The 142,153-nt window shown below is 42.8% G+C and overlaps 1 protein-coding gene across 4 annotated transcripts; it reads left to right on the top strand.

The window, feature by feature from the left end:
• The first annotated feature begins 33,193 nt into the window (after positions 1 to 33,193).
• Positions 33,194 to 127,603, top strand: DMPK (DM1 protein kinase). Of its 4 annotated transcripts, none has more exons than XM_073599034.1 (16): positions 33,194 to 33,324; positions 33,805 to 34,015; positions 59,811 to 59,902; positions 81,404 to 81,487; positions 81,587 to 81,682; positions 84,950 to 85,098; positions 85,191 to 85,284; positions 85,670 to 85,870; positions 95,458 to 95,721; positions 101,872 to 101,948; positions 102,058 to 102,160; positions 114,664 to 114,788; positions 119,530 to 119,633; positions 119,974 to 120,044; positions 121,149 to 121,223; positions 123,195 to 127,603. In XM_073599034.1, exons 2-16 carry the CDS (start codon positions 33,883 to 33,885, stop codon positions 123,279 to 123,281), a joined length of 1,755 nt encoding a protein of 584 aa, XP_073455135.1. In that variant the 5' UTR covers positions 33,194 to 33,324; positions 33,805 to 33,882; the 3' UTR covers positions 123,282 to 127,603. The 4 variants fall into 4 exon arrangements, with proteins under 4 accessions (XP_073455135.1, XP_073455134.1, XP_073455138.1 ...); XM_073599033.1 differs by lacking the exon at positions 33,194 to 33,324 and adding an exon at positions 33,333 to 33,533; XM_073599037.1 differs by lacking the exons at positions 33,194 to 33,324; positions 119,974 to 120,044; positions 121,149 to 121,223 and adding an exon at positions 33,333 to 33,533.
• The last annotated feature ends 14,550 nt before the right edge of the window (positions 127,604 to 142,153 follow it).

Here is a 142,153-nt window from a genome sequence, read left to right as displayed (position 1 = left end):
TAACAAAATACTTAGGAGTCGCTTTTACATATACAGTGGATATAAAAAGTCTACACACCCCTGTTAAAATGTCGGGTTCCTGTGATGTAAAAAAATGAGACAAAGATAAATCATTTCAGAACTTTTTCCACCTTTTTAATTTGACCTATAAATTGTACAGCTCAATTTAAAAACAAACTGAAATTTTTTAGGGTGGAGGAGGAGTAAAAAAAAAAAATAATGTGGTTGAATAAGTGTGTACACCCTTTTATAACTGGGGATGTAGCTGTATTAAGAATTAAGCAATCGCATTCATATTCATGTTAAATCGGAGTCAGTACATACCTGCCATCATTAAGGGCACTTTCACACTGCCAGCGCCCGGGCGTCGGCGGTAAAGCGCTTCTATTTTTAGCGGCGCTTTACTGTTGTTTTTGCAGCACTTTTCGGCCACTAGCGAGGCACTTTTAACCCCCGCTAGCAGCCAATAAAGGTTTAAAACCGCCCGCAAAGTGCCACTGCAGCTGCGCCGCCCATTCATTTCAATGGGCAAGGGCGCTTTAGGAGCTGTGTTTTCACCGCTCCTGCAGCGCCGCACAGAAGCTGCTTGCAGGACTTTTTTTGATGTCCTGCCAGCGCAGCGCCCCAGTGTGAAAGCACTTGGGTTTTCGCACTGGGATTGCAGCTGAGGCTTTTTACAGGCCCTATTTTTAGTGCTAGAGCACCTGAAAAACGCCTCCAGTGTGAAAGGGGTCTTAAAGTTCCTCTGATTGACCCCAAATAAAGTTCATTTGTTCTAGTAGTATTTTCCTGACATTTTCTTAGTTGCATCCTACAGCAAAAGCCATAGTTCACAGAGAGCTTCCAAACCGTCAGAGGGATCTCATTGTTAAAAGGTATCAGTCAGGAGAAGGGTACAAAAGAATTTCCAAGGCATTAGATATACCATGAAACGCAGTGAAGACAGTCATCCTCAAGTGGAGGAAATCTAGCACAACAGTGACATTACCAAGAACTGGACGTCCCTCCTAAATTTATGAATAGACGAGAAGAAAACTGGTCAGAGAGGCTGCCAAGAAGCCTACAGCAACATTAAAGGAGCTGCAGGAATATCTGGCAAGTGCTGGCTGTGTGGCACATGTGACAACAATCTCCCATATTCTGCATATGTCTGGGCTATGGGGTAGAGTGGCAAGCCTTTTCTTTCAAAGAAAAACATCCAAGCCTGGCTAAATTTTGCAAAAACACATCTGAAGTCTCCCAAAAGTATGTGGTAAAAGGTGTTATGGTCTGATGAAACCAAGGTTGAACTTTTTGGCCATAATTTTAAGATATGTTTGACGCAAATACACTGCACATCACCAAAAGAAACACCATGCCCACAGTGAAGCATGGTGGTGGCAGCATTATGCTTTGGGGCTGTTTTTCTTCAGCTGGATCAGGGGCCTTAGTAGAGGGAATTATGAACAGTTCCAAATAACAGTCAATATTGGCACAAAAACTTCAGGCTTCTGCTAGAAAGCTGAACATGAAGAGGATCTTTCAGAATGACAACAACCCAAAGCATACATCCAAATCAACAAAGGAATGGCTTCACCAGAAGATGATTAAAGTTTTGGAATGGCCCAGTCAGACCCCAGACCTGAATCCAATTGAAAATCTGCGGGGTGATCTGAAGAGGGCTGTGCACAGGAGATGCCCTAGGCAATCTGACAGATTTGGAGTGTTTTTGCAAAGAAGAGTGGGCAAATATTGCCAAATCAAGATGTGCCATGCTGATAGACTCATACCCAAAAAGACTGAGTGCTGTACTAAAATTAAAAGGCACTTAACAAAGTATTCATTTAAGGGTGTGCACACTTATGCAACCATATTATTTTTAGTTTTTTTTATGTTTACTTCCCTCCACCTAAAAAGATTTCAGTTTGTTGTTCAACTGAGTTGTACAGTTTACAGGTCACATTAACCGGTTCAATACAGGGCATTTTCACCCCCTTCCTTCCCAGGCCAATTTTTAGTTTTCAGCGCTGTCGCACTTTAAACGACAATTGCGCGGTTGTGCGACGTTGTACCCAAAAAAAATTGACGTCCTTTTTCCCCCACAAATAGAGCTTTCTTTTGGTGGTATTTGATCGCCTCTGTGGTTTTTATTTTTTGCACTATAAGCAAAAGAAGAGCAACAATTTTGAAAAAAAACACAATATTTTTTACTTTTTGCTATAATAAATATCCCAATTTTTTTTTTTAAAAAAAACTAATTTTTTCCTCAGTTTCGGCCGATACGTATTCTTCCTACATATTTTTGGTAAAAAAAAATCGCAATAAGCGTATATTGATTGGTTTGCGCAAAAGTTATAGTGTCTACAAAATACGGGATAGATTTATGGCATTTTTTTTTTTTTTTTTTTTTTATTATTTATTTATTTATTTTTTTTTACTAGTAATAGCGGCGATCGCGATTTTTTTTCGTGACTGCGACATTATGGTGGACACATCGGACACTTTTGACACATTTTTGGGACCATTCACATTTATACAGCGATCAATGCTATAAAATTGTGACAGGCAGTGAAGGGGTTAACCACTAGGGGGACACAAGGGGTTAAATATGTTTCCTAGGGAATGATTCTAACTGTAGGGGGCGGGGACGTACAAGGGGAGGAGACCGATCAGTGTTCCGCTGTACTGGGAACACAGATTGGTCTCCTCTCAACTGACAGGACGTGGATCTGTGTGTTTACACACACAGATCCACGGTCCGGCCCGGTTAACGGGCAATCGCGGGCCCCGGCGGACATCGCGGCCGCCGGGCACACGCACCGGGTCCCGAGCAACGCGGCAGGCACGCGCACGCGCCCCCTAGGCGGTCGGGAAGCCCAGGCCGTCATATGACGTCCACCCAGAATGGGAGATCCCATCTGTGGACATTATTTGACAATAGCCGGGTAGGGAAGTGGTTAAAGTAGGAGAAAGTTTTTTACATCACAGAAACCTGACATTTTAAAATGGTGGTGTAGACTTTTTATATCCGCTGTATGTGGTGGGTTTCCTACAGCACCTGTCCCATACCTTAGTATATTTAGTAGGACCCATACCTCAAGCGATCAGGGAAGAGTGTTTCAAAAATATATTCAGAAATGTATCAGGGTCCGGAAAGAAGCCAAGCAAGCAGGGTTTGGGGTCTAGAGACAAGAGAGAGACCATATGGTCATGCAGGAAATTAAGTATTTGGATCCAAAAGGTCTGTATAATGGGACATGACCATATGAGGTGAAAAAAACATGCCTGCATGCTGAAAACTTTAGGGGCACAAGGGACTGTGAAAGGGTTTATAACAGGAGTTAGGTAGGCCCTGTGTAAAATGTACAGCAACACCATATGATGCCCATAGGATTGGATCTAGGAGTAATTCCGGTAAATGGTGATTGTACCATAGTGGAGTGTGACTACAAAAGGGGGGATTACCAAGTCTGGTTAGGGCTAACTCCCAAATGTGTTGATGAAATAATACTATTATGGGTATGTTGAAGACTGATACCCCTAACATTGTTGAGAATTGACTATAGGCGGGTGAGCCGGGTGGGAGGATTATCCACACATTATGGTTTGGTACCTCCCAAGATCTGTTTTACCAAGGTGGTAAAAATGGGATAGTTGTGCTGCAACGTAATACAAGTTGAAGCCTGGCAAGGCTGCACCCCCCAGGGCCGTCTGATTTTTCAGTGTTAACCATTGCAATTTATGCCTGCCACTGCCCCAGACAGAGGTATTTAAGATGGAATCAATGGTCTTTAAGATCTTTAAAGGTAAATAAACAGGGAGTACCAAAGGACATACAATAGTTTAGGCAATAGAACCAATTTGATTAAGTTGATTCTACCCATGACACCTAATGGAAGCTTTGCCCAGATTTGGGTTTTCTGCTTAATTCGGGTAAACAAGGACTCTATATTTAATGTGATATAATCCATAATAGACCAGGAAACCCATATCCTATGGTACCGGAGCAAAGCCATGCTGGCAAGAGGTAGACTGGCCTGGTTGGCAGTGGGTGGAAAGTGGTCAAGGGAAAGAATTTGGGATTTATCCCAGTTGACATGTAAGCCATAATGAGCACCCAGTTGGTTGATGGCTTGAAGAGTGGAAGCAAGGGAGGACCCCAAATCTTCCAACTAGAGAATGGTATCATCAGCGTACATGTCCACTGTTTCCACAAAATGGCCTGACCGAAGGGCATGAATAGTAGGGTGGGACCTAAGAAATATAGCCAGGGCATAGAATAGCGGGGAAAGGGGGCAGCCTTGGTGTGTGCCTCAACTCAGTGAGAAGGGGTCTGACAACCAGCCATTCACTGAGACTTTTAGCTATAGGGGACTGATATAGTAGTTGCAAAAACATACTTGGGGGGGCACACCCTAAAATGCTTTACATTCAAGATGGTTCTGCTATAAGACTAAAAACAGTACAAAACAGATTACAGCGCACACATACAAAAATGACATTTATCCTGCAAGGCTAGTTAAAAACACCTGAACATATTCAAAAATACAGGGATTTGGTCACACTATATGGTCATATAGTGCTAAGCCCACTTACTGCGACAAAGTACCCCGAATTAGTGGGTCCTACCCTAGTAATAGAATGAAAGTACCTGTGTCTCGATCATGGGAGATAGTTCTCCCACAGAGGAGTTTGAAGGCATTCCTCATATGCAATGGTAGCCACTAACAAGAGATAATGAAGAGGGGGAGGGGTGCTCCAGCGCAAGAGACCTGGTCAGGGTCCATACAATATACAAAAACATACTTGGGGGGGGGGGCACACCCTAAAATGCTTTACATTCAAGACGGTGCTGCTATAAGACCAAAAACAGTACAAAACAGATTACAGCGCACACATACAAAAATGACATTTATCCTGCAAGGCTAGTTACAAACACCCGAACATATTCAAAAATACGGGGGTTTCCCTTCAGTTCTCCGACATAGAGGAGTTTATCCCCCATGGTTGAAACACAGGTACTTTCATTCTATTACTAGGGTAGGACCCACTAATTCTGGGTACTTTGTCGTAGTAAGTGGGCTTAGCACTATATGACCATATAGTGTGACCAAACCCCCGTATTTTTGAATATGTTCAGGTGTTTTTAACTAGCCTTGCAGGATAAATGTCATTTTTGTATGTGTGCGCTGTAATCTGTTTTGTGTTGTGATATAGTAGTTGCACCCACTTAATAAAATTAGGACCAAACCCATATTTCCGTAGACATTCCCATAGGTACCCCCCACTCCACCCAGTCGAACGCCTTGGTGGTGTCTAGTGCTAGTAATCTCATGTGAAGTTTGGATGTTCATAAACAACTGTCTAATGTTAATTTCACTGATCTTACCAGAAATAAAGCCTGTTTGATCGGAGTGGACTAAGGATAGCTTCTTGACTGAACCAAGTTATTCTAACACTTTCGCTAGAATCTTCGGAAGAATGATTATTAAAGCTTCACACATAGTGGGAAGTAGAATAGAAGTATCGAAAATATTAGGTAGGCTGCTTAAAATGCAAGTGGTAGGCCATCTGTGCCTGGGGCCTTGACAGTGGCTAACTGGGACACTGCTGCTGACATCTTATCAGCAGATAGGGGGCCTCCAAAGGTTCACTTGTTCCTTCATTAGGCTAGGGAACGAGAAAAGCTCGAGTAGAGACGGTTAAGAGGGTTACCCAAGAGGTGTAGAGGCTAGAGAAGTAGGTTTAGATTTCTGTGGTTACCAAACTAGGGTCAATAAGAAGTGTCCCATCGAGGATTGTAAAGAGACTACCACCAGAGGCCTAAGGGCTCTTTCACACGGGGCGGATCAGTGATGATCCGCCCCGTGAACACCCGCTTGCTCAGCGGGGATCGCTCCGCCAATCCCCGCTGAGCAGAAAGATGACAGGTCCATCGCTGCACACTGTGCAGCGACGGACCTGTCAGAGCGCCGCTCTCCCCTATGGGGGATCGGATGATGGCGGACCGTAGTGTCCGTCGTCACCCGATCCGATCCGAAAACGGATGGAAAAGTAGGTTTTTCCTCCGTTACACTTTTCGGATCGGAGCAGGTCGGATGTCAGCGGACATCCGACGCTCCATAGGGATACATGTATGTCTGTTTTTCATCCGAAAACGGAAGGATGAAAAACGGACATACGGATCCCTCGTGTGAAAGAGGCCTAAGATCATGGTGGACAAAGTAGACCAGGAGTTTGGCCGCATGTTCTCCATGTTCAAAAATATGTTATCACTTGGCCTGCTCAGGATACAACTGGTCAACTATACGTGTGTGCATCTTCAAAGTGGTGGCTGTGGTCGGGGAGGGGTCCCTGACAAATAATTCCTCTAGTTGACTAAGCCTATCAGTGGCCGTTCTAAGCACCAGTTTGGAAGAGGATTTTAAGCGGGAGATATGAGAAGTGAGTAAGGCACGGGCATGTAGCCTAAATGCCTCCCATACTGCCCCCGGGGTTGCTGTATCAATATTAGTATTGAAAAAGTACTTCCATTCGGCTGCCAATGCCTCCGGGTTGCCTAGGGCTGTCAGCCAGAAAGGACTGAGGTGCCAGCGGGGTGCTGCTGGTAGGGGGTTTCCAAAGCCAATTGTACCTAGTAAAGGGAGTGATCTGATAAAATTCTGGGGCAAAAACCCGCATCTTGGAGTAGGGTGTAGGAAAGTAAGAAAAAATCTATACGGAACATAAAGGAATGTGTGGCTGAAAAACGGGTGTAAGACCTACCGGAGGGATATTTGTAGTACCAGGAGTCTGCGAAAGCAAAGTCTGGTAAAAGGCGTTCTCGTAGGATGTCCTGAGTGGCAGGGGATCCTTGGCTTGAGTGGTCCATGCTGGAGTCAAGGACCATTTTGAAATTGCCTAGCCAAACTGGGTGTTGTGCCATGTAGGCCAGGCCCTCATTGAATACCGCAGCATTATAAGGGGGGGGGGGAGATATAACAAGCAATAAGTAAAGGGTGACCAAGAATATAAAGCATGCAAGAAAACAAATCTGCCATGTGCGTCCGCATGCTCTGCGAGTAGTTCAAAGGATACGGATTTTGCTATCAATATAGAGACTCCCCTGGAATAGGGAAAGTGGGTGGCATAGTAAGCCCAACCCACCCAAGGGTTTTTGAGAGCCGACTGTAAGTGGCCTGTGACATGCGTTTCAATGAGAACTATAACACCTGCCTGTTGGGCTTTTAGAAAGGCTAGGGCTGCAGAGCGTTTAATCTATCTGCGAAGCCCGTGATCATTCCAAGTAAGAAATTATAGGGGGCCATGTTTTAAACAGGAATAGATATAGTTGCACAAGAGGGCGTCAGACCGACATGGTAGACCGCAGAACAATACATTATGGTGTGGTCACATGTATAAATTATGGTAAATGTGGTACTAGGTTGCCAATTGGCATGCAACAAACATAAAGGAAATAATACGTTGTAAAACATATACACACATAAGTAACTTGTACCCCACCCCCTACCTGACTCAGCTCCCCAACATAGCTGGAGCATAAATCCCCCAAACTTTACCAAAAAACGCATTGTTCATGTACATAGACTGTAGGTTACACAACCTAAGGTAAGGTTGTAAATGCCTGAACTATCTGGCCAGGCCAGGGGGGGGGGGATCCCTCGCTGAAGAGTGCAGCAGAGCTGAGGACACGGTGGGTCCCCACCACCACGAGATCTTCTGTAAGGGAGGGTGTAGACTTCCAAGGGAGAGGGTCTCATTAGATCGGTATCAGAAATGATGATGAATGCATCAGACGAGGATCAGGCTGGGGATGTCCGGTCCACCGACCACTGATCCAGCCATTTGGATGCCAATTCAGGATCCTGGAAAAGGTGGACATGGCTCTCTGCCCCCACCCAAAGCCTAGCAGGGCGTACTTGAGATGTTGAACGCATAGCCGGCGTTTAACATCAATAAAACAAGACCGCTGGCGTTGGACCTCCGCTGAGAAGTTAGGGAAGGCTGCCACCCTAACATTTTGAAAGGGAATGTTGCCTTTTTTCCTTGCCAGGCACAGGATGGTATCCCGGTCCTTGTAGTTAAGCATCTTGGCTATAAATGTGCACGGTGACGCTCCCTGGGTAGCCGATGGGGTGGCATGCGGTGGGCTCTCTCTACCACAAACATGGCAGAAAAAGCAGCTCTGCTATAGGTGGTGGTCAGGAGTTTCCCAAGAAAGAAGGAAGCTGGATCAGTGCCCTCTGGGAGACCCACAAAGCGGAGATTTCAGTTGTGGAGGCAATTCTCCATGTCACCTTGCTTCTGAGTAAGCTGCTAAAGTTGGCGTTGCATGTGCTCAGAGGAGTGCTGTAATAGCTGCAGCATGTTGTCCGCTTTGTGATACGAGTCCCAGTTCCCCTGATTCTGTCTCGCAATTTGTGGAAGTCCTGGCATATGAAAGAGAGATCGACTTTGACCTCCTCAGTCTTGGTAGTAAGTGTACCCTGACACATGGCGATAACGTCCAAGACTTTAGCTGTTTCTGCCGCCGAGGGTCCTGAGTTGGCCTCCCAGTCTTTATGTTGAAAGTTCTCAAGCTTAGAGCTAACTTTAGATGCTTTTCGTGAAAGAGGCATGTTATGCTGGGTATAGGGGACCTCTGGAGCAAGAATCAGTATGTGAACGTAAGGATTACTGCCAGGATATCGGAGAAGGGATGTGCTGAAGACGGAGCTCTCCTCACAAGCATCCTACTCCATCGTGCTCCAGGCTACGCCCCCCTTGTGTGGTAATTTTAATGAATTTGATCACTTGAATCAGTGGCAAAAGAGGGGTAAAATCTATTGGGGTCTGCTATGCTTCAAAGAAAACCTTTAGGCTATAAATATGGAAGCTGAGATTGCCGATGATTTATTTGAAGACCCAGTGACTGTCATCTAACTAGTAAGCTGGAAAAAAGAAGATTCCCTGATGAAGTCACGTGATCGTGGCGCTACGCGTCGAAATAGATAGGCACCGGAAATGACGTCAGGTTGCGAGCTCGCCACTCTTGGTGCTGTGTTTTGTTTGTATACTTTTAATGCGAGTACTATATCGGCTGCTTTTTTAATAAACATATCCAGTTTCAATATACTTCACGATCTGGGTCCCCATTCTTTTCCTTCTCCTCTGTACACCACATTGAACCTGGAGCTCCTCCTTTATTCCTATTGCTGAGTTACACAGAGGAGAAACCCTTACTTGTCTACGGCAGGAACCTGGACTACCTTGGTCATCTCTATACTTTCTCACGCTTTTACCTTATGGCGGAAAGGGAACACCTAAAACAGAGGTGTAATTGCACTGAAGAAACTAATCACCGAGTCACTAATTTTTGGATCTGCACAGAGTGTCATTTGGAGCAGCACTTTACGGCTCCAGTTCACTCTTATATGGACTTGTTCTATACTAGCAGCACTTTAATATTTATCTGAAGAATTACTTATGTGGACTTTTTCCATCACTTCAATATGAGCCTATAGATTGTATTTCACTATTGTCACTTTTATCACTTGCACTTTATATTTATTCATTTATAGTGGCTTTTTTCTAGTACTGTACGATTAGCAATCAGGTTTTATATCATATGTGCTTTATTGTATGTAACCTGCTTAACTCGGCTGTCCACTCCTGGTTCGGCTGTTCCCCCAAAAGCAGCATTCGCACTTCATACTGCGACCAGTACCTCACATGGATGGAGGGGAGAACTTTTCCCTGGTGTCGCTGCTCACGGGCTGGCGCTTCCTTCCAGAGTTCACAGCGGATAGAATCAAACCATCCTAGCAGGACCTGCATTGATACTGGTCCTCTGTGCTGTATCTCCTCTCGCAACCTCCTTCTGAATTCCTCATCCATGGTGGTATTTCTCCTCTCCTGCTATGCTGCTACCTTGGATCCAGGTGATGGTTTGGATGTGTTCACGGCAAGGAAGCACGATCCCACCATTCCCTCCACGGCTCTCAAGTAAGTCTTTCAGCGTGGCTCTCCTGCAGGCTGGTTTGGAGTGTCCCAGTAACTGGAGAGCAAATCCCACGGCTGGCAACCAATGTAACGAGCCCCTTGCTCGCTTGGTTCCACTCTCCCGACACTCCTCTGCAGCTATAGAATCAGATTGCAATGTCTGATGGTTCAGTCATCCAATGCTCCGGGATTAGAACTACAGCTCTATGCCGTTCTAATCCAGTTGTGATAGCTCAGAACAAACACCAGGCAAGCTGTATGTAAGTTCAACCAGGAATCTCCTTTATTGCAAAATACAGGCTTTTATACACTAAAAGTGGAGGTGCAGACCTCTTGCTCATATTACTCCAACAATACAGCTGTAACCTCATTAACATGAGCTAATTAACTAATCCCTTTAGACAGCCTAGATGACTCAGACATGACTTTTAGGCCAGACTGGCCGTCTTGTAGTTCAGAAAATCCAATCAACATTATCACAATCAACATAGACTCTTCTTCACACAATAGCAGAGTTAATTAACACAAACAACAATGGGGATCTAATGACTCTTAGATCCCATACTATAGACTTATTTACAATACACATTTTAGCAGACAACAGACAGACAGGTGCTGGAATTTACATCAGCATCTCCTAACAGTATCTGTCCCAGCATTATGAATCAGCCACTATTCCAATATGGCAAATCCAGTGTCCCCAGAGTCTGTGTGTCCTGGGGGACCAGGACCCGAATCCACAGTAATACCACCTCAAGGGTCCCCAGGCATACAGCTTACAAAGAGCACCGTTCCCCCAAATGCAAGGGCCCCCAATCGATCGGCAAGAGGCTAGCATACAGTCCCCTCCAAAAGTCTCTCTCCCGGCTAGGTCTGTCACATTGTATATCCACTATTATTATTTTAGCTAATACCTAGAGCGCAACATCATTCATTGATTTTTATTCCTAACTAGTAAGCTGGCCACTTACTAGTTAGATTTATTAGTAAAACATTGCCAATAACTAGTATGAGGTCCTACCTGTTTGGATATAAATTGAAGGTTTGTTTTTAACGTAGGCTGCTGACACTACATCGTTTAATGCTAACTTTTGCTAATCTAACTAGCCAAATCTGTGAGAAATCTTTTGTGTAGGATAACTTTTCAGCAGAGAATAAATAATTAGGTAAGGGGTCCACTAACCGCACATCTCCATCATGATTCGTAAACTACTATTCTATGACATCAGGATGACTGCTTTAAATCTGCACCTTTTTAAAAACAAGTCATCTATTTAGGTTTAGTTCAGTAAATGCTGTGAGCAACAGTGTGTATAGCATCAAACCTAAATGTGCACACTAATGAAATAAATGGTCATAATAGCAAGCAAAAAGTCCACAAGTGATAAATCCCATCACCAAATCGAAATGCTCTGAGATAAAACTTCTAGTTCTTCCACCACGAGTGCTCAGTATGAAGATGGCCACTCACCAGAGATGTTTGACCCGTTTTTACAGGTCGGTCAAAAAACGCTTTTGGAACACCAGATTGGTTCCGCTAATAGCATAAATCCAATCCAATGGCCACTCATGATGGAACTAGGATGTAAAAAATGACTGCACAGGAGACACGGATAAAAGTCTCATAGTGTAGTAATTTTTAATAAAGTAAAATTAAAAACAGCAGCAATAATAGCAGTTAAACTCACATGTTGAAGTGCCTGGCACTAGGTGTAATCAGCGTGTGCGAGTCAGCTAATCCCCTGTGGATGGCATGTGTTCCACATCTCGCTCTGGAAGCCAAAGCCTTGTATGGGGTATCAAGTTAGGACCCAGAAGTGACGGATCCTCTGCTCCGACATATGTTTCGCCGTGATTGGCGTCTTCAGGAAGTGACGGAATGCCGCTTCCTGCTTGCTTTTATGTGAATGGGAAGGCTGCTATTGGTGAGGCTCCTCTAAAATGGAGGAGAGGATGAAAATGTTATACAGAATCTGCCGCTAAGGAGCGCCGATGCACAAACACTGCCCACACCGCACATTAATAGCCAACCATAAAACCAAATCAATTAATTGACTAATGTATAAAAAACTTATAATCAACAATCACCTACAAATTGATGGGTAAAATATGTTAGTGCATGGATGCCATTTAGAACTAAATGAGTTTGGATTGGCACATTAAAGATTGAAGGAAATAATTAGGACAGCACCATCTAGTGGTGAATATCCATATGGCCAAAATTACCAATACATCCATGCCTAAAATAAATAAATAAAAAAAGTAATAGTCGAATATACAAAAGATGTGAAGGACTTCTTTAAAGTATTGTGATGCTAAAAATTAAATATTCAAATAGAAGCCCTGGTATTGAAGGTGCATCATCCACAAACATCTTATTGTGGGGAAGGAGAGACAGAACACGAATTTTGGGGTAATGCCTCCCCTCTAACTCCCCAATATAGAGTTCCCACCCACAACCACTATGCACCCCTAAGGGATCAGTCCCCACAGACCCCGGTGACACCTTATTATGATACCTATGCGTCTAGGTATACACCATATCGAGGTAATCAGAGGGGAAATTTTAGGGGGCATAGTGGAGGTAGAGGAAGACCGCCCTATAATACACAGTCAGGCCATCCACAGAGGGGGGGCCAGTACCCCCACCCCTTACCGAGCACGCAGGAGAGGGGGCAGAATAGAAAAAAAAGTCTAACTACAGGTATTTTTAACCTCACTGATATTTCATTCACTGAGAAGGAGCTTCTCATTCTCAATGAGGGTTTGAAATTTGCTCCAGCAAAGTTTTTGGACAAGTTTGAGGCATTCATTGACCTAGAAAAGTTTGCCAGGAAATCGAATGTCAAAAATGTTTTTTTTTTGAGGAACATCCCAGTTCCGACAAAACAACGGTTCCGCAGTGTCATACCCATACAGGGTTGTGGAATAAATACACTTTTAATTCCAAAAATCAATCCCATAGGTTTATAGAAGTCTTCAAGCACATGGTACAATAGGATATAAGGAATATTTTCTTTTTTACCAAAAAAAGAAAAATTAAACAGACTAGAGAAGCCATCTCGAAATTAGAACAAAACAGGAATATAGTTATTAGACCAGCGGACAAGGGGGGAGGTTTGGTTATCCTAAAAAAGGAGGATTATATTGCAGAACTGCAATGAATAGTACAGGATACAGCCACCTACAAAAAACTTTGGGGTGATCCAACAGATAAATTAAAAGCTCTCCTATCCAAGCTGATAGCTAAAGGGTCTTCAAAAGGCATACTTAATAAGAAAGAAGCAAAATACTTATTACCCAGAGTCCCAAAAATCCTGGTTATCTATCAAATTCCCAAGATGTATAAGAATAGGCTTACTCCCCCAGGCAGACCCATTGTCAGTGGGATAGATTCCCTTTACTCTCGGTTAGGCGAATATATCGATTTTTTTTTTGCAGCCTATAGCCTCTAGGGTTAAAGCAAATCTAAAGGATAGCAAGGACCTTATTAATAGGATTAGGGGAATGTTGATAGAAGAGTGCACGTTGTTGGTCACAGTGTTGAATCCCTATATACCAACATCATACAGCAGGATGCCCTCAATGCCGTGTTATGGGCATTAAAGAAGTATTCCGACCTTAAAACCCCCCCAAAGAAATTTTTTTTGTGGAGGCCTTAGAAATGGCAATGACTAACAATTTTTTCTGGCATGCAGGAGATTTTTTTTTTAACCAAATAAAAGAGGTGGCTATGGGGGCTAAGTACGCACCCAGCATTGCCAATATCTTTCTAAACAAGTGGGAGGAAGAATTAATTTTTCCAACCAGTGGCCCCAAATGCAAATGTACCAAAGGTACATAGATGATATTTTTATTGTTTGACAGGGTTCAAAGGAGGCGCTGGATGGCTTTTTAGTGTATATGAATATGGGCGGCACAGTGGTGTAGTGGTAGCACTCTCGCCTAGCAGTAAGAATGGTCGCTGGTTCGAATCCCAACCAGGACACTACCTGCCTGGAGTTTGCATGTTCTCCCTGTGCCTGCGTGGGTTTCCTCCGGGTACTCCGGTTTCCTTCCACACTCCAAAGACATGCTGGTAGGTTAATTGGATCCTGTTTAAATTGTCCCTAGTATGTATGAATGTGAGTTAGGGACCTTAGATTGTAAGCTCCTTGAGGGTAGGGACTGATGTGAATGTACAATGTATATGTAAAGCGCTGCGTAAATTGACGGCGCTATATAAGTACCTTAAATAAATAAAGAAATAAAGAAATAAACAATAAATATCAAATAAGGTTTACCAGCACTTGGCATCAATCGTGCATCCAGTTTTTGGATCTCAAGATCTTTAGGATGGGTTCTGGTTTGGGGACTCTGACCCATTTTAAGGAAACTGATCGGAATGGATATATTTCCACCCGCAGTTGCCATCACCCTAATTGAGTGAAATCAATCCCAAAGGGCTTAGAATTAGAAGGAATTGTGTGGGTGAGGATAATTTCATGGCTTAAACCAACATACTCATTGATAGATTTATAGAGAAAGGGTATAATAAAAGGCAGATTACGAGGGAACAAGTTAGGCAAATCGATTGCCTCACCCTTTTGAGACCCAGAGCCAGGGACCCAGCAGGGGACCAATTTAACCTTGCATTTTTTTCAGGCTTCCATCTCCAACACAAAGAGGTGGAAAGGATGATTAAAACTTATTGGCCCATAATACAAAAAGATCATACCCTTAGAAAGATCCTTCCTATTAAACCTAAGTTCATTTACAAATGGCCATAAATGTCATCCGGCCCCTCAAAAAAAAAAAAAAAATTTGGGACCGTACTGGGTTCTACAAATGTAGGAGATGCAAGGCATGTAGAACTGTCAGGGACAAAACTAGGAAATCTACCAGCTTTCCATCAGTGGTTATGAGTGGTGAATATGACATCAGACAGTTCATCACCTGTGACACGAGATATGTTACTTACCTGCTTATGTGCCCGTGCCATTTCCAATATAATGGTAGAACCGTGACCAAAAGAGTGGGAGAACATATAGACAACATAAAAAATGGGTTTAAACACCACAGTGTATCCAACCATTTTAGGTTGATGCACAACAAGGACCCCCTCCCTGCTCAGGTTCTGGGGTATTGATAGGGCTCGCCAGCATTGGAGAGGTACGGACATGACTAAAAAAGTGTCGCAGATGGAGATGCAGTGGCTAGATAGACTTCAATCTCTCCAGCCTATGTGATTAAACATCTACAGTATATCGATGTAAAATGTTTTTTAACTGATTATTGATTGCAGTAATCTATTTGTATCGGTTGTATTTGATTTCAGATTAGACCCTGGAAATACCAGGGCTTCTATTTGAATATAAAATTTTTAACATCACAATACATTAAAGAAGTCCTTCACGCCTTTTGCAGAGTTGACTATTCCTTTTTTTATTTGATTATTTATTTTAGGCATGGATGTATTGGTAATTTTGGCCATATGGATATTCACCACTAGATGGTGCTGTCCTAATTATTTCCTTCAATCTTTAATGTGCCAATTTGAACTTTGGCTGTTCCATCATTGAGCAGCTGAGGACTGATAACTGCAACTCCACCTACTGTGCTCCTCCCTCCCCACCCTACATCAGACGAATCAGTGAACTTCTGAAATAGTGCACTTCTTAAGGAGTTTTTACCCCCTGCAGCTTTACTTACTGGATACTGTAGTCTGCATTACAAGCCACTTTCTGCCTACTGTAGGTAAATGAGAGCCCCTAGTCCTAAGCATTTCAGATGAACTCTGGACTGTTTAATTCCAATCTGGACCCAGGACATAGGATGGCCCATGTAATACCTGCCTGTTCCATGCATCCACAGTTCAATCAGTTAATAGCTATATATCCTTCTTGGGGTAGCTACAATTCATTGCTCTATTAGGAAATAGGACAGTAGTTTATGGAGTTTATTGCCAACCAATGTTTAAACTATCCTTAACTCTAGAGCAGGTTGTTTGTCTGATTGAATGTGTGTATGGGTGCGTAAATGCAATCTCTCCCTCTTTTTAAATGACATCATTGTCTTTTTTAATTATCTTGGAAGGTAATACTCAGATTGATTATTTTTGGTACTTTTGTTATATTTGTTATTATGGTGTGTTTTTTCTATAATAAAATTTAATCTAATCAACCATAGTGTCCAATTACTATGACCCCCTTGGAAGGACTTTCCTTTTTTCATATGCATTTGTATTCAGCCGCCCCTGAGTCAATACTTTGTAGAACCACCCTTTGCTGCAATTACAGCTGCAAGTCTTTTTGGGGATGTCTCTACCATCTTTGAACATCTAGAGAATGAACTTTTTGCCCATTCTTCTTTGCAAAATAGCTCAAGCTCTGTCAGATTGGATGGAGAGCGTCTGTGAACAGCAATTTTCAAGTCTTGCCACAGATTCTCAATTGGATTTAGGTCTGGACTTTGACTGGGCCATTCTAACACATGACTATGCTTTGATTGTAGCTCTGGCTGTATGTTTAGGACCATTGTCCTGCTGGAAGGTGAACCTCTACCCCAGTCCCAAGTCTTTTTTGCGAGACTCTAAGATCGCCATGTATTTGGCTCCATCCATCTTCTGATCAACTCTAACCAGCTTCCTTGTCCCTGCTCAAGAAAAGCATATCCAAAACATAATGCTGCCACCACCATGTTTTACAGTGGAGATGGTGTGTTCAGGGTGATGTGCAGTGTTAGTTTTCCGCTACACATAGCTTTTTGCTTTTCAATTTTGGTCTCATCTGACCAGAGCACATTCTTCCACGATTGCTGTGTTCCCCACATGATTTCTCGCAAACTGCAAACGAGACTTCTTACTGCTTTCTTTCAACAATGGCTTTTTTTTTGGCCACTCTTCCATAAAAGCCATATTTGTAGAGTGCACAACTAATAGTTGTTCTGTGGACAGATTCTCCAACCTGAGCTGTGGATCTCTGTAGCTCCTCTGGAGTTACCATGGGCCTCTTGGTTGCTTCTCTGATTAATGCTCTCCTTGCCCGGCCTGTCAGTTTAGATGGACAGCCATGTCTTGGTAGGTTTGCAGCTGTGCCATACTCTTTCCATTTTCAGATGATGGATTGAACAGTGCTCCGTGAGATGTTCAAAGTTTGGAATATTTTTTCAGAACCTAACCCTGCTTTAAACTTCTCCACAACTTTATCCTTGACCTATCTGGTGTGTTCCTTGGCCTTTGTGATGCTGTTTGTTCACTAAGGTTCTCTGACAAACCTCTGAGGGATTCACAGGACAGCTGTATTTATACTGAGATTAAATTACACACAGGTAGACTATATTTACTTATTAGGTGACTTCTGAAGGCAATTGGTTCCACTAGATTTTAGTTAGGGGTATCAGAGTAAAGGGGGCTGAATACAAATGCACGTCACGCTTTTCAGATATTTATTTGTAAAAAAATGTGAAAATCATTTATCATTTTCCTTCTACTTCACAATAATGTGCTACTTTGTATTGGTTTTTCACATAAAATCCCAATAAAATACATTTACGTTTTTGGTAGTAACATGACAAAATGTGGAAAATTTCAAAGGGTGTGAATACTTTTTCAAGGCACTGTAGGTAAGATGCTCAAGGCTTTTCAAGGTTTCTGCTTGTGCACCATTACCTTTCTATATATCCCCTATAAGATAGCAGATGTTTTTGTGTAGGATTGTGATAATAAATGGAAACAATGTCTTCTGTAGATTAGGGCTTGGGACCAACAGTTAATATGTTCCTTTTCTAAAGCTGATACATCAGTTCCAGGACTTGTGATTGTTTACACTCACTCTGGCTTTTGACCAACTGCTATATGTTCCATTTCTAATGCCGATACATTAGTTCCAGGACTTGTGATTGTTTCCACTCACTCTGGCTTGTTTTAAATATATATTTGTTTGTGGAGAGTAGCAGTCTAGACCAGTGGTCTCCAAACTGCAGCCCGGGGGCCAGATGTTACCCTTTGCTTGTTTTTATCCAACCCTTAAGGCACTATTTCATCCACTGACACTGAGAATGGGGCATAATTCTCCCCACTGACATCAATGAAGTGGCACAATTCCTCCCAATAATAACAACGATGGGACACAATTCCTCCCATAGACTACAACAATGGGGCCCTATGACATCAATAATGTGGTACAATTCCTCCCATTACACCAATAATGGGACGCAATTACGCTCACTGAAACAAACAATGGGGTGTTATTTTTTCCCACTGATGTCGAGACCTTCATTACTCCCACTGGCCACAGTCTGGCCCTCCTAAAGTCTGAAGGACAGTAAACTGGCCCTTTGTTTAGATGGTTTGGAGACCCCTGGTCTAGACCCTTCCAACAATACGCTCTCCCTTAGGCATCCTTTTCTACTAAGCCACTTTCACAACCCAAAAATTAGGATTAAGGAAAGAACACAAAGAAACAAACAACAGAGGTAATTTACCCAGAATGTCATTTATGGAGCCCATATAGATACAGTTATTCCTGTCCACTGCCTCAGTGCACTGATGTAGCATCCCAAAATACCCAAACTTCGAGTATCAAGATCCGATGTTGATTAAGCTTATGTTCACACTGCTGCAATACGATTTTGATCTGACTTTTAGTGAGATTATGTAGTGCTACTTGGATGCAACTTTGGTGCAACTAAGGTTTGTATATTCTACTAGAATCGCACCAAAGTAATACAGGAACCTTTCCCAAAATTGTCCCATGGGGAGTCGAACTGATGTGAAAGGACACCATTGAAACCAATGTGATGTCCCTTGTCATGCGATTCTGTGCGACTGATCTGAAAAAGCTTCTAGTGTGAAGCAGGCCTTAGGATTTGCAAACTGTGTTGCAGCTGTCATTTGCAGGTAACATATTCCTATTATGCATGAGCTCTTTACTAATCAATTTATTAAAACCATCCTAGAAACTATAACAAGCCCCAGAAATGTATGTTTATAGACTAAGGGCTTCTGTACACAAGTTCTTTTCAGATGGATCTGCTGAACCGATCCTCCCTAGAGTCCAAGCTTTGCTTGCAAAGCTTCTACACAATCTTTTGTTTGTGGAACTCCTGCAGACCTCTCTGGTACATTTGGAGACATTTACAGAAAATATTCTATGCAAGTCAAATCTGCGCAATTTTTCCATTCGTTTTCAAGGCCCTAGGGCTTGTTTGCACCATTTAAAGAAGACCTGCGTTTTTCTGCACTAGAAAATATCAGGTCTCTGCAAGACACAGAAAACAATTCTTTTCTACGTGTCTCGTTCATACCAAAACATTGATGTGCAAAGAAGAGCTGTAAGGAATTATGCAGCATTCTGCATTTTTTGCAAACAGCTCCGCACATGAACTATGGGAAACGTACAGAAGCACTCTGCTCATAGAAGGAAAAACCTCACATGTCAGGAAGTGGGGGGAGGAGAGAAGAGTCGTGCGGTGTGTCTGAACCTGTTCCGCCTACTGAGGCCCAACCCCTATCCTGCTGCCTCCTAGTTTACATGGCTGTAATGAGGGGGAGACTGATGGGGAGGTTCTCACAAAAAGGCTTCAATAGGGGGGCTCTGATGAGGGGGACTAAGATGTAAAGAGAGGTTTGATGAGGACTATAGTGTAAAGGGGTGCTCTGATGGGGACTGTGGTGAAAAGGGGGCTCTAATGGGAACATCTGATATAAGGGGGCTTTGATGGGGATCAAAAGGGTGGCTCTGATGGGGGCTATAATGCGCAGGGGACTATGATGTAAAGGGAGACTCTGATGGGATCTGTAATGTGAAGGAAGGCTCTGATGGGAACTATGATGTAAATGGAGGCTCTGCAATAACACTAGCAATAAACTTTCCAAAATGTCCTCTTCTCTCTCCACAAATGAGAAGGGGAAGTCATGACATAGGATGTGATGTGAATCTCTACATAATAAATGTGCATGAAAAAAATGGATGTTAATGTGCATAAAAACAAATCATGTAAACTTGTGTCTCTGCAAATTAAATCTGCACATTCTTTCCTTCAGTTTTTCTGCATGTATGGTGTGAACAAGGCCTGAAAGCAGTGGCATAACTAGAACCTTCAGGGCCCCGGTGCAAGAAACCATGATGGGCCCCCCTTCCATCCGAGCCCTGGGCTTCCAATTTTGGGAGGGTGTCCATGGACATCCTCCCAAACCGTGCTTCCCACATGACCCCTGGGACATGCATCCAGCGCAATCACATCAGCCCTTTACCATGTGATCAGCTGATCACATGTAAACAGACTGGTTATCCACAGCCTTTTCCTCCCACGCTGTGTCTGTGTTAAGAAAGGACTGCCGTTAACTGTCAAGAATGTCAGTAAATTGTTTACACTGATAATCAGTGCCCCAATCATCAGTGCCATCTATCAGTGCTCATCAATGCCGCCTATCAGTGCCCATCACTTCCACCTACAAGTGTTACCTATCAGTGCTCATTAATGCCGCCTATTAGTGCCCATCAATTCTGCCTATCAGCACCACCTATCAGTGCTCATTAATGCCACCTAACTGCGTCCATCAGTGCCACCTATCAGTACTCTTCAATTCTGCCCATCAAAGCCCATCAATACTGCCTGAGTTCTGCCTATCAGTGTTCCTCAGTGCCCATCAGTACCACCTATCAGTGCCCATCAATGCCACCTATCAGTGCAGCCTATCAGTGCACATTAGTGCCTCCTATCAGTGCTGCCTATCAGTGCTCATCAATGTGGCCTATCAGTGCTCATCAGTGCCTCCTATCAGTGCTCATCAGTGCCTCCTATCAGTGCTCATCAGTGCCTCCTATCAGTGCCCATAAATGCCTCCTATCAGTGCCCATTAGTGCCTTTTATCTATCAGTGTCCATCAGTGCCTTCTATCAGTGCACATCAGTGCTTTCTATCAGTGCTCATTAGTGCCGTCTATCAGTGCTCATCAGTGCCTTCTATCAGTGCTCATCAGTGCCCATTAGTGCCTTCTATCAGTGCTCATCAGTGCCGTCTATCAGTGACTTCTTTCAGTGCTCATCAGTGCCTTCTATCAGTGCTCATCAGTGCCGTCTATTAGTGCCTTCTATCAGTGCTCATCAGTGCCTTCTATCAGTGCTCATCAGTGCCTTCTATCAGTGCTTATCAGTGCCGTCTATCAGTGCACATCAGTGCCGTCTATCAGTGCTCATCAGTGCCCATCAGTGCCTTCTATCAGTGCTCATCAGTGCCTTCTATCAGTGCTCATCAGTGCCGTCTATCAGTGCTCATCAGTGCCGTCTATCAGTGCTCATCAGTGCCCATCAGTGCCTCCTATCAGTGCTCATCAGTGCCTTCTATCAGTGCTCATCAGTGCAGTCTATCAGTGCCTATCAGTGCTCATCAGTGCCGTCTATCAGTGCTCATCAGTGCCATCTATCAGTGCTCATCAGTGCCCATCAGTGCCTTCTATCAGTGCTCATCAGTGCTGTCTATCAGTGCACATCAGTGCCGTCTATCAGTGCTCATCAGTGCCTTCTATCAGTGCTCATCAGTGCCTTCTATCAGTGCTCATCAGTGCCTTCTATCAGTGCACATCAGTGCCTTCTATCAGTGCTCATCAGTGCCTTCTAACAGTGCTCATCAGTGCCTTCTATCAGTGCTCATCAGTGCCGTCTATCAGTGCTCATCAGTGTCCATCAGTGCCTTCTATCAGTGCTCATCAGTGCGGTCTATCAGTGCCCATCAGTGCCGTCTATCAGTGCTCATCAGTGCCGTCTATCAGTGCTCATCAGTGTCTTCTATCAGTGCTCATCAGTGCCCATCAGTGCCTTCTATCAGTGCTCATCAGTGCGGTCTATCAGTGCCGTCTATCAGTGCACATCAGTACCGTCTATCAGTGCTCATCAGTGCCCATCAGTGCCTTCTATCAGTGCTCATCAGTGCCCATCAGTGCCTTCTGTCAGTGCTCATAAGTGCCTTCTATCAGTGCTCATCAGTGCACATCAGTGCCTTCTATCAGTGCTCATCAGTGCCCATCAGTGCCTTCTATCAGTGCTCATCAGTGCCTTCTATCAGTGCTCATCAGTGCCGTCTATCAGTGCTCATCAGTGCCCATCAGTGCCTCCTATCAGTGCCCATCAGTGCCTTCTATCAGTGCTCATCAGTGCGGTCTATCAGTGCCCATCAGTGCCATCTATCAGTGCTCATCAGTGCCGTCTATCAGTGCTCATCAGTGCCGTCTATCAGTGCTCATCAGTGCCATCTATCAGTGCCCATCAGTGCCTTCTATCAGTGCTCATCAGTGCCCATCAGTGCCTTCTATCAGTGCTCATCAGTGCGGTCTATCAGTGCCCATCAGTGCCATCTATCAGTGCTCATCAGTGCCTGCTATTAGTGCTCATCAGTGCCTGCTATTAATTTCCATCAGTGCTGTCTGCCTTCTCAGGACAGCACAGCTCTGAGCGGATATCGTGTGTCATAGAACAATAGCACAACAGAGACACCAGCGGCATTAATGTTCTATTTGTCGGTCCCCTCTGGCACGGATGAGAGAGAAGGACACACAGCTGATCTCATGGCTCCCCCTTCTCCCCCCTCCTCTCTCTGTGCTCCGCGAGAAATGTGAGCTCTTTAGCTTCACACTTGGCTGCCCGCTGAACACACAGGAGAGAGGAGGGGGGAGAAGGGGGAGCCATGAGATCAGCTGTGTGTCCTTCTCTCTCATCCGTGCCAGAGAGGACCGACAAATAGAACATTAATGCCGCTGGTGTCTCTGTTGTGCTATTGTTCTATGACACACGATATCCGCTCAGAGCCGTGTGTGAAGATCAACCCCGCTGGGCCCCCCCCACAGTGGCGGAATGCTGGGCCCAGTCGCAACTGCGACTGTTGTGACCCTGGTAATTCCGCCACTGCCTGAAAGACATCTTCAGATGGTGGCATTGTGCTTGCATGTCAGCCCGTTCTCCAATTTTCAAGGATGTTTTAAATATAACAATTATTTTTGTGCTGCTTAAAGCTAAGAAAAATGTTACCAGCTCAACAGCAGCTTTAAAATCTGTTCTTTACACTATAGATTCTGTATGCTGAGAGAAACTCTTGGAGTCTTTGTACAGTTACCTTCTCCCATAGCCTGTGCCTGGCAAAGGAATCATCAGCGACTGAAGACAGAGGTGGTTTATGACATGATCTTTTCTATGATTGTAAGTAACAGCATCTGGTATGATAGCTTTTAAAAGCAATTCATTGCTCATGGGACTCAAAGAACACATGGCCAGGAACAGGTTTCAGTTTCTGCTATAGGCCCAAAGCATCACAGTAAATATATATTTCTTTATCATACATCACGGGACACAGAGCAGGCTATAATCATGACCATCTGGGTTATGTGTCACCTATAGCTGAATGGGCACTGGCCAACCAAAAACAGACAGGAAGTCCTCCCCTATATAACCCCACCCACACAGGAAGCACGTCATTTTTTTGGCCAGTATCTTTGAATCAGGACATTGTCTTGCCTTCCTTTTTTCCTAATTCATAGTCAGCAGGGGAAGATTACTGCATACTTTGGATGTAGTTTCGAGCTATCAGAATCTATTTGAGAATGTTGGCACAGATCAGGAAGTTGGAATCCTTGTTTGTGCTGGCAGAAGGGCCCAGGAAAGGGCAAGCGACATCCGAAGCAGCTATATTGCACTGAATCCGCCAGTTAATTATTCAAGCCTATGGGTTGCAAGGTACAGTTCCACCCTTTCGGGTAAGAGCACACTCTACCAGGAGTGTGGGAGCACCTTGGTCTACTAGCCATCAGGCGTCAGTGACTCAGGTCTGCAAGGCCGCACCCTGGTCTTCAGTACATATGTTCACAAAGTTTTACCAGGTGGATGTGGGAGCCATGGTGGATGTGAACATTGGCCACAGCATGCTACGTTTGGCAGAGTAGGTCCTTTTGGTTGATGGCAGTAGTTGGTCTTCCTCCCTCCCCTCATGTGTATTGCTTTGAGACATCCCAGATGGTCATGATTATAGCCTGCTCTGTGACAATAAAAAAAATTGAATTTTTTCTACTTACCTGTAAAAATCAGTTTCTTGGAGTACATCATGGGACACAGCGGTCCCTCCCCTCTTTCTGGAAGTTCATTGCTTGCTACAAAACTGATGTGCTTCCTATGTGGGGAGGACTTCCTGCCTGTTTTTGCTTGGCCAGTGTTCATTCATCTGTAGGTGGAGCATAACCCAGATGGTCATGATTATAGCCTGCTCTGTGTCCTGTGATGTATGATAAAGAAATGGATTTTACAGGTAAGAAGAAAAACATTTTTTTCCTTCAAAACGCTATATATCTAAAGAATGACACAAGTTTATTATTGATTAGTTTTACTTTAGTCTAGAATTCTCTGTAACTGCCAGCAAAAGTACTCATGACTTCTTTTCTTATAGATTGGTCAAAGTGACGATATGGAAAAACACAATGCCACAATTATTCCATATTGCTTTGTGACAAGAAATAAGGTAAATATTGTACAAGTGTCAATGACGAGGGGACAAACAAACCCTTTTGGCCTGTCTGACAATGATGTTTATAGTGGCAAAGAAGCTGCAAAGAGCTATTTAGACCAGCTATTGATCTATACAGTATATACCTGTATGAAAAAGAGGCCTACTTAAGGCCCATTTGCTTTTGTACTTTGAGTCACAGACCTGGACCAAGTATGCAAATCAGAACTTCTAATTTGACTTTTCTAATCTTCATGATTGTTTCAGGTTAGTAAGTTTAGTACTGAAACCATTTTGGGCAGCATAACAGCCAAGAAATTAGCATTTTTAGAAAGAGGTTGACAACAGCAAAGCCTCCATGTTTTTTCATGAAAAGAAAATTGTCTCAGAAACCTGGGTGGAAGAAATAGAGAGGCTGATATTGCAGCTCTTACATTCTGAAAATTCCAATTCCCTGGCTGCCATGCAGATTTAATGGCTATAACACTTTCTGGGACACTAGAACAAGGAACTCTAACTTTCCCAATATTTTTGCTTGTTCCAGTCTAGAATCTCAGAAAATACTTTAGACCTTAGACAACCTTGAACTGCACATGTACAGCTATAAGGCACAGAACAGGAATGTCTAGGTACAGTCATGTGTTTGGAAGGGCACTGCTGTTAAGGACGAATTCAAGAAAGAAACTGCTTAGGCACAATTGCCATTTTTAGATGATCCCTTTAACCACTTGCAGACCACCCTATAGCAGTTTTACTGCCACATGGTGGCAGCTGTTCACTGGATCAAATGTGTATACAGTATCTCACAAAAGTGAGTACACCCCTCACATTTTTGTAAATATTTTATTCTATCTTTTTATGTGACAACACTGAAGAAATTACACTTTGCTACAATGTAAAGTAGTGAGTGTACAGCTTGTATTACAGTGTAAATTTACTGTCCCCTCAGAATAACTTAACACACAGCCATTAATGCCTAAACCGCTGGCAACAAAAGTGAATACACCCCTAAGTGAAAATGTCCAAATTGGGCCCAATGTGTCAACATTTTGTGTGGCCACCATTATTTTGCAGAACTGCCTTAACCCTCTTGGGCATGGAGTTCACCAGAGCTTCATAGGTTGCCACTGGAGTCCTCTTCCACTCCTCCATGATGACATCACGGAGCTGGTGAATGTTAGAGACCTTGCGCTCCTCCATCTTCCGTTTGAGGATGCCCCACAGATGCTCAATAGGGTTTAGATCTGGAGGCATGCTTGACCAGTCCATCACCTTTTCCCTCAGCTTCTTTAGCAAGACAGTGGTCATCTTGGAGGTGTGTTTGGGGTCGTTATCATGTTGGAATACTGCCCTGTGGCCCAGACTTCAAAGGGAGGGGATCATGCTTTGTTTCAGTATGTCACAGTACATGTTGGCATTCATGGGTCCCTCAATTCATGGGTCCCCAGTGGCGGCAGCACTCATGCAGCCCCAGACCATGACATTCCCACCACCATGCTTGACTGTAGGCAAGGCACACTTGTCTTTGACCTCCTCACCTGGTTGCCGCCACACACGCTTGACACCATCTGAACCAAATACGTTTATCTTGGTCTCATCAGACCACAGGACATGGTTCCAGTAATCCATGTCCTTAGTCTGCTTGTCTTCAGCAAACTGTGAGCTTTCTTGTGCATCATCTTTAGAAGAGGCTTCTACCTGGGACGACAGCCATGCAGACCAATTTGATGCAGTGTGCGGCGTATGGTCTGAGCACTGACAGGCTGACCCCCCAACCCTTTAACCTCTGCAGCAATGCTGGCAGCATTCATACGTCTATTTCCCAAAGACAACCTCTGGATATGACGCTGAGCACGTGCATTCAACTCCTTTGATCGACCATGGCGAGGCCTGTTCTCAGTGGAACCTGTCCTGTTAAACCGCTGTATGGTCTTGGCCACCGAGCTGCAGCTCAGTTTTCAGGGTCTTGGCAATCTTCTTATAGCCTAGGCCATCTTTAAGTAAAGCAAACATTCTTTTTTTCAAATCCTCAGAGAGTTCTTTGCCATGAGGTGCCATGTTGAACTTCCAGTGACCAGTATGAGAGAGTGAGAGCGATAACACCAAATTTAACACACCTGCTCCCCATTCACACCTGAGATCTTGTAACACTTATGAGTCACATGACACCGGGAAGGGAAAATGGCTAATTGGGCCCAATTTTGACATTTTCTCTTAGGGGTGTACTCACTTTTGTTGCCAGCGGATTAGACATTAATGGCTGTGTGTTAAGTTATTTTGATGGGACAGCAAATTTACACTGTTATACAAGCTGTACACTCAGTACTTTACATTGTAGCAAAGTGTAATTTCTTCAGTATTGTCACATAATAAGATAGAATAAAATATTTACAAAAATGTGAGGGGTGTACTCACTTTTGTGAGATACTGTACCCCCCTTCATGACCAGGCCATTTTTTGCAATGTACTGTGTTACTTCAACTGACAATTGAGCGGTCGTGCGATGCTGTACCCAAATGTCATTTTTCCCCCCACAAATACAGCTTTCTTTTGGTTATATTTGATCCCCTCTGCATTTTGTATTTTTTGCGCTATGAACAAAAAAAAAAAACAACAATATTTTTTACTTTTTGCTATCAAACATATCCAATAAAACAATAAAAAAAATCTAATTTCTTCATAAATTTAGGCCAACATTTATTGTGCTACATATTTTTGGTAAAACAAAATCCCAATATGTGTTAAGCATAATATTGATTGGTTTGCGCAAAAGTTATATCGTCTACAAACTATGGGATCTTTTTATTATTATTTTTATTTTTTTTTATTACTGTTAATTACTGATTGCACTAGGTCTAAGGCAGGCCATAGACGGTGCAAATTTCTTTCCTGGAACCACGGGTTGCAGGGAAGAAATTTGCACTGTCTATGGCCTGCCTTAGACCTAGTGCAATCAGTAATTAGCTGCCAATAATAGTATTGGTCTGACAGATCCCTCCGCTTCTCTTCAAGACAAGTCTGTGTGAGGACACTTTAAAAGAGGGGTGTGGCTGCTACTCAGCTCTGTCTGCATAAAGCACTGTAATATGAGAGCAGAAAGCAGCATTTTCCCTGAGAAAAAAAATGCTTTAAGGTATTTCCAAGCAAGAATCTGTCATAAGCTATGATAAAAGGGTGTTAGGTTTCAAAAGAGCTTTAAGGCCTTCCTGAGGAGTAAACAATGAAATGGTCTGTATGTCTGTCTGGGGAGGGAGTGAATCCATACCATAGAGGAACTTGTAGTCTAATATTTAACTACAAGAACATTTATACATATGAGGAGTTTTATTTTCTCAATTTCTGTATGCTTGTTCATAGTTACTGACTCCCTGAATCCAGACTAGGGTTGCCACCTGTCCAGGATTCACCTGGACAGTCCGGGTTTTGAATCATGTGTCCGGGTTTCAGTCCACCTGAAACCCGGACACATGATTCAGACAGGAATGTGGCTCATAACAGAGCTTGACAGGAGGGTGAGGGGGCCAGGTAACTAGGATTTTCAGAAGGAGGTCATCCATCTTTTTTGCACAGGTTTAGTTAAATTTGTTTGGTTTCTCTAACATTAAAAGTATGTATTTTACTAATGGCTTGGCCAATAGGCCTTGTTGCAGAGTAGAAATAACATTAAAATAAATTGGCTTCTCTTCCCTCTGGCTTGAGTCCTGCTATTTGCAAGCATGACACTGATTGTGTGCGAACCTCTGGCAAGTGGTTTGGTTTGGAATGGAGCTGGGTGTATTTTGTTGTTGTTGGTTGGACGGGGGTAAGGCACGAGGTTTTTATTGTAATGACTTTCAGTGATATTAGGCAAGGGTTAATTGCTCTGCCATGACTGCTTGCATTGTCCAGCACCGGTTTCTGCCAGGCAGGGGGGGTTAAACGATGTGCGCTGATCTGCACTATGTTTGGTTACATTCCTGTGCAGAGAGTTTTCGGATGTTTATATTTAGAGCATGTGGAACTTATGAATAGGGAGAGAGACATGGAAAGAATGAGATTTCTATCTATATCTGCACATCTATCTGCCCGCTTATTTGTCTGTAGTTCTGTCCATCATTTGGCTTCAACAGTTCATCATTCTGTCCATCCTCATACAACAACTGTCTTATCCATCTGCCAGAGTGTGTAATCTATCTGGCCGTGCTTGTAGGTGCTGAATCGATTTCTGTTTATAAACTGTGATCTGACTTTGTCATTTATGGTTTAGGAAGAACAATGTGTAAGAAGTCAGGGGGTAGGGAAAGGGAAAGATAAAATGATACTGAAAGAAGGAGGAAGAAGGCAGATATAGATGAAGAGAAGTTAGATGGGAATAGTCATGGGAAGGATTATGTTAAAAAAAATGACAATATTGAGAAAGGGAATAATAGGACTATGGAATTGAGGACAAAAATGGAGAAGGGGTATATTAAGTAGAGGGGAGCTGAGATCAAGGTGACTGTGGAGGCAGAATAAAGGGGTGCTGTGGGGAGACTGTAGAGGCAGAATGGAGAGGTGCGGCGGGGTGACGGTAGAGGAAGAATAGAGGGGTGCGGGGGGGGGGGGGGGGTGACTGTAGAGGAAGAATAGAGGGGTGCGGGGGGGGGGGTGACTGTAGAGGAAGAATGGAGGGGTGCAGCAAGGTGACTGTAGAGGAAGAATAGACAGGTGCGGAGGGGGTGTGACTGTAGAGGAAGAATAGAGGGGTGCGGCAGGGTGACTGTAGAGGAAGGATAGAGGGGTGCGGCAGGGTGACTGTAGAGGAAGGATAGAGGGGTGTGGGGGGGGGTGACTGTAGAGGAAGAATAGAGAGGTGCGGCAGGGTGACTGTAGAGGAAGGATAGAGGGGTGCGGGGGGGGGGGGTGACTGTAGAGGAAGAATAGAGGGGTGTGGCAGGGGGGCTGTAGAGGCAGAATAGAGGGGTGCGGCGGAGTGACTGTAAAGGAAGAATAGAGGGGTGCGGCGGAGTGACTGTAAGGGAAGAATAGAGGGGTGCAGCGGAGTGACTGTAGAGGCAGAATAGAGGGGTGCAGCCGGGTGACTGTAGAGGAAGAATAAAGAGGTGCAGCGGGGTGACTGTAGAGGCAAAATAGAGGGTTGCATGGAGTGACTGTAGAGGAAGAATAGAGGGATGTGGCGAGGTGACTGTAGAGGCAGAATAGAGGGTTGCAGCGGGGTGACTATAGAGGCAGACTAGAGGAGTGTGGTGGGTTGACTCTGGAGGCAGAATAGAGGTGTGAGATGGGGTAACTGTCAGGGCAGAATAGAGGAGTGAGGTGACTTTGAAGGAAGTAGGATTGTGGTGGGGTGACTGTGGAGGCAAAATAGAGGCGTGTGGTGGGGGGCTGTAGAGGCAGAATAGAGGGGTGCGGCGGAGTGACTGTAAAGGAAGAATAGGGGTGCAGCGGAGTGACTGTAGAGGCAGAATAGAGGGGTGCAGCGGGGTGACTGTAGAGGAAGAATAGAGAGGTGCAGCGGGGTGACTGTAGAGGAAGAATAGAGGGGTGCAGTGGGGTGACTGTAGAGGAAGAATAGAGAGGTGCAGCGGGGTGACTGTAGAGGCAGAATAGAGGGGTGCAGCGGGGTGACTGTAGAGGAAGAATAGAGAGGTGCGGCGGGGTGACTGTAGAGGAAGAATAGAGGGGTGCAGTGGGGTGACTGTAGAGGAAGAATAGAGAGGTGCAGCGGGGTGACTGTAGAGGCAGAATAGAGGGGTGCGGCGGAGTGACTGTAAAGGAAGAATAGGGGGGTGCGGCAGAGTGACTGTAGAGACAGAATAGAGGGTTGCGGCGGGGTGACTGTAGAGGGAAAATAGAGAGGTGCAGCGGGGTGAGAGGAAGAATAGAGGAGTGCAGCGGAGTGACTGTAAAAGAAGAATAGAGGGGTGCGGTGGAGTGACTGTAGAGGCCTACTAGAAGGGTGCAACAAAGTGACTATAGAGGAAGAATATAGGGGTACGAGGGGTGACTGTAGAGGCAGAATAGAGGGGTGCGGTGGAGTGACTGTAGAGGAAGAATGGAGGGATGTTGCAGGGTGACTGTAGAAGCAAAATAGAGGGGTGCGGCGGGTGACTATAGAGGCAGACTAGAGGAGTGTGGTGGGTTGACTCTGGAAGCAGAATAGAGGAGTGGGATGGAGTAACTGTCAGGGCAGAATAGAGGAGTGAGGTGACTTTGAAGGCAGGAGGATTGTGTTGGGGTGACTGTGGATGCAAAATAGAGGTGTGTGGTGAGGTGACTGGAGTCAGAATAAAGGACTGCACATAGAGGGATACAGGGGTGTGACTGTAGAGGCAAAATAGAGGGGTGCGGGGTGTGACTGTAGAGGCAGAATAGACGGGTGTGGCAGGGTGACTGTAAAGGCATAATAGAGGGATATGTTGGGGTGACTGTACAGGAAGAAAAGGGGAGTTCTGTTTAGTGACTGTAGAGGCAGAATAGAGGGGTATGGGGGTGTGACTGTAGAGGGAAAATAGAGGAGTGTGGTGGGTTGACTGTGGAGGCAAAATAGAGGGGTGCGGTGGGGTGACTGTGGAGGCAAACTAGAGGGGTGTGGTGAAGTGATTGTAGAGGAAGAATAGTAGAGTGCGGAGTTAAGGGGGTGTGACTGTAGAAGCAGATTAGAGGGATACGTTGGGGTGACTATAGAGGCAGAATAGAGGGGTGCTTCAGGGTGACTGTAGAGGCAGAATAGAGGAGTGCTGCAGGGTGACTAGCAGCAGAACAGAGGGGTGCGGCAAGGTGACTGTGGAGGCAGACTATAGGGGTGTGACAGGTTGACTGCGGAGGCAGAATAGAGGAGTGCATCGGAGGCAGGATAGAGCAATGTGGTGGGGTTACTGTGGAAGCAGAATAGAGAAGTGTGGTTGGATGACTGAATGCAGAATAGAGGGATGCGGTGGGGTGACTGTGAATGCAGAATAGAGAAGTGTGGTGAGGTGACTTTGGAGGCAGGAGCATTGTGGTGTGGTGACTGTAGAGGCAGAGTAGAGGAGTGTGGTTGGGTGACTGTGGAGGTAGAATACAGTAATACGGTGGAGGCAGAATAATGAAGTGTGGTTGGGTGACTGGAGGCAGAATAGAGGAGTGCAGTGAGGTGTTTGTGGAGGCAGAAAAGAGGAGTGTGGTGGGGTGACTGTGGAGGCGGAATAGAGGGGTGCAGCGGAGGCAGAACAGAAGAGTTTAGTTGGGTTACTGTGGAGGCAGAAAAAGAAGGGTGTTTAGGTGACTGTGGAGGAAAAATCGAGGAGGGCAGTGGGTGACGTGGAGGTAGAATAGAGGAGTGTGGTGAGGTGATTATGGATGCAGAATATAGTACGTTGGGGTTGTGAAAGAAAGGAAGGAAAGTTGCAAATAAAATGTATAAAGGTCTGAGGTTTAGGCCTTATGCAAACTGGACGTTATAAAAATGCCAGTAGTTTTAGCAGTAAAAAGCTGTAGCTGTAGAATGAGTTTTGCCGCGTTTTTGCAGTAGCGCTTTTCAGCATTTTTTAGCTGTAGCGTTTGTTAACTTTTTTAGCAAAACTATAATCCCACTACTAGTAAACTATACTTATGGCTCAAAAATGTTGATAAACGCTGAATAGCCACGTTTTTCAGCATTTTTAAGCTTTTATCAGAGCGTTTTTACAGCTGAAAAACTCCTCCTAAAACCCACTAGTTCTGGGTGTTTTTTTCAGCCAGAAAACTCCCCTGCCAAAAAACGCCAATAACAGCCTATGTGTGCATGGACACATAGGATAACATGCTGCAGAGTTTACTGGCTGCAGAAAAAAATACCTGAAGCCAAAAACAGCAGCTGTAAAAACATCCAGTGTGCATGAGGCTTTAAAGGCAGCGCAGAGGAGCTAAAGGATGTAAATGCTGAACAAAGGGGTGTAAAAGCAGAATGGAAAGGCCAAGGAGTGTATAAGCATAACGGGTAGGATATATGGGGTACAAATCAGGAGAAGGGGTTGCTGAGGAATTTTAGGCATGATAAGGGGGCTTAGTAGTGTAAAGGCAGGATAAAGAGGACAAAGAGATATAAAGGCAGGATGGTTTGAAGGATGTAAAGGCAAGACACCTTGAAGGTTGGTTTATAGAAAACATGGATATGTGAAGTTGCATGGTTAAGAAAAAGAGATTAGACAATTTAATCTAAAGGGAAAAGATTCGGGAGGATGTCCTGGACTTTCAGTGGTTATACCAGGATGATGGGAAGCAGTACAACAGAATCGGTTGAGTTGGAGCTATATATAAGTGGCATAAATTTAGGATAGGGTACCTGGGAATTAATGTGGGCTGCTTATAGAGTGATATAGAGAGGATAGAGTATGAAGACAGAACAGAAAGACAAAGTGGTGCATAGGTAGGACTGAGAGATGGACGTTTGGTTATAAAGGGGGGGTTAGAGAAGCAATGAAGGACAGAATAGTGAGGCTACAGGGAAAGTAGCACAGACTGATAGGTAAATTGCAAAGAAGAAAGTGAACTGTAAATAAGGGCTTGCAAGTATTGGAAGAACTAAAGGAAACTGAGGGTATCAATACAACGTTGTAGGAATAATTAAAAAGTAAATACTAAAATCCAAAGATGTAAGGAGTGGGGGGCATGCTAATGGAAAAATAAGAAAAGGGCTTTAGAATAGATTAAATGTAAAAATATGAAGACTAAGGGAGACTGCAAAGCAGAACTGGATGAGGAGTGAAGGTCTGCAGTCTTTATCAGAAGGAACAAGTGATTAGAAAAGAGGAAGAAGAGAATGAGCAGGGCAGGGAGGAAAAGGAGAAGGCTGCAGAAATAAATAGGAGTGGTCAGGGATGGATATCACTGTAAAAACCTGATTGGCCATAACAGAAACAAGCAGCAAAGTGAATTAGTTGGCTTAGTGAAAACGAAGTAAGTAGTTCAAGCTTGTAGGAGTTAAAGAGACAAGGGAGGTGCAGAAGGGGGGTTGGATAGTGACAGGAAGGAGGGAGAAAAAGGGTGGAACAGAAAACAGAATTTAGAGGATAGGGAGAGAGAAGCTGACAATGAGGATTACCTAGTAAAGGAATAAAGTGGGAGAGAGTCACGTCAAGCGACAATAAAGAGAAAACAGAAAAGAGGTGAAGTATCTGTTGCCAGTCCTTTGTCATATTTTAAATTCTTTATTAGAGCTAGCTAGAATGTTGTGACAGGTTCCATGAGCATTCATTAACACTGGTATGTATTTAAAAATATTATTTACAATTCAGGCACATTCTTAATATCCAGTTGTAGTTATTGATAGGCAGAAACTAGACAGTGATTAGTAATTACAGTGACAGTGATTAGTAATTACTTTTAGCAAAAGTATAATTTGATAGCCATGGACTGAGTATGATTTGTAACATACAGACTTCATGGGCGTGCAATGATCCCTCGGCAAATGTGACATGGACGGGTGGCCTTCCCATTGAATCTCCGTAACCAGGGATGGAGCATACAATCCTAATGCCAGCACTCCTAAATCTGGATGCTCTACTGGACCTGGTCATCTGTGTATGCCATGAATTGGCCACATCTCCACTGGCCCAGGAGACGTACATTGCGGATTTTCTGCACTGGGGTGAGTGTCTGTCTTTTTCATTTAACAAATGGCTTGGGTACCACATGTGGTTCCAGCAGCCCCTCTACAACCCTTCAGCATGTTTATCTGACTACTTTCAGCAATATGCATTTCTACCAAGCAGAGTTTGCCTATAAGGAGCTAATTCCATTAGTTTTTTTGCACATTGCCTAAATTACATAGTGGTTCTGAAGCTGACAAAGGTTGGAAATCTCCACAATAAATGAATATTTGTTATCTTGATGAAGTTTCAACATATTGCATAACTGCGTGAAATTAAGTTTGGAAACCACAGTGCAAAGTAAAGAGACTTCTTTGTTTTATGTGACTACTTAATAATGCTCTTTTGTCTGTGTGATCCTGTGACTGTACCATATGTGTATCAAAGCCATCATGCCTCAGCTGTTATGCCTGTCATTTGGTCACATTTTTTTCTGTAATTCTACATATGAAGTAAAAGAGAAAAATAAAGATGAAGCGAAATGCTTTTAACAATGTAGTGCAATGAGCAGTAACTAGACAGCAACAACCAATCAGAGATGGGCTTTCATAGATTTAGTGCAGTAAGGTTAAATATAGCCACACATTACAATTTTTGTAAAAGTCAATGGTTTCTTCTGAATTCATCAAAATATGTTTCCTCCTGGGGTCTGTATTTACAGTATATACTTTTTCTATGATAAATGTGTTTCTTCCCTTAGCTCAGATCTCTGAAGTGGTCATAAGCAAAATTGTATGTTTTCACTTTTTTTTCTGATGAGCTCAAAATTATCTGGATACAAATAAACTTTAGGGAAGTGCCTTGTATTTTATACTCCAACTGTATTGTAACATGTGCAGCTGGCTTAACACTGGTTGTTCAATGGTATCTAATCACTAATGATGCAAGTTGAAAGGTCTTCCCATCTCTATCCAATCCATCATGACTTTTCTTTTTGATATGACTAATGTTTCACTTTGACACACACAATGAAAATGGATAATTTTGATAAAAGGAACAGTCTCACAACTGTGTAGTATTTCCCAGCATGCTGGAAAATCTCTGCATGCCATAGCAAGCAGTTGATGTTCAACTAAGTGATTCATTACCACTTAACAAGGATCCCATTACCCTACCTGAATATGAAAATGGTGCTCACATGGCCTTTATAAAGGGTAGCTTTGATTTACTGCTGTTACCATACTTGTCTACCTGAGTTGGTAAATAAGTGCCTTGATCACTGTTGTGGTACAAATTAGATATGGCGTTTTTATATTTTCACCTTCCTATCTCGTGTTCTCTCCTATTCTTGTTCTCAGTTAATGTATTCTAAAAATCTATATGCATATATATATGTTTACACACACTAGTCTGACTGGCTGGGTTGGTTGATAAGGCAGGGAGTGCCTTTGTCTGCTGCATAACGCCCTGTAATTAGAATTACATGTCTGGCTGCTGCATGAAGTAACACAAACCAAGGGGGCCTCATTCATTCCCCAACGTGGTGATAATCAGATTTATCAGCACAAATATTGCAGAATTAAGTTATAAGACCTGCCCTGGCGTTTATTCCATGCCAAGAGCCATACGAAAGCTGGGCACTTTATCAATGATGGCACAGTTAGGAAGAACTTTGCAGTCTTAGGCTTTAACTTGGTGCCAAATGCCTCCTGGGAGTTCCTTCCAGTTGTATGGCAGAGGCCAAAAAATGCATGGCTGCACCTCCACCTTCCACCTAATGCCCTTCTTCTAGGGCTACACAGAAAGATGAGAGAAAGTATTCTTGGCATCAGCTTGGTAGTGACACACGACAGCCTTCATTGTTTGCTAAAGTGTGGGACATGAGCCAGTGGTGGTACATCCACCTTGTAGCTGGGACACTGCATGGCATGGATTTTTTTTTAGCACGGCTTGAAATGGAAGGTAATATATACTAAACTGACGCAAAATATACTTGTTTTGATCAAGCTTTTAAAAAGCAGAGTCAATCAGCAGCTAATTAGAACTGCTGTAACCGGTTGCAGACCAATGCTGCTTTTTAACAGCTTGGTAAAAAAACTGCATATTTTGCATCAGTTTAGTATATATTACCTTCCATTTCAAGCCGTGATGAAAGAGAAGTTCCTCAACCCCTGAAACACAGTGGTTTTGTGATAATGTTTTTATCTTACCTTGGAATAAATCTGTATCTGGACAATTCAACTTTTTGGTGTGGTGCTTCAGTCTCAGATTCTCTGTCATGAACCAAGGAGACAGTGGAAGTCCATTGGGTGGAGAAGCTGCCAGCCCTAAGAGTCCAGACATCATATTTAAATACTTTATATTTAAATAACCATAATGTTCCAATACTGTCTCTTCACCAGGGTTCTAACAGTAATTGTGGGTCTGTGGCATTTTTATTTAAAGTACAGGTAGCACAAGCGATGGACAGTCACCAAATGGCCAATTTTTGGGCCCCTCCATGCAATTACTTGTCAAATAATAACACTTTGTATCCTGTGTATTGATCAATATGTAGATAGAAGTGAGCCAGGGTCAGGCCTACATGACAGAGGGAGGGGTCTCAGCACCCATTTGACCCACATCTAGTAGAAAAGGACCCTTGTGCTCCTTCACAGTCTCCACAAATTGTAATATGTCAGATTCTCTGAATTACATATGACTGTGTTGCAGTAGGAAGATTTTTCCTTTCATTTTAACAATGGCCTAAAAAAAAATGCAGGTAAAAGCTGATTGATTGCTATGGGGCAACTCATTGGTATTGGTGCATTAAAACTATAGAGAAAGTCTTGATGTGGAAATGCATGAAAGTGTTCATTTTTTGGGGACTGATTTATTAAAATCACATCAAAATGGAAACCGTTGCCTGCAATAACCAACAAAAAAAAACTTTTCTTTAAAAATGAAGCCACATTAGTTGCTATGGGCAAGGGCTCAATTTTCCGTTGATGCAATTTTTTTTTTTTACAAGATTAGGCCTTCTTATTTCAGACCCTTTAAGCAGGGTGAGGTTCTGTACTTTAGGACCTCTCTCCGAGACACGTGTAGAATTTGCTAGTTTCTTATGAATTAAATGACTGCTCCTCATTCCAAGATTATGATGGAGTAGAGGTGACCATGCCGACTGTGTCTCCTAGGGAGAGGGAATGAGTTAATTCCCCAGAAGGGGGGAGGTAACACTATTACATTAACCATATGTGGAGACTGTAAGAACACAGACTGACAGAGGCCATATAAGGAAGAGGTCTTACACTGCTCCCCCTGGACTGAGTGCTCATACCGTTGTCCCCACACCCAGTGCTCCTTCCTTGTTCCCCCTCACAACCCCTGTCATGTTGTAATCATTGACCCAGGCGCAAGTGTCCCCCCCCCCTCTAAGAATAAAGGGGCAGTAAATGATAAAAGTTGGCAATATGAAAGATATATTGATAACGTCTATATGAATGTATGTCATCATTTCATAATCTATTGGGACTGAAGGCTGTAATATCAGGTGCATTCTAACATCAGGGAGCCTATTGAAGGACATGGAAGTCAGTCCTTTTTCTAGCTCGAAATGGCTGATATTATAAAACAATAGGATGCACTCTGGTATGCCAAAAATATGAATACAATGCGAATCATGCAATTCTGTCATGGAAACTTTTTAAGGACGACTAAATACAAATTCTGAGCTGAATCAAGTATAAGAGTGTGCAGTGGAACCTCGGTTTGCGAGTAACGCGGTTAACGAGTGTTTCGCAAAACGAGCACTGTATTTCTAAAAATCCTAACTCGGTTTGTGAGTGTTGTCTCGCAAAACAAGCAGGATTCAGGCCAAAAGCGGTGTGCAGTACCACTTTTGGCCTGAGGTGGGGGGCGCCGGAGCCGAACAGCGCCGATCGAAATGCACGGAAAGGCCCAAGGACAGTTCGGCTGACCTCAGCAAACCTCGGAAAGGCTCATGAACGGAGGCTTTCCGAGGTCAGCCGAAGTGTGCTCGGGCCTTTTCGGCCGCTTCCGAGGCTCTCCGGAGCCCCCCGCCTCTGGCCGCATGCGGTATTGCATCCCATTGAAGTCAATGCGGAACAAATTATTTTTGTTTCCATTGACTTCAATGGGAAAACTCGCTTTGATATGCGAGTACTTTGGATTATCAGCATACTCCTGGAACGGATTATGCTCGTAATCTGAGGTTCCACTGTATAATACTTGTGGATGAATATCCACAAATAATGTTTTAGGACATTGGATGGAATATATCTAAAATTAAAGGTGTTTACTGGGAAGCATTTTTTTTTTAGTCACACAACTAACTTCCTGTCTAGTATTCTCACTGAAAGAAACTGATAGTTGTCACTCTGGATCTAACATTTGCCAAACATGTACCATAAGCTGCACAGTGGAGCGACCTAAATGTCATAGCTCCCCATTTCTATACAGGTATGTCTACTTTTACATACACAACTGCAAATATATACATACTATATACACTATATTACCAAAAGTATTGGGATGCATGCCTTTACACGCACATGAGTCCATAGGGTTCAATATTGAGTGTGCCCACCCTTTGCAGCTATAACATCTTCAACTCTTCTGGGAAGGCTGTCCACAAGGTTTAGGTGTGTCTATGGGAATGTTTGACCATTCTTCCAGAAGGTCATTTGTGAGGTCAGGCACTGTATTGGCCGAGAAGGCCTGGCTAGCAGTCTCCGCTCCAAATTATCCCAAAGGTGTTCTGTTGGGTTGAGGTCAGGACTCTGTGCAGGCCAGTCAAGTTCCTTCACCCCAAACTCACTCATCCATGTCTTTATGGACCTTGCTTTATGCGCTGGTGTGCAGTCATGTTGGAACAGGAAGGGCCAACCCAAAACTGTTCCCACAAAGTTGGAAACATGAAATTGCCCAAAACATCTTGGTATGCTGATGCTTTAAGAGTTCCCTTCACTGGAACTAAGGGGACAGCCCAACCCTTAAGGGGCCAGCCCAACCCACACCATAATCCCCCCTCCACTAAATGATTTGGACCAGTGCACAAAGCAAGGTCCATAAAGGCATAAATGAGCGAGTTTGGGGTGGAGGAACTTGACTGGCCTGCACAGAGTCCTGACCTTAACCCGATAGAACACCTTTGGGATGAATTAGAGCTGAGACTGCGAGCCAGGCCTTCGCGTCCAACATCAGTGCCTGACCTCAGAAATGCACTTCTGGAAGAATGGTCAAACATTCCCATAGACACACTCCTAAACCTTGTGGACAGCCTTCCCAGATGACTTGAGGATGTTATAGCTGCAAAGGGTGGGCCAACTCAGTATTGAACCCTATGGACTAAGACTAGGATGCCATTAAATTTTTATGTGCGTGTAAAGGCAGGCGCCCCGATACTTTTGGTAATGTAGTGTAGGTACCATTTTTTCTTTTAGGCGCAGGGCCTAATGTTGTACCATTTGCAACGCCTACAGAGACACCCTCCTAGTCTTTTTTTACTTCCTTCTTGACTGACAGCATGAGCATGGAAAGCTTACTAACAAGTGATAATGATCGTCTAGAGCCCCATCTACAGACATGGTTGGGGTGGACTATCTATCACAACAAATGTGGATTTAAATCCCTTTTGACTTTCTAGAGTCATAAGACATGCTCAGCATTTTGCTCTCGATTGTGTACCCTCATACCTTTCTTACCCCCCTTGGCCTCTTGTTTCTCTCTTTATCAGTGTAAACCCATCTACTACAACCCACCACCATAAAACCTTGACACAAGGCAGCCCCCTCTCTGTCATTAACCCTTCACTTCTTCCTACACTGCCCCCACCTACCATTACCCTGTCCTTACCCACATATCTCTGTCTGTTGGTCATGCTAAACTAAACCCTCCCCATTCTATTTCTCCTTTTCATGTTTAATCCTGGTGGCTTATGTTATTGAGAGAAATGACAAGACAATGAGGGAAATAGGGAAATGTAAAAAAAAAAAAAAAAAAAGGACAGAATCTGGAGCAGCTATTTATGACACTCTATAGCAGGGGTCTCAAACTGGTGGCCCTCCAGCTGTTGCAAAACTACAAGTCCCATGAGGCATTGCAATGCTGACTCGTTCAAGCATGAATCCCACAGGCAGAGGCATGATGGGACTTGTATTTTTGCAACAGTTGGAGGGCCGCGAGTTTGAGACCTCTGCTCTATAGGCTTTTATCTTTCATTTTCAAACCTTAAAGTGGTTGTAAACCTCAGACATGAAATATGAACAAAGCATATCCCTCTATAGTGTGTACGTGTCTCAGTCTAGAGAATGAAGTGTAATTTCATATTTGTCCGCTGCCTCGTTTCTCTGCTATAAGCATAAGTCACTTCTGGTTTTACTTCCTCTTTATTCCCCTGCAACGCATACTAGCCCATTATGTTGCATTTACCTGCAAACGAAGCACGAGATGTCTGCGATGTCCCCGCTGGTGGCCGCCTCAATTTTCACCCCTCTGCCTTCTGGGGCCGTGGACCTCAAGTCTGTGACTGGCCAGAATCGCGTGATGTCACTCCTGCGCATCCGCGTGAAAGCCGACGGTTACTGCACGGGCCCTATAGAGACGGCACAATCGTGCCCTTTCTTTAGTTTGCATGCGCCGATGACGTTGATGCAAGCGTATGTGTAGGTTTAGGAGATATTTTCAGTACCTACAGGTAAGTCTTATTATAGGCTTACCTGTAGGTAAAAGTGGTGTGGTTTACAACCACATTAACTGAACAAGTTGAAGATGGAAACTGATTGGTTTCCAAGCACAGCTGCTCCAAATTCTGTCTGCTCCAGTTTAGATAAATTCCCCAGTATATATTTTGGATCAAATGCCTTTATACTGTATATTTTACTTTGGTGACTTTGTATACTTTTAAAATTTTGAAAATTGAATAAAACAAATCCACAGCTGTGCATTTTTACTGCTCCCAAACAGCCAAAAGAGTTTTGAAAATGAAAAGATAAAAGCTAATTGGTTGCCATATACAGCTGCTCCAGATTCTGTCTACTCCTGTCTTAGTAAATCATCGAGTCCAAGACTTTCTGTCCCCTCTTATACCACATCTTCATACAGAAAAAAAACACACACGTTCAAAATCATTCTTTACACCACCATTTTTATCAGATATTTCACAGGGTGAACATCAGTCTGACATCTCACCAATCCCAAAGTTATCTTTAGACTTATTGTGCCACTCTACAAGTCCTTTCTACAGTTTGTCTTCCTATCACTGATGTTCAGGTAGATTATCTTGCCCCTGGTTATTCACTTCACACAAAAGCTGTTCTTGTTCTCTCGACAGTTAGAAATGCTGCTGATCGTACTCAGCACTCAGTTCCCAATGTAGTCAGGAGTAAATGGACCTCTAAAGGACTCAGTGCTGTTTTCATGTGGTATAGGATGGATCTTTGAGGACACGTGTTCTGTTCATGTGGTTCCAGATAGCATATGGAGAACACTCTGTATACTGTTCATGTAGTACAGGATAGTTTATTGAGGATGTTTAGAGCTCTGTTAATATGGAACAGGCTTGGATATGGAAGGAATTGTGTGCAATTCTCTCTTTTCGTGGTGCAAGTCAAATGGAACTTGATTTGCACAAGTTACTGCTTTCCTTATGTTGTGTGCTTAAAGACAGCTGTGCCTATTTTCTATTGCTACATGCACACCCCCACCCTCTAAGTTAAATAGTGTTATCCTCTTATTCCTCCAGATGCCTACTTACCTCTGTAGCAAAGCAGGTTCCTCCTTAGATACTTTATATTAAGACTAGAAATCCTTAATGTGCAGCCTTAAGTAAAAAGGAACACAATGAATACATGGCCAGGGCTGAACAGATTTTTGTTCAACAGGCTAGAAATATCAATGAAGACCACAGCTCTGCAACAGAGGTAAGTAAACCTCTGGCAGGGTGAGGGTTTGGCGCTCTGTAGCTTAGGGAGCTGGGAGTGTGGATAAGGCAATGTAACATAGTGAGACAAGGAGGGATAACCCCATAGAGCAACTAAACCCTTGTGGTGCAGCATATTGTTTATCTTTGGCTTACGACCTGAGCACCAGGCTCTCCCGATGAAAAAAATAATTACTGTCCAGGGCAGGACTACATGTTTGCCAAAATAAACACTACAGGTACACCTTCAGCAATGTAACATTTAATATAATTTAATATAATTGGAAGCTGCTGTTACCTTTCAGTTACCCCTGTGGCCACACACTTTGTAAGGTTGCAAATAACTTGAAGCGGAACTAAACCCTTCTTTCCTTTACAGCCAAGGCAGTTGCCATCTTAGCTTCTGTTAGATCTACAGTTGTCATGGTGCTGCAGATGTAAACCGTTTTGACACCTGCCATTTGATGGCTTGACAGTTTGGTTCAGAGTAGAAACAGATGTGACAGCTATTATTCATGACATGCCTTGAATGCAACTGTTTTGGAAATCACTTAAATCAATGGGTTAAATTCACCTTTAGCTTCGATAGAGAAACCCTTCCCATGGCTTCTGTTCACATCCATTTCCTAACTAAGGGGGTACAGTCCAGCTTGCCTCCCCTCGTCATTAGAGAGCAGTGCAAACGCTTTCCCCAAAGAGGAGTGCACAACCCAGCACCAAATTCCAACCAGACCCGATTATTCAAATACCTCTATAGTCTAGCAAAGGGATCCTCAAACTATGGCCCTCCAGCTGTTGCGGAACTACACATCCCATGAGGCATTGTAAAACTCTGACATTCACAGACATGGCTAGGCATGATGGGAATTGTAGTTCTTGAACAACTGGGGGGCCATAGTTTGAAGACCCTTGGTCTAGCACATTTGGTCAGTTCCCATGGCCATTCTCTCCCAAGAGGGAAATATGTATAAGGTGCTCTTATCACTCTTGACAGCCCCTATGAAGTTGGATCTGCTGGATCTAAAGCTTTTAAAGTATCTCAGGGCCAATATCACCTAAAAAATATTCTAAGGCTTCTCTTAGACCTCCCCAGGTGCAAGAGCACTGCCTTTTGTAAAGTTCTGCTCCAGCAGGCCAACTGTGGGTACCTCTCCCTACGCTATCCCAGATCTGCTGTCTTGCGTGGAGACAGGCATATGTCCCAGCCTGTCCACTGCAGATTCCAGGTTAACTAATAGGGTAGATGTTTGTGGCACAGTCTCTATGGGTCTCTCAAATGGGCTGATGGTGACACAAGTTGAACCACTATTTTAGACTCTGTGTGGGACAGCAACAAGACCCTGACCTCGTTAACATCATCAGAGGCCCGCGGGTCTCCTTGAGATGACTGATCTCCAGTAGCCAAGGGGAAATCATTCCACAGCCCTCTTGGAAAAACACCTGCAGGACAAGGGTTTACTGCCAGAGTCTCATCCTGTTTCTCCACACTAGGATCCTCCTTTTTAAGGCCTTGCAGATTCTCTAAACCTGATTCAGGTTTTTCATCTCAAGTCAGAAGTCTCCACTCAGGCAGAAGTTGGAACAGAAAATGGCAACAGCAATCACAGCGAACCCAAGGAATAATCTTCAACATGATCAAAAAACAACTTGAATAGACAGGCAACAATACTTTCATCATGCTATAATGGCAGAGAGCTAGGCCCCCTACAGGGTGGAAGCAAAGACCTGTGCTAGGACAAGGCTTTCCACTGGACGCCATGATGATAAGTTGTTGCACATGATCCTGTAGCTCTGATAAGCTGTTGCACATGATCCTGCAGCTCACTAGTTTCTCTCCCCCACAGAAAGATTGGCACTCTACAGTTTTAAGACATCATGGCTTCTCCCTGCCAGCCCAATCCAATGGGGACTTTTGATCCTGTTAGTAAACACAAAATTGAATGAAGTAAGGCAGGAAGGGTAACCTTGTTGAGCAATTAACCCTTTTGTGGTGCGCATTAAATTTATCTTCTCCTCAGGGCAGTTAAAAATTTACCACCTGAGCACTAGACTTTCTTTTCCAAACACGAGTCATGGTGGATGTTCCAATCTAAGGACCCCACTGTAGCTTCACTGTAATCTTTTGCACCTTATAAAGATACCCACTTTGTAAGGTTCCAAATAACTTCAATGGAGAGACCAACATCCAAACAGTATTCCTGGCTTCTGTTCACATCCATTTCCCAACTATGAGGGTACAGAAAAAACTTTCTTTTAGATAGCAGTCCAAATGCTTCCCTAAAGGGGAGCACACAACCCAGCACTGTGTGCCTTCACATGTTGTCCTAACAGGCTCTTTGGTGAAAATAATCACTCCGCTACATCCTGTTACAGCAATAGTTAGCACCTGCTCTTTAGGTTTAAAGTACCTCCAGTGTTAATTTCATGCGTTACTTGATAGGTATAGAGGTAACTCAATGTTCTTTTTGTGTGTAATGTAATAGGTATGAAATAAAAACAATGCTCTCTTTCTTAATGTAGTACAGGATAAGTTACGGAGTTCCTAATGTTAAATTAACCCACAGCAACCATCAGAATGTATCCTAAAGTGTTTTGACAAAAAGTAAATTCTAATTAGTTTTGCAATTAAAGCAGAGTTCCACTCAAATTTTTAACTTAATCTTACCCCCTTCAGTTAATTGCATAGATGTTCAAATGCCGCACGAAAAAATTTTTTATCGCTGTAATTACCTTTATATTGTACTTTATTGTGGCACTTCCTGTCTGTCCTCCCATGGGAGTAGGCGTGTTTATTGCCTTTCCCTGGCGCCGAACTGTCTCCTGGGAGCTTAGTGTCAGGCTTCCCAAGATTCAGTGTGAACAAGCTGTGAATGAACAGCATTTACCGTATCCAGGAAATCAATGCTTGTGGGCTTCACATGCCCACAAGCAAGATGGAAACAGCCAGAATCACATTTTTTAAGTTATTCTTCAGTACGAAAACAGACAGAGGCGGAAATATTACACCCAAACTGTGAGTATTATTTTGGGGTTAGCAAAGTGTCTCAATGACCTAAAAAAAAAAAAAAAGATTGGTCGCCGGACTCCCACTTTAAGTATTTAGAACTCTATATCAAATAGTGTTTTCCTCTTCCTCAGATGGTTGGCAATATATAGCCAAATGTGGAATTCAGCGTTCTATTTTTGTGGTCTAGAACCAATGGAAAAATTACATACTGTTCTAAACCTTTACTACTATTGATATTTAGTACCTATTCAATGGCCACTTTATTATAAATAAAAGAACTGATTCTGTACCACATAATAATACTAGAAAGAAGGGGAGTTAATGGAGGAAGCTTAAATAAGTCAGTTCCATATATCATATGCTATGGTCCACCATAAACAAATATTAACCTAAAGCCAATCACCCTCCACCCAACTAGATAACCAGGTGTATAGAGTTATAAATCAAACCCTTGTGTCACGTGGTGACCTGTTAGTCAGATAAAGCTTAGTGTTAACAGAATTAAAACATATCTGGCCTACAAAACAAAAATATATGTTGCAGCTTTCCTTAGATGTAGTGCCTGCGTTAATTACATTTTTTTCATGAATTGTTCTCTTTATTTGAACCTAGTCATCCTACCAGTAACATTCCCCCTGTTCTAGGGTGACAACACTAAGGCCCCTTTCACACAGGGCGGATCCGCTGAACGGACTCTGCTAGCTCAGCGGGGGATCGCTCCATTGATCCGCGCTGAGCAAGCGGATGACTGGTCCATCCCTGCTCACTGTAGAGAGACGGACCTGTCAGAGCCCCGCTGTTCTCTATAAGGAGATTGGATAAAAATGGACAGCCTGTCTGTTTTCATCTGATCCCATCCGCTGGGTGGATCGCAAACGTATCACCATCCGTATGTTTTGAGCAGATCTTGTCAGATCGGATGGCAGGCGGGTGTCAGCGGACACATCTCTACTGACATCCGCCTGCCCATAGAAGTCAATGGGTGGCCCACTCGGACCCGCCTGAATAATGGACAGGCGGATCTGAGCGGTCCGATCGTGTGAAAGGGGCCTCACACTGCACAGTATCTATGGAGGAGCAGGGTTGTCACCCTATGTTGCGCTCCTGATTTAGATTACAAACACCTCCTGCTCTCCTCATCTGAATTACAAAGAGAGGAGTTGTTTTGTAGGTCACAGAAGATAGCTTGGAAAGCTGATAACATTGCTTAAAGCGGAGTTCCACACAAAAATGGAACTTCCGCTTTTCGGAACCCTCCCCCCCTCCGGTGTCACATTTGGCACCTTTCAGGGGGGAGGGGGGTGCAGATACCTGTCTAAGACAGGTATTTGCACCCACTTCCAGCATAGACTCCCATGGGAGTCTATGCCTCTTCCCGTCCCCACCGCGCTGTCTGCTGGGAAACACACAGCTCCCAGGAGAGAGCGGGGACCACTTGGGACGCGCAGCGCGACTCGTGCATGCGCAGTAGGGAACCGGGAAGTGAAGCCGCAACGCTTCACTTCCTGATTCCCTCATCTAGGATAGCGGCGGCAGCTGCCGAGAACCGAGCGGGTTCTCGGTGTCGCCTGCCGACATCGCTGGACCCTGGGACAGGTAAGTGGCCATGTATTAAAAGTCAGCAGCTGCAGTATTTGTAGCTACTGGCTTTTAATATTTTTTTTTTTTTTGGCGGTGTGGGTGGACCCCCGCTTTAAGATTTTAGTACAGTGTACAGGAAGTTACAGACTGGATTTTCTCACAGAAAATGTATTTAGTCTAAAAAAAAAACCCCAATGCAGCCACCTCATCTAAGGGCTGGTAAGCTGCAATTATCTACATTTTTGCTCTAGGGAAGTAGTCTCCAAACTGCGCTCCAGGGGACCAGATATGGCCATTTGCTTGCTTTTATCAGGCCCTTGGGGCACTATTTCATCCACTGATTCCAACAATGGGGCATAATTCCCCCCACTGAGACCAGTGAAGGGGCACAATTCCTCAAAATTACACCAATGATGGGGCACAATTCCTCCCAATGACACCAACCACTGGGCAAAATGACAGCAATGAAGGGGCACAATCCTCCCACCAACACCAACGAAGGAGCACAATTCCTCCCAATGACACCAATGATGGAGCACAATTCCTCCCAATGACACCAACAATTGGTCTCAATGACACCAACCATGGGACACAATTCCTTCCAATGACACCAATGATGGGACACAATTCCTACCACTGACACCAAAGATCGGGCATTGTTTATTTCCACTGATGTCAGGACCTTTTCTACTCCCAATGGCCACAGTCCGGCCCACCAAAATTTGAGGGACAGTAAACTGGCTCCCTGTTTGGAAAGCTGCTCTAGAATTTAGATACAATTTATTCAGAATTACGATTGCAACACAGGTGGTCAATAGTACTAGACTAAAATTTTGCATATACAGTGTATTCATTCTTAAGAGACAAAATTGTGTGGGTTCCATACAAATTGTCAATGTCAATGTTGGTTGTATTTATTTTCTGTTTATTTGATTGTGCTATCAGAAAAATAAAAGCGATGCAACTTACTTAAATGTTTTGTGCGTAACCCATCACTCTTTATGTTTATTTTTTGCTTTATGGTAGACTTTGGTATACTGTGAAATAAATATTCTTATTTGAATAACTCCCATTATCTCCTGTATTTTTTTCTTTGTGGCTGAGAATAAGTTAAGAGTGGTTAGAAATAGATAACAGGCCCAGGTAAACTTGTTTAGATGAGTAGCGGATCACAAATATGTCACGTAAACCTAGCAACACTATACTTATGGACTTGCACAATCACCTAGTAAAACTATTTTTTATGCAATGTGTATTATACATGGTTGCACATAGTCTTCTGGGTTTACAGTGACTTTAACATCTAGATTGTTGCATGAAAGTCACTGAAAGTGTCAGTCCAGTTGACATTGGTGATCCACTGGCTGAGATCAACCTGCCAGACTTCTTGGCCCTTTTTTTCTTCCATGATGGAGTGCAAGTATTCTTAATATTGCAAGAAGAAACCAAGACTGCTTTATGTACAAAAGCTCCAACATGAAGTGGAAGACCTCTTCACATTGACTATGACGTATGGGTGGATCTGGGAACTCAGGAGAAGAAACATTTTTGTGGATGTTCCTGACAGATAGATGAAAGCAATATGTTATTTAAAGTGGAACTTCACTCTCTCAATCAACATTGACTATCTTTAATCCTTATGCTGATCTTTACTTGTTTTAATTTTTTGTTTTACAATATTTCAGTTACATGTTTGAGCTAAGAGCAAATGGATTCCAGGAAGTACTGTAAATGCCCTTACTCAAGATGGCCACAGCCATAAATGCTAGAGGGTGTTTTTTAAAGTGATTTCACAGCAAAATAAAGCATGAAGACATGGATGGATGGGGATGTTTACTTTGAATATTAAAAATGAATTAAATAGCGATTTTGGTTTGTGGTGCTCCAGTGCAATGTAGCTGTGCTTTAACCCACTGGCACCTTCATAAAGCTGAAACATCGGCCTTGGGTGGAATGACCCATTAAAGTCCTGTAGTCATAGTGTCCTTTAATGCATGCTATATATTTGTTATCATCTCAGGCATGACGTATAATCTCAGTTGGCAAACAGTATGAACAATTTAATGGCTATTTACATTTAAGATTTTTCATTAAGCAGTATGGCGTGAAGGTTAAGACTGGTACACTTGGATCTTGAAATGTTCAAAAGCACCAGTTAAAGAAAAACTTGGGTGTAGTTTCAAATATAAATTGCACCTCTGTGATAAACATAAGGTCTGTATCCAGACCTTGTGCTAGCGCCAAATTAAATAACCAAAAGGACATGTGATACCATATCACTAGAAAGCTGATTGAAGAAAAAATATATATGGACTTTTGTTAATACTCAATAGACACATACAACTATTTATTCCAAAGTATATATTTTATTATACAAATCAAGTACAGTAAAACCTTGGTTTGAGAGCGTTTTGCAAGACAAGCAAAATTTTTAAATAAATTTTGACTTTATATACAAGCGATGTCTTGATGTACAAGTAGCGTCATGTCACAACTGAGTATAAAAGAGAAGAGAGTCGCCTCTAAGTGTAGCAATATGGTTACATTTAATGAAGGCACAACATTTAGCAACATATTGCTACACTTATGCCCCGTACACATGGTCGGACTTTGTTCGGACATTCCGACAACAAAATCCTAGGATTTTTTCCGACAGATGTTGGCTCAAACTTGTCTTGCATACACACGGTCACACAAAGTTGTCGGAAAATCTGATCGTTCTAAACGCGGTGACGTAAAACACGTACGTCGGGACTATAAACGGGACAGTGGCCAATAGCTTTCATTTCTTTATTTATTCTGAGCATGCATGGCACTTTGGATTTGTGTACACACGATCGGAATTTCTGACAACGGATTTTGTTGTCGGAAAATTTTATATCCTGCTCTCAAACTTTGTGTGTCGGAAAATCCGATGGACAATGTGTGATGGAGCCCACACACGGTCGGAATTTCCGACAACAAGGTCCTATCACACATTTTCCGTCGGAAAATCCGAACGTGTGTACGGGGCATTAGGGTCACCTCTCTTCTCTGTTATACTCTGTAGCTCCTGCTGGATTTTGCTTCTAATCCCCTTGTGGAGGCTGCCATTTGTGGATGGACATTTTATGGTTACACAGCCTGGTCACATTGCTATAAACTGAAGGACCTATGAATAAATGGTTGTGGAATGAATCATCTGAGTTTCCATTATTTCTTATGGGGAAATTTGCTTTGATATACAAGTGCTTTGGATTACAAGCATGTTTCTGGAACAAATTATGCTCGCAATCCAAGATTTTGCTGTACATTATTAAAAGATCAACCTCTACAATCTTGGAGAGAATTTCCCTAGGCAACTATACAGGTATAAATCTTATACCTCAATCCTGGGGGTGAGGTATAATGCAAAGGAACGCAAACTCAAACCACACATGTATATTCTTGCCTCCCCTCTCCTTTCAGTGGAATTGAACAAACCTTGGTTTATTGATTTTGATTCTATGTTTTATTACCTGTACTGGCCTGCTCACATGTCCACCCCCGGGAAGGGATATTACCTGGGTTCTGCGCAGGGTCCTGCCATTCAATCGATCAACTATTACTGTAAACAACACCCCCCATTTCTGTCTCCTGAAGATACTGCTCTCACCGCGAAACATGTAAAGCACATGTGTCAAATACAAGGCCCGGGGGGCCGAATCCGGCCCTCCAGGCCATTTCATGTGGCCCTCCCATCTCTCCTGCAGCTGCTGCACTCCCCTCGTCTCCTCCCCCACCTTGTCTCAGCAGTCAACAGCAGAGAGGAGGATAGAGCTCCTCCACCAGATCCTGCGTTCTCCCTGCAGCCACAGAGAGGCTTGTCTTGGCCCCTCCCCTTCTCAGCAGTCAGCAGCTGAGACTCCTACAGATTTGTCGCCTCTCTGTGCAGCCCCCCGTGAAGTACCCACCCGTCTCCACCTCCTCTAATCTCAGCAGTCAGCAGACTCTGGCAGCTGACTCCAGCTCTCCTCCAGACCCTGCACTTTCTGCTTCCCAGCGTTGCAGTAGCAATAGATAAGGGAGGTGCACTGTGATGTAAGGGAGGGTGGTGGACTCTTGACCTCTGATGGTGGGGGCTCTTGACATCTGATGTAAGGAAGGGGGAGGGCTCATGACATCTGATGTAAGGGGGGAGGGGTGCTTTTGAAATCTAGTCCTACAGATACAGCCTGCCCTTTGATCGCAACCATAATACTGATACGGCCTGTGATGAAATTAAGTTTGACACCCCTGATGTAGAGGATCACAATATGGTTGGAGTTTGTGTTCCCTTGTACTTGATTTGTGACATAAAATGTAAAATTTGGAATAAATTGTTGTATGTGTCTATGGGGTACCAAGAAAGGCCTTGTATGTTTTTTCTTCAAATAATAAGGGTAAATTGTCTGAAATATCAGCAAAATGGCAAACCAATAAAGCAATTTCTATTATCAAACCCCTTCCTACAAAGAGCAGTGTATGACATCCTGTAGTTATGTTGTTAAGTGAAGGAGAGCGTCTCTGAAAACCCTTTTGTGCTTGCTTACTTTCTGCTTAGTCCTGCAAGAGACTGTGGTCTAGGTTTACTCATGTCTGGAGGGATGACATGGGTGGTTTAACCATTAATTTGGGAACTATTGCCGAAACGGACATTGGCCTGATTTTATGGGCTCTCATAGCTCTTAGCATAGACCCAGCCCAATATAAGACTCCGTTCACACCTATGCAGGTCTGACAGTCTGTGTGTTTTTACATGTTTTTGTACATCGTGTTTAGGGCAGCCTATTCATTTCAATGGACTATGCTACGTGTGAAAATCACACGAATGAAGTGCAAGCACCTTTTTTTATTTTTTTTTTATTTTGCAGACCAAATTGCATGGTACTTTGTTACCCTGTGTTTTGGTGCACAAGGTTATCAAGGTGGCTTAAGTTAAAGTGTTACTAAACCCACAACAGTAAAAATCATTCTGTATTTGCAGTATAGCATGCTTGTTATACTCACTGTGGAACCTAAGGGGTTAATCCTCTACATTGTGTGCCGTTTGATCCTGTCTCCTCTGATTCTCCCCTTCTTCTACAGTCCTCAATCCATCTCCTGATAGAACAGAGCCTTGGGGGAACTCTGCACATGCTCAGTTTGATGTGTATTGCTAGAGAGTTTTTTTTATTTTCTTGAGAGGGTGCATGTGATCAGCACAGGGATGATCAGCGCTGTCCAGACAGAGGGTGAGGGGTCCTGCAGCCTCATAGAACAGTCAGAGTAGAATGAAAACCCCTCCTACAAGCTTTATCCAGACACTGATAGAAGTCACAAGACTGCTATATACTGCTGATGAGAAAAGGTATTTAGCAGGTTATATTTACTAAAATAATTGCATTTCCATGTTGTGTTCCATGGGAAACCAGATATAGTGATTGCAGGGTCCTGGGTTTAGGAACACTTTAAGAATTAATGGCACTGCTGCATACCTGCAAACGGAATACATGTTTTTTGTGCACTGCAGTAATGAGCATGATTTTAAGTTTGTTCCTGCATTGCATAAATGTGAACCTATCCTAAACCATGCTTTGTTTAAATCAATCATCTCTGCAGTTGGCATTGATAAACAGTGCATTACGGGGATCAGCTACCTTTTTGTTTCAACACCTTCTGTGCCAAGAGCCATAAGCGATGATTTCTATTAAGCTCTGATGTAATCACTGGAGAAACATATCTCACACTACCTAATAGAAGGCACCCTTTAAATAAGCATGTATAAACTTTGATTATGCACCCTACCCCATGTGATACCAGGCAGCCAATTGTGGAAAGCAGAATACATTGGGGTCCTTCATAGATTCCGAGTCATAAAGTTCAGTCAGTACAGCCTGCAGACGGGATCAATGGCAACAAAAGAAGCAAGCTCAAAAAAAAATACAATGAGAGAAAAGACTGAAGTAATAAATTATATTTGCAAAGTAGCTTGGTGCGTGTGCCTGTGTCTAGTTAGTAATTAGTCACATTCAACTGGACTTGTTCTGCAATGTTGGTGACTATTTGTAGCTTGTTCAAGCCACTTCTTTAGCTCTGATAAGTATCAGGAAAATACTCCAGCATTTATATCCAAGCAGGTAGCACCAACACCTTGATCCAATTATCATGGAAAAGCAGATGTTATTGTCTAAGGATAGGACGGGAGGTGTTAAAACTGTGGAACCACCCTGCTCTAGTTATATAACCTCATCCTTGGTGTCAGGAAGGCTTCATAATTATTAATCCTTCAATTTACCTGTGTATTGTTGTCAGTAAGCTGCAGTAGAGATGTTAAAACAGCATCATATGTGGTCTTCAATAGATGATGTTGAAGGCCCCCACCCCTGTTCAGTGTTGGTCGTTCCAGTGTGATGTAGATGGTCATTTTCACGCCTCTTGCAGAACAGTTGTTCTCTTAGTCCAAAATGTGCACTTCACTGTTCTCAAAAGAATGTCCGTTTTCTTTGAGGAGTAGGAAAACTTGACCTGTAGAGCAGGGGCGTAACTAGAAATAGCAGGGCCCCATAGCAAAATGTTGTATGGGGCCCCCTTGCAAACCGCCCCCCCCTCCCACAGCTGCCCTAGTGTCAATGCAGCGTGATCTGTGCCACATACAGCGTGACCTGTGCCCAATGCAGCGTGACTTGTGCCCAATACAGTGTGACCTGTGCCCAATACAGCGTGACCTGTGCCACATACAGCGTGACCTGTGCCCAATGCAGCGTGACCTGTGCCCAATACAGTGTGACCTGTGCCCAATACAGCGTGACCTGTGCCCAATATAGCCTGGTCTGCCTGTGCCCCGTACAGCCCCACCTATGCAGAGGAAGAGGCAAGCCACCCTGATCAGCAAAGAACGGGATTGCCCGCTGTAATAGCTTTCATTTGAATTTCCTGTCTTCCCGGGGCTCATCGTCACATAGCCCCACCTCTTGGCCCGACGCCTTTGATGATGTCACACGTCCCGCATTGGATCGGCGTTCTGTCTATCAAAGGCACCGGGCCAAAAGGTGGAGCTATGTGACGTGAGCCTCGGGAACACTGGAAGTTCTAATGAAAGCTCTTACATCGGGCAATTCAGCTCTCTGCTGATAAGGACAGCTCGCCTCTTCCTTTCCTCTCTCTTCCCCTGGCTGGAAGACTGTGCCGGCGGTGCTCTTATCCTCACTGGGCCCCACTCGGCTGCGGACCCCATAGCGTCCGCATGGGTCGCTATGGTGGTAGTTACGCCCCTGCTGCAGAGTTTGCTATTCTATGTTGGGCCGTTTATTAATAGGTTCCTTTGTCTCCCCAATATACAGCTTATTGCATTCCTCACTACAGTGCACTGCATATACCAAATTACTTTACCAGTGTTTGGGTGTTGGGTCCTTTGAAACGCTGGGCTTGAAAAACACAGGGATGTGATGTTTGTTAAAGTGGAACTTAAGCCTAGTACAAGTTTGGCCAGCTTCTGTTGGACAAGCATGCCAGAAAACCAGCAGCCGACTGGCTCCTGATCAGCGCTCTCAGCCAATAGCCCTGTCAGAACACAAAAGAACAGCAGGGGAGATCGCTGCACTAACATCTGAACATTAGTACAGCTGCTCTGACTGTCAAAGCACTCCTGAGATGTGGGTCATTTATATTTTGATATGGAGATGGAGTTGCCGGCCCTTCTCTCTTTTACTATTATCTAAGTGTTATTCGGACAGCAGCCAGAGCACCCTATTGTGAACTTCATTATACATCCAGGAGGCTCATTTTGTAAGAGCGCTGCAATCCCTTGTCTATATTGGGCACTGATAGGTGGCACTGATGGGCCTTGATAAGTGGCACTGGTGGGCACTGGTAGGTGGCACTGATGGGCACTGGTAGGCACGCACTGATATGCACCTGTAGGTGGCACTGTTGGGCACTGGCAGGTGGCAATGGAGGGCACTGTATAGCAGCAGTGCCTCTCCCTGTTCGGAAATGATGTCCCTCTGTCAGAAGCCGTTGATAGGCTTTTTTTTCCAATTACCGATCTTCTGTTTACATCACATGATCAGCTGTCATTGGCTGATCACTCCAATCTGTGATCAGCCGAGTCTAATTGCTTTGACAATAAAACCTGAAAGTTGATTCGTTTCTATGTAGAGCTGCACCAGATTTTGCCCGCTCTAGTTTTAATAAACCCCCCCCCCAAATTTCAGTGCACTTCACATATGTTTTTCTAGTAATTTAAAGGAGTAGTACAGGCTTGTTTGGCTGTACTTCCCCTATGGATCACAGAAGTGCAGTTCATTCTGCATTCCTCTGACCCGTTTTCTGCAGACAGCGGGCTGAACTCACAGAGCCAGTCCAGGAAATATGGCGACCATATGGGATCCACCTACATGCCTGGACCGGGGCAAAGCAGAGGGCTGGTGTCTGACAATCACCAGCTCTCTGCTCATGGAGCTCTGAAATCTGAGTGATCGGCGTTGTTTGATCACCTGGTTCTCAGTCTTAGAGCTAGTGGTAGCCAGATGCAGCTTCCACCTAGGTACATATTGTAGGGGTTAAATTCTACTCCCCCTTACCTTTGACTGAAGGGCCCTGGAAGTCCTGTTATTCAGACCACACACACTGGATCATACAAACAGAGACTTGTTTGTTGGGCGTGGTTCATCATGTTAAATATACAAAAGACATGTGGGAGGGAACATCTGTGCGCACAAATCAGATAAAAATATATTGCATATTATGATAAGTGCATTAGATGACAGATTTTCTTTATTATAAGGAGAAAACCTCCTGTATTCATTTACCAATCTTAGAGATACACATATTTAGAATTCTTTACGTATTAAGTAGCTAGGCAAACTATCATGTTACTTAGAAGAGTTTATAAAAACTAGAGCGGTTTTCTATGTCTAACAGCTGAGACATTGGTCCGGTACATATCTTCACTTACAAGTTCCTCGTTTTAAGTTTTCACAATTAATATATAACTTGTTGAAATGTACTTAGAACAAACAGCTTCAAAACAGAACCTAAAGTAGCACTCTACAGCCTGAAATCTTATTCGTCATTATATTAAACAATTATTTAACCCTTCCAGTATGGTTCCAAAACAAAAAACATTCCTATATTTCTCTTTTAAGTCCCACCTATAGGGATTCCACCTGGCCAATATTTTTCTACCTTGGCCAGTAAAAATGGAGCTTGTTGCCAAATGTACTTAATAGGTAAGAGCTTTTAAAGCTGAACGCAACAAAAATTTTGATTTAAATATATTCCTCAATAACCTCAAAGGTCAATAAACCTACTATGTGTGCACCAAATACCATTTAGCTCAGAGTTTAGCTGTAGGATCAGTATTTTTTCTTTGAAAAGGAGACAAGCACACCTACCTTGATGAATCAGTGGTTCAGTTTCCGATGACTGCTCAAAAATGGGTGATTTTTTTTTATAAGGTGAGTTTGGCTTATTATACTTTAGAGCTGAATTTCACTTGATAATTCATCATGTCTGTCGGAATGTGCCCGCCACCATCCACCATCCATCCATCAGTATACAGCCTGACGTGTCTATCTATTATGCAGGATAAAATACAGCCTGTTTTACTTTTATGAAGACTAACAAAAGGCACCCTTTCCTTGAACAGCTAATTCAGAATAGTGTTGTTCATGTAATTACAAATGTCATTATTTATATGACTTATTTAGTGTTACAACACTTTAGTCATCTGTTTTTAGTAAGGTTTACGGAAACATAGGGAATGACCGTTCCCAGTCACATTGACGGAGGCATTTTTTATGGCCATTGTGTCATACATAGCTGCCAACATTTGAAATATTTTTGGAGGGACACCTTGAAGGGATTGAAACCATGTTGCCTGATTTGGGTGTGGTCAATGCTTGCAGCGTGTGGCTTGTAGTAGTATACTATACCCCATTGCTTTGATTTTAGCAATATATGACCTGAGGGTACACTGAAAAGATTGTCAATGGCAGCAATAATCATCCCTAGCACTGGTGTTAGTGGCAGGAATAGTAACCCCCAGCATTGGGGTCAGTGGGTTGAAAAAACAAATACTATTTATTGGTGGTCATTAATATTAAATGCTGTTTTTTGGTGGCAATGGCATTACTATTATTACCCCCACCTCCTTCATTGGCAGTAATAATAAATCCCCTTTCATTTACGGTCAGTGGTACTACCATTAAACCCACTCCTTCAATGGTGTCAGTGGAAGTAATATAAAATTCCTCCATCACTAGCAAACAATGACTATTAAACCCCCTCTTCATTGGTGTCATTGGCAGCAATACCCCCCCCCCCCCCAACAAATTGGTGGTCAGTGGCAGTAATATTAAACAGACCTGAATTGGTTCTCAGTGACAATACTATTAAAGCCGGTGCATTGGCATCAGCGGCAGTAACATTAAATTCCCCTTTATTGGTGGTTAGTGCCAGAACTAATACACCTCCCTTCATTGGTGTCAACTGCAGTAAAATTAAAACTGCCCTTTATTCGTAGTCAGTGGTAGTACTATTATACCCCCTGATTGTGTTCATTGGTTTGGCTTCCCTGATCACATGTTCCTACACTACTCCTAGTTGGTCTGGAACTATACTTGTACTGCTGGGGATAGATCACTCTGCCTGACAGTACCAGAGTTATTTTGTTGCTGGAATGCAGAGAACAGTCAAGCACCCACCACCCCGGGTCTACTCATCATAGTTTCTATTTGCCACGGATCCTGTGGAGCAATCTTTAGGGCAGGAACAGGGTCCAAAATCCCATTACTGGTCCACCAGATCTGGGAAACTTGGCAACTATGTGTTGTGAATGTTCTGTACAGCTTGCTGCGTGCATTCTGTGATGTGTATGCTCTATGTTTTCTTTGCTGTGTCATGTTTATGCTGTGTTTACTGTGTCTGCTCTTTGTTGCATATGCTTGGCATGTAGTTTATGCATAACACAGAGCACACATAACAAACCCATGTACCTATCATAAAGTGGTTCCGTATACAGTGATGTATCCAGGTTATGTCACCTATGGCACCTGCCCAAAGCACCACTTGAAGAGGGCATCATGTCACTCAGTAGTAGGGATAGTGCAGACATTTGCAGAACCTTTTGCTACTCCATGTGTAAGGTGGACTATGAATGGACAAGTGCTGGCGCCAATTTGTACAAATCCCTGCTCTGCTTCTTGGATAGGACATTCGCCCACCTGTTGTTAAGAACCCTCCACCATATTATGTCATACTGCTGGCCTGAGGCCTTAATACTTGAGAATAAAGGAATTTCCACTCAGTAATGCATTTTTTCATACTTTACTGTAACTTCCATGACATATCACAGTGACATACTAACGTAGATTTTTACACAGAATACCACACATAAGGTTAGACGTTATGTAGCAGTCATTTCAGGGCGTAGTGAAAGTGTACATACTTAGGCCATCTTCCCTTTAAACCTCCTTTCCTCTCCCTGGAAGCACCACAGAGTTGGGAACATTTCTTTATTATACCAATCTCTCTCTCATCATCTCTTCCATAGCTCTGCCTAGCTGGTAATTCTCAGAAATGGCACACAGGCTTCCACCATTACTCATATAAGAGGACTCTGTCCAGGCCTCCATTACCCTAATCACCTCACTGCAGGACCTGCAGTAGAAGGTCAGAGGAGACAGGGTGACTACAGCTATTCCTCTCATGGTCTGTACCACCATCTCTGGGACTTCAGCCCTGCAAAAGGGTTCTTTGGAACCAGCTCTGAAGAAGAGTACATCTTTTGTAGTACTGGCGTATCTTACGCCCCTGCCCCATCTACCTTGGGCCCCTCCCACACTGACATTTATATAGGCACTAACTACACCCATAACATCACTAGAGGAGGGACTTTCCTAAAAGGGGAGCTAACACCTGCTTATAATTTTCCCCTTACCAAACCATAATGGCAACACCACCATCATATGTCAAGCAAGATAACTGCACCTACCAATACATGAGTCTATGAACGTTCACACACTCACAGGCACTGCAGAGACTCACAGCAGGCTGGATTAGAGAATTAACTACTCTCTGGATATATATCGGTACTACTTAATGCTGTCTTGAATATTTAGCAGGGTGGACCTCTTACAGTGCACAAATTCAGTGCTTGCTTGCTATAGGTGCTATTTTATTTAGATATGCCCCTGGTTGTAAATGATGTGGTCTGCACTATGTGGGGTGTAATCTGCATTGTGTTGTGTGCATGCTTTATTGTTTTTTTGTGTCTGTTTATGTGTTTTTGCTGAAGAAGCCCTACAGGGGGGGCGTAAAATGTACAGGTTGGAGGAGCTGTTACCTAACACGTTTGCACCTTTGTATCAGCGTGGTGAGCTGATGATATGCTTGGTATTCATTTATCTATGTGAGTGTTTTTAATACCAATGTTTGATTTTAATAAATGATTTGCAGCAGAGAGCACTATGGTTCTCCATTTTGTTTTTTATGGTCATGCATGGATGATCAAGCTTTTAGAAGTGGAATAATGTGGTCCAAAGGCGTTCTCTGCAGGAGTGTTTCAGCATCATCCCAAAAGACATTATATCAGGTGATTTTGACTCTATAATAGGGTCATAGCTGGAAGGTGAGCAGGCATTCTGTCTATTGGTGGTGGTCACTGAACGCACTAGATTATTTTGAACTGTAACATAGAATTACTACATGGGAGGAATAGTCATTCACAGTGGAGACGGTTAATGACACGGATTTACATTGGACTTATGTTTAGAATTATTATCAATATGTTTTGCAAAGCAAAGATACTTATGCCAACAGAAACTGCCCCACAAAATATGATAGGGTCTGGTCAAAATGGTTAGAAGAGCCTTCCACGGCTTCCAATATGTCCACAGCATGATGTGTCTTGTTTTAAGGTATTACCATTGGGGTAGCCCCACCTTGATGTCATCTCAGTTTTACGATCTTTTCATACTTACTTGTTATTATGCTACTACTGTACTCGAAGGAGACATGTCTTATGCACTGCTGATGTAAACTCCCTTTCTTGGATATCTTTACTCTTTGAAAAGTTTTTTCTGTTTAAGGCTCCTACAAGGGTTCTATCATTGTGAGCAACTTGTCCTTATGTTTTATATCTGTTTTTGACGTTAAAATTCAATAAACAGAATAAATATTTTTTAAAAAAAAAAAGGTATATAAGATCCCTACGTTTGGAAATTCGATGACCTGTAAAAAGTTACCTTTAAAAAGGCGTCCAACATGTGGCCTTGTGTTTTTCCATGGTGATGTCTAATATCCTTTCTGTAGGGGGTGCATTCTTCCCCATCTTTATGTAACATGTATGTTTGTCATTCAACAGCTGAACCATTTGTGCAGAATCTACGGGCACAGAGGATGAAAAGAAGCGATTTTGACATCATCAAGGTGATTGGACGGGGAGCATTTAGTGAGGTAAGACCTGAGCCTGGTATGTGGAGATCACTGACCTTTGCAGGATGCCTAATCTCCATGTAATGTTTAACCATGCCATATGAGGAGTGCCTTACATAAGTAACCAAGATCAAATAGCATTCTGAACATATTAACTGATTAAGTAAAGGGGCCTGAGACAAGTGGCTTTAATTTAAGAAACGGGAAGAAAAAAATGTACTTTAATCCATATTACAGAGACAGGTTTTTGGCTGGAATTTTAAATAGCTGACAGAATTTTTTGTGCAATGAAAAAAAACCTGTCTGTTTGGACAGAGTTTGTTATGGAGCCTTTGGATACCCATAAACATGAGATAATTGTTGCCTGATCTGGATAATAATGGTCCTATTTCCGAGGACATGGTGACCTCCACTGGCACCCCCTGTCCAGCTGTCTCACAGAACTTCCACAATGTATTCTCATTAAGGTTGCAACTAAGAGAAAAAATATAAAATTAGACTTTATATAAGCATGATTAAAATCCACTAATAAAGTTCCCTGATACAAAATTTCCCCTACCACATCTGCATATTTGATTTAAAATGAGTGAGCACCCAGGTCTGTACAAGTGCAAGTATCAACCTCTCTTTCATCAGGGTCATAATTACTGTAAAGAGATTTATACGAGCCTTATAGGGTAGAAGTTTAAGCTACAGTACATATCCAAAATGGCTTCTGTCGAAGGGAAATGACCGATAAAGGTCTGCCGACCGACTCTCAGTTGGAGCGCTGACTGGAGTGTTTTGGCGGGTGGTGGGTCCCCCTGTCAGAACACAATAAAACAGCTGGGGGGTCGCTGTACTAACATTGGATTGTTAGTACAGCGGCTCCAACCTGAGCTGTCAGTTTATTTTTCGTTCATCCCGCTGGAACAGAAGTGTGTACTAGGCTTAAGGCTCCAGCTGTACTATTGTATTCTTTCACTACTGTCAGAATGAAATGATCACTGCTGCCAGCTATAGTTGGTGGCAGTGATTGTACACAAAAAAACAGACAGGTTATTTGAACTGAAGTCGATCTATAAATCGACTCCAGTATAACCAGCCTGCCCATAGATGGATCGAAATTGGACCAGTTCCTGCTGAACCAGCCAAATTTCGATCCATCTATAGCCAGCTTAACCTCCCTGGTGATATGATTATGTCTGATTTTTAATGCTGAAATCGGTACATTGTTTTGCATGGAAATTTGGCGTTTTATATTGTAGGCCTGTAATTCTTAGGAATAACTCACTTAAATCTGTCCAAACAAGAGTCTAGTAGACATCCCGGGTATGATAAAGTTTGAAACACAAAATCATAAATTATAATAGAATAAATAACTATAAATAATGATAACAAATAATAATATAATAATAATAATAAAATGTATTCAATAATGTAATCAAATCAAAAACACTGAAATTTGCTCAGTTGCAGAATTGTCGCTGTCGTCACTTTCAGTGTTTGATGACGAATTTCCCCACAAATCATTATCGCTCAATTCTGCAAGTGATTCTAGTTTATTATCGCTGTTTTCTAGCTGGTCTAAAAACGCTTTTAACGTAAAGGGACGCTTTTTGGTTGCTATGGACAATCTCCAGTTTCCAGGCAGAAAGAACAGTATATATAATATAAAACTGCAGGCAGGGCACTGGACAAAGCATTAGGGACAAAAGGGATGTGAAATAATTTGATACAGTAATGTAATCTGTAAGAGTACAGTGTACTGTATGTATTGTGTGTTTTTCACTTTTTGAATTTGGCGCCGGGCTCCGTCCCCATGTGTTGCGACGCTCGCAGGGAACGGAGCCGGTGTTCTGCCAAGAAAGGTCCCCCGTCAGATACTGTCCGCCCTGTACTGCGCAGGTGCAGCAATTGTGCAGTATGGAGGACAAAGGAGATGCCGAAAGTCTCTGAACATGAACAGCTGTTCATCAGCTGTACACAGCGCCTGCGCAATTAACACTACATTGTGCCACATGCTCCCGCACGCTCCCGATGCTCGTGCAACTCTGCAAGGGGCGGGTGTGTAGGGGCGGATGCATACATAAGAGGCCGTATGATGCATCCGCCCCTTACACGCTTCTCAATAATACATCCGCCCCTTTGAGAGATCCAGCCCCATCGTATGAGCTGTGGTCATTATGCGGCCTCTTCTGTATGCATCCGCCCCTACACCCGTCCCTTGCAAAGTTGCATGAGCATCGGGAACGTGCGGGAGCATGTGGCACGATGTAGTGTTAACTGCGCAGGCGCCGTGAACAGCTGATGAACAGCTGTTCATGTTAGGAGACTTTCGGCATCTCCTTTGTCCTCTGTACTGCGCAAGCGCTGTGCCTGCGCAGTAGAGGGTGGACACTATCCGATGGGGGGACCATTCTCAACAGGACACCGGCACTGTGATAGATCGAGCGGAGACACGGCTGTCACACACAGCGGGGAGACATCACAGGATCCTGGGAACAAGGTAAGTAACTTTGCCTGGATCATGCAATCCTGAGTGTGGCTCGGGGTTACCGCTTTTGGTAATGAAAATTCACCCCGATCCACACTCAAGATTACCGCTAGGAAGGTTAAGTCTGGTGCCTCTGGGACTGCTCGAAAAATCCTTTAGATTGTAAAGCTCCATGAGCAGGGCCCTCCTATTCCTTCTGTATTGAACTGTATTGTAATTGTACTGTCCTAGCGCTACATTGTAAAGTGCTGCATAAGCTATTGGTGCTATATAAATTGTGTATAATAATACAGTAAAACCATGGTTTGAGAGCGTTTTGCAAGACAAGCAAAATTTTTAAACAAATTTTGACTTGATATACAAGCGATGTTTTGATATAGAAGTAGCGTCATGTCACAACTGAGTATAAAAGAAAAGGGGCGCCTCTAAGTGTAGCAATATGGTTACATTTAATGAAGGTACAACATTTAGCAACTCAAATGGTTGATGATTAAAAGAGGCACATCTAAGTATGCAGGCATCTGGGGTAAAACTGTCCACATAGACCATCCTCCTCACCGCCATCAATGTTGTCCCTTCCACGCTGCGCTCCACGAGCGCCTCAAGCCTCGCTTTCAGATCGCTCTACTGCAGAGTAGTCTTCCCGGTCATGATTGTAGACTGACAGCGGTGAGAGCCGGCAGTGCGGGGGACCTTCAGTAACTGCTTGCCAACGCCGATATACGTTGGCAGAATGGCACTCCTGTGCAAACTGATGTACCTGTACGTTAGTCCGCAAAAGCAGGATAGCGGGCATGCACACACCACCGGCGGTACGGACTTGATGTCCGCCCGCGATCTCGGCGAGGAGAGGCAGAACGGGGAGATACCTATGTAAACAAAGCATTTCTCTGTTCTGCCTAGCAACATGACAGGGATAAACTGCTCCCAGTGATCGGGAGCAGTGATCTCTGTTATGTCAGTGGTAACCCATCCCCCCTACACCCCCCTACAGTTAGAACACGCTGAGGAAACACACTTAACCCCTTGATCACCCTCTAGTGTTTAACCCCTTCCCTGCCAGTGACATTTATACAGTATTCAGTGGCTATTTTTAGCTCTGATCTCTGTATAAATGTCAATGGTCCCAAAAATGTGTCAAAAGTGTCCGATGTGTCCACCGCAATATCCCAGTCCCTGATAAAAATCTCAGATCACCACCATTACTAATAAAAAAAATTAATAATAAAAATGCCATAACTATATATCCCCTCATTTGTAGACGCTATAACTTTTGCGCAAACCAATCAGTATACATTTATTGCGATTTTTTTAACCGACAATATGTAGAATCATATATCACATATTGTCCTAAACTGAGGAAGAAATTTGTTTTTTTAATATATTTTTTGGGGATATTTATTATAGCAAAAAAGTAAAAAATATTGCTTTTTTTTCAAAATTGTCGGTCTTTTTTTGTTTATAGCACAAAAGATAGAAACCGCAGAGGTGATCAAATACCACCAAAAGAACACCCTATTTGTGGGGAAAAAAGTACGTCAATTTTGTTTGGGTACAGCACGGCACGACCACGCAATTGTCAGTTAAAGTGACGCAGTGCCATAATGCAAAAAATGCTCTGGTCACAAAGGGGGTAAAATCTTCCGGGGCTGAAGTGGTTAAATGTAACCATATTGCTATACTTAGAGGCGCCTCTCTTCTCTTTTATACTCTGTAGCTCCTGCTGGATTTTGCTTCTAATCCCCTTGTAGAGACTTCCATTTGTGGATGGACATTTTATGGTTACACAACCTATCACATTGCTGTAATCTTTTTATATGGACTATAAACTGAAGGACTTATGAATAAATGATTGTGGAACGAATCATTTGGGTTTCCATTATTTCTTGTGGGGAAATTTGCTTTTATATATACGAGTGCTTTGGATTACAAGCATGTTTCTGGAACGATTTATGCTCGCAATCCAAGGTTTTACTGTAATAATAATAATAAAAATAATAATAATATAGAGGTAAAGATATAAAAAAAAGAGCCTAGTTGTACAATTTCTGTCTGACTGCATACCATCAGATCACAGGACAGGCATTGCACAACTAAAATGTAATTTACTGGATGATTCCTGTTATTTTCTTGAAATAAAGCCAATGGCAGGCAGGCATGCCTGCTTAGTACATAAGCATTCAAACTCACCCAACACGTTAAAGAGGAACTTCAATCTTAAAAAAAAAAATAGAAAAATTTAGCAAAAATTAGGTAGTTCCCAGTGCCTGGGTTCCAGCGTTGTCTTCTCACAGTTGGTTCTTCTTAGCAGTGTGGGTTCCCAGAACTTCTATTTTGAATATGGAAGCTGACTGTTAATTCTTAAGAAATCACAGCTCCCCACTGCACACATGCAAGATTACGTGGGGCTTCGAGGCTGGTCCCGCAGCCTCCTGGGAAGTGTAGCATGTTCCAGAAGTCTGTGGCTGGTGGGTATGTGGGGGAGAGCCTAAGTGTACATCATTCTTGGTGAGAATTGAGGAAGTGGGAGTGGGTAGCTGTCAAAAAAGAAAAAGCTACCTGCTACCTTAAAAGAAAAACAAATGTCAAAAGTGTTAGGGACTGTGGTGGGAAGTTGAATAAACAACACATTCACTTTTGCGTGAAGGGCAGCTGTATGTTTATGCCAGGATTGTTTTGCAGAAAAGTTGTGCAGTGGTCAAGTCTTCATTTGACTTAAATAATGAAATAATCAGTCCACTCAAAACTAATATTTCAATTATTGGTGGAATCTGAAGATTTTAAATGACCATTAACTTTTTATGTCAGCCAGGGACTTTGACAACACTATACACCTGCTGAATTTAAAAGGTCTGTTCCCTTCCCAACAATACCGTGTCACTCTGTCACTAAATCAAGCCATACTTCTACTTCATCCCAGATAACAAGGATAACTTGACACAAATTTGTAGCAGTGTTGAATTGTAAGTCTGTTAACTTGCTGCACATTTTCACTGGCAAGTTGTACACTCGCAGATCACTTGAAGCACACGTTCTAGTTGCAAATTTGCATAGCATGTCTTTAGCAAGAGCAAAGTTGCAGTGGTGAGTCTACAGCAAGAGCTCTGCAAGTCTACAGCATGAAAATTCAGCCACAGTGACCCCTGTGGTGGGATGACTATTGCACAACATAAATGAACCAGAACTTGCAGCAGACTTGCAGAATGTTTGCAAAGAAAGTTGATCTGGTGTCATGCACTGCGGACTTGCTGCAATTGTGCAACAAACTTGTGAAGCCTGGCAAGTCTAGCTTAGCAAGTAATTTTCAAACTTGCAGCACAATTGTTTGCTATCTGGGATTCTGCTGTATGCAGTACAAATGTAAATAAAATATCCAGCAGGGAATAGCATAACACCCCATGTGCTCATTCTGTTAATGGGCATAATGGAGAATTCCAGTGCATGCATTTTGCCATCTGCTCAAAAATGAAAACAACATAATTTTTTGTTGAATTAACCATTAACATAATTAATATAATTTGCTCTGCACTAAAAAATATCAAAGTCTTCTTTAGTACTTGTATTTATTCTGAAGAGCGAAGTGCCACACTAAAGTGGTACATTTTCAAAAACTAAAAAGAAACAAAGTAAATTGTAGCAAAACACAAACTGTTATCTACAGCAACCAATCAATTGCTTTGTTTTTGTACAACCAAAACGCCGGTTGGTTTCTACAAGCCACAGTTCTATTTTGAAATAGTTTTCATTCATTAATTCCCATGTCTTGTAATAGCTGAGTAGTAAAATCAGCCTTGGAATCAACTATCCAGAAGCTTTATGGATTTTGGCACAGGCTCAAAATGCTTTTGGCTCAAAACAAAACACATGTGTAAATCAAAATTTCCATAATATTTGCATTTTATCTGATAAGAACAGCACATAATTTGATTCCACAAAGACTACGCAAGGGATGCCTTGGGCCTTTCTATATATTTAAAGCAAAAGTTTCAGCAAGTTTTAATTTTTAAACATAAAAGTCATGTCTGAGAACAGGCACCAAAAAATGTCTGCGATCAAATTTATGAGCCGGAAAACTTCCCTTTGTGCACCCCGCTAAACCTGGATTCACTTGTTAATAAGTGATCAGCTCCTCTAACTTTGAATGCTCCTGACACCCACCATCTCTCTACCTTACACCTTTATTAACCACTGGGGCATTGGACAGTAGGTGGAAAGTGGTCGGGGGTTAAATCAAAGCCAGAGATGTCCAAGCTTTTAACAATTAGGTGAAGCCAAGATTGGCACGCAGAACAGAATTTTATGACTACTAAAGTGAAGTAGCAGACTTAAAGTTGTAGTAAAGGCTAACTTTTCTTAACTATTCCTAAAGAGGAGCTCCAGTCTCCCCCCAAAAAATAAAAGTCAGCAGCTACAAATACTGTTGCTGCTGACTTTTAATATAAGGACGCTTACAAGTGCCTTGAAAAAATATTCACACCCCCTGAAATTTTCCACATTTTGTCATGTTACAACCAAAAACGTAAATGTATTTTATTGGGATTTTATGTGATAAACCAACACAAAGTGGCACATAATTGTGAAGTGAATGGAAAATGATAAATGGTTTTCAATTTTTTTTACAAATAAATATGGGAAAAGTGTGGCGTGCATTTGTATTCAGTCTCCTTTACTCTGATACTCCTAACTAAAATCTAGAGGAACCAATTGCCTTCAGAATTCACCATATTAGAAAATAGAGTCCACCTGTGTGTAATTTAATCTCAGTAAAAATACAGCTGTTCTGTGAAGCCCTCAGAGGTTTGTTAGAGAATCTTAGTGAAGAAACCGCATCATGAAGGCCAAGGAACACACCAGACAGGTCAGTAGTAAAGTTGTGAAAAAGTTTAAAGCAGGGTTAGATTAGAAAAAAGATATCCCAAGGTTTGAACATCTCACGAAGCACTGTTCAATCCATCATCCGAAAATGGAAAGAGTATGGCACAACTGCAAACCCACCAAGACATGGCCATCCATCTAAACTGCCAGGCTGGGCAAGGAGAGTATTAATCAGAGAAGAGGCCCATGGTAACTCTGGAGGAGCTGCAGAGATCCACAGCTCAGGTGGGAGAATCTGTCCACAGGACAACTATTAGTCGTGCACTCCACAAATATGGCCTTTATGGAAGAGTGACAAGAAGAAAGCCATTGTTGAAAGAAAGCCATAAGAAGTCCCGTTTGCAGTTTGCGAGAAGCCATGTGGGGGACACAGCAAACATGTGGAAGAAGCTGCTCTGGTCAGACGAGACCAAAATTGAACTTTTTGGCCTAAAAGCAAAACGTTAGATGTGGCAGAAAACTCACACTTCACTGGTGGCAGCATTATGTTATGAGGATGCTTTTCTTCAGCAGGGACAGGGAAGCTGGTCAGAGTTGATGGGAGGATGGATGGAGCCAAATACAGGATAATCTTAGAAGAAAACCTGTTCGAGTCTGCAGAAGACTTGAGACTGGGGTGGAGGTTCACCTTCCAGCAGGACAACGGCCCTAAACATGCAGCCAAAGCTACAATGGAATGGTTTCGATAAAAGCATATTCTTGTGTTAGAATGGCCCATTCAAAGTCCTGACCTAAATCCAATTGAGAATCTGTGGCAAGACTTGCAAATTGTTGTTCACAGACTCTCTCCATCCAATCTGACAGAGTTTGAGCTATTTTGCAAAGAAGAATGGGCAAAAATGTCACTCTCTAGAGTGCAAAAAGAATTGCAGCTGTATTTGCAGGTGGTTCTACAAAGTATTGACTCAGGGGGGCTGAATACAAATGCACCCCACACTTTTCACATATTTATTTGTAAAACATTTTGAATAAACATTTCCTTCCACTTCACAATTATGTGCCACTTTGTGTTTGTCTATCACATAAAATCCCAATAAAATACATTTATGTTTTTGCTTGTAACATGACAAAATGTGGAAAATGTCAAGAGGTATGAATACTTTTTCAAGGCACTGTATCTGTCCAAGGTTTAACGCTGTCCTTACCAGAGCTAATTCTTTTTTCGGCTTTGGGTTCAGGTGCCAGCATCTTAACTAAGGGAAACTGGCAGTGAAGCCATGCTTTGTGAATGGTCCCGCAGTATTCTGGGACCTGTGATGTGTCCCAGAAGGCTGCCGGGGAAGGAGAGGGGGCCAAGCTTCCAGTTCGCCTCAGCAATCCGACCAGAAGTGGGAGCAGGTACCTGTCAAAACCAGGTACCCCCCCCCCCCCCACAACAAAAATGTGGCAAATGTGGGAGTGGAGGGGGGGAGGATGCAAACAAGCGAAGCTTCCCCTTTTGGGTGAAGTTACGCTTCCCTCCCCCCTTTTCCTTTTCCTACCCCTTTTCCTACCTATCCTGCATTCCCTGTAAAAAAAAAAAAAAAAAAAAGAAAAAAAGGTCTGTGTCATGTGATTCAGCAGCTCCGACTCCCCTTTGTAAAGGACTACTAAACATCGGCTGTGAATTCCTGGAGCCATGATATCACCCATTGGCTCCCGTAGCCCAGCTGTTGTTGAAGCTCCCTCCTCTCCCCTGCAGCAGCTGCTCACGTTCCGTGGCGGTGTACATAACGATCTTAGTATAAGCAATCACAATAACAGATTAATATATCAATCTACCCATACAGTGTTCTTCCACAATTTGTGATCAATTGCGACTATTGGCCTAAGATAGGTTTAATTAGTCATAGGAGTAAACGATTGATTAAAAACAGATGTTTATTAAATCTCCATTGTGATTATTTATTCAGCACACAGGCAGATAATTGTTTAGGCAATTAAATTGATTTGTTGAAATTCATGACAGAGTCTGAATCAATCAACAGATCAACCAAGAGAAATCAATTGAATGCAGGTCTGCTGGTGTTATTCAGTTTGGTCAAAATTAGTCACATGAGATGATCAATTGATCATATACACTCACTGGCCACTTTATTAGGTACACCTGTTCAATTGCTTTGTAACACAAATTGCTAATCAGCCAATCACATGGCAACAACTCAATGTATTTAGACATCTAGACGTGGTGAAGATGACATGCTTAAAAATCTGAGCATCAGAATTGGAAAGAAAGGGGTTTTAAGTGACTTTGAACGTTTCATGGTTGTTGGTGACGATGAGGTGGTCTGAGTAATAGGATTTTCATGCACAACCAACTCTAGGGTTTACAGAGAATGGTTCAAAAAAGAGAAAATATCCAGTGAGCAGCAGTTGTGTGGACAAAAATGCCTTGTTGATGTCAGAGGAGAATGGGAGGACTGGTTCGAGATAATAGAAAGGCAACAGTTACTCATATAACCACTTGTTACAACCAAGGTATGCAGAACACCATCTCTGAATGCACAACGCATCAAACTTTGAAGCAGATGGGCTACAGCAGCAGAAGACCACAATGGGTGCCAATCCTGTTAGCTAATAACAGGAAACTGAGGCTACAATTGGACAAAAGAGGATTGAAAAGACGTTGCATGGTCTGAGTCTTCTCGATTTAATCTGCGACATTCAGATGGTCGGATCAGAATGTGGCTTAAACAACATGAAAGCATGTATCCATCCTGCAGGCTGGTGGTGGTGGTGTAATGGTGTGGGGGATATTTTCTTGGCACACTTTGGGCCCCTTAGTACCAATTGAGCATTGTTTAAATGCCACGGCCTTCCTGAGTATTGTTGCTGACCATGTCCATCCCTTTATGATTGCAGTGTACACATCTTCTGATGGCTCCTTCCAGTAGGGTAATGCACCATGTCACAAAGCTTAAATCATCTCACCACTGGTTTCTTGAACATGACAATGAGGTCACTGTACTCCAAGGGCGGTCCGTCCATTAAGGGAGCACGGGCGCCGCCCCTCCATCCATGGCCACCCCCACCCATGCGTCCGGCCCCTTTCAGGATGCCGGGCCCTATTGGCTGAAAGGACAGGCGATCCTATTGGACGTCTAGGAGGAGGGGAGGAGATGCATGGCCGCTGAGATGGAGGAGATGACCAATCCTGCTGCCGATGGTCGATGCCCAATCCCGCTGCCAATGCCCGATCCCAATGCCGATGCCCAGTCCCGCTGCCGATGTCTGCTGGCCGATACCCACCTAGTTGGAGTAAGACAGCAAGCGGGCGGAGGGTGGTTATTTGCCCCCCTGCCCCGAAAAAAACACCAGCCACCACTGCTGTACTCCAACACCTTGTTGAATCTGTGCTACAATGAATTAAGGCAGTTCTGAAGGCAAAAGGGGGTCCAACCCGGTTCTAGCAAGGCATACTTAATAAAGTGGCCAGTGAGTCTACATATGTGTATGTTTGTGGCCACTCTAACATACTGTAGTTGGCAAGTTTAAATTAAAGATAACCTTTCTTCTACACAAAAAGTACGGATAGGCATCAATTCACTAATTATAAAATGTAACATCTTCTGGGTCAGCCATTGCCATGACATGTTAAAGAATTGTCTGCAGCATCCAGGTGCAGAGCCATTTTTGTGAGATTGCCGCTGATAGATTGTTCCCTGCAAAGGTGTCACAGATTTAAACAAGCATCAGAACAACTTGTTTTTTTTATCGCCGATTTCTCTTCTCTGGCAGCATAAATTAGAAAATAAAAAGTAATATCTGCAGTATGCTAGCCTACCTCTCTCTGAACTTACCTCACATGTGGCAAACTCCCTTTAATGTTCTGTTAAAATACCGGTATGTACACCGCAGATGTGTGCATATAGAAATATTGTCTTACATAAACTGAAGAACATCCTGCTCATCGCTTTCAGTAAATTGCATCTGCCATCTGCATGTGTGCCTTTAAGCTGAGACCAGCCATTGACTGAGCAAGCTTTTTGAAGGCGCTCCCCTTTTCTAGCCACCTTCCTATTTTCTGGCCCTGACATAGGTATATTTCTAATTCTCTGGGACTAGACTCTGAAGCTGATGAGTCCTCCCCAGACAACAGGCATGGAACTCAAAGAGTATCCTCACAATGGATCTTCTCTCCAGGCAAAGACCACTTCCCTGGACTCACATCCTCTCGAAAGAAATACAGAAAGGAACGCCAAACTAAAATCTGATAAAAGAGTCAACGATCATTTTAAACGTTAATAACAAAATGTCTTATAAAAGCAAGCAATGCGTTTCAAGAGCAATAACCATATAGATCTGTGAAGTCACTCGTTTTCTCTGAATCCATGCAGGTTTTATCTTGTGTAGAGCCCTGATGAAAGGTTGAGTGGTGTTGCTGCCAATATGTGTTGCCCCAAGAGCATTTAGTGAGGTAAAGCTTGCATCTTAAAAGTTGTTGCTAATTGGCAAATAGTTTTGCCACATTTGAGAGATATACATAATTGAAGTGTCAGTTTTCATATTCCGAAATGTATAGTTAGATTTCACTCTGTTGTGGGCCAATATTGATGTTTACCTGCCTGGTAGCTGCTGGAAAATGAAATCTCATGTCTCTTAGCAGCCACAGTAGTGATGGCTCTTTGCTGGAGTTCCCTGGTCCACACAACTGATATGGAGAATAAAAGGATTCCAACTCTTCCTGCTGGATTCTTTCATTTGTTTTACATAACGCAAAATGCAGCAGGAGTGTGTGTGTTATCTGGAAAACTGTTGTTGTATTAGGAAGAGATACACACTATACAATTTTCAGTAGATTTCTTCCTTTAGATTTACCAAAATCATATAATATGAGGTCAAACCTTAAAGCCCTGTACACACGGTACGATTGTTGGCAGGGGATTGTCTGTTGAGAGATTGTTGTCCTAAAGTCTTACCGTTATTAATCTCCTTTTGACAATTGCTGTCCAACTTTCAGTCAACAAATGTTGGATGACAGGAAAGTACATTTTCAAGCGGGCAGCGGTTTTATATGGTCAGTACACAAATCCGTCACACAAAAGTTGAAAGTACAACCACGCATGCTCGGAATCAGTGCTCACCAAACACGAAATTACCCGAAGGGGCCCAAAGGGTGGCACTCAAGAGCTGAGATTCCTTGTAGTATGTCACTACGTTTGTGTTTGTGGCACGACAATTGTGTACCGTTAGTATGCAAGACAAGATCTTGGCACACGCCCTTTTGACAAAAATCAGACGCTCGGTTGGCCAACAATCGTACCGTGTGTACGAGGCTTAAGACTTCATGGTGGCTAGGAGAGCTGGAAGGGAGCTGGCAGAGCTGGAAAAATCTGATGGGAAGAACTTGTGATTGGAGCGCTGAAGAGGTTTATGAAGAGTTGGATGTAACTCTTTTGGCTCTGCCTATTCTGAAATTTCACTTTAGGGCAACACTACACTTCAACATGTGTTCATTGAATTAGCAGTACTATTACTGGTACTGAGTATACGATATTCCATAAATACTACTTTGTATTCTTGATCTGTAAAACAGCCAGACCAGCCCTTCAGACTAATTGCCAGGAAGTCAATATTTCCCAGCTAAACAAATAATAGAAGAAAAAAAGGTCTGGAAAGAATTTAACGCAATGTACCCCGTTCTATATTAGCATTTATGCAGGGCATATACTGTACTACCTCTTTTGTTGGGATGAACAACTAGCAAGGCTTCTAACAATGTTTTAATTTAAAGAACAATTTGGCCCCTATTCAACTACTATGAGACAGATAGAAACAATTAATAAATCGAGTCACCATGACATGGCTATCATGAACATAAAAAGTGATACACTATGGGGGTTATTTACTAAAGGCAAATCTACTTTGCGCTACAATTGTACTGCAAGTGCACTTGGAAGTAAAGTCACTGTAGGTCTGAGGGGGACATGCAAGGAAAATAAAAAACAGCATTTTAGCTTGTACATGATTGGATGATAAAATCAGCAGAGCTTCCAATCCTTTCAGATCTACCCCTTAGATTTAGAGCGACTGCACTTCCAAGTGTACTTCCAAGTGTACTTGTAGTGCAAAGTAGATTTGCCTTTCGTAAATAACGCCCTATGCCTCATCCCTAAATAATACAAAACAAAATAGAGACAACAGAAAATTGGACTTTTTTGGCACTGTATCGAACACACAAGATCGTATGTATATGTAAATATTGTCTTTTATTAGAAAATGGATTAAAAAACAATTAAAACCATTAGATAGTATTAACCCAAACTAGTGTGTGAGCATACACACCCCCTGTATACAGGTAGGGAGCCTCCAAAGTATTGACACTGGCACATATGTAATGAAACAAATACAATCACCAAGGACAAATAATATAGCGGGGGGCTATCTCTGTGGAGGGGTGCGTCGCCTCACACCAGATGGACAGTGCTGTGCTCAACATGCTTCGCGTTGACAAATAACGCTTCTTCTGGAGCGTAAAGGGTTAATTACAGTGTTAAATTAAGCAAAATGCACGGACCACAAAAGAGCAAGGAACAGAACCAGTGGCGGGAATGACCCCCCATATGATTGCAAGTAGAAATTGGAATACACAACAAAAGGTTATTATATATGAATATTCAGGATTTATTGGGGGTAGCAACTTCATCTCCCCATAGTACAAAGTGTAACGATGGAATTATCCAAGGAGAAAGCATCAGCTCTATATATCCCTGATCATGTGCAGCCTCAATATCCCATGCAGTATCCCGGCTTCTTCCTAATATAATTAGGGCAGATCCACCAAGGTAGCCTTGTTCTAGGGCCATAGGCGTGCGCAAGGGGTGTGCCAGGTGTGCCTGGGCACACCCTAATCCTGGGGTTGGCAACCTGTCAATGGTGGGCAGCTGATAGGTAAACCGCAATCCTTTCTTGCCGACCCTCAGAACCTGGACAGGAGAGGTGGCGGGGGTGGAATTTAGTGGAACTGATCTGTATTTTCCTCCTGCAGCAGCTGAAAGTAGGCTTCTCCTCCTCTCCCTTTTGTCAACATTCAGCTGAGGACCACCACCCCTCCTTTCCCTGTTCCTTTTCCTTCTGTTGCCCGGATCCCCCATGTGCTCCCTTGCTCCCCCTTCCCCCATTGTTTCAGGATGGAGAGCGGGGAAGAGGCCGGTAAACATGTCAAACTCATATGTGTTGGAGCTTTGGGGTGCACACCCTAATGCAATAGGCTGCGCACACCTATGCCTAGGGCAGTGATGGCGAACCTTGGCACCCCAGATGTTTTGGAACTACATTTCCCATGATGCTCACCTACACTGCAGAATGCATGAGCATCATGGAAAATGTAGTTCCAAAACATCTGGGGTGCCAAGGTTCGCCATCACTGCCCTAGGGCCTCATTTACCTCTGTATGGTCAGCTCTGCTCCTCACTGACTGGCTGCTAGAACTCCACTGGAAATGACAAGCGGGTCTGAACCTCTTTTGTGGTTCACGCATATATAATAACCTTTTGTTGTGTATTCCAGTTTCTACTTGTAAACATATGGGGGGTCATGCCCGCCACTGGTTCTTTTCCTTGCTCTTTTGTGGTCCACGCATTTTGCTTAGTTTAACACTGTAATTAACCCTTTACGCTCCAGAAGAAGCGTTATTTGTCAACGCGAAGCATGTTGAGCACAGCACTGTCCGTCTAGTGTGAGGCGACGCACCCCTGCACAGAGATAACCCCCTGTTATATTATTTGTCCTTGGTGATTGTATTTCTTTCATTACATATGTGCCATTTTCTGTGGACTCTATTTTATTCTGTATGAGATAGATAGATAGATAGATAGATAGATAGATAGATAGATAGATAGATAGATAGATAGATAGATAGATAGATAGATAGATAGATAGATAGATAGATAGATAGATGGATGGATGGATGGATGGATGGATGGATGGATGGATGGATGGATGGATGGATAGATGGATAGATAGATAGATGGATAGATTTCGTAAGCTTGCCCACTGACAAAGAAATGATCAGCCTATAATTTTAATGGTAGGTTTATTTTAACAATGAGAGAGAATAACAACAAAAATATCCAGAAAAACGCATTTCAAAAAAGTTATAAATTGATTTGCATTTTAACCACTTGCCGACCAGCTGCCGTCATTATATTGCAGCAGGTCGGCACGATCCCGCGAACTGTCGTAGTTATACGTCACAAATCCCTGTTCTGTGAGGAGAGGAGAGGCAGATTGTGAGTTCCTAATAGCTAGGAACCACGATCTGTCATCTCCTATAGTCAGTCCCCCCACAGTTAGAACACACAGTCAGGGAACACAGTTTTTTTTTTTTTTTTTTTTTTTTTTTGTGGTTGGACTGGATGGACTTGTGTCTTTTTTCAACCTGACTAACTATGTAACTATGTAACAGTTAGTGTTAACCCTTCCCTGTCAGTGACATTTACACAGTAATCCATGCATTTTTATAGCACTGATCGCTGTATAATTGTCAATGGTTTCAAAAATGTGTCAAAAGTGTCCGATGTGTCCGCCATAATGTCGCAGTCCCGATAAAAATCGCAGATCGCCGCCAATACTAGTAAAAACAAAAATAATAATAAAAATGCCATAAATCTATCCCCTATATTGTAGACGCTATAACTTTTGCGCAAACCAATCAATATACGCTTATTGCGATTTTTATTACAAAAATATGTAGAAGAATACATATCGGCCTAAACTGAGGAAAAAATTAGCTTTTTTTAAAAAAAATTGGGAATATTTATTATAGCAAAAAGTACAAAATATTGTGTTTTTTTCAAAATTGTCACTCTTTTTTTGTTTATAGCGCAAAAAATAAAAACCACAGAGGCGATCAAATACCACCAAAAAAAAGCTCTATTTGTGGGAAAATAGGACGTCAATTTTGTTTGGGTACAGCGTCGCACGACCGTGCAATTGTCAGTTAAAGCTACGCATTGCCGAATCGCAAAAAATGGCCTGGTCATTGAGCAGCCAAATCTTCCGGGGCTGAAGTGGTTAATGAGTGAAATAGGTATTTGACCCCTTCGCAAAACATGACTTAGTACTTGGTGGCAAAACCCTTGTTGGCAATCACAGAGGTCAGATGTTTCTTGTAGTTGGCCACCAGGTTTGCACACATCTCAGGAGGGATTTTGTCCCACTCCTCTTTGCAGATCCTCTCCAAGTCATTAAGGTTTCGAGGCTGACGTATGGTAACTCGAACCTGCAGCTCCCTCCACATATTTTCTATGGGATTAAGGTCTGGAGACTGGCTAGATCACTCCAGGACTTTAATGTGCTTCTTCTTGAGCCACTCCCTTGTTGCCTTGGTCATGTGTTTTGGGTCATTGTCATGCTGAAATACCCATCCACGACCCATTTTCAATGCCCTGGCTGAGCGAAGGAGGTTCTCACCCAAGAATTGATGATACATGGCCCTGTCCATTGTCCCTTTGATGCGGTGAAGTTGTCCTATCCCCTTAGCAGAAAAACACCCCAAAGTATAATGTTTCCACCTCCATGTTTGACGTTGGGGATGGTGTTCTTGGGGTCATAGGCAGCATTCCTCCTCCAAACACAGCGAGTTGACTTGATGCCAAAGAGCTCGATTTTGATCTCATCTGACCACAACACTTTCACCCAGTTCTCCTCTGAATCATTCAGATGTTCATTAGCAATCTTCAGATGGGCCTGTACATGTGCTTTCTTGAGCAGGGGGACATTGTGGGCGCTGCAGGATTTCAATCCTTCACGGTGTAGTGTGTTGCCATAGTGTGTTTTATTGGTGACTATGGTCCCAGCTGCCTTGAGATCATTAAAATGATTCTCCTGTGTAGTTTCCTCACCGTTCTCATGATCATTGAAACTCTGCGAGGTGAGATCTTGCATGGAGCCCCAGACCTAGGGAGGTTGACAGTTATTTTGTGTTTCTTCCATTTGCGAATAATCGCACCAATTGTTGTCACCCTCTCACCAAGCTGCTTGATGAGCATCTTGTAGCCCATTCCTTGTAGCCCATTCCAGCCTTGTGTAGGTCTACAATCTTGTCCCTGACATCCTTGGACAGCTCTTTGGTCTTGGCCATGGTGGAGAGATTGGAATCTGATTGATTGCTTCTGTTGACAGGTGTCTGTTATACAGGTAACAATCTCAGATTAGGAGCACTCCATTTAAGAGAGTACTCCTAATCTCAGCTTGTTACCTGTATAGAAGACACCTGGGAGCCAGAAATCTTGCTGATTGACAGGGGATGAAATACTTATTTCCCTCATTAAAATGCAAATCAATTTATAACTTTTTTGAAAAGCGTTTTTCTGGATATTTTGTTGTTATTTTGTCTTTCACTGTTAAAATAAACCTACCATTAAAATTATAGACTGAACATTTCTTTGTCAGTGGACAAACATACAAAATCAGCAGGGGATCAAATACTTTTTCCTTCGTGATAGATAGATAGATAGATAGATAGATAGATAGATAGATAGATAGATAGATAGATAGATAGATAGATAGATAGATAGATAGATAGATAGATAGATAGATAGATAGATAGATAGTAGCCTTTGCAATATGCTGAATTCATGGTTCATAATATGCAACTGGTGCCAGACAGAAAAAACCCACTTCTTTCAAGGTGGGCCAAGGGGAAATGGGAGAAGTATTCTGTATGTCTCGATGCTGGTCAGGCAGGAAGTGAGGGATGTTCTTGCTGCAGAACACTACTTGGATACTACAAACTACAAGCATTGTTACATAATTTATTTTATTTTTATTTATTACAGGTGCTTATATAGCATCGTCAATTTACGCAGCACTTTACATGTATATTGCACATTCACATCAGTCCCTGCCCTCAAGGAGCTTACACTCTAAGGCCCCTAACTCACATTCATTCATACACATATTAGGGTCGATTTAGAAAGGCTCCTATTAAACTACCAGCATTGTAAAGAATACCTCCCTTCTCACCTGTTGTGGAAGTTAGCAATGCCCAGGTCTATGTGAAAGAGTGGGATGTTTCAGTACCTGCCCAACCTATATTCAGTATAAATGGGCCCCTAGATAACAAAAAGCCCTTATTATGCTGCATAGATTGGGATATTCTTCCCCTGAATAGAAGAGGTGCTATGCAATTCACTGGTATTTCAATAAAGGTGCTCAAATAAATTTCTTTTACTTTAATTTCATTCTAAAGCAATGACAATTTTTTCAGCAGTTTACAGAGGAAACTGAACCCATCTTAGCAGACTTTACCGCAAATGGAAGGTGCAGTCTACTGTCCCTACTACAGTTATACAAACACACACACTGAATAATGGTGGCCAAGAAAGTGATATGTTTTCCAAAAACAAGAGACTGGATGACATGAGCCCATCCCCATTCATGCAGTGACTTGTGTAATATCTGGTGATTGAGCTGATAGTAACCTTTCGGTATAGTAAGTCTTTCTGTCTTATCAATACAAAAGATAAGAAACAGCATCCCTGCAGCACAGAACCTTCCAACAAGTTGTCTGGGAAGATTTTACCTATATAGGTCAGGCTATAGCTAGCTAGTAGTTAGTCACATTTGACTTGACTTGTTTAGTAATGTTGATGATGTTTCACAGCTCATCCAAGTGACGAATGAATTAAAATAAGTGTTAGAATCATTACCCACCTTTTATACTCACACGGGAAAATCAGTCACCTTAATCCAAACATTATGGTGTCACGGAATGTGTCAGGCAAATGTTGAATATCAAAGAACATGACTGAAGGTGTGAAAAGTTGTGAAAACACCCTCTTTTAATTAACATAATCCAGTCAGCATGGTGCCAAGAAGTCTGGGGCATGTGCTAACTGTGGGAGTTACACAGCTAAAAGTGTGGATTGTTGTCAAATTGCAGGGATAAAGATAGCTAAAAGTAGTTAGTCACATCCAATCAAACACGTTCTGTAATATTGAAAATGGTTCACCAGTCATCCAAGTGTCTTCCTCAGTTCCAATCAATATTGGGAACATCCCTAAGCATTTAAAACCACGTGAGCAAATTGATCCATTATCTAACAAATTGACTAAATGTGAAACCTTGGGAAAACACGCAATTTTTATTTACATAAACCACTCATGGTGGTGCCCCAAGTCTGGGACTAATGTCAATCGACATGGTGGTGCCCCAAGTCTGGGACTAATGTCAATCGACATGGTGGTGCCCCAAGTCTGGGACTAATGTCAATCGACTGAGTTGAAGGTGTGAATTGTTGTCAAGTACCTGGTGTAGAGATGTTAAAGCTGCGATATAGTGGTTGTTCCTGTTCAATATTAAAAACTGAATGCGACTACTACTAGCTTTCCAACAAGTTGAAAAATATTGTACAATAAAGAGCATATTTAAAATGTGTTTATTACCCACAAAGGTAGCCCTAGACACCCCTATTCTTGTATCAGGCTGTCAGATCGTGGACAAAATTGTTCATGGCTTTTCTAAGGCCAGTTGGGGTGGAAGCCAATTAGAGTATCAGTATATTTTTGAGCAAGGGAAGAAACCCCGAATATCTGGACAAATCAGTGTAAACACATTCTCAATCTCCTTGTTTTTATTAATGTTTGGCTCCATGCAAACTGGGCTTAAAAAAACATCTGTTCTCTTGGCAGTAAAAAAATGCTCATATAGAGCAGTTTTTGTACAAAGTTTAGACAAGTTTTTGGAGAGTTTTACGTTTTTTGCTCCAATCAGAAACACAAACCAGAAGGGTTTTTTTTCCTGCCTTTAAACGCTGAGCTCAAAATATGCCTGTAATCGTCCTAATGTGCATGGACACATAGGATAACATTGAGCTGCAAAGTTTTTTAAGTCAGTGTGCATGGAGCCTTAGTGAAGGTTTAGACTGGAGTAGGTAACCTTGGCACTCCAGCTGTGGTGAAACTACAAATCCCATCATATCTCTGGGAATTATGCCTGTACCAGTCAGTCTTGCAATGCATCTTGGAATCTGTAGTTTCACCACAGCTAGAGTGCCAAAGTTGCCCAGTTTAGACCATTATCACAGGCTTGTATTGTTTATTGTCTCTCCACTGCTGAGCATTCCTCTCTTTCCTGTCCTACTAACTGTGTACACCTGGATGGTAACTAAGGGTAGAAGGCTTTTTCTGGAAAAGTGGATTTATATCCCCAAAACATTGGGTTAGCATAATTTTGTTCTGTTGACTGTATATTGCACTCTGGTGTGCTTTTTTTAATATACTTGTACCCTTGTATCTTATAATACACAAATTTGTAACTATATAGACCTTTGTGACTTTTTTGTACAGCTCATGCAATCTAGTGTGACTTTTAGAGCCACTGACACTATTTTTACATATTATATTATCACGGTACTGTGCCATGGAATCTCTTTTGTCCTGTCAATCCTATATCCTTATTACATAACAAAGAGCAGAACTATGTTGTACTGCTATATTTCAATTGATTTACTATTATAGTGAGGGTGGATCTCCCCAGCAGAGACCCTAATGCCGCGTACACACGGTCGGGAAATGTTCGATGTGAGCTTGTTATCGGAAAGTCTGACCGTGTGTATGCTTCATCGAAGATTTGCTGTCGGAATTTCCGCACACAAATGTTTGAGAGCAGGTTCTCAAATATTCGAAAGTCTGATCGTGTGTACACAAGTCCGTCGCACAAAAGTTCACGTATGCTCTGAATCAAGCAGAAGGAACCGCACTGGCTAATGAGCTTCCTTTTTCTCGGTTCGTTGTACATCTCATACGTCACCGCATTCTCACGTTCGGGATTTTTGGCCAACATTTGTGTGACCGTGTGTATGCAAAACAAGTTTGGCCCAACATCCTTCGTAAAAAAATCCACGGTTTTGTTGGCGGAATGTCCGATTGTGTGTACGTGGCATTAGAGTACTGAAAACCTGACAGAAGTGCTACACTTTGTCCAATCTATTAAAAAAAAATAAAAAATCTGGCCTAGATTTTATATGCCATGCATACTGCAGATGTATATATCATTTGGAGGATGGGTCAAGTTTTAATACACTTCAGTTGAGTTATGTACTACTGTTACATGCACTCTGCAGCAACTGAATCCCAAGGATCTCCAGAAAAGCCTGGATAGTTTGTGGTGAAATGGAGGTAGATTTGGCAGAGGAAACTTCATTCTTCAACCCTTGACTCATTATGTATTCTTCTGTCTCCATCAGGTTGCAGTTGTGCGAAACAAAAGTAACGCTCAAGTCTATGCCATGAAGATAATGAACAAGTGGGACCTTCTGAAAAGATCAGATGTGAGATGAGAGGACTTACAGAGGGATGGTGTAGCAGGGGAGAGGGAACTGATCCAAGGAGTAAACTAAGCAAATCACGTGCTGTTTTATTCTGTGCAGGTTGCCTGTTATAGAGAAGAAAGAGACGTTTTGGTGAATGGAGATAAGAGGTGGATAACACAGTTGCACTTTGCTTTTCAGGATGACAATTATCTTGTAAGTTACTTCCACCTGCCAATTAACACAGTAAAACAAGGCTATTGAGATTGTGTCAACCTAAAAATAAGAACACATTTTTTTGCATCATAGTAGCCAATAAAATTATTTTTTTCATTCTCTCATAATAGAATGGAAAGAGAATTTGATGTTGACTGCGACAAAAAAATGGTGCTTTTCCCATAAGAGCTGCAATATGAAGACCAATATCTTTATAATGGGATTAATATTCTTTGTTTGTGGTAAAATGCAGCCATTTAAAGGATAAGTGTGGGCATAGTAAAACAACATACTCACCACTCTGCTGTAGCATTGATCTGATGTTGCAGCTGTCCCCCACTGGCTCTAAGCCAGAGATCTGAGCGTTCACATGACCACTGATCTCTCAGTTCTCGGTCTGCTCTGGGCACAGAAGGGTGACTGTCAGTCACCACTCTGCTTTGCCCCTATAGCACACAATAGAGCACCAGGCTGGGGAAGGGGCAGGAGTGGCTGGCTCAGCCTCTCGGTGACTCGCAGAGATACTGAGCCAGCTACCATTAAGACATCTGGGTGGATCCCAACATTATTGTCAGTATGCTTCCAGAGCCTTGACTGGAACTGTGACGTTGATTCTGGGTCCCAGGAGAGCACAAGTAAGTGCACTCCTGTGACCCAGATGTATGGCCAAAAAAGCTTTGACCGTACTTCTATTTTAAAATGGTAGACAATTCTAGACTAGTAAAAATCTTACAGGCTACTTGCTAATTTTCTTTAACATTGCTTACTCGTTTTTTAATGATACTTTTATAGAATTTGTTTGTTTTTTTGGAAACATAAAAAAACATAGACACAATGCCAATGCTATAAAAAGTTCCATGGCCTTCAGTCTTATCTCAGGCAAAAAGTCTTCAGTTGTCTTTTAAGCTGAATACACATTATACAACTTTTTTTGTTTGATTTCCTTTAGATTTACCTTCAACTATGTAGTGCAAGGTATAAACAGAAAAGTCAGTGCTACTACCAATACACCACATAGATAGCAGAGCTCCCAGGTGCTTGATTCACAGTCGCTGTCTGAGTAGAGTAAAGTAGAAGAAATGATTCGCACTCCAGTTGTTGCTCTTAAAATTTCTTCATTGTATTGAATAGCCACAGTGAACAAACGCAGATTAAGTCAGTTGACGTGTTTCAGCCTATAAGGCCTTAGTCATAACCTATGTAGCGCAAGGGCCTGCCTAATTGCATAAAAATTCAAAGTGTTTAGGTTTGACCTCATATTATATGGTTTTGGTACATCTAAAGGAAAAAATCTAATAAGAATTGTATAGTGTGTATCCAACTTAAGAAGGCATATTGGATTTTGTTATTTGTGAAGCCATCATTTGCATTTTTTATTCAAAATGAAAGCCCAACTTCATTCAACAGATGTCAGCAAAAAGATTAATGCATTTATATGTTCAATAACCTTGTGGCACATGCACATAAGTGTGGCAGCATAGAGGTAAGCACAGTAGGAGCACGTTTTAAAGGCACAGTCACGAAAGCACACTGGAATAAGAAGATTGTTTTTCACAATATGGTTGCCTTACAGTATCTCACAAAAGTGAGTACACCCCTCACATTTTTGTAAATATTTTATTATATCTTTTCATGTGACAACACTGAAGAAATTACACTTTGCTACAATGTAAAGTAGTGAGTGTACAGCTTGTATAACAGTGTAAATTTGCTTTCCCCTCAAAATAACTCAACACACAGCCATTAATGTCTAAACTGCTGACAACAAAAGTGAGTACACCCCTTAGTGAAAATGTCCAAATTGGGCCCAAAGTGTCAATATTTTGTGTGGCCACCATTATTTTCCAGCACTGCCATAACCCTCTTGGGCATGGAGTTCACCAGAGCTTCACAGGTTGCCACTGGAGTCCTCTTCCACCCCTCCATGATGACATCACGGAGCTGGTGGATGATAGATGCCCCACAGATGCTCAATAGGGTTTAGGTCTGGAGACATGCTTGCCCAGTTCATCACCTTTACCCTTAGCTTCTTTAGCAAGGCAGTGGTCATCTTGGAGGTGTGTTTGGGGTTGTTATCATGTTGGAATACTGCCCTACGGCCCAGTCTCCGAAGGGAGGGGATCATGCTCTGCTTCAAGAGGAAGTAAACCCTGATGGGTTTTACTTCCTCTTTTTCTCGCTGCTGCAGCCTGCAAATGAAAACCATAATGGGCTAGTATGCATCGCATACTAGCCCATTATGTGCCACTTACCTGCAAAAGAATCCAGCGATTTCCCCTGTGTGGGCAGCGTCCATTTTCTGGCCCTCTTCCTTCCGGGCCACGGACTCCGGCTCTGTGATTCGCCGGAGCCTCGTTACATCACTCCCGCGCATGCGCACGGGAGCCGCGACTAACAGCATAGGCTAGGGAAGAAATGGCACTTAGTTTTGTTTCTTCCCCGCGCATGCGCCGTTGGAATTTCCGGCTGACTTCAAGTGAAATATCTCCTAAACGGCGCACGTTTAGGAGATATTTCCACTACCTATATGTAAGCCTTATTCTAGGCTTACCTATAGGTAAAAGTCCAAAAAGTGGGTTTACAACCACTTTCAGTATGTCACAGTACATGTTGGCATTTATGGTTCCCTCAATGAACTGTAGCTTTTGTGGGATACTGTATGTGCTGAGATACAATACATATACCCTTCAGTATTATATGTACCAGTAAACTCGCCTGAGTACCTTTTCCACTATGTTAATACCTGTATATATTGTATATGCTCCAACCCCTATTCTTCAGACAGAAACACTTGCATTTAAAAAAATACACTTTCTGAGGGAAAAACTGAGAGCTTCAATTTAATGGCCAGAAAATGACAAGCAAATGAAAAAAACTTGTGTATAATTAGCCAAACAAAGTTACCAACCACCCCTAGGAAAATTGTAAGCCTATTTATATAATAGATTGATTTTTAAATGTTTGCCTATTTTATTAGTCAGTGCAGATACAGGGGGTTAGGAGTTCTAAGTGGCCTCATTTATCAAAGTGGCTGAAATATGGACTGTGTGCTTTCACATGGCTATTGAGCAGATTTATACCTGCACTAGAATATACCAGTTAAAGAATAACATTTTAAATCTGATGGCATTGCAGTGTTGAAACACAGACAGCTCTTATTTCAAATACTTTCATAAATAAGGTCCAGAGAGACACACAAACTAGAGTTCACCGAGCATACTGTTCACATGAACATGACTCCAATAAAGCTTTCTGTTTCCTTCTTAGTACCTCGTAATGGATTACTATGTGGGAGGTGACCTGTTGTCCCTCCTCAGTAAGTTCCCAGATGGATTACCTCCCCAAATGGCGATCTTTTACTTGGCTGAGATGATAATGGCTGTCCATTCTGTCCACACTCTGGGCTACATACACAGGTGAGTTAATCACTGGTGATAGCTGAGGCCCATGGTATTATTTCTTGAGTTGCTTCTCTATTTCCCTGTATTTATGCTTCCTTCTTCCTCAGGGATATCAAACCAGACAACATGCTTTTAAATCGATCAGGTCACATCCATCTTGGGGACTTTGGTTCATGTTTGAAGCTCAGAGACGATGGCACAGTAAGTCCTTCCTCAAGATCAGCGGTCTCCAAACTGCAGCTCTAGGGCCGGATGTGGCCCTTTACTTACCTTTATCTGGCCTTTAGGACACTAGTCCTCCCACAGACACCAATAATGGGGCATCATTCTTCCCCCTGACACCAATGATGGGGCATCATCCCTCCCACTGATACCAATGATGGGGCACCATTTCCTCCCACTGATGCCATCAATGGGGCATTATCTACTTTCACAGGCCACAGTCTGGCCCCCCTAAAGCCTGAAGGACAGCAATCTGGCCCTTTGTTTAAAAAGTTTGGAGACCTCTGCTATAGATTGTGCTTCTCTCTTCAACCTTTCACATTGGTTGTTGTAATTAACTAAAACATTTTCTCTTTTCTCTAAGGTATCCTGTTCTGTTGCAGTGGGGACCCCTGACTACCTTTCCCCTGAAATCCTTGTTGCCCTTGAAGACCATAGTTTATGTTACGGCGTGGAATGTGACTGGTGGTCAATAGGGGCTTGTGCTTACGAAATGTTCTTTGGGCACCCTCCTTTTTATGCTGAGTCTGTGGTGGAAACATTTGGAAAGATTCTTCACTATAAAGTAAGGAAACATTTCATATTATCTATTTTTTCTGCTTCTTAGTACCTTAAAACACAAAAGACATGCATCTATTTCGATTAGTGGGAACTGGCAGATAACAACTTGCTCTGAAAATATCCTCCATTCTTTTTTCTTGGAAGCACAGACAGGATCTGATTAATCTGATTTTCGATGATAGTTAAAGTGGGACTATGGATTAAGTAAAAAATGACATATGATGCAGTCTTTTGGTGGCATTAGGTTTTTTTTCGAACGGGCAGCTGAGACGCAGTTTTTACCACCCCCAGCTGCCTATCTAAATTTTATCATTACAGCTGCATAGGGCTGTACACATGCCACAGCCAGGGCAATTTTAACTCAGTTCGCAGAGTTTGGCAGGTGCCAGACTTGCCCATTGAGGTAAAAAAATAAAAATCAGACTTTTATAAGGGGACAGGATTGCCTCCTGAATGCGTGGCAGTTGCTGCTACACCGCCCTCTGAATAGCAATTTATCGCCCTAACACAGCAATTTTTGTTTTTCTGAATCCCCCCTGTTGATTACCTGTTGTTGATTCTGCCAGTTGATTAATTTTATTTTTTATTTCCTTTAGCAGACTAACACAGCTGTTCATGTTACATTAAAGTTGCAGCAGTATTGTAACTATGTGAGGTTATTTAATTAGCAACAGTTTGTTTTTGGGGGGCATTTGAACCAATTGACACTCACAGCAGTGTTATATGGTTTGTCCAACCCTTGCAACTGTCACTTCTGCTGAACAGCTTTGTCAATGTGTAAATGTGAAGAAAATATATTTAAAGGCATGCAACTAAAAAAAATTCATATACAGTACTGAATACTATCATTACAGGTATTAACCTGATACTATTACCCTAATACATTTTTTTTTCACTATAGGTAACACACACACAGTGCAAGGACCTTGAGGGTATCTATGGTGTCCTAATAATCAACCCAGATGATGAGAATAGGGATGGATGAACGGTTCGGCCCGAGCATAAGTTTGGGCCGAACTTTTGCTGTTCGGCTGTTCGGCGAACATTCGAACAAACGGGTTGTTTGACCGCTTGTTTGCCCCCCCCGTACCGACCACAATGCATTGAGGCCCTGAACAGGGCATTGTAAGCCCTGATTAGTGGAAGCAGTGAAAGCTTCAGCCAATCAGGGCACAGAGCACTGTCAGAGTCATGATTGGACACTGTCAACATGAATTTATCCAATCATGGTTCATTCCCACCCCACAGTATTATAATAGTATTCTTTCAATGGCAGCCATTTTCAGTGTGATTTTAGTGTGGAGAGAGATAGAACAGGGCTCTGTTCAGTACTATTAGTTAGTTAGTGTGCTATACTGTGCTATTGTGCTTCAGTGTAGAATATTAGTTTAGTGTCAGTCTAGGTATAGTGTGAGTGTAGTGAGGAGGACCATCATTCAGCTTTGCATAGTGTGCAGCTAGAGTAGGGACAGCTTCACCGTAATGCAGTAGTGTATTTAGGTTTTGTGCTGCCCTAGGCCTGACTAAATTCGTGCACCCCCTAATTTAAATATGACCCACCCCTTCCTGTCAAGGCCACACCCCTTGCTGTTTAAGACCCACCCTGAGATAGTGGAGACACTAGTTCTGAGAGCCTGGGAGGGGGGGGGGGCAATGGATTCCCTTAATTTGCATAGATTTCCTCTCATTTCCTATTTGGCTATGGGGCAGGAAGTGAAGGGAAATCTCTGCAATGGGACAGGGATGGTAAAAAATAAACTGACAGGGGTTATAGCCCTCCCTTACTCTATCCAAAATGAAAAAAAAAAAAGTGTTGCCTATAGCTCTACTTTAAGCACAAATTTCTGATAATTTTATAGAGAGGACTAAGAAGATATAACCATGCCAATGGTGCAGCAGAAAACATATAGCACAGTGAGGAAGGTTTGTGGTCCAGGATGAGAGGACAGTCAAGATTAGAAACGGCGCCCCCCCCCCCACAGTTGCGGAATGCCAGCCGCCAGCATACCGAAAGCAGTGAGGCCGCTTTATGGGGGTGCTAGATTAATTTGCCTCTCAGCCCAATTCACCCCATAAGACTGGTGATACACTAACAGTGTAACGCAAGCCGGCGGGGACTCTTTCCGTGCTGCCCCCCTGCAAAGTGCTGCCCTAGGCCTGGGCCTTGTTGGCCTAGGCCAGGATACAATGTTACTGTAATGTAGTGAGACATGTCATTCATACATACATTAGTGTAGATAAGGCCAGCTCATGTAGTTTCAGTGTAGTGTAGTGAGACTGTGTCAGTAATCTTTACATTAGTGTATAGCTAGAGTAGGGACAGTTCAGATAGCGTCAGTGTAGTGATGGTTGAACACCGCCTTTTGATTGCATTACTGCCAGTTTAACGCCTTTTACTTCTGTGTGCATTACTGGCAGTTTAACGCCATATAGTTCTGTGTGTGTTACTGCCAGTTCAACTCCATATAGTTCCATGTGCGTTACTGGCAGTTTAACGCCATATAGTTTTGTGCGTTACTGCCAGTTTAACGCCATTTACTTGTGTGTGCGTTACTGACAGTTTAACGCCATATAGTTCTGTGTGCGTTACTGCCAGTTTAAAGCCATATCATTTTGTGTGCGTTACTGCCAGTTTAACGCCATTTACTTCTGTGTGCGTTACTGCCAGTTTAACACCATATAGGTTTGTGTGAGTCACTGTACGTTTGGCACATTATATTGCAGTATATTATAGTGTATCCGTGGAGTGTGTCTGTGCAGTGTGAGTATTCATGCACCAAACACCTCTTTACATTGATTAAAGTGCATCTACGTGCAGATTTCAACTTCTTCTTTACATTTGCTTATAAGCACCACCCCCTCCCTCCCACTAATGTCTGGGAGGACAACAAGGAGAGGCAGACGTTCCCTTGGCACTGTAAGGGGGCCAGTAACAAATGTGTCCACAGGCAAAGGTGGACGTGATGGTCAGGCCTCCGGCAGGGCATAATTTCCTCTGTTTAGTGAATTTGCCCATGCTATCCAGCCACAGCATGTAGAGAAGGTGGTGGACCGGCCTACTAAACCTTCCTCATCCTCCTCATCCTCTGTCACGCAAGCAGAGACAAGTGTGCAGTCCCCTGCAGTTGCTGGAGTGGATAAACCTGCCTCCTTGTCTACATCTATTCCTGCTATAACCCCAACATCAGCCATTGAGGAGTCAGCTGAGTTATTTGACCACAGCATCAGCCACTTGCTCCTTGATGATGCCCAGCCATTACTGGATTCAGATGTTGGTTCTGAGGTTGAGGATGACAGGAACATGGGCCTAGAGAGAGGGAGGAACACTGGTAGACAAATTGGCATTTATGTTCCCCCACCCGCAGCGTATTGCCAAGTTGTCTCCATTGGTATGAAGATGGAGATGGAGATGATGATGAGGTCACTGATGCGACTTGGGTGTCAAATAAAGCAGAGGAGGAAACTGAAGGTGAGGCGGCACAACCCCAAGGAGGCCAACATCAAGAAAGAGTAGAGGGCAGCCACCCTATTCCATCACATTCTGTAGCTGTTATCTCCCAGCCCACTCCCCAAAGCTCAGCTGTCTGGGCCTTTTTCAGTACAACTGTGTCTCAGGCACATCAAACGTGGCAAAAACACCAGCCATTTGGGTACCACATGTTTAACAAGGCATTTAACGTCCAACCAATCAGCCCATTGGCAAGAGCACTTAAAAGCCACACAAAAGGTACACAAATCTATCCCTCCTCCTCCTCCTTACCCACTTCAGTCTGCCCCTGCTATACCGAGTCATTACCTCTCAGCAGCCTCCACTGACAGGGATGATGGTATAGCACAGAGTGTCCCAGGTCCTAGCAGCACATCTGCCAGCAGCACACCACCAGCTGTAGACTGTAGCCGGTAAATTTCTCTGCCCCATCTGCTGCAGCGGAAAAAATAATACAGTCCCTGCCACCCACATGCCCAGCGTCTAAATGGAAGCTTGTCAAAGCTGTTGGCTCTCCAACTTCTGCCTTATAGCCTGGTGGATTCTGCCCCCTTCCATGAATTCTCACAATGTGCTGTACCACAATGGCAGATTTCCAGTTGCTACTATTTTTCAGGTAAGGCCGTTCCATCTCTCTACCATCACGTGGAAGGAAATGTTCTAGCATCATTGGGCAAGGCAGTCAGCCATAAAGTCCACCTTATTGCTGACACGGGGTCCAGCAAGCATGGGCAGGGATGATGTATTTCGTTCACAGCACACTGGGTAACACTGCTTGCAACTCGAAAGGATGCAGGACAGGGCTCGGTGCTGCAGCTTGTTGTTCCCCCACGTCTCCATACAGCTGGTGGTGATGGTGCCAGACCTGTGAGCTCTACCCCCCTCCTCCTCCACCTCCGCCACCTCCATGTCCACCTCTGCAGAATTGTCCTATGAACATTAGGTACCTCCTAAGCATTCAAAGGGTTATTCCCAGAGTCAGGCTAAAATGTGCCATGCAGTGCTTCAGCTGTTGTGTTTAGGGGACAGGAACTACACCGGAGCAGAGATTCTTGCAACTCTGCAGGACAGATCCAGAGGCGGTTCGCGCCAGCTGGAGCAAGGAATGGTGGTGTGCGATAATGGCTAAAACCTCCTGTCTGCCCTTAGACAGGGAAAGTTGAGACATGTGCCATGCCTGATATGTCCTCAATTTGGTGGTGCAGCGTTTCCTAAATACGTACCCAGGGTTGTAAGATGTGCTAAAGCTGGCCAGAAGAGTCTGTAGCCATTTCAGGCGGTCATACGTAGCCAGTGCTCGGTTGGCTTAAATTCAGCGGGAAATCCACCTGCTTGTAAACCGCCTGATTTGTGACATGCCCACCAGGTGGAACTCTGTCAATGCTGCAGCGGCTATACATGCAGTAGAGCGCCGTCAACGAGTATGTGTGCGAATACGGCACGACGACAGGCTCAGGCTGCCTCAGCTTTTTTTCCCCCATGCCAATGGCTGATCGTTAAGGATGCATGCACTGTATTGTCACCATTTGAGGAAGCCACAAGGATGGTGAGCCATGACAGTGCATGCATCAGTGACACAATCCCTGTTGTATTCCTGCTGGAGCAGACTCTGCATGGCATTATGGACAGGGCACTGGAGGCAGAGCAGCAGGAGGAAGAGGAGGACTTCCTTCCCTCTCAAGGCCCACTTTATCCAGACACCATCATTCCTATGTCACAGAGCACAAAGGAGGAGAAAGGGGAGGAGGATGAGGAGGAGGATTCTGGCACTTTCATAGACTTCGAAGAAGAGGAAGACATGCGTCAATCTGTAAGCGATGGCTTTCCAACCCCAGGACCCTTGGGAGTAGTACGTGGCTGGGAGGAGGAAGTTCCAGATGCTGACATCCAGAGTGACACAGAGGAGTCTGCTTCTCAAGCCTTGGCAAATTTGAGGCGCATGGGCAACCTCATGCTTCAAAGCCTGCAAAAGGACCCAAGAATACATAGCATAAAGGAGAAGGATGATTACTGGTTGGCAACCCTGTTTGACCACCGTTATAGGGGGAAGGTCTCAAAACTCATCCCGTTCCCACAGAGAGTGCAAAAGATAAAATCTCTTGAGGACATGTTAAAAAGGATTTTATTGAACATTTTTCCTGACTCCAGTAGGTTACAGTGTTGTGGAAAATGTAGTTTTGAGTCTTCTGTTGTTCAAGAGAGGAGCATTGGAGAAGGCGTCTGCCTAAGTGAGGCATTTCAGGATTTTTTTAGTCCTCGCTGCCCAGGGCTGTCAGCTTCCACATCCCATCAGCAGCGTCTGCATCACATGGTGGACGATTACCTTGGGGCCAAAACAGAGATGGAGAGCTTTCCAGCTGACGATCTCTGACTTACTGGGTCATGAGAATAGACCACTGGCCAGAACTTGCCCAGTATGCTATTGACTATGAGTTGTTGGGCTGCCCTGCATCCAGCATGCTTTCAGAACGGACATTCAGTGCTGCAGGAGGTTTCGTTACTGATCATAGAACGCGTCTGTCCAAAGACTCCGTGGACCGTTTGACTTTTATAAAAATGAATCAGTCCTGGATTACCAGCTATGAAGCCCCTGATGCTGTCACTGATTAAGTCTTTTTGGGATGTGGAAACTCTGCAGAACTTCGAGGCTGCCTATCTTTGAGGGTGAGCAATCATTTCATCTGGAGGAATGTTTTTGGTATGGGTTTAATGGGCACAATTAACACCCAAAGACCATTTTTTCTGCACCTGTTTGACAGGTGCATATCATTGTAATTTTTTTTGCCTTCATCAAGAGCACCTCTATAGGGTTATGGTGGAAAGCCGCGACCGAAAATCCAAAGACCAATTTTTCTGCACCTGTTTGACAGGTGCATATTATTGCAATATTTTACAGCAAGGCCAATTCTTGCTTTCGTTAATGCCCTGTACACACGGTCGGACATTGATCGGACATTCCGACAACAAAATACATGGATTTTTTCTGACAGATGTTGGCTCAAACTTGTCTTGCATACATACGGTCACACAAAGTTGTCGGAAAATCCGATCGTTCTGAACGTTGTGATGTAAAACACGTACGTAGAGACTATAAACGGGGCAGTAGCCAATAGCTTTCGTCTCTTAATTTATTCTGAGCATGCGTGGCACTTTGTGCATCGGATTTGTGTACACACGATCGGAATTTCCGACAACGGATTTTGTTGTCGGAAAATTTTATAGCAAGCTCTCAAACTTTGTGTGTCGGAAATTCCTATGGAAAATGTGTGATGGAGCCTACACACGGTCGGAATTTCCGACAACAAGGTCCTATCACACATTTTCCATCGGAAAATCCTATTTTGTGTACAGGGCATAAGAGTACCTCTATAGGGGTTATGGTGGGAAGGCGCCACCGACACCCAAAGACCAATTTTTCTGCACCTGTTTGACAGGTGCATATCATTGCAATTTTTTACAGCAAGGCCAATTCTTGCTTTCATTAAGAGTACCTCTATAGGGTTACAGTGGGAAGGCGCCACCGACACCCAAAGACCAATTTTTACGCACTCTTTACTTCTATCCAAAGTCAAAGTGACACCATAATGTATCCAAAAAATCTCTAATCTTGTTCCCAGTGCACTACATTGTGGCCTCATCATACATGTTGCCTCCCCAGCTGTTGCTGAGCAAAATAAAGGCAGCTTGCAGGGAAAATGTCATTTTGTTGGGCTTTATAAATGCAATTATTGCTGCAGCAGATTCTAGACATGGTACAGATCTGCCACTTTACAGGTAGACTAAGGGGACCCCCAGGCACTATATTGCTTTCACTTTAAAAAAAAAAAAAAAAATCACTGCTCATTTAAAAATTATGTTTTTCACAATCTTTTTTTTCTATTGATACATGTCCACCAGGGCAGGACCCGGACCCCTATAACTTTTGTATGCCCAATTACTTGCATATAAGCCCTCAAAATGGGCACTTTTGATTTATGACATTTGGGTCCCATTGACTTTAATGGGGTTCGATATTCGGGTCTAAACTTTTGCGGTGTTCGAAAGTTCTGGTGCAAACCGAACAGGGGTCCGTTCGGCCCGTCCCTAGATGAGAAGATGGAAAGCATATCTAAACCACGGTGGGACTCTTGTCTGAGGCGCACTCTCACAAACGAATGCTTGTGATGCGCTTCCAGTCCATCAGAGCAGCTCTAGCATCCCCGCTGGCTTGAATTCTATAGCTTCCTCCACTTACACCTTCCAGGGAGTACAGATCTTGCCACATTATACCCGCTGGTCGGGTAGTTTGTCCCATCGTGTCCCACCAGGGTTTAGAAATGCTTTCAATCCACTGCACACCACAGAACTCAGCGTAAGTACCATTTATGAGGCTAGGTTCACACATGTCCGGCTGCGGTTTGCAGTCTGGTGCAGTTTTATTCACCGGTTCAGATGCGATTCAGGTGCAAATTTTTACTTGAATTCACAGCTAAACCGGACCCAAAATTGCACAGGACCATTTTCAAAAATGGACCACGGCCACCCCAGACATGTGTGAACTGGCTTCATTGAAAGCTGATCCGGTTCACATGCGAATCGGATGGGGTTAAAAACCGCATCCAATTCGCGTATATGGGAACTGAGCCTGATTGCTGTTTTTATGTGGATACCATTTATGCTTTTAACCCCTTATTGACTCAATAAAGTGTCCATTGGATTTTATATGAGAGTGGCACATTACAGTGCCTTGAAAAAGTATTCACACCCCTTGAAATTATCCACATTTTGTCATGTTACAACCAAAAATGTAAATGTATTTTATTGGGATTTTATGTGATAGACCAACACAAAGTGGCACATAATTGTGAAGTGGAAGGAAAATGATAAATGTTTTTATTAGGACACCATATATACCCTCAAGGTCCTTCAGCTGTGTTTTGTGTGTTACCCTTTGACTTCTTCTACCCTAAATTGGATATCTGCAGCAGAAGGGCTATTGAGACTACTTCAGTCACTACTGGTCAATAACGGTTTAGTGCCTTAGTATATTGTTTGTGTTATTTTTCACCATAGCAGCTCATAAGGCCCCATTTACACTTGAAAACTGAGCCATTTGCAGTTATATGCAGGAGACCCAGCAGGGGTTCTAATGATTAGCTGCAGGCAGGAAGCCCCTTTGAAAACAATGGGAGGCTGACAGCTCCTTCAGCTTTTCAGGCTACTTTCAGACTGGGGCTTTGTAGGCGTCGGCGGTAAAGCGGCGCTATATTTAGCGCCGCTTTACCCTCATTTTAGCGGCGGTATTCAGCCGCTAGCGGGGCGGTTTTAAGCTGAAAAAGGCTCAGTGTGAAAGTAGCCTTACAAACACTCGCATGTAAATGCTCGTGAAATGATTACCTAAGATTGATGACAGGTAATCCCTGCTTGAGCAACTACATGCGAGTGGCCATGAATAGTTGTGGGAGCTGTCAGCCTCTCTTGTTTTGAATGGAACTTCCCATCTGCAGCTAATTGCGTGAACCTCCACTGTGTCTTCTGCATCTAATTGCAAAGGGCCCCATTCGCATGTGTGAGTGGGGCCTAAAATACCTAGATGTTCCTCTGCTGTGTGCATAGTTGGGTTCACTCTGCTGGTCAGAATTTAAGAGTATGTATAGAGATTTAAATAGATGGAGTTGGGAATCCCTAGCCTATAGAATCAGAGATTTGGTGTTAGGTGTCACCAGATCACCCGACCGTCAATAGACAAAGGATTTTTTATATGGTGTGACCTAGTGTACTCAAGCAAAGCCAGGTCAGACACCATAGATTGTGTCACTGGTATGAAATTTGAGTTTAAAGTACCTTTACATATGATTTTTTCTTTATTAGATAGCACTCTTTTATCACTACATGGTCAGTTTTTCTCAAATGTATCAAACTGGGCAATGAAATTGGAACATAACAGAAACCACAGCAGAGGTAATCAGACAGGAACATTGAATTTTTCCCATGACAAGACAAGAATTTACTACTTCTGTATACAGACAGTGACAGATGATATTCCTACTGATGAAACAAAACAGATGGAGAGGATAACATGAAAGGAAAAAAATCACTTTTGTACTTTTTTTTTTCCGTCTCAGGAGCACTTTAACTTTCCCTCCTCAGCCAATGGTATACCACCTGAGACTTTAAACTTCATCTCATCTCTCATCTGTGAGCGGGAGAACCGTTTGGGCATTGGTGGACTCCAGGATTTCCAGATGCATCCACTTTTTGCTGAAATTGACTGGGAGGGTCTTAGGGACTGCATGCCCCCTTTTATTCCTGAGTCAGTGGGAGCCACAGACACCTCCAATTTTGACATTGTAGAAGATCGGCTTTCAGAAATGGTCAGCGGTGGAGGCGTAAGTATGGGTATGACTTATTACTCTCTGATCAATTTAAAGGGTCAGTCCACCCTGAGCTGTACTGAAAGTATTAAATAAAGTGTGTTGGGTTAAATGTTCCACTGGAATCTTATACCGCCTGGGGAGTCAGGCTGCAAGATCTCTATACTTGAGGTCCTATCTCTATTAGAAAAGATCTTACTGCTTTTTTCATTTGTGCTATTTTATTGTGTATACATCAGGAGATGTAAGGCTTCATGACATGGCAGGGTGTGTTTAGAGCTGGGCACTCCTGGGAACTTCCGCTTTAAGCACTCCTCCCCCTTTACATGCCACATTTGGCATGTCATTTTTTTTGGGGGCGGGGAGTGGGTGACTACTTTAGAGAGGGACTTCCTGTCCCACTTCCTCCTTCAACCCACAGGCCGCCTATGTGACTCCTCCTCTTCCCCAGGTGGTCCCTCCCTCTCTGCAATCTTCTGGGATATCCAAAAAAAGGAAGATTAAGGTCTGGTGTGACCCCTCTGACACCTCCATCCCTAATAGTGCACAAAAAAACAAGAAAAATAGCCCTGGGACTTTAAATGAGGTGAGAGAGGTTTAGCCAAAGTCCACAGTGAACACTGAGACATTGTGTACATTGGCTATTATGCCTGGTAACTCACAATCATTGTTGTTACCGCTCAGTTACATAACATTTTGAAATGAATAAATTGATTTTGTCTCAGTGTTCACTGTGGACTTTGGCTAAACCTCTCTCACCTCATTTAAAGTCCCAGGGCTATTTTTCTTGTTTTTATCTTCTGGGATATATGACAGGTCCCAGAAGATTGCCTGTCCACTGGGAGAGCGTGACTCGCGCATGCGCAGTGTGTGCCCGGCCGTGAAGCCGCAAGCTGTCACGGCCGGGTGCCCACAGTTCCAATGGATGCACTGAGGAGAGGAGAGTGAGATGAGTGGGGCTCTGTGCGGCCGCATCGCTGGACCGTGGAACAGGTAAGTGTCTGTTTATTAAAAGTCAGCAGCTAAACTTTTTGTAGCTGCTGACTATTAATTAAAAAAAAAGCCTGGAACTCCGCTTTAAAGTAATACTAAACCATAATGTTAATTTTTTTGTTAAATAACAAACAGGTTATACCGACCTGCTCTGTGCAATGGTTTTGCACAGTGCAGCCCCGATCTTCTGAGATCCCCCACCATCACTGCCGGCTCCTCCATCTTGCTGAGTACCCTCCCTAGAAAGCTACTTCCTGGGGGGGTACCTGTGCGGGCTCGCTTTTGTGCCCCGCTGTCTGAGTCCATAGACACAGACAGCAGGGCTTTTTGAAAGAGGACAGAGTGGCGGCTCTCATGCACAATGCAGGTTTGAGATTGGACTCAGGTACATATAAGAGGGGGCTGGGGGTTTTGGACAGAGAATGCATTGAGTTAACATCCTTAAAGTTGTAAACCCTTACTTATACCCAGTGAGGTGACTGGCCGCAGGTGATACACAGAGATGAAACAAATCCTCATAGATAAGTTGTACCTGTTTATCTCCAGTCATCTTTCCCCTACATCCATTCAAAGTGCAGAAATTACAAAGGATCTCTCAGCTCTAAAAAAACAAGGGGGGGTGAAGTTACATCAGTGAGGAGGCTCTGAGAGCTGATTGGAGGGAAGGGACACACCCCCCTTCACACAGCACACAGGTACAGTGTTGAGGCTGTCAATCACAGTTTGCACCCGCCCCTGTCACCATTTTTCTCTTGGCGTCAGGAAAATGTGTCAGCAGTAATTCATGCTGATAGCAGAGGAACGAGGCGGCTGACAGACATTACACTTGGTGCTCTGGATTGAGGCAATACAGGGATATATTTTGCTCATATTTTATATCAGAGGTTTACAACCAGGCTGTAGAACAAGTTTAAATCAAATTGGTGAGGTTGCTATGGGCAACATAATTAGATCTTTTTTTGTTTGTTTTATGAATAGACTAAACAGCATATATATGTTTTCAATTCTATGAATACAACATGGGTTTGCAGAGCTTTCTACAGCTCAGAGAACTGTATCCAATGCCATTCTACTCTGTTAGTTCACATTTGAAAACATTCAGAAAAGATATGAGCACCGAAAGACATTTCTCACATCTGATGCACGCTTTTAGCTTATAGAATTTCATACCGCGTTTCCCCGAAAATAAACCCGGGTCTTATATTAATTTTGGCAACAAAAGACACAGTGGGGCTTATTTTCGGGGTAGGTCTTACCATGTAATGTGCTGTCTTCTCTCCCCCTCTCTCTCCCTGCCTGACAGAAATCCCCAGTGTGAACCCGAGTTAAAATGCTTGTAAAATCCATTAATCCCCTCTATTACTGTACTATATAATGTACAATGTGTGTGTTTCTGTAATATAATTGTGCCAAATACCTTCGTTATAGCACCGCTCTGTGCTTCTGTGACCCGCCGGAGCTTTCTTCCCTGCAATTATATTACAGAAACACACACATTGTACATTATATACTACTGTAATAGTGTGGATTATAGGATGTAACAAGAATTTTAAACTAGGGCTTATTTTCGGGGTAGGGCTTATATTACAACCCAACTGGAAAATAATGCTAGGTCTTATTTTTGGGGTAGGTCTTATTTTCGGGGAAACACAGTAGGTACTGTACCATGCAAAAACCCCTGGAGCCACATATATGTCACCGAGGCAGCAAAAAAATAGCCATTATGGGTGATTCCTAGTCATGTTGAGTAGTTTTTTGCCTTTATTAAATTGCTGAAATAAGGCTTTGGGCATCTAATATATGAGGATGTGAGCATTCTAGTTGCCTTCCATGGCCTTATAAATGCAGCCTCACATAATCCACAATTTTATATTTCCACTTTTTATAGAAAGCCATGAAAATAAAATGTTACATGATAATCGATGTACATGTTTTACCCTTAGAAGGTTCCAGAGATTTTTTTTTTTATTTTTAGTTCCTCCCTGTGTTTTTATTCTTTTATATTTATAATTATGTTTAATTCGTATGTAGCACCGTGGCCTTGTGAGATACGACATTTCGTTCTACCGTATGTCCTCACGTGTAGTAGAATGACAATAAAGCTTGACTTGACGCTGTCCTGACCAATCAGCTCACTGATGGCTCTGGCTTGGGTCTTGGGGTGTTTTCAGTCTGTAGACATTTTTACACACAGGAATTGCTGTCTGCTCCTTTGACCATACTGCAGACTAATCAACTCTCTGCATTCTTCTGCATGTTATTATTGCAATGGCCATAGCTGGATTAATTGTACCCTGGGTCTTGGGCTGTTTTCAGCTCATGAGCCACCCTCCTGTTTAATGAGATCATGTATTAGGGTCATTGTAAACAAACATTTGTGTCTGACATGGTTTGTAAAACAATTTCTGTAAGATTTGAAACACATTGTTTAAATTTAAATTGAATCTGAAACAGCAGTAAACTCTTTGCAAATAACTCATATGAGGGTGGCAGATATTACTGAAACAATGTTTTGAGGTACAGGGAGTATGCATGTGCATTGCTTATGATTGTATGATAATCTTAAATGAAAACTTTTATTGGGAGCAATACAAAGACTGCAATGGTGTGCACAACCTATTGCATTAGGGTGTGCATTCCAAAGGTCAAATACACTGTACTGATCACTCACTGTGTTCATTCAGAAAGGGGCCGGTAAATTACATATACAGGCCCCTTCCCCCACTCATCATAAAACATCCCCTTCTGTGTGTGCCCGCAGCAGTAGCCGATGGGAGAGAAGCTGGCAGCGCGGTGGGGGGTGCCAGGGCAGTAGGGGGAATCTCTGCTGCACAGGGTGATTAGGGTGTGCCCAGGCATAACCTGTGCGCACACCTATGAAAGGCTGCCATTATTGATCACTTTGTTAAAAAGGTTTAAAAACTTGCAGACCTGAAAATGACTTACTATGAATAGCACTAAAATGCTGATTTTGTTTTTAGCATCCTCATGATCCCTCTGGAATCCTGCGCTGTACAGGGTGAAGTAGGGTGTGCCCAGGCACACCTGGCATACCCTGTGCGCACACCTATGAAAGGCTGCTATTATTGATCATCTTGTGAAAAAGGTCTAAAAATTTGCAGAGCTGAAATTGACTTACTATGAATAGCGCTAAAATGCAGATTTGTTTTTTAGCATCCTCATGATCCCTCTGGGATCCTGAGCCCTGGGCAGCCACCTGTTTTTTCTCAACAAAGGTTGAGTTATACTTTAAAAAAAAAATAGATAATGGTCTTCAACCAGTGGTGGATCATAATGGTGGATTATTATGATCCACCACTGGTTGAAGATCATAATCTTATTTTTTTTAACCACTTAAGGACCAGCCTCGTTTTGGAATTTAGGTGTTTACATGTTTAAGACAGGTTTTTTTGCTAGAAAATTAATTAGAACCCCCAAACATTATATATTGTTTTTTTTTCTAACACCCTAGAGAATAAAATGGCAGTCATTGCAATACTTTTTTTCACACCGTATTTGAGCAGCGGTCTTACAAGCACATTTTTTTGGGGAAAAAATTCACTTTTTGAATAAAAAAATAAGACAACAGTAATGTTAGTCCAATTTTTTTTATATTGTGAAAGATGATGTTACGCTGAGTAAATTGATACCCAACATGTCACGCTTCAAAATTGCGCCCGCTCGTGGAATGGTGTCAAACTTTTACCCTCAAAAATCTCCATAGGCGACGTTTAAAAAATTCTACAGATTGCATGTTTTGCGTTACAGAGGAGGTCTAGGGCTAGAATGATTGCTCTCGCTCTACTGATCGTGGCGATACCTCACATATGTGGTTTGACCACCGTTTTCATATGCGGGCGCTACTCACATAAGCGTTTGCTTCTGCGCGCGAGCTCGTCAGGACAGGGCACGTTAAAAAAAAATTTTTCTTACTTATTTTACTTAATTTTATTTATTTTTTCACTGTTTTTTTTTTTTTTTTTTTTAAATGGGTCACTTTTATTCCTATTACAAGGAATGTAAACATCCCTTGTAATAGAAAAAAGCATGACAGGTCCTCTTAAATATGAGATCTGAGGTCAAAAAGTCCTCAGATCTCATATTTGGACTAAAATGCAATGCAAAAAAAAAAATGTCATTTGAAAAAAATGACAACAGAAAAATGTGCCTTTAAGACATATGGGCGGAAGTGACTTTTTGATGTCACTTCCGCCCTCCTATGGTATGGAGACGGGTGGGGGCCATCTTCCCCTCACTCGTCTTCATACACAGACACGGAAAGGTCCTGATCGCCTCCGCCGCTACCGACGGCTCCGGTGAATGGCGGAGGGCCCGGGAGAGCGGCGGGAGGGGGGTGGCACCTCTCCCGCCGCCGATAACGGTGATCTTGTGGTGAATCCGCCACAGAGACCACCATTATCGTAAACAGAACCGCCGGCTCTAAAGATGGATACCTCGGTTGTGGCAGCAGCTGCTGCTGTTACCGAGATATCCATCTTCAAACTGCCAACATATATGTACATGAGGCGGTCGGTAAGTGGTTAAGTATAACTACATTTTGTTGAAAGAAAAAAAACAATCCCCCTCTCTATGATTTATGTACATTGCTAGGATTTTAAAAAAGTTTTTGGCATATCCCCTACCCTTTTCTGTTCTGAAGAACAAACTGTTTGTTCCACTATGCCATTGCAAGACTGATTGATTCCTTAGGGTCTGCACTCATTATAACCATCTGATGCGCTTTCAGTGTTCTAATAAGGAAAGTGGCAGTGTTTGCTTCTCTTTACAAGTAATTAGTCTCTGGGGAGTATCTCACCAAAATGAAATCCCTTTATTTTGCAGAGGACGACTAAAATTTTACCTTGTATCTTAGTTCAGACAGCTGAGAAAATCAATGAGCCAATCACACAAACAGGAAATGACATTTATGCCAGTGTTCTGTAAGCCAACTTTGTACAGAACACCTCCAGGTTACTATATTGCATAGAATTTTTTGATGGTTTTAGAAAATGACATTTGCCACAAATTAAAATGAAACTATTGTTTTAATATTAAATTACACAATGGCTTGTGGGCAATTTTATTATACATATCTTTTTTTAAACAAAAGTGTAAATCAAGTATAGTTCATTTATAACATCATCTCTATAATGATACTGCTTGTTTTTTCAGGAGACAATCTCAGATGTTGGGGACAGCTCCCCTCTTGGAGTCAACCTCCCATTTGTCGGTTACTCGTATACATTCAGGTGAGCACAGCCATTTAAATATAGATGAGAAGATCCCATCACACATTTATGTTATGCCAGTAAAAATAGCCGTATCATGCTGGATACATATTACATCTGTTATTTTTAGGGAGGACAGCCGGGAACATGTTTGGGGAAACATGAAAAACATCTGTGAATGTAAATCAGTATCAACATCAGACCATCAGAAAATAAACTCTAGAGATGACTTGGTGAGTCTTTTCATAATCTGCTATATTAAAACATGTGATAAATAACTAGTATGTACAATCCTTGGCAAAAAGTATGGAATCACCACTCTTGGAAAATGTTCATTCAATTGTTTAATTGTGTAAAAAAAAAAAAAAAAATAAGAGAATTACAGACATACCTCAAAACTATTTTCGTTTAACATTCCAACCTTCTAGCATTAAGAAACACTTAAAAAAAATTAAAAGGAAAGCTGTAGTCAGTAGCAACTATTTTTGCAGACCAAGCAGAGGAAAAAAATATGGAATCACTCAATTCTGAGGAAAATATTATGGAACCATCATGTACCATGTAGCAGTTTTAAAACAAACATCTGCATCAGATTACATCCTGAAAAATGATGTCATCATCACCAAACATCGTTTTAATTGATGAAATAATGAAAGTGTCCAAAATCTCAATATAAACTTGTGCATTTATTAAAGATTTAATGACTGTCATCTCTGCTGTACCTTTACCTGACATGCAACCCCATATCATTAATGATTGTGAAAATTTGCATGTTTTTTTCAGGCAGTCATCTTCATACATTTCATTGGAATGGGACCGAACAGTTCCAGCATCATCACCCTGCCCAATGAAAATTCATAATTCATCACTCAATTCTGAGGAAAATATTATGGAATCACCATGTACTCCTAAACAGAAAAAAACAAGGTTACAGTGGGCTAAAGAAAAGCAATCATGGACTGTGGATGATTGGATGAAAGTGATACAGTATTCAGTGATGAATTATGAATCTGCATTGGGCAGGGTGATGAAGCTGGAACTGTTTGGTGCCGTTCCAATGAAGTGTATGAAGATGACTGCCTGAAAAAAAGATTCAAATTTTCACAATCATTGATGATATGGGGTTGCATGTCAGGTAAAGGTACGGCAGAGATGACAGTCATTAAATGTTTAACGACTTGACCACTGGGCACTTAAACCCCTTCCTAACCAGACCAATTTTCAGCTTTCGGTGCTCTCACATTTTGAATGACAATTACTCAGTCATACAACACTGTACCTATATGAGATTTTTGTCCTTTTTTTCACACAAATAGAGCTTTCTTTTGGTGGTTTTTAATCATTGTTGGGTTTTTTAATTTTTGCGCTATAAAAGAAAAAAGACTAAAAATTCTGTAAAAAAGTGAATTTTTCTTTGTTTCTGTTATAAAATTTAGCAAATTAGTAATTTTTCTTCATAAATTTTGGCCAAAATTTATACTGCTACATAACTTTGGTAAAAACAAGTACAAATTGGTGTATATTATTTGGTCTTTGTGAAAGTTATAGAGTCCACAAGCTATGGTGCCAATATTTGAAAATTGATCACACCTGAAGTACTGACGGCCTAATTTCTTGAGACCCTAACATGCCAGAAAAGTACAAATACCCCCTAAATGACCCCTTTTTGGAAAGAAGACTTTCCAAGGTATTTAGAAAGATGCATGGTGAGTTTTTTGAAGTTGTCATTTTTTCCCACAATACTTTGCAAAATCAAGATTTTTCTCACACACAGCATATGTATACCACAAATTACACCCCCAAACACATTCTGCTATTACTCCCGAGTACGGCGATACCACATGTGTGAGACTTTTACACAGCGTGGCCACATGCAGAGACCCAACATGCAGGGAGCACCTTCAGGCGTTCTGGAGCACCCAGGCCAATTCTGACATTTCTCTCCTACATGTAAAAATCATCATTTATGTGCTAGAAAATTACATAGAACCCCAAAACATTATATATGTTTTTTAGCAAAGACCCTAGAGAATACAATGGCGGTCCTGGCAACTTTTTATCTCGCACAGTATTTGCGCAGCAATTTTTCGAACGCATTTTTTTTTTTTTAAATAGATACCTAAAATAGATACCTAACATGTTACCCTTCAAAATTGCACAGGCCCGTGGAATGGCGCCAAACTTCGCTACTTAAAAATCCCCATAGGCGATGCTATAACATTTTTTACTGGTTACGTTTTGAGTTACAAAGGAAATCTAGGGCCAAAATTATTGCTCTGCCTGTAATGTTCGCAGCGATACCTCACATGTGTGATTTGAAAACCATTTTCATATGTGGGTGGGACTTACATATCCGTTCGTTTTTTGTTCATTTTACTTTATTTATTTTAGTTTGACACAATTTTTCAAAAAAATTATTTTTTGATCACTTATATTCCTATTACAAGGAATGTAAACATCCCTTGTAATAGGAATATGGCATGAAAGGTCCTCTTTACAGTGAGATATGGGGTCAAGTAAGACCCCACATCTCACCTCTAAGCTGGGAAGCCTGAAATAAAAGAAAAAAAAAAAAGATCCTGGCTTCGATCGTAGTGGTGAGTCGGTAGAAGCACCAGAGTGCGGCGGGAGGGGGGGGGGCGTCCCCTCTTGCCTCCCGTAAGAGCGATCAAGCAGCAAAATAGCCGCTATGATCATTCTAATGGTGTAGGAAATCGCCAGCTGAAAAAGCTGATATCTGAATAATGCCTGTAGCTGCACCCATCATTCAGTTATCCCCACACAAATAAAGGATGTCATATGACGGCAGGCGGGAAGTGGTTAAAACGCATTTTTTTTTTTAATACAAAGTTGTCCATTTATACAATATATCTAACACATAGCATGTACATACCAAAAATGACCCCCCAAAATAGATTCTCCTACTCCTCCTGAGTACGGCAATACCACATGTGTGAGACATCCACAGCCTGGCCACATACAGAGGCCAAGTACAGCCGAGTATGGCTGAGCATGGCAGAGCATGGCCGAGCATGACCGAGTATGGCTGAGCATGGCTGAACATGGCTGGGTATGGCTGAATATGGCAGGGTATTGCAGGGTATCTCCGAGTATGACTGGGTATGGCAGAGTATGGCTGGGTATCACCAAGTATTGCAGAGTATGGCTGGGTATTGCAGAGTATGGCTGGTTATTGCAGAGTATGACTGGGTATTGCGGGGTATTGCAGAGTATTGCAGGGTATTGCAGAGTATTGCAGAGTATTGCAGAGTATTGCGGGGTATTGCAGAGTATTGCAGAGTATTGCAGGGTATTGCAGAGTATTGCAGGGTATTGCAGAGCATTGCAGGGTATTGCAGTGTATTGCAGGGCATTGCAGAGTATTGCAGAGTATTGCAGAATATTGCAGGGCATTGCAGAGTATTGCAGAGAATTACAGGGTATTGCAGAGCATTGCAGAGTATTGCAGGGCATTGCAGAGTATTGCAGGGTATTACAGAGTATGGAGGGATGGCTGAGAATGGATAGATGGATGGCTGGATGTGACTGCCATCCGATCCCTCCCCCTCTCCTCTCACACTGTACCGATCGGTACACAGAGGGGAGAGAGGAACCGGCGTCATGACATGACGCCGGTATGTTTACAAGTGATCGCTCCGTCATTTGACGGAGCAATCACATGGTAAACGGCCACGATCAGCGTCATTCGGCTATGGGCCGGTTGTTAAGTGGTTAATAAATGCACAAGTTTTTATTGAGATTTTGGACACTTTAATTATTCCATCAATTGAAAGAATGTTTGGTGATGATGACATTATTTTTCAGGATGTAATCTGATGCAGATGTTTGTTTTAGAACTGCTAAGTACATGGTAATTCCATAATAATTTCCTCAGATTTGAGCGATTCCATATTTTTTCCTCTGCTTCATCTGCAAAAACAGTTGCAACTGACTACAGTTTTCTTTGTTTTTTTTATTTTTTTTTAACTGTTTCTTAAAGCCAGAATGATAAATGGAAAATAGTTTTGAGGCATGTCTGTAATTATTTTATTTTTCTACACAATTAAACAATTGAATGAACATTTTCCAAGAGTGGTGATTCCATATTTTTTATCAGGGGTTGTAATAGTACTTAATATATTAAAATCGAATGTAAATAATTCTAGTACATGTATATAGTCAAAAACAGTGCAGCGCTAATCATGAATACATGGATATGCAAAAATGGTGATATGAGGTGAATCATATAAAAAAAAAATCACACAATTACAAACCTGTTCAAAAAAAAAAATTTAATATCAGTCATTGATGAACTAAAAAAGTCCAAAAGAAAGTGAATACGTACGTTGCCAGCCATCACCGAAACCGCTGTAGCAATATGTGTCAATATACAAAGAGAGAAGATAGACTCGACATAGTGTAAAACCCTTAATAGAAAATGCAATAAAAACATAGAGCACTCACATTTTAGTAAATATCAAAGCATGAGATAAACGATTCATGATAAACCAGGAAGAACAAACTGTAATGGCATAGACAGGGCAGTAGATCCACTGTCCTGTCCACGCCATTACAGTTTGTTTTTCCTGGTTTACCATGAATCTTCTGTGGTCTATGTTTTTATTACATTTTCTATTGATGGTTTTACACTATGTCGAGTCTTCTATCTTCTCTCCTTGGATTTATGTACTAATGCTGTGTTGATGAGAGTATTCCACCTCTGACTTTGAAAGGCCCTGTCTATTAACACATATTGCTACATCGGTTTCAGTGATGGTTGGCAATCTCCCTAGCAACATACAGTCTATTTGGAGATGATTGGAGTGGAGCGTCTATATCCAGGTGTTGAGACACCATTGCCTTCATTGACCCATTTGGCATAAGCTGAATTAGGTCCATATGTTCCGGTAAGCCTCCTTATATTCCATTTGGTTGCAGATTTCTTCAGGTGGTGATTATTCTTCTCTAGGTGATTGATCATCACAATTTGGATCACGCAATTATCATATACGCCTCCATGGACTTATTCACCTTATTTTGGACTTTTTTAGTTCATTAATGACTGTGAAATTTAAATTTTTTTTTTTTTGTACAGATTTGTATTTGTGTCATATATTGTTTATATGATTCACCTCATATCACCATTTTTGAACATCCATGTATTCATTATTTGCGCTGCACTGTTTTTTACTCATTACTTTTGCACAAGTTGTCCATTGTGGTGCTGGCTGCTGTTTTATCATTTATATTTCACTTATTTATGTTTCATTTTTGAACATTAGCATGGTATAACACTATATATTTTATATGTATATAGTCTACTTCTTGCTCAGTACTTCCAACACAGTGATTGTACTCTATTGCTTCTCATTTCTCTACTGTCCTGTGGCTTGCCCTTTAAATTATTTTTTTTTTCGTTCCACAAAAGCTTTATTGAAGCATAACACATACAAGATATGCTTGATCAGGAGATGTGTTTACAATAAGGGCCCTTTCACACTGAGGAGTTTTTCAGGTGCTTTTGTGTAAAAAAAAAAAAAGCACCTGGAAAGCTTGAAAAAAATGCTTCCCTATTAAATTCAATGAATGTGTTCACACTGTGGTGTTGCGCTTCCATTGCGGTGAAAAAAATCCTGCTTGCAGCATCTTTGGAGCATCTTTGGAGCATGTTTGGGGAGCTAAAAAAAAACGCACCAAAAACGAACCTTCCCATTGATAGCAATGGAAACTATGGCAAAAATGCGCCTGCAATGCGGTTTTGGTGCGGTTTTTAAATCACATGACCTTTAAAAACCACACTGCAAACACGGCAAAAACATATACGTTTTTGCAGCGGATCACAGTATAGCGCGTGTACAATCATCTCAGGATGCATCAAGAGAACAAAGAGTATACTGTAGGCAACTATACCAGTGGTTGGGCTAAGTGCCTCAGAGGCTGAGTTAATTTCGATATTGGAGATGGATTGAATGCCTTCTACAGACATCTCCTTGTTTGCGTGAGGGGTTGAGCCAATAATGAAGGTTGATAGCCTTAACTGTGTTATCCCTGGCCTTCCAAACTGGAGGTGAAGCCCACCTGTTCAAGGGTGATCCAAGAATTGAGAAGTGGGGTCAGGGGATTGGCCAGAATTTTAACAAAAACCTATCAAATAATGTCTACGTTTAGTAGAGAATATAGGTTTGTAGTTAGAGACCTGAGTCCTTCCCCTTCTTGAAGATCACCGTCAGAAAAGGCTCCTGAGTGGTCGGGTGACAAGTGCTGCGACTTAGCTAGGGAGTTGAAATCCTTCAAAAATCTCTGGACTAGTAGATCTGGCAGACATCTGGTGTATTGAGCTGCAAGGCTGTCTAGCCCTGGACTCTTTGCGAGCTACATCTGTTTTGGCACCAGGATGAATTCCTCTAGGGATGGTGGGGCCTCTAGTTTCCTGATGTTCTGGGAAGGTAAAGGCTTTGGGCAGTATTGGTCCAGGAATTCCTGTGTCTAGTCGGCTTTATGTCGGGCTGTATGAGGGACATTCTGTTGGGAGCCTAGGTTGTAGAGTTTGCTGTAATTCACAAATTGTTTAACTATCTCCTCGTTCTGTGATAAATGGTCACAACCACTCTCTGGGCTTGCAGAACCCTAGCCAGGAATGTGCCACTTTTTTTCCCCTGTTCATAGAACAGTTTCTGGGATAGCATAAAGCGGCGTTGAGTTATTTTCCCCGGTTACTCTAGCAAAAGAGTTCTGGAGTGTAATTCCTGGAGGGTCGCTTGGGCCTGGGGGCTTTTGTTTTGCATTTCCAGGGCTTCTATACGGTCAAAGAGTTTGCATAGAGCAGCCTGATGCTCTCTTTTGCGTTTTGCCTCCATGGCTAGGAGAGCGACCCACGCTACACATTTATGTGTGCCTCCCACTGTGACAAGGAAGATACCTCCGGGGTGTCATTAGTAGTAAACTACTCTATCAGGGTATGCTGAAGAGATTTCAGATTAATTGGGTCACTTAGCAAGGAGGCATCCAACCTCCAAATTTTTGTCTCGGGAAGGTCTATGGGAAGGTCAAGGAGAGCGTTATTGGATGCTAATCAGAAAGGACAATGATTTCTATGGTTGTAAATTATTTTTTGTCAGTCTTTCAGTAAGGATGCACTGTTTTTTTTATAAATACTGGAGGGCTATCCTGCATTTCTGTATATAGACTCGAAATATGGTACAGCTTGCAGGTAAAATGCTATTTCTTTTTAGAAGTCCTGTACCTGGAGCTGCTTCACCTCTGACTGCACAGAAAAAATGTGATAACTATGTAGCTTTTCTTGTTTTCAGACTTTGTGCCTAATGGGGCCTTGGATGATGAGGTTTATTCACAATGGGGCAGGTTTTTTTTTTTCTTTCTTTTCCTCTGAGAAAGAAAGGCTGACAGGAAAACTTAAATAAGGAATCTTTGGGGTTTGTTTAAAAAAAAAAAATTATGAATGTCACAAGCATTCATCCAGCCATTACAAATTCTGGCTGTATTTTGCACAAAGTGGTATTAAAACCAAAAGCAAACGTCTATTATATTGCAGCTTACCAATTTTTAGATGTGGTTGCTGCATTCGTTTTCTTTTAGGCTTTCTTTCTTTTATTTTCACCTGGTGATCCTGCCAGTAGGTCTGTTGCTATTCAAAAGAACAAGCTCTCCTGCAATTGTGGCAGTTGCAAGGTTGAGACAAACCATTTACTACTGACAAGGGTGCTTACAATGATCATCTTTTTTTCCTTAAAAATATAAAAGCTTTATCCCAAAAGGAAAAAAAAAACTGCTGTACCTGCTTCTAAAGTGTTAGCTGGAGTTCAGCTTCAATTTGTTAGTGTATTTTAATCTGCTAGTACATCTAACACTCCCTTCCCCCCAGACTGACAATGCTGCTGTCCAAAGGTGTCCCTGTTGCTCCTTCATCCATGTAGGCACTTGAATACAGGAGGTGTGTTACTGGCCAGATCACCAGGTGAAAACAGGGGAAAAAGCCTAAAAAAAGAAAACGAATGCAGCCATCACATTTAAGGATTGGTAAGCTGAAATATATTACGTTTTTGGTTTTGGGTTTAATACTGCTTTAATATGTTGTTTTCCTATTATCATCGGCTTTATCTAGTAGCCACAATGTACTTTTTCTCCTAAAATACCTTAATCAGGAAAATATTGAAAATACTGCATTATGACCACTGAAGCTGATGATCATAGGAAAGCAACATATTCAGCAAAATATACAGTAGTCGGAATTTGTGATGGCTAAATGAATGTTTGTGGCATTTATCCTTAGATTTTTTTATTTTTTTTTTATATCTATAGACCCTTTTGTGTCTAAAAACATACTCAAGCTTACTAATAGGTTCTTTTGATTTCAGTATATTTATTTTTACCTTTATCCATACAGGATATCGTGCTAAACCTGTAGGTTAATAGGAGAAGCAAGACCATTGCTAAGTGGAAGAGTGGGTTTGATAAAAAAAAAAAGTTGTCAGTGCCTCCACCCAGGACAGGGTCTCTGTGAACAGAGAGGATTGCCTTCCTGGGAAATGAATCAGTAAACTAATCAAAGTAACTGAGAGCATAAGAACTACTGCAACCAGCATAAAACATTAACCATATAAGAGAATATATATGTACAACAGTATAGGAATAATATAATCTTTATATAAGAAGTGCATACATCCAATGTACAAAGAGGTATTATCAGCAAAGGTTCTGATAGGAGTCCAGGTGGAATTGCACATATACCCGTGCACATATAGTTATTGATAGAGATACCTCCAGATGAATGTTGCAGCAAAGTCTAGTTGTAGGGGCAACTGAGGACAGCATCTGTGTTTGTGTTGGAGAACCTGAAGACATGATCAGCGGTCTCGGGGGTATTCTCCAACTGTTGTCTGACCAGCCTGGAATGGGGCTTCACATTGGCAGGAACTGTGGTGTGGCACTGGAACTCGGAGTAAGCCTATCTACTCTATGCTTTAGTCCCTCCCTGGTAGTTTATAATAGTTTCTTCTGGTCTGGGTGAAAATACAACAGCAGCAACTCCATGGACAGGACATGAGGCTCAATTCTCTCTATCTTCTTCTTGGAAACTCCCCTTTATAAAGATGTCAAAGTCCTCCAATCTGGGGTTTCTGACCTGCTTTCTGTTTATTTTATTATGTACATTCTTGACAAATGTAATCTAAGGAAATTTGGTGACACTCTGAAGGAGGAACCATCATATTGACAATGCTGAGAGTCTGATGTCCAAACTCAGCTTTCACTCTAAGCCCTGTTTGATTATTATATCTGTATATGCAGATTTTATTAAAATGGACACATGAATATGAAAAGTAGCTATATTGTCTTAATATGAAATATTGTTTTTTTTATGTTGATAAATAACCTTTAATTCTTTTTTTAAACATTTGTTGTGAGATCATACCCTCAATTAACTTCTAGTTGATGTTTTTTTGTGCATTTTTTATGTGTTTTGTGTTTTTGGGAGATGCCTGAGAAACCAGCAAAAATGCAGCAGAAACGCATCAAAAACGCAAGCACTGTGTTTTTGATGCATTTCCGCAGTGTTTCTATTGAAGTCTATGGAGCCAAAAACGCAACCTGCTGCAGCAAAAAAAGTCCCTGGCCTTTTCCAAAAAAAGTACAGTTGGAAACACACAGATGTAAACGCGACCCATGGGAAACCATGTTAAAAGGGACTGTAGTGCTCTCTCCCCCCATAGAAAGCTGCTTTTATTTTAGAAACAGACGAATGTTAGCTCAGGTAGGTAAAGGGGGGGGGGGTAAAGCGCCGATACTGATGCCAAAACAAGGAATGCATTAAGGTAAAAAATGTTTAGGCTTTATAACCACTTTCATTTTTTTTTTTAAAGTTACTTTTTTAATATTTTATATTTTTTTTTAACCACTTTCCGACCAGACGCCGCCGTTTTACTGCGGCAGAATGGCACGGGTGTGCGAAACGATGTAGCTGCACGTTGGCTCCTTTAAGCGGGATAGCAGGCGCGCCTGCTGCATTGCGGGGGTGCCGATGCTTGTGGCCGGCGGTCGGCGCACGATCAGGGGCCGAGAGGCAGAAAAGGGACGTGTGTGTGTAAACACACAAATCGCTGTTCTGTAAACTGAGGAGAGGCAGATCGTGAGTTCCTAATAGCTAGGAACCACGATCTGTCATCTCCTATAGTCAGGCCCCTCCCCCCACAATTATAACACACAGCCAGGGAACACATTTAACCCCTTGATCGCCCCCTAGTGTTAACCCCTTCCCTGCTGGTGACATTTACACAGTAATCAGTGCATTTTTATAGCACTGATCGCTGTATAATTGTCAATGGTCCCAAAAATGTGTCAAAAGTGTCCGATGTGTCCGCTAACGTCGCAGTTCAGATAAAAATTGCAGATCGCCACCATTACTAGTAAAAAAAAAAAAAAAAATTATAAAAATGCCATAAATCTATCACCTATTTTGTAGACGCTATAACTTTTGCGCAAACCAATCAATATATGCTTATTGCGATTTTTATTAAAAAAAAATATGTAGAAGGATACACATCGGCCTAAACTGAGGAAAAAATTAGCTTTTTTTACAAAAAAAATTTGGGATATTTATTATAGCAAAAAGTAAAAAATATTGTGTTTTTTTCAAAATTGTCGCTCTTGATGATCAGATACCACGAAAAGAAAGCTCTATTTGTGGGGAAAAAAAGGACATCACTTTTGTTTGGGTACATCATCGCACGACCGCGCAATTGTCAGTTAAATCGACGCAGTGTCGAATCGCAAAAAATGGCCTGGTCATTGAGCAGCCAAATCTTCCGGGGCTGAAGTGGTTAAAATAATATCTGGTGATCCTGCCATGAAGGTCCTTGGCAAGGCTCTGTGCCTGTCTCCCAGTTACACTTTCTCATTGTCATCCTGTCACACAGGCTTCTCAAGGAGACTACAAAGTGGCAATCTCTAAACACATTATTTAGCACAAGGTTTAGACCCCTTTGCCACTGGGGCGGTTTTCAGGCGATTTATAAATACATACAAAACAGCGCTCGCAAATAAATTTGTGTTATATGGTAATCTTCAAACTCTAACTATCCTGTTGCAGCTGCAGGATAAAAGTGCTGACACTTTAGTAATATATAAACGAAAATCTGCGCTGGCAACTTACCAAGTAGAAAATTAATAAACTATAATGAAACCAAATAATAAAACCAAATAATAAATACACTATGCAAATAGTTGTGAATGTGAAAAAAATGTATAAAGGGAAAATTTAAATGTAGACCTTGCACAATTTGCTGTGTACTGAGTGAAATCGTGCACAAATGCACTAACAGACTAGGTAACTACAATGTGATAAGGGACAAATCAAAAATATATATGTACATACAAGTGATGCAGTTTGGATGAATAATCCAAAAAAACACACATCCAAAACACTATGCGACTTAAGGCGATAGAATATCGCTATACTGATGCAAAAAAAAAAAAATATATATAATATATATATGTGCTCTCATGTATTCATAATCATAAATAGCAATGAAGTGAGCCTCTAAACAAAATAAACGCCAAGTGAAATTGTGAAACAAAAATGTCAATAGGATCAAAATTTGCAAATGACAGAGTATCTATTAAATCAAAATGTTCCTTCACAAAAGGACAATCAGCAGACTTCCAGCTTTTTCATCCGTATGATAAATCAGGGCAAAAGGTATGCTGATGTAGGAGATGGTTAGAAGGAAACTTTTGGGACCACAAAGCTTGCGTTCCACCAAAAGAAAAGAAAAGACATATAGTGTAAAACCTTAGGATACCATGGGGTCACCTGCGCATATGTGCGCTACTCACGGGACCGGCATGCAGAGCAGGCATTCAGATACTTGGTCGGTTCGCCGCTGAACGGCGTGCGTTCCACCAACTCCAGGAAGTGATGTCACTGGTTAAACAGGCGTAGGCAGGATGTTGCGTCGACGCGTTTCGCCCCTCCCCCATTGCGTTATCAAAGACTCTGGAAATAGTCTCTGCTAAGCGCCTGAAACCCGCCTCCCATTCATTGAAGTGTGACTTTTCATACTTGGCGGTGCGCTTGTGGGACGTTCCGAAAAGTCCTGCAAACAACATCTTTGGGGCGGGTTGGGAGTGCTGTATTTAGCGCTCCCAAAATTCCCTGCCCATTGGAATGAAGGGGTAGCGCTTCTGAAGTTCCTGAAAAGCGTTTCGGATGCGCCGCAACACGGGAGTTTCTAACCCCTTCTTTGGTGTTAAAAGCACGCGCTAGCGGCCAAAAAAGCCGCTAGCGGGGCGAACGCGGCCATGGCCCCAGTGTGAAAGGGGTCTTATTGTTGTCACTATCAGTAGACCCACCCTGACAAATGCCAGCTGCTGGAATGAATGTAGATAAATAGCGGATGCAGATAGATCTGCAGTATTTAGATGCAACAAAGCATAATAAAGGTAAAAGAAAGGCAATTGTCTTTGATGCACAGGTCTCACTTTAAAAAGCTTTAACACAAAGAAAAGGATCGTTATTTTCAGCCATGTGGCTGTAATTTTCAATTGTTATTGGCTCCAACTGATAACTTTCACTTTTTTTGAAAATGAAGATTCTAATCCTGGAATGTTAGCTTTGTGAACTGACCCTACGGTGCTTTAGCAAATTAAAGGTCAGGGTTTACAGGAATTTCTGTTTTGTTTTATTAATATGGATAGCTCTAATCTTAATCCATAATTCCAGGAATCTTATGTGGACCCCTCACTACTGTCTGATCTACGTAGTGCTTTGCAAAGTGAGATTGAGACACGTGAGGCTTTGACCACTGAAATTAACCTTCTTCAAACAACCAATCAGTGCCTGGCCAGGTGAGAGACTTTTCTATATTTTTTAGAATGCATGTGCAGTTTATCTATTTGGTTGTTCACAAATCGATATGCCCACGATCGTACTTACCCCCTTAGTATTACCCAGCCCTCAAGTTAAACTTACAGTAAATATATTTTACAGTGCTCTGGAACGGTCTGACATTCTGGAGAAGCAAGGCATAAAAATGGGGGTTAGGGAGATAAGGAAAAGGGGAGGGAGGGGAATAAGAGGGGTGGTCAGGCAGGCAGAATCTATGCATGCAGACCATATTTTACCATATTTTGCCGGGCAGCCTCAGCTCATACTGTCTATGTCAACTAGTACATAGGACGTACATAACCAGGCACCAGTTATGATAGGATGGTGGAGAGGAGGCTTTCCATTTAAGAAGAATTTCTCTTCTAGCATAGTAAGATGCATGAAAGAGCAGTAATTTAGCAAGTCTTTGAATGGGAAGATCATCAAAATGCCCAGAAATAGCACAAGAGGATCTAGTGTTATAGGTAGATTAAAGGAGAAGTATGGCCAAAGCTCTTTTTGGCCATACTTCTCCCCTGGGTCACAGGAGTGCCCTTAGTTCTGCACTCCTTTGACTCAGATTCAGCTGACAGCAGGCTAGAGAATTCTAGATTTATACAGTGCATCCGGAAAGTATTCACTGCACTTTTTCCAAATTTTGTAATGTTGTTCCAAAATGAGTTAAATGTATTATTTTTCTCAAAAATCTACAAACAATACCCCATAATGCCTCAGGTCTTTTTGAATATGATGCTACAACCTTGGCACAACTATTTTTGGGCAGTTTCTCCCATTCTTTTTTGCAGGGCCTCTCAAGCTCCATCAGGTTGGATGGGGAGCGTCAGTGTACAGCCATTTTCAGATCTCTCCAGAGATGTTCAATCGAGTTCAAGTCTGGGCTCTGGCTGGGCCACTCAAGCACATTCACAGAGTTGTCCTGTAGCCACTCCTTTGTTATCTTGGCTGTGTGTTTAGGGTCGTTGTCCTGTTGGAAGATGAACCCTCACCCCAGTCTGAGATCCAGAGCACTCTGGAGCAGGTTTTCATCATGGATGTCTCTGTACATTGCTGGATTATCTTTCCCTCTATCCTGACTAGTCTCCCAGTTCCTGATGCTCAAAAACATCCCCACAGCATAATGCTTCCACCACCTTGCTTCACTATAGGGATGGTATTGGCCAGGTGATGAGCGGTGCCTGGTTTCCTGCAGACATGACACTTGCCATTCAGGCCAAGAGTTCAATCTTTGTTTCATCAGACCAGAGAATTTCATTTCTCATGGTCTGAGAGTCCTTCAGGTGCCTTTTGGCAAACTCCAGGCAGGCTGTCATGTGCCTTTTACAGAGGAGTGGCTTCCATCTGGCCACTCTACCATACAGGCCTGATTGGTGGAGTACTGCAGAGGTGGTTGTTCTTATGGAAGGTTCTCCTCTCTCCACAGAGAAATGTTAGAGCTATGTCAGAGTGACCATCGGATTCTTGGTCACCTCCCTGAAGACCCTTCTCTACCAATCGCTCAGTTTGGCCGGGCGGCCTGCTCTAGGAAGAGTTCTGGTGGTTACAAACTTCTTCCATTTACGGATGATGGAAGCCACTGTGCTCATTGGGACCTTTAATGCTGCAGAAATGTTTCTGTACCCTTCCCTAGTTCTGTGCCTCGATACAATCCTGTCTCGGTGGTCTACAAACAATTCCTTGGACTTCATGGCACCTTTTATAGACAGGTGTGTGCTTTTCCAAATCACGTCCAATCAACTGTATTTACCACAGGTGGACTCCAATCAAGTTCTAGAAACATCTCAAGGATTATCAGTGGCAAAAGGATGTACCTGAGCTCAATTTTCAGTGTCATGGCAAAGGCTGTGAATACTTATGTACAAGTGATTTTTTTTCCTTTTTTTTAATAATAAATTTGCAAAGATTTCAAACAAACTTCTTTCACGTTGTCATGATGGGGTATTGTTTGTAGAATTTTGAGCAAAATAATGAATTTAATCCATTTTGGAATAAGGCTGTAACATAACAAAATGTGAAACAAGTGAAACGCTGTGAATACTTTCCAGATGCACTATACAAACAGTATCTCACAAAAGTGAGTACACCCCTCACATTTTTGTACAATATTTTATTATATCTTTTCATGTGACAACACTGAAGAAATTAAACTTTGCTACAATGAAAATTATTGAGTGTAAAGCTTGTATAACAACTTGTGTAAATTTGCTCCTCAAAATAACTCAACACACAGCCATTCTTTTTTAAACAGCTGGCAACAAAAGTGAGTACACCCATAAGTGAAAATGCCCAAATTGGGCCCAATTAGCCATTTCCCCACCCCGGTGTCATGTGACTCGTTAGTGTTACAAGGTCTCAGGTGTGAATGGGGAGCAGGTGTGTTAAATTTGGTGTAATTACTCTCACTCTCTCATACTGGTCACTGCAAGTTCAACATGGCACCTCATACAAAGAGCTCTCTGAGGATCTGAAAAAAAGAATTGTTGCTCTACATAAAGATGGCCTAGGCTATAAGAAGATTGCCAAGACACTGAACCTGAGCTGCAGCATGGTGGCCAAGACCATACAGTGGTTTAACAGGACAGATTCCACTCAGAACAGGCCTCGCCATGGTTGACCAAAGGAGTTGAGTGCACGTGCTCAGCGTCATATCCAGAGGTTGTCTTTGGGAAATAGACATATGAGTGCTGCCAGCATTGCTGCAGAGGTTGAAGGGGTGGGGGGTGAGCCTGTCAGTGCTCAAACCATACACCGCACACTGCATCAAAATGGCCTGAATGGCTGTCATCCCAGAAGGAAGCCTCTTCTAAAGACGATACACAAGAAAGTCTGCAAACAGTTTGCGTAAGACAAGCAGACTAAGGACAGGTGAGAAGTACAAAGACAAGTGTGTCTTGCCTACAGTCAAGCATGGTGGTGGGAGTGTCATGGTCTGGGGCTGCATGAGTGCTGCCAGCACTGGGGAGCTACAGTTCATTCAGGGAATCATGGATGCTAACATGTACTGTGACATACTGAAGCAGAGCATGATCCCCTCCCTTAGGATACTGGACCGCAGGGCAGTATTCCAACATGATAACGACCCCAAACACACCTCCAAGATGACCACTGCCTTGCTAAAGAAGCTGAGGGTAAAGGTGATGGACTGGCCAAGCATGTCTCCAGACCTAAACCCTATTGAGCATCTGTGAGGCATCCTCAAACGGAAGGTGGAGGAGTGCAAAGTCTCTAACATCCACCAGCCCTGTGATGTCATCATGGAGGGGTGGAAGAGGACTCCAGTGGCAACCTGTGAAGCTCTGGAGAACTCCATGCCCAAGAGGGTTAAGGCAGTGCTGGAAAATAATGAGTGGACAGAAAATATACACTGTTTTACAACCTGTACACTCACTACTTTACATTGTAGCAAAGTGTCATTTCTTCAGTTTTGTCACATGAAAAGATATAATAAAATTATACAAAAACGTGAGGGGTGTACTCACTTTTGTGAGATACTGTATATGTGAGAAGTGTCAGAATTTGCCTGGGAGTCATATGGGTTAAAAAACCTCTCCTACCAAGAATAGAGGGAGAGCAGACCAGGTCTCTCATTTGGCATTAAAGGGGTTTGTAAACCCTCATGTTTTTTCACCTTAATGCATCCTATGCATTAAGGTGAAAAACTTCTGGCAGTCACTGGCCCCCAGGCCCCCCGGTTTACTTACCTGAGCCCCATAATTCCCACACCGGAGACACACTGTCCCTCTCTGCACGGGGTCCCGGCTCTTGATTGGATAGATTGATAGCAGCGCAGCCATTGGCTCCTGCTGCTGTCAATCAAATCCAATAACGCAGGCGGCGGGGGGCGGGGTGAAATCCAGCATTCGTGTCTATGGACGCAAATGCTGGACTCGGAAGCATGCCTGCAAGGTAACCCCCCGGGAGAGCGCTTCTCCTAGGGGGTTATCTAAAGTGAGGAGGAGCCGCGAGAGCCGCCGGGGGACCCCAGAAGTCAAGGAACAGGGCCACTCCGTGCAAAATGAGCTGCACAGTGGAGGTAAGTATGACATGTTTGTTATAAAAAAAAAAAAAAAAAACGAGCCTTTACAATCACTTTAAGTTGAACAATCAGTGGAGTAATATTGAATTCCAGGAAGAACTTAAGTTCTATGGCAATGTGGATTCCCAATTAAACTGTTAAACACATTGCAGGGGGGGGGGGGGGGGGTAGTAGTTGCCAACTAATGTGCAAAATTGTTTCTGGGAAAAAGAATAGATTTGAATCTCATTATTCTTTTACCCGAGTAATACCCGAAATCAACCAAGGTTTGCAGAGTGGTGGCCAGGTAGGACTTAGTATCATTAAGCTACAAGAATGCATCATGAGCATATAATGATAACTTGTCCTCCATTGTCTCCACCCGCAGACCACGGATATATGGGTGGTTGGCACAAATTAGAGTTGCCAGGGACTCCATAGCCAAAGCAAAAAAGCCTGGATAAAGGCAACAACCCTGCCTTGTGCCTCTGTGCAGGGCAACAGGAGTGGACAGGATATTGTTGGCAAACACTCTGGCTTTGGCAGCCAAATCTATAGTTTGACTCATTGTATAAATGACCATTGCATTATTGGCGCTGTCTGGGCAATGAGTGATGTAATTGGTTCTTTGCACTTTGTAATGCTATTTGTAAGAATTCATTAAAGTATACCTATATTTCCCTCCACAGTCGCCTTTATGAAGCCGACCAGCTGAACTCTGAACTTCAGAGTAAAATACGCTCATTGGAGCAGCAATTAAGAGATAGAGAGGTACCAGAGGACGAGGAGAGAGGTAAGAAAAGACCCCATGTTTACAGACACATATACACTTAAATAAAGAAACACGTTTTTCACCTGTGATCCATTTAACTGTTATTATACCATCTATCGTTGACTTGCTTGCTAAAAAAACAATGGTTCTGTAGGTGAAACCCTTGTCTCATACTTAATGCATAAAGCTCTATCACTGCTGCACTGCAATTTGTTTTTTTTTTCTATGCCTTTTCTGTCCATCTTTTCCACTTTCTCTTCTTCTGTCTAGATCTGTCTCTTTGCTTCTCTTGTTATCACTAGCACCCTCTCTGTTCCATTAACAGAGTTTCTTTGATGTCTCTCCTCCACCCTTTTTTCAGACAAAGTTTTCCTTCCCCGAAGATGTGAAACCTGCAACCAGAACTCTGAACCTACCTCTAGGATTAGACAAGTGAGATTTCTGTAGGAAATAGAATGGGGCTCAAGGCTGTTGTATTGGAACATGAAAGTGTAATAGCGTGTCTAGCTTAGGAAATGTCAAAGGGGATCAAGTTTATAAAAAAGGAGTGATAAAGCACGTACAGTAAGAGTTTTTTTGGAGTCTAGATTTTAATTTGAAATGAATGGTAGAACTTAATTAAAAAAAAACTATGGCTACCCAAAGATTGAGGACTTTCAATTTTATACAGATAAGAAATGCTATATTTTTTGCATTAGACCAATGAATGGATGGACATAAGGAGCCAGCAATTTCTTTTGTGTTGTTTACAATAGAAGCACATTTTCTATCCCATTTAAAACACCTGGTGGCTCCTAGATTGGACTGGCTGGATCCTGGAATTTACATTGATTTGTCAGCCCCATATAAGACATTTATGTGGGCTTCATAGGACAAAGAGCAATAGTGCACATAAGTCCATAGCAACCAAGTAGATATTGTCCTGTTTATGCTACATTTAACCATATATCTTAGATGGATGGCTGTGGATCCTTGCAGACGCCTCTGCTTATTCTTTCTTGGAAAGAATCCAAACCCATCATTTTAATTTAAGTCCAGTCTATATGGTTTCCATTGTGATATACTGTACATAGCTGGTCATATTAGTAGCAGACTTCGAAAAAATTTGCTGTTCATTTGACACCCACATCCATTTTTTAAAGTAAATTAAACTGTCCTAGTCTTAGTACTATCTGTAAAGCAATAATTGTCAACATTAAGGTATCCAACCGGGTATAGAAATGTATCTCCAAATGCTGTCATTTGTGTACCTTTGTGACAACATTTACCCATAGCTGGTCCTATTATGTAACATTCTACCAACCATAATCAGCTTGCCGTTTCTGATTGTTTGACATGGATTACTACACATCATACGCATAGTAGAAATGTCAAACTATATCTGACCATGAAATTGTTGAATGTGATGGGTGGACAGATTGGTAACTTAATAGGGAGGCCCATGTAAATCAGGGGAAATAGGAAGGATTTAGCAGATTTTTTTTTTCTTGCAACCTCCAGGGCTGACTCCAAACCTTTGTCTGTCTTCTTTCTCAGCTAGATAGCTGTATCCCTTCCTATTGCCACCCCTTAGTGACACCAGTTCACCGTCACATGCTGCTCTTCTCGCGGGTATGTCACGTGCATGTCACCTGTTGTCTTGTTCTGTGTAAAGAGGGGTAGAATCTGACTCCCTTCTGTGTCTTTACAGAAAAATTCTCAGGTCATCAGAGTCTGTGACATCATGTCTACCAGAATATGGAGACCTGACATCTTGTGTGTGTTACCTTGTCCTGTGTAGAGGGGTAGACTCCCCTGTCTTATCATGTGTTTTGTCCTTCAAGTTTAAAGCAAACCTAATGCCTGGTACACACGGGCCGAATATCGGCTGGTATCGGCCAGTTCAACAGAAACTGGCCGACATTCGGCCCATGTGTACAGCAGCCTGTCTGACAGAAGCCAGCTAAACGTCTGGCTTCTGTGGGACAGGCATGCCAGAAAAACATCTGGCGATCAGTATCCGATCAGTGCTCGCAGTCAATGTCTGCTAGCACTAACTGTTATGTTCTGGCGCTGGGGCAGTCCCGCTGTCAGAACACAAGAGTTTAGCGGGGAGATCACTTTACTAAAATCCTATCGTTAGTACAGTGACCTCCTCCCAAGCCCCTCAGTTTTTTGTCATTTAGCCGAACTATAAAAAATAATAGTGTGTACTAGGCATTACTCAATTTTAAGCTTTTAGAAGTGAACATCAAGCCTATATATAGGTACCACAAGATGCCCCCTATTACCTTAATGAGTTAGAAAGGTCTTCTGTGCCATTCTCTAATTTAGTGTCACCTTGTTACTTGGGGTGTGACTTTCACTGACGCAATGGGTAAGCTCCACCAATTCCACTTTCGTATAAGAGTGCCTGTAATGGCCATCATGGCAGCCTCAATGGACACAGGAACAGTTGTTGGTGGATCTTGGCACCTTTGAATTAGATCCCTCTGATTTAATTTTACATTGCTACTGGGGCCTGACTTTCCCTGACATGATGGCCACCAAGTGCATTAAAGTGGTGTTCTGGACGAAATTATACTTTTTAAATAAAAATACCCCTATAATACACAAGCTTAATGTATTCTAGTAAAGTTAGTCTGTCAACTAAGGTCTGTTTTGTTAGTTTATAGCAGTAGTTTGTTATTTTATAAACTTACAGCAGGCCGTGGCCATCTTAAGTGTGGGCATCTGAAGCCAGACTGTATTTCTTCCTGGATCTCATCCTTGCAGATCTTGCACATGCTCAGTGCAGCACAAGCAGTGTAATAGGTTTCAGGTCAGGTTTCCATAGCAACGGCAGTTTCAGAGGAAGTTGCCTCCCCTCCCCAGAAGGCATTGCAAACAGGAAATGATGCGATGGGCCGCGGCCAGGGAGGAGGAAGTGAAAAATGAATACAGCAGATATACAGTAGGTGCTGAGAAAAAAAATAAAAAAATATCCAATTTGTTTACAGTGCACAGTTTAGTGAGGGATGCTGAAGAGTTGTAAAAGTGGGTGGAACTCCACTTTAACACTGTTCAGTGACAGTGCTTCTAATATCCTCTGAGGCCCTCTCAATGGACACTGGAATGGCAGTTGGTAGAACTGCAAAGTTTAAGACCTGCCTGCATCATGTTTATGCCCAATCTTATAATTTTTTAATAGCAGTAATAGGATGTTCGTTTGAAAGAGAATAAGGTATGGCAGGTACAGTTCCTAGCAATAGAGATACAGAGAAGCTGGAGTTGGAAATGTAATTTGTTTTTAACATGTGCTTCTCCAGTTTTCACTCTTTGGTTTTGTTATTTTTCTGTCAGTGACTTAGAATATCATTGTCAGTTACACCTCATTCCCCTATAACTACAACACTAGAAAAATGACATGCATTTATTAAGGAACCAGGTGTGTGATATTGTGTCTTAACATTTCTCCTAATTTAAACATCTGCACTTTCAGATGAAAAAAAGTTAATCACCTTTCCTACTCTGCTGTTTGGCAGCCTAGTGTACAAAATGATGGATACTCATTTAATATAGAGATTTTATTTTATTTTAATACCTTGACTCTGAATTTTACAGGTACCTAAACCAAACTCATCCTGGATGGGATACCTCTGGCACATCTGGACTTGGCCCTTGACGTGGATGATGCCTCCTCTGCTCTGAGCAACATCCTTGAGATTTCACTTTCAGAGGCAGAAAATTAAGGTTTACATGTCTTGAGCAATATCATGAATATCACTGCCCCGAAACAGATATTGCTCTATAGACAATTCAGTGTGCTTTCAATCTGAACCAGATGTTTTTTTTTCACAAATGTCTTAAAGAAGTCTGACACAGAAATGTTTTTGCTGCAGTATTCTGTATTCAGTGATGTGAGTTTTTAGGTAGAATGACTAAAATGAACGCATGTCTTAATGCAAGTAGCTAGGTGCCTGAACGTTGGCCAAAAGCATTAGTAGTTTTTCTGGCTCCCTAATATTTGATAGACTGCGTTCTTTTGAATGTAGATTCAACACACAAGATGGCCAACTCCACTGTGTGTAGGTGATGTGCACTTTAAGGTTTATGATCACACTGTGAGTGTTCACTTATGATTTTAACCAGAATTTTTAGCTGCTGTGGATAAGCTGCATGACGTGTGAATCTTTTCACTGTGATTGAAGGTTTTCATGGAAAAGCGCTGAGACCTCTGAACGTTTTTATGTACTTGATGGTTTTTCCATCTTTTAGATTTTTTTTAGGAATAATTTTGCATTATAAACTTTATATACATCTCTCCAATGAAATTGGTAATACCGGGACTTTGATGTCTCTGATAGATTCCACCAGTTTTTCCCCTTTCTAAATACAAAACATGCTCATTATCAGTTAAGATTCTGCTTCTAAATTAACCACAGATACTTCCCACCAAAGGTTTTTATTTGTGGCCTGTAAACCATATGATCATACTCTTCTTCCCTCCTTTAGTACTCAGTAGCTTGTCTGTATCAAACACCTGCATATCAGTAAAAATTGTGCGGCAATGTTTTTTTGGTATCTGTTGCCAAACTGAAAATGTCTAGAATTGGGAGGCTGCTCACAATGTGTGAAAAGAATAGAAGGAACCTGTCAATACAGTAAAGTGATTCTGGAACATAAATAAAGAGAGCTTATAGAAGATATAATGAAAATGTTTATTCTAACATAGCTAACTATGTTACAGTAGATTGAAATATGCTGTTTTTGTGAATTGTTTAGGCCTCATGCACTCTGGGCATTGAACCCCTCATCAAAACTCTGCATTTTTGTGTTCCTGGGAGGCACAGGTGCAGAGTCCAGCCCCTCTGCCTGCAGTCTTTCAAAGTCCCTTAACCTATACTTCTCTATACACAAGTACAACTTGGTTCAGCAACCTGCTGCAGCATATTTCAGCCTGTTATAGACTTTGACAGGTTGCAGCCACCAGAACTGGATGCTTCACCTGTGCCTCCCAAGCACACAAAAACTCTGTAAATTGATGCACAGGGGCTAAGCGCCCAGTGTGAATTTAGCATTTGATTGCATGTAGCATTAGATTTGCTCAAGATGATTGATATTCTATAGATGGTGTGAAACGTTTAGGTTGCAAACATTAATACTAGTGGTTTTCACATTACGAAGTATAGGGTGCCTCAACTTTGGCCTATGACATCAACAAAAGGCCACAGATATTAATCAGGTATATGTAATGCTGGAGAGAACTGTCAGATACTGCAGACGCACTGGAGGAAATTATAATTCGAGACTATGGACATGCCACATGCTTGATTGGAAACTTGAGACATAGTGCAGGAAACAGTGAGAGACTGTGGACCCGTTAAATGAGGCTAGTAAAAGATAACTGCTACTACTCTTTTCAAATCAGCACTCCCACTTCCACTTCAGACTGCTGGGTTCCATGGTTCGCACAACAGTACCAAAGGACCACATGGTGCCTTTAGGCCACAGGTTGGGCACTAGGGATGTATACATTTTTGCAAAGGGTTCAAGGTTAATTTTCATCTTTGTTCACAGCATATAACTCATTTTCTCTTTAAGGCAAATCTCTGCTATGCCAATGCAGGACAATGCAACTGTTTCACTTTAATGCTCCCACCCAAGGAACAAATGCTTGACTTTTATTTGTTCCGCCACCACTCAGTTCATTTGATAGGTGCTTAAGCTCCAGGTCTCTCTTGTTGGAACTTACATAGGCCTGCCCATTGCCATATTGCATCGCTGGGCCAATCACCAGCACTGTCACATTAAAAGTATGGGAGGGGGTTAAGTTGCATGCTCTTCTACACCCAGATGTACCATGTATTTTCTTTGTTCCCAGAGTTAAACAGAGCAGCAGGGGAGTGAAGGTGATTATGTGATGCAGCAGAGAGTGGGATTACATTTATCTTGTTGCTTTGTTCTTCATTGACAAAGCATAGTTTTGCTTTAATCATTCCATTTAATCAGTTGACCTTTGAATAAAAGAAAACAAAGAAAAGATAACATGTGTATTTGAGCAATACTCAAAACTTCCACAGGTAAAATGTTTGTTGGGCACTTAAAGCATATCTAAACTCCAAAACAAAAATGTAGTATATTGCAGTTTACATGTTTTTTACACTCACTTCTCCACTGTTTCCATGGAGGCAACCATAGTTGGAGAGGGACTTTAAACATATCTACCTTTTGTTCATCTCTGGTACATTGTAGTTGAAGGGATTCATAGTTTACAAGAGAAAGATAACATTGTTTTTCTTGTCTTTTCAGCTTACAGGAAGTGACTAGGACACTGCATTTCTGGCAAGATCAACAAGTATTTTATGTGCTTGCTGAAAATGTTTTAAATGTATGTTTTATATATGCTTTAAAGCAGAGCATTCTTGGCATGTCTCAGTGCCAGGTTGAATAAAAATGGGCAAAGATGCCAAACCCAGAAACAGACTGGGTAAAGATGTCGGTGCAGGGAAGCTTGCAGACATAGCATCACGGGAAGCAAGGTAAATATTTGCAGCGCTAGTTACCCATTAATATGTATGAATCCCCAAAGATAATTCAGTACAATGAGGTGAATATATATATATATATATATATATATAATATATATACATGTCTTGCAGGTTATTTATTAGAGAGAATAGAGTCACAGGAGATCCAGTGGGTTGGACAGTTTGTATGATGGATGTGGTTCTGCATGTCAGTAATTAGACATTGTCCATTGTGTAGTGAATGACAGATATGCATGTCTGGTAAAGTGAGAATTGTGTGAGATTTCTGTTTATTTTTGAATGTGGGGTTTTCAACTTTTTGGCATACTTCAAGTATGCTACTCAAAACTAGTGGCTAAATCCTTCATGCTCTGTTCACATCTGCGTGTTCTGTGAACACGTGCAGAAATGCATGTCATGCTTGTGGGGCCATTCATTCTTAATGGCACCCAAAACTCGCCCAGCAAACTCTTTTTTTTTTGCACATTGGAAAACATGCGACAGACACGCCAAAACGAGCAGTAAAAAAACATACATGCAAAAAAGACGCATTAGCTTCTTTGGCACATACAGTATGTCATGCACGGGACAGCCCTATGCTGTCACACAAAAAATGTTCAAGAAAAAGCACAAAATAACGCACTTCTAGCAAACGCTTGATGTGAATGCAGTTTTAGATAAGTTAAGGCAAGTAAGTAAAACTAACTTGATACATATTGGTACTGGATAGTATACAGTATACTTCCAATGGTGTTTTCAAAAATAATTATCACTTTTAAAACTTAAAATCTGCCTAATCAAATGCTTATAAACCTCTGTTATACCCAGTAGGCTCAGTTATGCCGCAGTTACCAGCATCTACTTAATAAGACAGCAAAGTGAAATGCTTAAAAAGTGCTGCCAAGTTTTGTCACGGTTTTCAGAAGCTGTATTGGAATCTCACATTCAACTGTTTGTGGATATTTGGTTAACTTTATTTCATATAATACTGCCTGATAGACTTGGCACTCTTTTTGTATTTTGTATTTATAGAACTTGCTCTGCCTGGATGGAATGCAGACATATCAACATGACTAGCTTCTTCTGGGAAATGTCTGGTATTTTCCATAGAAATTAATACATCATATATTTTCCAAAATAAGCTATATACAGTAATAGTAAATAAAAATATCCAAACATTCCTGGCTTAAACAAGAGTTTACATACACCCAGCAAAGTTGGGTACTGATTACATTAAATGCCAGGGATGTGATGTCCTTAGTGGCAAACAGCAGAACCAGAGCCTTTTGCCCAAACCACTGCACTTGTTCCTTAACTAAAGTTAACCAAATACCTGTAGATAGAACCACCTGACTCTTCCTCTTGGCTTGGGTCTGGAATGATCTGCTACATATTTGGTCATTTACGGCAATAGGAAAAACCAATTGATATGGGCATTCCATTATATTCCACATATATATATATATATATATATATATATATATATATATATATATATATATAGTATATAAAGAACATACCAATAGGGAAGGAGCACAGTGACCATTATTGGGTAATAAATAGCCAGGAGTGTCACCATTCTAAGGGAGACTCAGGACTGACAGATTTTTGACTATTTACTCAAGATGAAAGTTGGCTGTTGCAGTTCTGATCATCACCAGATATGTGGGGCTTTTTAACTCGGCTTACATGAAGCTGAACTGTTGCACAGATAGTTGTAATGACTGTTAATTTTTCCACAAGAAAAAAGGAACAAACTCTGGCAATGATTAGCTTTTTTGATCAGTGGCCATGCATGCCACCCTGCTCAGTTGCATGTAAAAAAAAAAACAAGACTAGGTGAGGCAGCCATATGTAGAGCCCATCAACAGATTAATTTAATTTCCTGCCACTTACTGTTTATTCCCATCCTCCCTATGCTTCCCTGCTGCACCGATCATCCTTTGTAACACTGTGAAATAGTCAGTGCTTCTGGGTATAGGGGAAAATGCGACTCTCCCCTCCTAGGATGTGGTACATGAAGGCAGTCCTTAGCCCTGTAAAAGCTCTGAACAGATTAACTTGGAGCCTACACAGGGCTTTTTCACTTCATTCTGGTGGGGGAGCAAAGGAAAGGTGAGTATAGGCAACCAGTGGGCCTGCAATGAGTGAAATTGTTGCTTTGTTCTGTATGGGAAACACACAAGTTCAGCCTAATCCTGTACTTTTATTAAAACTCATATTTCAGGAAGCTAACCCGTTTTGGCAATCTTTTGCTCCTTTAGGTTCCAATAATCAAAACCATTGATAGGTGTAATTACACTAACAGGCATTTCTGTTTACGGATTTCCGTGCTTTTTGTGTCCTTGTACGGGCCAAGCAGTTGACCTAGCAACTCTGGTATGCATTGAAATGGAATATGATGCAGTCATAAAGCAAGGTCTCTTTTAACACCCTCTGTCATAGTTTGGTTTTAAAGTTAGTAGACACTAGACAGAAATTCTATTTGTTTATATCAGGGGTCACCAAACTTTTTAGTACAAGGGCTACATTGTATATTTTTACAAATATTTGTGAGCCAAAACAAATCTGTTTTATAAATGAATGAGGTCCCCTTTATATCAGGGTCCCCATTAGAGTCCCCCCTTTAATTAGGGTCCTTCAAAGTCCCCTTACATCAGGGTCCCTCATCAGAGTCCCCTTTACATCAGGGCTCTCAAAGTTACCCTTACATCAGCGTCTCACATCAGGGTCCCCATCAGAGTGCCCCTTAAATTAGGGTCCCTCAAAGTCACCCTTATATCAGGGTCCCCATCAGAGTCCCTCTTACTACTGTAAGGCATAAAGTATGGCTGTAGCAGAAGGGTGGGGAGCAGGTGTGGACAGAGGAAGTATTATTCACCTGTAAATGCTGGGGCAAGCACATCATTGGTTCCTAGGACCTCCCACAACGGGGGGCGTAACTCGGGGGGAGTGGAGGTGGAGACCTTAGACAGCCTCTGCTCTGCTGAACCCTCAGTCTTTGCATATTGAGGATTTGCCACTAACCCTAGCTGCGGGGCCAGATACATTGCCTTGTATGTATTCATACCCCTTGAAATTTTCCACATTTTGTCATGTTACAACCAAAAGCCAGAGTGAGCGTAAACAATCACAAGTCCTGGAACTGATGTATCAGCTTTAGAAAAGGAACATATAAAGGAACATATTAACTGTTGGACCCAAGCCCTACTCTACAGAAGTTTCAATTTACTATCACACTCCTACACAAAATGATCTGCTATCTTATAGGGAATATATAGAAAGGTAATGGTGCCCAATCAGAAACCCTGAAAAGCCTTGAGCATCATACCTACAGTGCCTTGAAAAAGTATTCATACCCCTTGACATTTTCCACATTTTGTCATGTTACTACTAAAAACGTAAATGTATTTTATTGGGATTTTATGTGATAGACCAACACAAAGTGGCACATAATTGTGAAGTAGAAGGAAAATGATAAATGGTTTTCAAAAGTTTTTACAAATATGTGAAAAGTGTGGGGTGCATTTGTATTCAGTTCCACTGAGTCAATACTTTGTAGAGCCACCTTTCGCTGCAATTACAGCTGCAAGTCTTTTTTGGGGATGTCCCTACCAGCTTTGCACATTTAGAGAGTGACGTTTTTGCCCATTCTTCTTTGCAAAATGGCTCAAGCGCTCTCAGATTGGATGGAAAGCGTCTGGGAACAGCAATTTTCAAGTATTGCCATAGATTCTCAATTGGATTCAGGTCTGGACTTTGACTGGGCCATTCTAACACATGAATATGCTTTGATTTAAACAATTCCATTGTAGCACTGGCTGTATGTTTAGGATTATTGTCTTGCTGGAAGGTGAACCTCCGCCCCAGTCTCAAGTCTTTTGCAGACTTTAACAGGTTTTATTCTAAGATTGCCCTGCATTTGGCTCCATCCATCTTCCCATCAACTCTGACCAGCTTCCCTGTCCCTGCTGAAGAAAAGCATCCCCACAACATGATGCTGTCACCACCATGTTTCATGGTGGGGATGGTGTGTTCGGGATGATTTGCAGTGTTAGTTTTCCATCACACATAGAGTTTTGCTTTTAGTTCAATTTTGGTTTCATCTAACCAGAGCACCTTCTTCCACATGTTTGCTGAGTCCCCCACATGGCTTCTCACAAACTGCAAATGGGACTTCTTATGGCTTTCTTTCCACAATGGCTTTCTTTTTGCCGCTCTTCCATAAAGGCCAGATTTGTGGAGTGCACGACTAATAGTTGTCCTGTGGACAGATTCTCCCACCTGAGCTGTGGATCTCTGCAGCTCCTCAAGAATTGCCATGAGCCTCTTGGCTGCTTCTCTGATTAATGCTCTACCTGCCCGACCTGTCAGTTTAGGTCGGCGGCCATGTATTGGTAGGTTTGCAGTTGTGCCATACTCTTTCCATTTTCGGATGAAGGATTGAACAGTGCTCCATGAGATATTCAAAGCTTGGGATATTTTTTTATAACCAAACCCTGCTTTAAATTGCTCCACAACTTTATCCCTGACCTGTCTGGTGTGTTCATTGGCCTTCATGATGCTGTTTGTTCACAAAGGTTCTCTAACAAACCTCTGAGGGCTTCACAGAACAGCTGTATTTATACTGAGATTAAATGACACACAGGTGGACTAATTAGGTGACTTCTGAAGGCAATTGGTTCCACTAGATTTTAGTTAGGGGTATCAGAGTAAAGGGGGCTGAATACAAATGCACGCCACACAAAACTGTTTGCAAAAATTCTGGCCAATAGGTTGATCCCGCATATTCCAAGTCTGGTCAACAGAGACCAGGCAGGCTTTGTGCCCCTCCGAGAACCCCGTGACAACACCATCCGGGTGGTAAACCTGATACACGCAGCTAGATCATCTGGAAGGCCTCTTCTCTTACTGTCCACGGATGCAGAGAAAGCCTTCGACCGGGTAAACTGGACCTTCATGTGAGCCACCCGTGAACATATTGGTCTCCGGTCTTCTATGATAGGCTGGATAATGTCCCTCTATTCTAGTACCACAGCCGCGGTCAAGGTCAACGAAACGAGATCTAACTTTTTCAAAATTCACAATGGTACACGACAGGGCTGTCCTCTGTTCCCCTTGATCTTTATACTCACCTTGGAGCCCTTTCTATGCACCGTGAGGGCAGACTCCGACATAGCTGGCTACCACAAAGCCTCAGGGATGCATAAGGTGGCAGCAATTGCGGACGACTTGATTTTATTCCTAACAAAACCGCTTACCTCCCTCCCGCAACTGCTTCGGTCCTTGCAGGAGTATGGTGATCTCTCCTTTTTCAAAGTCAACTTGTCCAAATCTTCTATCCTTAACATCTCCAGGAAGGGGGACATGGTCAACTCGCTACGCTCAATGTTTTCCTTTCTTTGGGCAACCGATTCTATCCCTTATTTAGGGGTTGATATTACTCCCGACCCCTTTAATTTGTACTTTGCAAACTTTGCCCTGCTGCTGGCCCGTCTTAAAGCTGACCTCATCCATTGGCACTTCCTCACATTAACGTGGTTTGGGAGCTGCAATGCCCTCAAAATGGCTGCGCTACCTAGAGTGTTGTATTTGTTGCAAGCTTTTCCTATTCGCCTCCCGCCAGTGTTTTTCAAGCGAGTGAGTGCGCTGTTCCACAACTTCGTCTGGTCACATCGCAAGCCCAGCATTAGACTGCAACTTTTCCATCTTGCAAAGCATAGGGGTGGAGTGGGCCCTACCGGATGTGAAAGCCTACTACAGAGCGGCGCACCTCACTAGAGTAGTGGACTGGCACTGTCATGCAGAAGCAAAACACTGGGTGGCCATGGAAATAGAGGACTCTAAAGAGACTACCAAGAGCTGGCCGTGGATCGCCTCACCTTTACCAAAGTCCCTTATCGAGCATCCTACCTTGGGCAGCACACTTCTGGTGGCAAGAGATGCCTTTCTTCACTCCTTGGTGTCACCACTACCCTCCCCTATGGCACCAGTACTTGGGAATCCTGAATTCCCTCCTATTCTCAAAATCCTAATTTCCAGAGATTGAACATGAGTGGGAGGCGCCATTTTTGTGACTTTGTGGGTCCCGACGGTCAGCTTTCCCCCGCTGCAGGGGTATCTGCCACAGATCCTCCCTTGGACTTCTGAAATCGCCTTTAGCTACGCAATTTTCTTTGGTGAGGCTTGAGGACTCTGGGCATAGCTCGCCAGCTCACGGAACTGGAACACACTTGCCACGGGGGGGGGAGCCAATCCGTCACAGTCTCTCGATGATTTATGCCTCTCTGACTTGCCCGGCAGAGAGATTTGTTCCACCCTACCTTTCTAAATGGGAATCCAACTTAGGTATTCAATTCAATGACTCTCAGAAGGAGAAGATTCTTCGCTTTTCCCAAAAGTCATCCATAGGTACCAGATTCCAAGACCTGTTATAAGAATTCTACCAGATGGTGCAGAGTACCTACTACCTTACATTGTTTCTTCCCTCAGGTCCCTAGTTCGAGCTGGCGGTGTGGCACTGCTGAGGAAACGATGCTTCACATTTTTTGGGATTGCCCCAAACTTCAGCCTTTCTGGCGCAAAGTGACCAGCATGATCAAACACCTGACAAATGTAGACCTGGATCTTTCAGAGAGACCGATCAAGAAATACAAAGCCTCCCTTACCATCCAGTTACTGAACGCAGCTAAGACATGTGTTCCCCTCTATTCGAGATCGGAGAACCCCCCCTGTCCAAATCCTTGTGGTTTACTAAAGTAAATGAACTAAGAGATATGGAAGACCTCACCACCACCTTGCACAACCGGGAGGAGACCTTCCGCGAGACCTGGAGGCCCTGGCATCACTATGTGTATACTGATGCCTATCTACAGGAAATGGCGCAACAAGACTGACTTCTTGAATTTTGCCCTGCTCCCCGGATGAGAGGTACTATCTATCTAATCTTCCTTCTCGTTTGTCTGTCTTTCTGATTCTGTTCCTACTATGCCCTGGAGACATCCGTTCTCACAACCTTTTCACCTTTTTACAGTACCCCTTATTTGCATTTACACTCTTAGCTCGGTAGTGGGTTGTTCGGTTAGATAACTGTATATCTTTATGCATATCGTAATCGCATTATGGTCCCATTTCAGAGCTAAGCGACCCATAGGGCAGTAATGTTACATGTGTTGTCTCAAAGTTTTGATTTACTTTGCCCTACCTTATTTTATTATATTTTATTTGCATATGTGTTTATATGTAGTAGGTCCTTTATGTAGTTACTCGATGACCCCCCCTCCATTTCTAAGTAGTCTACAATTTACACAACTGAACTATGGCCTCAGGGCCACTCATATTGTAAAGTGTTGGGGGTGATGTTATATGTTATAGGATTGCTCGTGTATGACCCTTTTTCGTTGATATGCAGATGTGCTATTGTATATACTGTACACTTTGGCTGTTATATGCAAACATCTTTGAAAATAAAGGAATTATAAAAATGCATGCCACACTTTTCACATATTTATTTGTAAAAAATGTTTTCCTTCCACTTCACAATTATGTGCCACTTTGTGTTGGTCTATCACATAAAATCCCAATAACATACAATTAAGTTTTTGGTTGTAACATGACAAAATGTGGAACATTTCAAAGGGTGTGAATACTTTTTCAAGGAACTGTAAAATCTTGTAGCAGACCAGATGTGGCCCGTGGGCCATATTTTGGAACTCCCAGGTTAAGGTGATGGAATGGGACATATGTTTCCATTAGAAGTTAGAACAGCTTAGCCTACCCAGCAATCCTTTCAGAAGGTATTCACTGCATGCTGTCATATTTCTGTGAGTCTATTGCACACTGATAGTCACACACCGTGTCCACAGAATGTATTTTTGTCTTGCAGAATACGTTTCCATAGAATATATTCACAAGTCATATCGGTGTTCTAAAATATCTATATAAATGTATATATATACCTGTTTATATATAGATATATATAGATATCTAATATATTGATGTAATAAATTTTATTTATGTTTTGTTATAATTAAAATGATGTATATATGAATTTTGTATATACTATTGTACATATTTGGAAGGAAGTGAATATTTGTGTGTATAGTAAAGAAATATATGGATGAGTGTTTCTGTGAGATGTTTGTATTTAAATATATTGTGTGAAGTTTAGTGATTAATAAAAAAAATTAATCTTACATTTTGAAAGAAGAACATCATTATTTTCTTTTTTTCTTTTTTTAATTAAGGGCTTGTTCTCACTTGAGCGAAAAAGTTTTCAATGTACCCTGTTTATAGTTGAACGCAGCCTTGGGATGAGCTTCAATGCAGTTTAGAAACCTGCAACATGTATGTATTTTTCAATCCCACACCGCAGCTCATCTGCAGCTGTTTCTCCCTGTGTTTCTAAGCACCGCAGCTTCATAAAAATGAAAGAAATGTCACACGTTAACTTTTAATAAAGTTGAAAAATGAGGACCGAGCTCTGTGCTTTAAAAATGGAATTCAATATCTTACAGGTCAAATTTGAATGTGTTGGCCCCACAAAAGTTCTAGTACTTTCCAGGTGCATTAAAACAAAGAAGGACCTCAAGCCGGCCATAAATGGAGTGATTTTCTTTCTTGCAATCACGGGTTACAACCAGTTAGTGTTAATAGTGGAATCACTCCCGCTGAGCCATTGTGTTCTCCCGGTGGGGGGGACGGGGGGAGCTGTCCCCGCCGGGAGAACACAGCTTACAATAGCCATGTAAAATCCGACAGGCTGGTTGTACCCAAGTTGATCGATAGATCAACTTGGATACATTCAGCCTGCCTATACATGGTTTGAATCCTGGCTGATCCCTGCTGAACTGGCCAAGATGTGAACTGTCTATGGCCGGCTTTACTCTTTTGCTGCTTCTTGAATATTCCCCTTCTAGTCATCGGGGGGCATATCAGAGTTGGGGAAGCAAAGCCCTATTCCTTTAGGAAGATACCTGCCTCCATACAGGGACACAGTGTGGAACAAAGCATGGTAAGTCAGTAATTAGGAAAAGATCAGCTGGAAGATGCCTGCAGGCAATACTGGTGATTAGTAATTTTCCCACTGCTGCCTTTTTTGGGGTGGGGCTCAGCCTCTATGATTCCGGTTACCTTTAATGTTCGCCCAATGCACTGTTAAGATGATAAGATGATAATATAAGTTAACATGTATGTTTACCTCCTCTAGCTGCAAAAGGCATCTCTAGTAGTGGTTAGTCACATTCTACTGGACTTGTTCTGTAATGTTGAACATGTTTCCTAACTATAATGTGATTTACCCATCATGTCTATTTTATATTTTATGCTATTTACTGAGATGTTTTTTGTTTTGTTTTTCATGTATGCCCACATGTATCATTAAATATGTAATTGAATATTAATTGATTCATTTTATTCCATGTTTCCTAACTTATCCAAACCATTTCTTCGGTCCTAATAAGTGTCAGGGGAAAATAAAACAGCATTTATATCCCTACAGGTAGCACAGACAGCCTAAAGTGGTTATAAAGTCTAAAAATGTTTTACCTTAGTGTATTCTCTGCATTAAGGTAAAAAATGTTTCAGTATGTGCATCACCCCCCTTTATACTTACCTGAGCCCGATCTCAATCCAGCGCTGTGGCCACCTGTAGCGACTGTCTCCTCTTCTTCCTGCTCTTACAGGCTTTGCTGAGAGCAGTGGGGGATCTTGGCTCCTGCTCCTGTCTATCAAATCCTGTGATAAGGGAGGGGGGCCGAGCCTCGCTGTCTGCGTCTTTGGATGCAGGCAGCACAGCTCAGAATCCCGCCTGCAGATGCAGGGGAATGTTCCTAACACTTATTTGAACTGAAGAAATGGCTTGGACAAGATGCAAAACTTCTGCAACATTCAGGCCTTTTTTTCAGCCAGTACATAGCAGAACTCCATTCCGCTGCCTCCGGCACTGGCCCTAAGTTAACCATCTATTGTCACGTGTTAACACAGAAGCCTGACTTTGTGCACTGAGCTGCAGTCTGATGCCCAGATTCCCCTGACTGATGATTCCACTGCCACTGATGACCAATAGGCAGAGGTGGAGCCACTAATGAGCGTGCACTCTGTGGGTAAAACAAGCCACAGGCGGGACTAGAGCTGTGCTGGCTACTGAGGGGTGCTTTTTGCAGAGGTAAGCATGGCAGGTGGAGGGAGGGAATTGGGGAATGTGCAGAGGTCAGAGTTGAGGAGGGGTGCAGAAGTGGGATATGGAAGAGGGCTAAAAAACGTAGCTGTTGGGGAAGGGTGGTTGCAGATATAAGCTGGAGGAAGGGGGGAGGTTGTAGAAATAAGCTGTGGAAGAAGGGTGCAGAGGTGAACGGTTGACAGGGGTTAGCATGGCCAGGGTTGCAGAGGAGAGCTATTAAAAGGGGGTAAGTGTTCTATGGATGGGGGTGCAAAGGTGGGATGCAGAAATGAGTTGCAGACGAGGGCTGGAGAGGTGAATTAGGGATAGGGAATGCAGAGGTGAGTTGCAAACAGGGGGTGCAGAGATGAGTTGCAAATGGGGGTACAGAGGTGACTTGCCTAAAAGGGGTGCAGAGGTGGGTTATGGACGAAGGTGCACAGTTGAAGTGAGCTGTGGATGGGGGTCCAGAGGTGAGTTGTGGACAGAACTGCAGAGGTGAGTTGTGAATGGGAGGTGAGCTGTGGATGTTGGGGTGCAGAGGTTAAAGTGGGGTTCCCATTTAAAAAAAAAAAAAAATCAAAAGTCAGCAGCTACAAATTCTGCAGCTGCTGACTTTTAATCGGACACTTACCTGTCCCAGGGTCCAGTGATGCGGAGGATCGAAGCCCCGCTCGTCCCCCCCCTCCGCTCGGCGGCGCCGGCATTTTAACTGTGGGCGCCCGGCTGTGGCTTCACAGCCGGGCACCCACTGCGCGTGCGCGAGCCGCGCCGAGCGCCATCACTGGCCCCGTGATCATCTGGGACCGGTCACGTGTCCCAGATGATTGACAAGAGGGAGGGTGGAGAGGCAGTCTCCCTTCCTGCGCCGAGGGAAGTGATGTCACCAGCCCAGGCACCGAAGGAGGCAGACTACGAGGGACCCCCTAGCAACAGCCATTTAGAGGATTTTTCTCCAAATTTTTTTTTCTATTTTTATTTAAGCACATTACTATTTTTTTTTTTTTTTTGTTGGGGGGGGGGTGGAACTCCACTTTAACCTGCCCACTATTAGTGCAATTTGGCTACACCCACCCCATTACGTGGTGCGCGCAATGCCCCACATTGATGCCCTTCGGAAAGTGAGGAGGGTTGGGTAAGTTTCTGCACCTCTTCTCTAACAAAAAAGCCCTGTCACCATTATAGAACAAGTCCAGCTAATTGTGACTAACTACTACTACTACGTGGATATAAAATGGGTAAAAGAGAACCTTCAGTCATAGTCACAAATTCCATGTTAATTCACAATGGGCTTCCATGCTAATCTGCTGCAGATACATTTTAATGAGAAGCTAGCTGTTCTCACCACATTTTTGACAATAACAAGAATCTAGCCCAGGGAAACTTAGATGGACAATAAGTATCATTTATGAATCAGAAAATCCTTGCCAATGCAGAACAAATCCTGTGTTGTTGAGTTATGCTGATATTTTTGTGCACAAGCAGGAAATGTATTCTCATCCTAGTTCTGATAATAAAAAACAGAGGTCTATTATGGAACTTCTGGAATTTCTTCAAGATTTTCACAGATGCATATATGTATTCAAAGTGCAGCGGCAGCATGCTGTCTTTCAAAGGTTTGTTTATTTCCATGGTGAACACGGCCAATTATATATATATATATATATATATATATATATATATGTATGTAGCACTAACTCACGGTGGAACTGCTGGTTTAAGTGGGTCTGTTACCTTCACTCTGCTTCCCTCTGTTTCACCGACACCGGATCTAGGGGTTCCGTTGAGTTTACCTCTGGACGACACACGCACCAACACTGGAGTACGTTTTCAATGCTTTATTGAACAGACAAACTTTAGGAAGTAGAAGGAAAGAGGCGGAAAAGGAAACTTTCAGGAGAAACTCAAATATCTTCTTGTAAAATCTTAGCGACAAGTGTCCTGGCAAAATTCAGATAATTATGTGGAATGCGCTCCCCTCGTGGGACACACTCTTTGCTCGTCTGGATAGGCCTCTCTCACTCGTCTAGCAGCCAGTACGCAGCACGAATCAAAAGTCTCTGCCACAGACTTATTTGGGGGGGTAAATCCGTACGATCCTCGGCCACAGGATGTATCAGATTTCCTGCAGTGAAAGTCAGTCACGGTGCTTGAACCTTGAAGCCAAACCGGCAACACTATGCTGTATAGTTACTTCTTTTGGATACGTCCTCCAACTGAGTCACCAGGCCCCTCTATAGACCAGTACGCCGCGTGATCTCTCCAAGACGGGTCCTCCCCTGGGATCTCCTCGGTTGTCCAGCTTCGTCACACAGGACCGACAGCTCAGGACCATTCCTCGGCCGCAGTGGTAGGCCCCAGACAAGCCTCTGGACCCACCCCTGCGCCGCAGCATCGTGGGCCTCCCGATCGGAGGAACACGAGGTAGCTCCTTAACGCATACCTGTCGGCCAGGAGGGCCAGCAGGTGGCTGTAAAACGACCCTAGAACATGGCGTCTGTCCCATAAATACCCTCTTCCCAGAATGCAACTCGGAGGACCACCTCCACCGAGCTTGTCTCCGAGACAGAGGAGCATCTATAAACTTTGACACATTGCCTTTCCAACACTGACTAGTGGCAACAGCGACACCCACCAGTCAGCACGGAAACACACACAACGTCAGCCAAGCTGGAACAGAGGCAAACTTTTACCTTCCTAACGCACAATTTACCTTTACCAAATTACCTTTTTCTTTATATCACTGAGGACTTTAAATCTCGGGGACGAATATACCTTCAGTCCAAGATTAAATCTTTGCCCACAAGGATAGGTTTCTCTCACTGACCTAGCAGCCGGAGTGTAGCACGAACAAAAAGTCTCTGCCACAGACTTGAGAAGAACAATTTAACTGTACAATCCTCTGCCACAGGACGTAGTAGTTTTAGATGAACAGCAACACAGTACCAGAACCTTTAAGCCAACCCTGCATGACTTGTGCGATAGATTAGATTAAGATGCATCCTCCAATTGAGTCACCAGGCCCCTCCTGAGATACCAGCGTTCCACTCGGTCATCTCCAAAGACGGGTCCTCCCTGGGTCTTCTCAATTGTCCGTCTTCTTCTCGCAGGACAGACAGCACAGGACCATCTCCGTAGTAGTAGGCCCCTGGGCCCACTTGCACGGCTGCAGCAACGCAACCCTCCGGCCTGGAGGGCCACGAGATAGAACTCCCCGTCACATACCTTTAGGCCAGGAGGGCCAGCAGGTGAAAGAGAAAGAAAAATGGCGTCTGCCCCTTAAGTACCCTCTCCCAGAGTGCACAGCAGCGGACCACCTCTGCCGAGTTGCCTCCGAGAAAGAAGAGCACTCAATATACTTCAGCTTGTTGCTTTCCAACACTGACCTATGGTGACAACGACACCTACAGGCAACAGTGCGGAACTGCACGCAACACAGCCAATGCTGGAACAGAGGCTAATTTAGCCATAGATTACATTTGAACTATGTACAGCACAGATGACCCACTAAATTTACATATAAGCGGTAGATTAGAAATCTACCAGCGCTATATATATATATATAGGGCTATTTTTCTCAGAGAATAGGTTCAGGAACTCCCCTTTTCAAGTCACCCCCTGTCTTTGCCCCCTATCCACCTCTGAGCACCGTCCCTTGGTCCCATCCTCTACCCACCTTCCTGTACGGCCCTTTTTAGAGAATACATAACCAAGTATCACAGATCCACCCCAGCAACAATAGACCCCTGTCAGCAACAACAGATCTCCCAGCAGTCAGCATCAATAGACCCTCCAGCAGCCAGCAACAATAAATGTCCCTCTCATCAGTAGATCCCTCCCAGCAACAATTGGCCCCCAGTAACGATAGATCCCCCAGCAGCCAGCATCAATAGACCCTCCAGCAGCCAACAACATTAGACCCTTCCCTCAAGAGTAGATTCCTCCCATCAACAATAGATCTCCCAGCCCCCAGCACCCTTTGCCATTACATACATTCAGTGCAGGAGGTGCCGGAACTGCGTTCCCCCACGTTACCGCTGAAAAAAAGCCCTGTGTGTGTGTATATATATATATATATATATATATATATATATATGATACATTTAACAGAGAACACTCATGGACAAGGCTCATCCTACTTATCTGATCTTTGCATTTATAGGAGAATATCAACATCTGGTCAATTTGATTGCTGATGAACACCATTTCAAGGCAACAAAATACATACTTTCACACTGGAGTGGTGCGCTTGCAGGACGGTAAAAAAAGTCCTGCAAGCCGCATCTTTGCAGCGCTATAGGAGCGGTATATATACCGCTCCTACAGCACCCCTGCCCATTGAAAAGAATGGGGCAGCGCCGCCAAACCAAACCACTTTGCGGGCGGTTTTAACCCTTTTTCAGCCGCTGGCGGGGGTTAAAACCGCCCCACTAGTGGCCGAATAGCACCTCTAAAACGACGGTAAAGCAGTGCTAAAAATAGCGCCGCTTAACCGCCGGAGCCTGCCCGCCCCAGTGTGAAAGTAGCCTAAAGCCTAACTTTAAGGAAAGTAAAAATTCTTTGTTGCAGTCGAGCTGCCCCCACACTCTAATGCCGTGTACACACGGGCGGACTTTCCGACCGGACTGGTCCGGCGGACAATACGACCGTGTGTAGTTTGCATCGGACCTCCGACGGACCATTTCGGTCGGAAATCCAACGGACTTTAGATTTGAAGCCTGCTTCAAATCTTTACGTCGTAACTCCGCCGGACTTAGTTCCTAAAGGAAAGCCCGTTCATCTGTATGCTGGCTTGACGGACCAGATACGACGCAAGGGCAGGGTACTGCATCTCGCGCTCGCTGCAATAGGAAAAATAAATTTTTCTATTGCGGCGAGCGCGAGGCGACGAAGTCCCTTAGGTCTGGTATGGATTTTAAGGGGAGCCCCCTACGCCGAAAAAACGGCGTGGGGTCCCCCCAATATCCATACCAGACCCCTATCCGAGCACGCAGCCCGGCCAGTCAGGAAAGGGGGTGGGGACGAGCGGGATTAATAAGGGGGCCCCCCCCACCCTATGTGAATGAGTATGGGGTCCATCGTACCCCTACCCATTCACCTAAGGAAAAAGTGTCAATAAAAAAACACACTAGACAGGTTTTTAAAGTAATTTATTAGACAGCTCTGGGGGTCTTCTTCCGACTTCGGGGGTCTTCTTCCGACTTCGCCGCTCTCTCCGGCCTCTTCTCTCGGTGTCCGGTTCTTCTCCCGCTCTCCGGCCTCTTCTGCCAGTGTCCGGTTCTTCTCCCGCTCTCCAGCCTCTTCTCTCAGTGTTCGACCTCTTCTCCCGATGCCTGGTTCTTCTGCCGGCTCCTCCGCTATCTTCTGCCGCTCTTTTGTTAGCGGTGGCCCGGACTTCTGCATCGTCTTCTTCCCTCTTCTCTTCTTCCGATGTTGACACAATGCTCTCTCCCGCTGTAATGCTGTGTGAGCGGTGCGCGATTACTTATATAAGCGGTGACCCCACCCCCTTATAATGCCCAGTGACTGTGATGTCATAAGGGGGCGTGGCCACCGCTAGCAAAAGAGCGGCAGAAGATAGCGGGGGAGCCGGCAGAAGAACCAGACACCGGGAGAAGAGGCCGGAGATCGGGAGAAAGACCGGACGCTGGGAGAAAAGGCCGGAGAGCGGGAGAAGAACCGGACACCGGGAAAAGAGGCCGGAGAGAGCAGCGAAGTCGGAAGAAGACCCCCGGAGCTGTCTAATAAATTACTTTAAAAACCTGTCCAGTGTGTTTTTTTTATTGACACTTTTTCCCTAGGTGAATGGGTAGGGGTACGTTGGGGGTACCCCATACTCATTCACATAGTGCGGGGGGCCGGGATCTGGGGGCCCCCTTATTAAAGGGGCCCCC

The sequence above is a fragment of the Aquarana catesbeiana genome, linkage group LG09 (assembly GCF_042186555.1).
Source record: "Aquarana catesbeiana isolate 2022-GZ linkage group LG09, ASM4218655v1, whole genome shotgun sequence".
NCBI classification, from domain to species: Eukaryota; Metazoa; Chordata; class Amphibia; order Anura; family Ranidae; genus Aquarana; species Aquarana catesbeiana.
This window is presented reverse-complemented; position numbering and strand designations above follow the sequence as displayed.

Bases quoted from the DNA above. Each gene is read 5' to 3' on its own strand.
- DMPK (XM_073599034.1), top strand. From the start codon at position 33,883: ATGGAGCATACAATCCTAATGCCAGCACTCCTAAATCTGGATGCTCTA. The intron at 85,871-95,457 runs GTAAGGAAACAT...TTTCCGTCTCAG, and splicing joins GAAAGATTCTTCACTATAAA to GAGCACTTTAACTTTCCCTC. The intron at 95,722-101,871 runs GTAAGTATGGGT...TTGTTTTTTCAG, and splicing joins AAATGGTCAGCGGTGGAGGC to GAGACAATCTCAGATGTTGG.